The sequence below is a fragment of the Papio anubis genome, chromosome 6 (genome assembly GCF_008728515.1).
Source record: "Papio anubis isolate 15944 chromosome 6, Panubis1.0, whole genome shotgun sequence".
NCBI classification, from domain to species: Eukaryota; Metazoa; Chordata; class Mammalia; order Primates; family Cercopithecidae; genus Papio; species Papio anubis.
The window spans coordinates 166547144-166691322 of NC_044981.1; the positions used below are offsets into that span (position 1 = coordinate 166547144).

The window sequence follows — 144179 nt, forward strand, 5'->3', positions numbered from 1 at the left end:
GGGAAGGCGTCTCCGCGCATCAGGGGCTGGCTCACTGGTTTGTGGATTTTCCAGGCTCTTAATAATTTCTTTTTCTAACCATCTTTCAGCCAGGTGATCACGTGTGAGTGTTCCAAAAAAAAAGGAGGGGATAGACAAACGGCGCTAAACAGCTTACTGAGAAGGAAGGCAGAAAACAGCAATGGGATTAAAGGGTCAGATTGTGAATGCACCGACCCTCCTTTTTTTTTTTTTTTTTTTTTTTTGAGACGAAGTCTGGCTCTGTTGCCCAGGCTGGAGTGCAGTGGCCCGATCTCGGCTCACTGCAAGCTCTGCCTCCCGGGTTCATGCCATTCTCCTGCCTCAGCCTCCTCCTGCGCGCCCTCCTGCGTGGGTTTATCTCTGCCTTCCGCACACTGGACTCAGGTCCTCAAGGGCAGGTGCCCTCCTGTGTGGGTTCATCTGCCGCGCACTGGACACAGGTCCTCAAGGGCAGGTGTCCACAGAACAGCTTCCCAGCATCCAGACTCAGCGCCTGGCACATCATAAGCCCTGGTGCAAGTTCTGTAATGAGTGAGAGAACCAGTGTGGCGCACTGACTTCCTGGCTTCCTCCCTTGCAGCTTGGTTCCTTCCGTCTGCTTCGTGTGGCCAGAGTGATCTTTCTAAAACCATCTCTCATAGAAAGTCCCTGAAAAATGCATAAACAAGTCCAGATCCTCCCAGGCATCCAGGGTCTTCACAGTCTAACCCAAGACTCTGTTCTCATGTCTCTCCTGCTTTTGCTCTTCCAAGACCTTCCACCCAGCACACGCTGCTCACCAGCCTGGTCAACACGCACGCGCGGGTCCTGCCCACCCGGCTCACGGCGCGTGCCACCCTCTTCTTTGTTCCAGTTACCTGAGTCCGTGCTGTCATCTCACCCACATGGGTCGCCCCGTCTTCCTGTCTGCCCCGCTCAAGAATGAGCTTCTGGTGGGCAGGCCCAGGTGGACTCATCTTTGGGCCCTGGCATCCAGCACGGACAGCACGCTTGTGGACACAACCAGTCTGCAATGTACGAGGCCCTGTAGGCTGCACACGTGATTTTGGAAATACTGTCTACTGAACTGTGTCCGCATTTGGAAGATTTCCATAACTCACTGAACCAGTATCTTCCACATGACCCAAGCATGATGTTCACAGGAAAAAGATTCATTCAAAGTGCAGGACAGACCAATGGATTGTGATACAGCAGCACGCGCGCGGTCACCAACCGGCTTCAGATTCTACACTGTGGTCTTTAGAGGATGACCACTTGTGGAGTTTTGATGTGGTATCAGGGAAGAGTCCACAGTTCCCCAAAAAGGCCACTAACAAGCACCTCCCTGACTTTTCTTTTTGACTTCAACAGCAAAACAACACATTGCTGTGGGCTGACTGCAGGAGTGTGCATGTGGCCCGGTTTTCATGGGATTCAGATATTATGCAGATTTGCAAAAGTGTAAAAAAAATGCTGCTCTTCTAATTTTTTTTTTTTTGAAAATACAGAGGCTTTTTGCAAAAACAACATTAACATGTAGGTGGTGTACTGTTATTTTGAAATGAATTAATAAACACATATTTTAAAATTTATCTGGTAAACCTGCAATCCGCAGTAACTTTTAAGTGTAGAGGGGTCTGGGACCATGGAGAATGAGACCTGCTGCTGGAGGGTAACTGGGTTGGACAGAATCTGTGTTGTCTGTGACCGTCTGATTTCTGTCTTTGGACACCTACCCACAGCACCCTGGCAAACCTCATGGCCCAATGAGTGCCTGCTGCTTTTTCATAAAAGAAAAAAGTCTTCCAGTATCCAAACATAACAGGAAAGCAATTTTGTTATATAAATGCAGAAATACTTAGTTTGGGAGTCAACTGATTCTGTACTGGGAGAACTTTTATGAAAAGCTGATGGCTCGGTCTTACTTCATGCCAAGAACCCTCCTTTAAACCAGCTTTGAGACTGAAGGGTCAAATTGTTGCCAGGAAATGTACAAAACCCAAGAATATTGTAAAGGAGCAAAGGGAGAGGAGGATTTCTGAGGAAAAAAAGAGCGTCTGACTCTCTGTTAAAACCCTTCAGATAGAAATAAAATTCTAGAACTATAAACTGGCGCTGCCACCTTAGAACCCAGAAAGCCTCCTGAGGGGTGGCACCTCTAGCACCAACACCACCGTCTCAGAACCAGCTTCCCACAGCCAACTCCAACCCAACACCGACACCACCATCTCAGAACCAGCTTCCCACAGCCTACTCCAACCCAACACCGACACCACCATCTCAGAACCAGCTTCCCGACGGCCAACTCCAACCCCAAGTTAGAAAACATTCTCCCTTTCACGTGAAATTCACATTTCTCCTTCACAAACACACCCTGCTTCCTGCCCATCTCTCATCCCCAGAGGAGCTTTTGGAAGAGACATGTTCAGTCGCCTCCTCACACTCCACAGATTTTTTTTGTCTTGATTTGAATAGTAAGGGCTGTGGCTGGAAGCAATTGATTTAATAGACAAATTGGTATCTTAATTTAACAGAATTATCTGCATTGTCCATACTTTTATAGCTACAGGGACTGGGTCAAGGGAGAACCTGTCTCAAACCATTTCATAAAAACGTACAAACCCGATGCTCACAAAGCGGCAGAGGACTGAGTGGACACCTAGAAACACCCCCAGGGCCCCTTTCACTCTTGGTATTAAACTGTCTCATATAAGATGGGATCAGAAGACAGTGAAATTGTAGAGAGAGCCAGTGGGGAAACGTATGACCTGCATGACCTTCCTGGACTACTGTATCTGGTTTTATTGAAAACGTGATTAAAGTTCAGTGGCCCCCGTGGGGAAACGCAAAGCTGTAATCAGTGAAGAGCTGGTGGTTTCCTGACGTCCACGTGTGACCTGGACTGCCCTGGGTTCTCAGGTTGTCTCCTGGTCAGGATGAGGCCTGCAGGACCCCGGCCCAGGGTGTGGGTGCTGCCAACAGAAATCACCTCAGTCTCTCACAATGTGTCTTATGGGGTTTATTCTTACTCCAGCTTCCACAGATAAAAGAGACTTTTTAGGAAGTCATAAAGAAATAAAGATAAACCTCTTTTTGAAGGGCTGCTGCTTTTTTCTTTTTAGTTCAGATAACATGCCAGGTAGAAAAGGTTGAAGTTGACTGTTTTTTATCTAACATCTAATAAAGTTGGCAATAATGAGATAAATCAGATTCTTAGACTGATTTCACCCTTCAATTTCCTCCTTCAGAAAAACAAACAGCTTGCAAGCCAAGGGCTGTTTCTACAGGCCTGAGGGGCTTACCCACTGGGCTTCCATGCTGTGACATTGCCCACAGCACCTGCAGCAATGGCAGGAACAAAATCAGCCATGCAGGCAGCAAGGGCCACCGGGGAAATGGGGGCTGGAGGAGGAGCACAGGCCACAGGGCCCAAGGATGGCACAGGGGACTGCAGACGCACATGGCCAGCAGCCTTCCAGGCACCCAGGACCAGCTCGCACACTTGGCTCAACGTGAGGGAAAAGGAAGAAATCAGGGCATTTCCAATGACTGACTGGTTTCATCACTGTTTGACTAAATTTCATCACCGTTTGACTAAATCTCATCACTGTTTGACTAAATCTCATCACCATTTGACTAAATTTTATCACCGTTTGATTAAATCTCATCACTGTTTGACTAAATCTCATCACCATTTGACTAAATTTCATCACCGTTTGACTAAATCCCATCACTGTTTGACTAAATCTCATCACCATTTGACTAAATTTCATCACTGCGGGGGGTTGTGGCAACAACAATGTGTGTTTATAATTTGTTTTCATTTCACTTCTGTGATGCCTTAGATTGAAAGTTGTATTAAGAAAGAACCTTAAGCATAAGGAATCTAAGTTATGTTTGCACATATTTAAATAACATTGGGTGAGCAATCACAAATCACAGGACTCCACACTTTTTCTTCTTTCCAAGGGAATGTACACATGACTTGAATTGGAGAAATCCTGAACTGCACCAAACCCATCTCCTTGAGGACAATGACACTGGTTTAGGCAGTCAAAAACCAAGGGTGGCCAAGTGCAGAGCAGGGCCAGGTGATGATGCTGTCACAATACCCCATGCAAACCACATGGACTCCGCTTGTCACCTGGGAGGGCTGTCTTAGATGCCCTACAGCCTTACCAGCTCTCGAACTTTAGTAACAGGTCTTGATGAAAAACAAAAGCAAACAGTTATGTTTTCTTGCAAGTAATAGCAGACCATTTGTATTTGGCAAGAAGTCACAAGACTGCATTATGGAACACTGTCACCACATGCAGGAGAGCCGCCAAGCCCTCAGTCTGTGAGGTCATGGTGCTTCCTCTGCATGGTGGCTTCGTCCAAGGCACTGGCAGATGAAATGCTGGAATGGAGGAGGGGCCTCGGGCATACTCCTGCCCACCCCTGTGTGTGCCACCAGGTCATCTTCTATGAGCCCTGAGTCAGGCCAGTCACTTCCTCTCTCCAATGGAGAGCTCGTGAGCTAATGATAAGGCCATTTTTGACAAGACAAACTTAAACAAGTCGTCACAGCATACACACTGATGTGCACATCTCTATGGAGTTTATGAACTTGTACCAGACACATGTGTCAAAAAAGCCAGTGTGAAAGTGACTTGCATGAAATCGCATCCTAAACCAAGGGTGACAGGTTTGAGGGCAGCTGTCAGAGGACACTGCATGCCAAGCTGGTGCTGCAGATGTGGCCAGGGCACGTGTGGGATGGAGGAGAGGTGTTCCTGCTGTTTTCCACCTTTCCAAAGGAAAGAGCTCACAGAGGCTGCTCTCAGCTACTTAGCAGAGCACAAGCCTCTGCTGACCACAGGAAGATGGTTCTTCCTTTCTTCTTTTCTGAAAACACATTCACCATGTATATGTAAACATTTACTAATATTTAAGTTAAACATGATCGTTGTATTTAAGGGTGAAGATCAGTGAGACTTTTATGTGGCCGGCAGGTTGTTTTGATGACGTGTCTGCCAGAAGGTTCTCTGAAGCCCCCTGAGCTGTGTCTCCACTCTGCTTCAACTCCTTGTTGCTCTAAGAGTCGGCCCCACTCTAACTGCTGCACGTAGGATGCACAGCACAGCAGGGCGGCCTAAGCCACGTCCACGTGATGCCATGCAACACATCTGTACTGGGCATCTGTGTAAAATGCACGGTGAATTTCATCATATGCCTTGATTGCAGAATAAGCAAGATACACTGACTTTATGCTCAATGTCCAAGTTTTTAAACAATGCTATCTTCAACCCTGAAAGGGTTCTGTCCTATTCCGGCAAGTAGGTATCAGCTGGGCCACCTAAAACACCAGCAATCATGTGATATTCCAAGCCGACTCCTGGGACAGGTGACAGAATCAATGTCTCCCTCATCCAGTAGAAAGTGAGCTGCAGCCGGAGGAACTGGGGTGTGGGACGCAGCCCCAGGAAATGTGAGTGGCTGAGGCTGAGGAGCATCTGTTGACTGTGGACTTGTGGATCTGTCACTTGTAGTTCCCTTTGTGAGTGCAGTGGCTGAATTCCAGGTGTGTGCGAATGTGGCAAAGTGACCGATCTGTGGATTTGTAAGATATGTCAAGATTGATTGGGAAAACTTTGTTCTATTTTTTACATACCTATCTGACCTAATTCTAGACTGCCCTTCAGACCTGCTCCCTCCCTTCCTGAACGGAAGATCAAAGTCATCACTATGGATCTCCTAAATGCTGAAACCAAAGATCACATTTTCAGCCATTTTAACCTATGACTAATTATGAGCCCCTGGCATCTCAGGTACACCGCATGTGTTTCCTCGGGACGTGCCCTTTCTAACGGCCTGTGGTGCTGTGTGATCAGTTTTCTCCCCGCCCCTCTCTGTAGACTCACCTTTTCCAATAGACCCACGAGTGCTGGTGTTCCCAGGTTCTATTCTTGGGTCTCTACAAGATTCCTGAGTGGTGCTGGTCCCTGCCATGCCTGTGTCCAGCCTGACGGGCCTGCATGCCTCTAGTGTTGGAAGGAAGCTGTGCCACTGCGAATACAGTGGTGTGTGCTCACTGTGCTGCGTATGGCTAGATGCTTTATGGATACACATTCTCTCATTTAATCCTGGGGGAGGTAATGTTATCCTTTCAGACATACGTGCAGATTCAAGGTGGCTGTCATGCCCATGCCCTGTGCTAACAGGCAGTAGACACTGAGTCAAGACCTCTTGCCCTACGCCAGTTGCCCAGCCACAGCGGTCCTCAAAGCTGTGTCTTTCTCCTCTGCTTGTGTCCTCCCCTGCATTTCCTAAGGTCATGGTGGTAAAATCTGAACCCAACTCAAGTCAGAAGCCTAGAAGTTGTCCCAAGGCCCTCCTCTGTCACCTCCTACCCTCCCCCAGTTTCAAAGGCTCAGAGCTTCTCTAGAATTTCTAAACTGTATTACTCTTCTTGTGTCTCCAAGAAGAGACCGGAGGACTCTTATCTAAGGAAACTGAAAAAGCTAAGGATTCTAAGATCAGGACTTCCCCAAGGACCCCATGACTGACAAGACAGCTGAAGACCCAATCAGGCAGGCAGGCTTTTGGCCACTTTTTTAAAGCCCAGCTCCTACACGAGACCAGGCATTCAAGAATCACCAGGCATTGCAGAAGAAAAACTGAAAATGAAAACAGACCAAAACAACCAAATAAACAGAAAAAGAAACTTGGAAAAAATAGTGTCTACAAAGGACACTATGAAATAACAAAATAAAACTACTGACACAATTTCCTCAGAGACAGAAGACAAAGTGTTGCAGCCATGAAACAAAGACTTTCCAACAAAAAAGGAACAGTCTGGGCTTTCAGAATTTAAAAACAGCAAAATTAAAGAATTAACAGAAGGGATGAAAGATAAAGTTGAGAAACCTTCCCAGAAAGTAGGGCAAAATGACAGATATTAGGAGAGAAAATATAAGATCATTACAGGACTATGATATAGTGTATGACCTCTGAGACACGGAACAGAACAGATAAAATGGAGGGCAGAAAATCATCAAAGAAATCATTCAAGAAAACTTTTCCAGATCAGAAAGAAATGAATTAGCTTTATGGCACTGCTACCTTTGCAGACAGGAGCACTGACAATCGGAGGTGAGGCTTGAGGGCTCTGGGGGCTGGGCCTCCCCCATGGGATCCTCTACTGGAAGCACCAAAAGGCTAGACAGGCAGGTGCCCCAGGACCACAAGGCAGCCATGCCTGGGTCCTTTCGAGAGGAAGCTCACCCATCCCGACCTCTTTAAGAGTGGGGGGAACATGTTCCTTGCCACAGGTCAGAGTCACAAACTCAAGTCTGTAGATGGGAAATGACAGAGATGAGCTGGCAAATAAAATACGTGGAAAGTTGAAGTAAATGCAGTGAAATCTCAGTAATGCAAAATCTTGAACATTGGTTCTGAAGTTGAAGCTTCTAATATTGGGAAAAGATGGAAAGAGCTGCGTCTTTTAAGTGGAGAATTGGATGAGGGGGGTAGGAAGCTCACTGACAGAGGCAGCACACCAAAAGCAGCTTCTACTGTGGAGGGAGGCTCAGCAGAAAGAGGCAAGACAGACGGATTCTGGAAGAAGATTCCAGAAAATTATAAAAAGGCCACCTGGGAAGAAGTCAGACGCCCTTCCACCCATTTTCCTCCTCCCATTGATGCTAAGGATGGGACAGAAACTGTGGCAAAGACACCACTTGCACTTTTTGCTCAGGCAGGACAGTTTGATTGGACATTCTCTACAATAATGAAGCTAACAGTCAAAGATGAACTGAGGCAATCACACTGATATCTGGTCAGGCCAATTTAAGTTGCTAGGACATGTGTTCTGTGATGAAGGACTGAGGGGCTACACTGAAAATTCTACAGAGTGCCCAGCATGGTAGGTAAAAACAAACCCACACCAAGGTCTCTCATCACAAAATTTCACAAATAGGGACAAAGAGAGGCCCTTATAAACATCCAGGGAGAAAATATGGGCACAGACAAGCATCGACAACCAGAAAAGCATCAGATGCCTGCCTGAAACACTGGAAGCGGGACAATGAGGCAATGTCTTCAAAATTCTAAGAAATTATTTCCAACCTAGAATTCTACAACCAGGTAAACTTTTAATTAAATATGAAGGTATAATAAAGACATTTTCAGACCTGCAAGGCCTCAAAAAACATATTCCCTATTCTCCTCTTCTCTCAGGATAAGGAAATAAATCAAGAAAGAGGATTGTATGGGACTCAGTGCCCCAATCCCAGAGAGAGGGATGACAGCCACAGCTCACAAGGCAGGGCTGGGCCAGTGAGCAGAAGATATGTCGAGAAGATGAAATTGACAGGATGCCTAATATATAGGTGTACTGTGTACTGAAATGAGATTTCTGTAACTGAGAACTGAAATTATGATAAATGTATAGAAAACTAAATAAACTCACAGAAAAAAACAAGAATCTAGGGAAAACAAGTGATAAGTGAAAAAGTAAAAGTAACTAATTATTTGGTTTAGCTGTGAACAGTGATTTCATGGAAATAGTAATATAAACTAACTAAAATTAAAAACATTCGAGAGAACTGGGAAACGCAGTGAGATGAGAGGCAAGAGAGGAAATCCTTTGATGTCCATACTGAGTGCTAGATAGGTAATCCCTACAACAGAAAATAAAGAAATAGCAATAGGAATATTATTTAGAAGTACACAGATTATTAGGAAACAATCATCTGAAAAGCTGAAAGTATAAGTAGGTGTTTCTGGGAAACACAGAATAATTTCTAAATTATTCTGCTTTTAAAAACAGCCTATAGAACTATTTGACTCTCTAAACTATGTGAATGTTTTACATAAATTAAACCTCAAATTAAAAAAGAGTAAGTAGGCTGGGAAATTAAGCTAATGAATTATTGTAGGAGACAATGTTGAAACAAATGATATCTTTATACACTGTGAACTCAATAATGTAGATTAGTCAGTTGTTTCTTATGCATTTGTCTTTCAAATCATATAGAAAATAAAAAATGCAGTTCTAAACCAAAATTATAATAATGCTAGCTTTTAAAATTCCCCATATATTTATCTCTACTGGAGATTTTTTACTGTTTCATGTGGCACTTGGGAACCAGGCATCAAGTTACTGTCTAGGGCCCTTTAATTTTAACCTGAGGGATTTCCCTTTGGCATTTCTTGCGCAGCAAGTCTAGTGGTAATGAACTCCCTCAGCTTATGTTTATTTGGGAGTGGTTCCTTCATTTTTGAAGGATAGTTTTGCCAGACAGACAATTCTCAGTTGACAGTGTTTTTTCTTTCGGCATTTTAAATGTATCTACCTATTGTGCTCTGGCCTCCAAAGTTTCTGATAAAATGGCAATAATTCTATTGAAGGTCCCTTGTAATCTATCTGATTGGTAACTTCTCACTCTCAGGATTGTCTTTGGCCCTCAATGGTTTGGCTATAATGTGTCTCGGTATGAGTCTCTTTCCAAGTTTATCCTAGCTGGAGTTTGTTGAGTTTCTTGGATTTGCAGATTTATGTCTTTTATCAAATAGGAGAAGTTTTCAGAATTATTTATTCTATTTCTCTCTCTCTTCCCCTTCTGAGACTCCTGAAATGTGTGTGTTGGTCCACTTGCTGTTTCCCAGGTTCCTTAAGCTCTGTTCACGTTTCTTCATTCTTCATTCCATTTCTCAGGCTCAATAATTTTCCTGTTTTCAAGTTTGCTGATTCTTTATTGTCTGCTCAAATCTGCTTCTGAACTCCTCTGGTGAATTTTCATTTCAGTTACTGTTCTTTTCAGATCTAGAATTTCTTTTTGGATCCTATTTGTAATTTATCCTTATTGAGTCCATTTTCAATGGACTTTGTCCATGTTTTCTTTAAGCATCTTTAAGATAGCTGTTTCAAAGTCTTGTCCACTAAGTCTGACATCTAGGCTTCTTCACAAATATTTACTGCCATTTATTTTTTGTTTTGTTCGAATGGGCTATACTTTCCTGTTTCTTGTATGCCATGTAATTTTCTTTATCGCTGAAAAACAGACATTTGAATCTTATAATGTTGCACCTCTGGAAATCAGATAATCCTCCTCCCCTTGGGTTTGCTTTTTGTTAAAGAGTGCCTCTGTGGTGAAGACCAGCCTGAGGGAAAAACGTCTCAGTTCTTCTTAGTTTTTTTCTGAACCTGCCACTCCCCTGGCCATGTGCTGGAGCTTTCTAAATTTTTTCTTATATATGGTTGCTCTTGAATGTCCTAATCCTTAAATGCCTGACTCCCCCAAAAAGCAAAAACAAATCAATAGAAACTCACCAGTGTCCCTCCATTAGATCCCATGAAGATGCTTTAGCCAGGGTCCTTATTGCTCATCCTGGCTCCAGCGAACTGCACCAGGAATGTGTGCATGACTGTCTACCATGCACTTGGGAACCAGGCATCCAAAACTGATGGAAACTAACCACAACTTACCAGGCAAGCTTCCCATTAGAGGCTGCAAGTTGTCAAGTAGACTCCCGAGTTCCAAAATACTTACTTCGGTTAGTTTCTGCCAGTGCCATTTTTGTCTAGGTGGGGATACAGATCCCTGGTGCTTCCAGGTCTGCCATCTTCTCTGACATCATTCCCCTCCCAAGAATTTCTTAAGGTAACACTTCTATTTGTAAAAGTAATTTTGGTTTTGATTTCCTCAATACATATTTTTAAATGATGAGTTAATTTCTAAGTGGAAAAATTTTTGCTTTTTATCCTTTTGTTGTTGCTTTCTCATTCTATTTTTCTTTTCTTCTTCTTGTTTTTTTTTTAAAGAGTCTTGCTCTGTCACCCAGGCTGCAGTGCAGTGGCGCAATCTTGGCTGACTACAACCTCCACCTCCCAGGTTCAAGCGATTCTCCTGCCTCAGCCTTCTGAATAGCTGGGACAACAGGCGCCCACCACCACGTCCAGCTAATTTTTGTATTTTTAGTAGAGACAGGGTTTCTCCATGTTGGCCAGGCTGGTCTCGAACCCCTGACCTCAGGTGATCCACCCACCTCAGCCTCCCAAAGTGCTGGGATTACAAGTGTGAGCCACCGCTCCCGGTCTCTATTTTCTTAAGGGCAGAAAATAGGCTTGTGTTATTTCAGTAAATTGGCTTTTCAGTATTTTGACTGCGGTTTACTTTGGGGTCTACTACATGGTTAAATTTTGTGAACTGTCCATCTGTGTTTGAGAATATTAATAAAAAGGTATCTATTTGTTCTGTATATTTCTATTAGAATAAGCTTGTTTACTTACTCAAATGTATGTCATTTCTTTTGGTTTATGAAATCTTGATTTCTGAGAGTGAAATGCATGTTAAGTGTCCTACTACTGAGTCTATTTCTCCTTGTATTTTGCTTGTAATTTTCATTTATTATGCCAGATGCATGAGGATGATAGCTTTAAGACTTTCCTTTTATTATTTACTTTTCTTCTTTTAATGTGCACACTTAACATTTCAGCATACATAAACTTACATTTTTCCAAAAACATCCAGATTTAATAAAAATTTGTGTCCTTTCTAAGCAAGGTAAGAAATTTAGTATGCTTTTTTCTTTTTATCTCATTGCCCTCATTCATCTCTTTCCTTGAAATAATATGGAAATTTAGTCTCCAATTGTTCGGCTTCTTTGCTTTAATAGTTGCTTAGCAATGACTGAAATTTTACTAATTTCTGTACTCAACATTGTTTCTCATTGCCCATGTATTCCTGTTAGATGTGCTCATTTTGCTATCCAGTTTCTCTTGGAAAGGATCTATGGGTCAAAGAATTTCTGATTCCTGAAAATGTGTTAATTTTTCCTCTTAGTGTAGAATGCTAATTTGGCTGACCTTAGGATTCTGGGCTCAACATTATTTTTCTATAAAGGTAAAGAAACATGATGTGGCCGCTGGAGTGAGAAGCAGGTTGCAGAGGTTTTCTGTAAGATGGGACGGACAGCATGGAGGGGACACCGCTGATGACTCAGGGACAAGGGGCTGTCTGAGCAGCTGAGGGACCCTGGGTTCACAGCTGGAGAGATGGCCTTAAGTAGGAGCAGAGTGAGCTCATCCATGTGGGTAGGTTAAAAAGTGGATACTTCCTTCCTCTGTTGTGGATTTGTCTATTTCTACTGGTATTCTGTTTATGAATTCTGACTTGATGATGCGGATGCTTGAAGGGTAGCAAACATGGGTGTGAGAACTTACAGAAAGCAAAGTTGTCACCTGTGACTGAGGACAGGAGAAGTGCTGGAGGGTTGAGCAGAGGACACGAACCAACCATCTGAAGAGTGGGGGGAAGTGGGGAATGGCCACCGGGCAGCACCCAGGGCTCACTGGATTTAAGGTGGGACCAGTAATGATGACTGTGGGATTTTCTCTAGCCACATTCTAAAAGCAGAGTTGGATTTAACAGAGGTGTGTGGTTTTACCACATAGACACAATAAAATAAGAGAGGCAAAGTAGTGTATACAAGAAAGTCACTTCCATTACTGGCCACGGAAGTCAGCAGATAGGGGAGGACAGGTGAAGAAGGGACCAGCGCCGATGACGGGCACTCGGCTGCAGTGTGCTGGGTCAATGGACCCAGCTCCTGTCTGACTGAGGAATCACCGTGTGCCAGAGGTAACGAGCTGTGTGGCTGGAGAGTGCTGGGGACTGAGACTGTGAAGGAGTTGAGTTACTGGTAATGACAAGGCCAAAGGTGGGGAACAAGATCACTGGGAGGAGACATCAAGAAACTGAGATCAGGGCACCGGAAGGATCAGCTACAGGATACTAAGGCTGCCAGAAACTATTACAAGAGTCATACTGGGAAGAGTGACAGCCCGGAACCCGAAGGCCAACAAGGAGGACTGGTGGGTGGCAGGGTTGGATGATGAGATTCCAAGTTTGTTGCTTTAACGGAGAAGGGGAAATGGTCTGTGCAGAAGACTATTTTCCAAAAACGGCCATAGTAATACTTCTGGTCTCACATGATTTCCTGGGACTCTGTCCTGCTCAGTCAAGAGGAAGCAGCTACTTCATCTCCATCTGAATTTGGACCTTTTTTTTTTTTTTTGGGTCTGCCTTGATGAACAAGATATGGCAGAAGAGATGTTGAATGCTGTGACTTCGGAGGCTGGGTTATGAAGAGTAACATGGTTTCCACCTGGCTCTTTAGCCTTTGGGATGCTTGTGTTCAGAATCCAGTTACCATCCAGTTATCAGTTAACCAGTCTTCAGGACCAATGAGAGGCTCACATGGAGAGACAAAAGCCTCATCTAAGAGCCAGCATTAGCCAGATACAGGCAAGAACGAATATGTGTCCGACTCCAGGTCTTCCAGCCAAGCCCAGACATGGGAGCCAGGACAGGTGATGCCTGCCATGCCTTGCCTGGACTCAACGCCCAGAATCCATAAGCACAGTGAATGGGTGTTCTGCACCACTACATGCTGAAGCGACTACAACAGCCTGGAAACAGGCCAAGAATGTGAGGGGCATCGGCTCTATGCACCAAGGTATGGGGGAAACGCCAGCTTTCTGTGAGCAGGAAGGTGAAGGGAACGGTCAAAGACAGGGTGGGTGACGGTAGATTTACGTGGAGTTTCAGGAGTCAGTGAAAGACCACAGAACCGTGGCCATGGTGGCAGCAGGGAGATGTTTCTGGGGCAGGCTCACCATTCCCCACATCCACATGCTGAAATGTCTTACAAAGAATCAAAGAAATGTGAAAGTATATTAATTATGAGTAATAAACATATTTTGCTTTACTTTCAATTTGATACATGGAAATTTCATCATAAGACTTGACTGCAGTGTTAACTTACATATTGGAATGACAAAAAATTCAGTTCTCTGGTTTTTCAAGTGTAATGAAGATTATATTAACTTAATGGCTTAAATGAGGCTTGTTAACCAAACACAAATATTTCATTGACAAACTAGAATTTAGGTATTATGAAGGAGAAAACAATTTTCAGAGATGCCCACTCTCTTAGTCTAAGGGATGAGAAATTTATTTCAAAGTTATACAAATGCAAAGAAATAGATCTAGAAGCAGCAGGGTTTCAAATGAGCAAAGATGGAAGAAATAGAAAGTTAATGTTTACTGACATGGGGAAATCCTCACAAGAGCAATGAAAAAAAAATCTATTTCCAAAGCTAGCAAAAATGTGGGTCCTACAAGACTTGCATGGAAAATAATAATTAGATGTAAATGTCCTTAAGAAGAAACTGAAGGGAGTGGTTAGGGTATTTAAAATGTAAGAAATACAAATGTCATAAAATACCCAGAGGCCGTGTCCCTTTTTAGTAAACGCTCAGGATTTTAAGGAAAGATGACGCTTTGGAGCTCTGTGCCTTTGGCCTGTTGGTCAAGGTAATTCGTCAAGTGCAGGCACACGAACGGGCCTGCAAGCACGTTCAGGGGCTTATTTTGTTTTTAAAGAGCAACAACCAGAAGGAAGTGTCTTCAGGTGACAGAAGTGAGCACTCCTAAGGACCCTGGGCACCTTCAGAGCCACAGCGTGGCCCAGCGGGACCGGGGGTCACACCAGCTTTTCCTCTCCTTTCTCAGGTGGAGAGAGACATGAGTTCGAGGTTTCTGGAAGACGGTCTCCCACAGAGGGCTGGCTTTCTAACTCCTCATCTGAATCTTTTCTATCATCAACACCCTGGCCATTCCTTTCGCCACAGGTACAGCTCCGTACAATCTGGGGCTTAAAATTTCAATTCTTGGATGACCTGAAGATTCTTCCATGAAAAGGATTACTCTGAACTTAATTTTTTTCAAAAAACAAAAGCCTCCAATGCTCAGAGATAAAGAGGAACAAACGTGCCATTCACTTGCGGCATCATAAACCAGGCCTGCTGGCAGCACAGCCGCCGGCTGCTCTCAGCATGTTCTCTGTGGATTTCCTGTGTGACTGCATGGAGGGCCAGGCCTGTCCTCACAGGCACTGCCACTGAAAATCCTGAGCCAGGCCCTGGCAAAATGAAATGAAAGGGATGACTCCACAGAAACAGACACAGGAGTCACACACATGCTGTCATGCCTCCCAGGCAGAACCCTCCAGGCAGAATTAACTCTTCCACCAGAAAGGTGGGAAGTTAGTTGTTACTTTTCTGTTCAAACACTTCTCAGGACCAAGAGCACACATAGTTGGAAACTTATGTTTGATTAGAATTTCTGATTAGAAAAGAATTTCTGAAATATGCCCAGCTTCACTTTCTGGGGTTTTGGTTCCTCATGGTCCACTCATGTCTGAAAACATTAAATGGGAAATCCATTTTAACTTGCTCGCCATTGTGAGTAGTGTGATGAAACTTCGTACCTCCTGCTCTGTCATGCCTGGGCCATGAATCAGCCCCGCATACAGCTTCTCCGACCATGAGTCACTTAGTGGTGGTCTTGGTTTTCAGATAGCAAGAAGGGTGATTACAGTATGATATTTTGAGAGAGATCACATTCACGTAACTTTTATTAGTTATTGACTGCTGTTAATCTCTTACTGTTCCTTGTTAAGCTTTGCCACAGTATGTACGTAGAGGAAAAAGCCACGTGTATACATATATGTAGGGTTCCACACATACTATCCACAGTCTCAGGCATCCACTGAGGGTCTTGGGATGTCTCTCCCACAGATAAGGGAGGACTACTGTATAGTGTTTTCTGACTTTCTAATAACAGGAGACAATCCCTCATAATCTAGTGTTGTTAATAAAAAATCAGAATACAACAGATCCCCATTTATTTTAAAATGAAATTAGCTAGGCATCATATATATGAATGAAAGATCAGAATGAAATACACGAAGATATTAACAATGATTGTTTTGGGCCACAGAATCAGGCACAAGCTCGGGAGAGAAGCCAACAAAAGCTCTTCTGCATGATGGGCGGAGGCACCACTGAAAAGGCATCTTTCCTTCTTCATGCAAGCGAGGCCCGGCTCCCACAGGCATGGTCTCCTTGCAGCTGCGACAGCAGAGGAGGGCGCTGGCAGGGCTCTGCATCCAGGTGTGCCTCTTTTTCTCTCCACGCTCTTTCTGGAGGAAGCAAGCGTGTCTTGAAACCAAGTTAACTCAGCACCAGGTCAGCAGGATTCAATATCTGAGTCCTGTTTACTTTGGTACGTGATACAGAAGATTTATGTTAGAAAGGCAGACGTGACTGATTTCTTCTGGAGATGCGGGTGGTGAACTTACCTGGAGGACGGCTAGTACCTTCTCCACTGGTCATGCTCATACTGTCTGCTTCCTGCAGTAAACAGACATGAAAACCAAAGTAAGAATACATCTCTCTCAATACACAAACAAGAACGCTGCACATTTCTAAGTATGAACAAAGATGCTGAGCTGTATTTGGAGGATAGAGCTTCATCCTCTTTACAGTTGTGGCCACATGCCATTAAAACTGTGTTCCATAATTATTCCATTAAAGTGGAAGCAATTAATTAAGAGGTTCGTGGAAGGAAACAATGTCGAAGTTGTTCCTCTTCACACCAGCTCCATCCATCTGCGGGATTTCTAGGCATTTATTATTGCTGACGACGTTTGGAAATGGAAATTCACATGCAGATGGCTCACCGTGGATGTTCTGCCAACACAGAAAAGCCCACGTGCAGCTCTTTCTGTGGCTGGCCCAGACTTCCCTTCTCCAGTCCCAGCGTGGGTGGCCACTGTCTGCCTTTCTGACAGACAGGGAACGTTGGGAAGAGACTCGGGGCGGAAACTCCCTCCTTGTAGTAGAAACAGTGACAGTTTTTCACATTTTAAAAATAACACTTTTCTTCCAGAGTTCCCTGCTCTATCTTCTGGTGTATGACAGCGTGAGCCTTCACTTGCAGTGACTGGGGACGGTCTCCACGACTCTCCTCCGACCCACTCCTGCCGTGGGCAGTCTGGGTCTCTCACACTCCCCCCAAAACTGTGGGCTCCGGCAGAAGGTGTGAAAGGAGAGGGTTACAGCCACAGTGAGGTTTCCAGACCCTTGTTACCTCTGCCCCCACCCTTGTTATCACAGATGATCACAGGCAGTTTTACAGCAGGCCTCCTACAGAATCACCACAGAGAAGTGACAATCTGGAAAGTCACAGGCAAATTGTAGCTATGGACTGTGGAATTTAACACATCATCTCTTGCCAGCTGGGCTGAGCAACAGCAAGGAAGAGGTTAAAGCCTTCTCACTTGAGCAGCCTTTGTTCTCGGGGCAGCTGCCTGCACTGAGCTCTGAGGCCTTTGAAGTGGACCAGAGAGTTCAGGCTCCCCAGGACCCCACTACCTGTCCACACACTCAGGCCCTGGAAACTTGACAACCTTTTGGCAGTGACTGAATACTTTCATGATGAGGCATTTTTAGTGTTTTTACTAACACAAGGAATTTTACCTATCAATTGCCCTGGAAACAGTGACAACTTTCTACTTGAACTACTTTAATGTCTCCAAGAAATACCAAAAGAGGAGTTCAAGGTAGGCAAAACCCAGGAAGAAATGTGTTGCCCCAAAGTCACTCACAGTAATTACAAGTGAAAAAGTGGATTACTTGGTCTGAAAAGCACATTCCAGTATGCGTATAACATACCCTTTACACTGGAATCTCTGAAATGAGAATACACACAGGCACCCCGATGTCATTTCTGTAACTACGTCCACGTGGAAGGCAGAAGGCAAATGAAACGTAGCACCCTCGCTTCTGTTTTCCAAGAACCGCTTAATTTCTCCTGCTCTTGTTCCTGAACTCTTAAATCTGGCATTCGGCATTTAACATCTCAATTCTGCCTTTAAGCTGAGAGTCTCCTAGGGCTACTTTCTGGCCCCAAACCACATGCATCACCACTCTTTGATTTCTGTGTTACTGTTACGATCTACTCCAATAAAGCAGAGATCTTTGTCAAAGACCTATTTATGAAACTAGGGCACGGCCTTGAAGTGGTGTTAGGCTCCAGCTGCTGAGGTCATTACAGTTTTATTGTTTCTAAGTGACCAGAACAGAAGTGGTAAAACGTGCTTCCCTAGGCCTTGCACCCAGACTGACAAACATTCCTTCAGGTGCCCAATAGTTCCTGAAATTCTAAGTGGTCCTGTGGGCGGTGAGAAGGGACCCTACACTTGGAGTTCACGCCACGTAGCCCGACCGTCTCCTCCTTTCTGGAGGGCTGCGGGCTCTGCAGAGCCCGGGAGAGCCCACTGAACAGTGACGTAGGAACGAGGCGGCAGAGACAGGTGTGGAGCTGCTCTCCTGGTCTCACGTCCTTCACTCAGCAGGGCCAGCGGTGCCTGCACTTATCCTGGGCCCACTGCTCACATCTCCTCTGTGCTCCTTTCTGGGTCAGGAAGAGCTACAAATTCACTTTGGTTACTTGACTTTTTATTTGTCTTTGTCAATGACATCCTAAATAAATGGGTATCAGAAATGAAACTTGTGCTAAAGTGGTACTTACAGATGTGCGTACTGGATTTAAAAGCAAATTACTGGGCATGCTGCGGAAAGCCTGGCAAAATGCAGAACCTAGGGAGAACCTCTGCCACCCCACAGCCTTGTGGACCAGCTCAGGGATTCAGGAATCTACAGGAAGCAAGTATTAAAGCAAGACAAGAGGGCACACACACCAGGGGCCTTCATCTGCTGAGTCTGCCTCCTTAGGTCCATCCTGGGACGTGCACAGCACCCTCAGCAGTGGGAACACAGCAAAGATGAAAATGAGGGACTGAGTGTGGGACACGCAGGGTGCAGGGGGCCACAGAGCCCAGGGCGCAGGGAGTCCCAAGGGAGGATGGCATGTTCTGGGTAGAGAAAGGAGTGCCTCCTGGGGAGGCCTGTGGCCACTCATACATCCAAACCCACAGAGACACAGGCTGCGGAGGCAGCCCTGGGTTGTTTACTAGAGGCTGAGTAACCCTTTTCTGAAATGCTTGGAACCAGAAGTGGTTCAGGTTTCAGATTTTTTTCAGATTTTGGAATATCTGCATTATACTTACCGGGGTTCAGCAACCCTAATCTGAATGTCCGAAATTCCAAAATGCTTCAAGGAGCATTTCCTTTGAGTGTCCTGTTGGTGGGTAAAAATTCTGGACTGTGGAGCATTCTGGATTTCAGACTTGGGATACTCAGTCTGTACATATTTTCTGCTTCCTATCAGTAGCTTATACTATTACAGGCAGAAAGGATTAAGAAACAAGTGCTCCCAGAGATACCGGCGGTGCCTGTCTTGGCTCCTGTCGGGGACAGTCTGCCTTTGCTCCCTTCCTCCCTGCTCCCTGGCCCTTTCTGTCAGCTGTCCTCAGAGCCTCTCTTCTCTGCCAGCTTCTGAACGGCCTCCCTCTCCAGCTCAGTCCTGATGGGACGCTGCCTCTGTCTGTCTCCCGCCAGCCCCCCACGTCCTGTCACCTCCAAACCTGTGTCCATCTGAGGGCTGTCTCCTCACCCACACAACCAGCTGCTGCATGCCACTTAGAGATCCCTCAGACTTAGCTCAGCCTGCCCCAAGGAGCTGCCACCAGGCAGGACGAGGAAGCCATGGTGGCTTCCGGACTTCTGGCAAGACCAGGGGTGACTGGGGGGTGCCTGTTACTGGCTGGCCAAGGGATCTGCTGCAGAGGCACACAGGGTTCCAAGAGTGAGACTTTCCCCTGGCAGGGACCCAGGGCTGACAATGACTAGCTACGGTTCTGCCTATGGAAAGTCATTCTGCTGTTTTAATTTGCACGAGGAGGAGAAATTTCTGGACGCTGTTCTCTGCTAACAGAATCAGAAAAAAACCTGTTTCCTGTCAATCCAAGGAAGGGGGTTCTTCTGGTCTACTTCAAAGATGCTCCTGTCGTCTCTGTCATCACACTAAAGAAAGAAAGAAGCCAATGTGCATGGCATGCTTCCTGGCACCTGACCCAGGGCTATGCTCTGGGGGAGCCCCGGGAGAAGCAGATGGCTCTGCTCCCTCCAGGCCACACCTACAGGCTTTGGTGCTGTTCCTGCTTCACTTCATTCTGCAAGAACAGCGATACTGAGGTAGGACTGACATTGCTTTATGTTTAACAAAACAGTTTGATATAAATATTAAGAGAAATGTTAGCATTAATGCCAGGAAAGGAAAAACTTGGTTTTGGAAGAAGCGGCCACGATCACCTCCGCCTGGGTGCTGGTGCTGTGGAGGCGCCGTCCCTGCAGCTGGTCAGGCCACACTGATCAAAAGACAGGGAGCAGCCCAGGGGTCCAGGGATCCCCTAAGGGCAGGCCACTGGGAAGGGACAGAACCAGGGCTTGAGACAAAGTCAGCCTGTCTGAAGCTACCACAGCGGGCCGCCTCTGGAAGAAAGGGAAAAAAGAAGAGCCTGTGACTCTTACCATTCCCAGAGGAGTCAGTACCAAACAGGTCCCACTCTACCTACCTTCTAAGATCAGGGCAGGCCGGGGCATGTTCTTGATGGTACATCTGTCTGTAAATGACACAGCTCTACCTTTCTCACTCACTCCTAGGAGTTATGACATGGTTCCACCTTCCTTACTGGCTCCTGAGAGTTATATTTTACTAATGTCTCACCCACCATTCAATATATAGAATCCAAAGGCACAGAATTCCAGAGCTAGAAAGGATACTCAAGGTTATCCAGGGCACGTGCCCGATGGAAAGGGTTCAGGGCGTTGCCTGCAGCGACGCGTCCCGTCAGTGGCAGGCCTGACGGCACACTCTCGTTTCCTCCGTGACGTGACGGGCGGGCACACCTGTCTGCAGAACCCGCAGCCTTTGCCCATCCTCCCATCTGGACTGTGGACTCTCTTGACCATCCCCTCCCCACCTTCCTGAGGCCCAGGGGGAAGAAGGGGACAACTCCAAGCCAAAGAGGGTAAGAGAAGGTCCCCTTTCTTACCACGAGGCTAGGAGTAGGGGACACTACAGCATGCCCTGCCCAGTCAGGCTGCCCGAAAGAGAGGCTGCGGCTCTTCCCTCTCCCCCAGCCTGCCTTACTGGGTCAGGTAGGTTCTGCTGAATCCTCACCTGGAGGGGCCGATGCCTTTCATGTCATCAAGGTTGGCCTGGCATTTACGGCCAGGCTGGTCATGGATCTCCAGGGCGGGAAGGTGTGGATGGATGAGGCTGGGATGCCCGTTACACCCACAGTGGCTTTACTCCACATCAGTCAACCCAGTATTTCCAACATTACTAGACCCTAGATCTAGACCAAGCTGTGTGCCATCATCAGCTGGATGTGGACGGTCTGCAGGCCTTGAGCATTGCCACGGGATGTGGTCACTGAGGTCTCACCACCTGCTGCAATCACCTGGGTCCAGCTTCTTGGTTGGGGTGGACTCCAGATTCGCACAGAGCTGCAGGGCCCTCCAGGTCTAGCCCACCTGACCTCGTGACAGCTCTGACTGCCTCCTCTGTCTCCACATCTGGCACAGAGGTGTCTGGCATCAGCTCCCACCCTCTCATCAGGCCTTTGCTTAAATATCACCTTGTCAAGGAGATCTCAGATCCGCTATTTAAAGCAGCAGAGAGAGCGAGGGAGGGATGGAGGGGGAGCGTAAGCTCTACCCACCCATTTGGACCTAAGTGCCCTGCACACGCTCACCTTCCTCTGGGAGCAGCCTCACCATGGCTCATGTGAGGAAGGCCTCTCACCCCAAAGACTCAGAAGCCCAGATCCCGCACTCTTCCCAAAGCAGCCCTAATGTGCACTGCCAGCTGCAGACAGATCCGCCAGGATCTGCCAGGTCAGGGCTGTAGGCCCCCAGCCCACGGGGAGCCCCCAGGACAGGCGCTGAGCAATCTACACACACACCACCTCAGGGCTGCAGTTTCTGACCCGAAAGCAGACTCTTAACCAGAGTGGAGAAGCGAACTGGAAAGCCACAGCACACGCATCGCACAGGACTGCACCCCTAGGCCAGAGTCACCGAGGGCAGCGGCAACGGCCCCCAGCACCAGGCTTCAGTCTGAGGCTAGGTAAGTTTACAAAACCGCTCCTGTTGTTTTCAGCTTCCTTGTTCGTGGTTTGCTCCAATCAACTGCAGTACCTTCTAAGTTAAAAGCAATCTCAAATATCCTTGCACAAACGGAAGGTCTTCTGCCCAGATCTCAGCTGCACTGCACTGGTATAAATACTCGGATTTAGTCAGTGACGAAGTGGAAGTGACCCTTATGTTAAACTGCAGTAGAGACCACAAGAGGATGGACTGCACATGCTCAGTGGGGGCCATCTAGAAGCTCCAGATGACAGTGAGCACACGACTTGGTGGGGCAGAGTTTCTGCAGGTTAGGCTCATTCAAGGAAACATCTCAAGCACATGTAAACCTAAATTCATGGAGCCCTCTCTCAAGGACGGGCATTTCAAACACAGTCACCACGAATTCTGATCTACCCTGAACAATCATACAGTGGACTCGCAATGTTTGCTGACTGCACAGACCCAAGAGGAAAGGACACGGTACTCAACAGACATGCGGCCCTGCAGCCTCCAGGCAGACTCCACCCCAGACAGACCCCAAAGGTCAACTGGATTCACACCGAAGACTTGCTGTGTTTTAGAGAATAATTTGAGCAGCTTGCGAGTCTACACATTTGAGACATTGTGAAAGTCACAAATACCATAAATTAAAGGTAGATTTGGCTTTTAAGGCATTAAATGATAACTATTAGGTAATTTCAAAGTTTATGAAGTTTGGCTCTCAAAACTATAAGGAATTTGAGCTCAAATCCTGATGTGAAGCTCTCGATGTATTTAAATTCAGCATAATACATGCATTAAAACGGTATCTGTACGATAGATGTAAAAAACACAGGGTTGGGGCTATTTTCTACCTCACACTGTAATCCAAGTCACGGAAAATATCGGAATGCTAGCACCTGAACATGGCTATGGTGAAACACTACAACCTGCCCTTTTTTCATGAGAACAATGGATCTTCCACATGTAAACTTTACAAGTGCCTTCTAGCGAGCAAATTACAAAAACTGGATCTTGAGCAGAATGAACTGATAGAAAATGAATAAAGGGGCCAGAAGCAGACAGGGCTAGCATCAAGCATGGAAATTATTTGTTTTTATTTCACTAAATGATAAAAATTAGATGCATCGGTATACTTATCTGTTTATTTACTGGAACTATATAACCTCTTTCTGAAAGAAAGGAAGGCAGTTATCAGCAAAAGCACAAGGTGAGAGGCAGTGCCATGCAGGTGGCCCAGCAGTGACCACTGGCCTTCTTACCTGGTCCCTGGTCTCTCCACGGCTGCCCCTGACTGGAACGGCTATACCCAGAGCCCGTCCTGTGGTAGCCGGAGCCCTGTCTTCCCCACCTCCCTGTGGGAACACATGGTCAGAGGATTAGCAAGTTGTCAAATGTCTTAACCCAAATGACACATCATGTAAAGGTGGCAAGGCGGCACCAGGTTGGCAGTTTGCCTGTACTTAAATCAGAGGGAGGGTCATGAAAAAACGCAAATTTAAGGGTTGCATCCCCAGAGAACCCGGCTCAGGAGTGGAGTCACCGATCTGCCTGTTAAACCCTACCCCAGGGGAATCTGGTATTGGTGGTGAGAGGTCAGACTCTGCAAACAAAGACTCGAGCAGCCCAACCACTCCTCTTCCCTGGGGCCCCCTGGACCCACACAGGCCACGGCACCCATGACCAAGCCCATCCCTCTGGGGCCCTGGGTGAGGCATGGAGCAGCACTTCTGGGACTTGTGAGCTTCTCCCCATTCTCTATAATAAACTTCATTCACACACACTTTTCACACTTTAAAATGTCCGTAACTTCCCAGTCCATGACACCTTGTCCTGTTCGTCTCTACCAGAAGGCCTGATTCAATACAAACTCATGTGATTTTTTAAAGGAATCATGATAGTCCATGGCGCTCCACAAAGGCGGCCCAGGCCACTCAGCCCTGCCATGGGTACCGTCCCTGCTCCACAGGTGCACTGGAAGCATCTGCGAGGCGGGCCACACTGTCACCAGGACTCCCAGTGCGTGACCACACATGCAGCGTGCAGGCCACAGGCCGCCTGGGGCTTTAACTATGAGTGAAGGATGGCCTTGCAGGATGTGCCTCCGCCAGGCTGGTCCTCCCTGGACATGCTGCGGTGTCCATGGGGGCATGGCTTTGTGCTGGCACATGCTGCCGGGCTGCCCTCAGGACACACATGTCTGTTAACAGACACACAAATCTGTTAGTTCAGGACGTGTATCCTGAACTAACAGATTTCTGATCACATCACCTCAAAAAACTTCAAAAGCTCCCCAGTGTGAGGTGGGTAGAAAAGCCATGACTCGCCTGGCATTCAACAGCCTCTGTGGTCTCTGAGGCCAACTTAACTTCCCCAGTGTCCTCCCACTGTGGTACCTTACCCCAGTCTAGCTAATGAAAGTCCCCCAAGTCCACCTTCCTGCCGGGATGTCATCCCTTTGTGACTGCTGCCCTTGTCTCTGAGCTACTCGTCTGCAGGACTGGTGACATGCCCCTCACATCTGGCCAGGGTCAGCCCGTGTGTGCTCATCTTACACACGTGGTCTCCAGCTCACCTCCAGCATGGGCACTCGTGACCACACACGGAGAATAACAGGTGACTCCAAGCTCGGAGCAGTTGTGAGCTCACGGCTGTCGGCGTGGGTCCAGAGGCCAACACACCAGGAGTAGGTTGGCGTTGCAGTGGCCTGGCTGTGCGGCCCGCGTAAGCAGACAATGGCAGTCAGGACTGCAGAGCCCCACCACGTCCCTACAGCCCCTCCCCAACAGAGGAGGGGTAAGCTCGGCATTACCCGAGAACACAGGGCTGGGGCCAAGCGGTGGAGGCTCCAGCCTAACGTCTGCAACTAAGAACCAACCTTGGTTTTGGGTGAGCCACGTGGGGAATAAGGTTCTTCAGCAAAATGAGGCACTGAACCATATAACCTTAAGTTGGATTTGTGAAGAAAATTACTTTGAGAACAAAAAAGGGAACAGTTTCCAAATCACGAAATGATCTTACTAATCTATCACAGCTCTTAAAATGTAGTTCGCCGCATTAATGGAATAATACAACAGGAAAATGCAGTCTGCCTCATTAACTTGGAATAATATGACAGGACACTGATTTCTGCCCATTTGTAGGCAAACTTCATTAGAAAGGAGTCAAAATTTAGTTTCTATACAAATTACAAGTAACTGTACCACTGCATTAAACTAACAGGTTATCTTTAGTGCTCAAAATAAACTTGTCATGCAGGACCTCCTGGCCTCTGAAATGAAAGAGGAGTTTGGCCTGACAGCCGCCATGCCTGCGGCCACCTAGGCAGCCTGTGTCTCTGAAATGAAAGAGGAGTTTGGCCTGACAGTCGCCATGCCTACTGCCACCTAAGCGGCAGCGTCCAGCACCTGCAGGTCTCTCAGCCACTTGCCATGGTTTCGCTGACAACCTCAGTTTGGAGAGGGGAGGGAACCCTGCAGGACTGCATGTGCAGTGCAGACTTCTTTTTTTTTTGTAAAGACAGGGTCTCGCCATGTTTCTCAGGTCCGTGTCAAACTCCTGGCCTTAAATGATTCTCCCACCTCGGCCTCCCAAAGTGCTCAGATTACAGGTATGTGCCCAGCCACGGCGCAGACTTCTGAGGACCTGCCAGCCAGGTAAGGAAACAGGCAATGTGAGAGAATATCACATATTTATTTTGCAATAAATCAACTTTGTTTTAGGGTCCCAATCTCTGTCTATCTATAGTTGGTGGCTGAAAGTCAAAGACAGAGAAAAGGATTGGGAACAGTAGAAAAAGCAGCCTTCCCTCTCGTGGTTGGACATGGCTCCACACACCCTGGCTGCTCTCCCTTCGTGCGGTGCTACACACGACACCTGGTGGGATCTGGGCGCACCTGAGGTAGCTCACAAAACCTCTGAGAATGGTATTTGCAAGGCTGACACCAAGTAGTTCTCCTAGAGATACTCTGGGTGGATAAGAATCTGGGCTGAGTTCTCTTATTCCATCGAGAAAAATAATGGGACTGCAGTAGTTACAGGTGTAAACATGAACTGAAGGAGGGCATGAAAGAATAATTAAAAAGTCTTATTAACAAAATAAGCTAATAAGATGTCTAACTTCACTGACAGACAAAGCAGCATTCAATCAATGAGATACATTTTTCATCTACCAAATTGTTTTTTACAAACCATCAGAACACGAGGTCAAGAGATCGAGACCATCCTGGCCAACATGGTGAAACTCCGTCTCTACTAAAAATACAAAAATTAGCCAGGTGTGGTGGCAGGCGCCTATAGTCCCAGCTACTCAGGAGGCTGAGGCAAGAGAATCGCTTGAACCCGGGAGGTGGAGGTTGCAGTGAGCCAGGATCGAGCCACTGCACTCCAGCCTGGGCAACAAGAGCGAAACTCCATCTCAAAAAAACAAAACAAAAAAAAACCCCAGACTTTTAGAAGTGTCAAGGGTGCCCTGAAATGGAAACTCTTGCTCACTGCTGGAGAAGGTATTCAGTGATCATTTTACCTAAAATTGATTAAATTTCAATCTACGATCCCACAGATGATGACACTCTGTTTTAAGAAAATAATAATAATACACATAAAAGCATTAGGAGTAATGAGAAAAAAATGGAAAGATCCTCAGAGCTCCAAACAGGGAACAAACTATCTAGTAGTGGAAGATTCTGGGACCGTTGCTTAAGAAGAATGGTGTTAACGCCCGAAATTAGGTGTAAGTGGGAAAGCAGGATGCACACTGCGTGGAGTGTGCTCACCACGAGATCCAAACACGGAAAGCCCACGCTTGTTATCTTTATGTGACAGAATTAAAGGCCATGATACTTCCTTTTTAATTACTTTCTTTATACTCATTTTTTTTTTTTTTTTTTTTTTGAGACAGAGTCTCGCTCTGTCGCCCAGGCTGGAGTGCTGTGGCCGGATCTCAGCTCACTGCAAGCTCCGCCTCCCGGGTTCCCGCCATTCTCCTGCCTCAGCCTTCCGAGTAGCTGGGACTACAGGCGCCCGCCACCTCGCCCGGCTAGTTTTTTTTTTATTTTTTAGTAGAGACGGGGTTTCACCGTGTTAGCCAGGATGGTCTCGATCTCCTGACCTCGTGATCCACCCATCTCGGCCTCCCAAAGTGCTGGGATTACAGGCTTGAGCCACCGCGCCCGGCCTTATACTCATTTTTTATAATATACTTTTATTGTAAGAAAAAATAAACCTGAACTCTTGTCAAATAAACAAACATTCCCTAAGCAGCCCTTCTACTTTGGGGAACCCCAGAAAGGAGGTTACACACGCAGAGAAAGAGTTCTTAATTATTTAATTAGTGAGTGAATCCTTCCTGAGAAATTTTCCAAATGGGACCAGAATTCAAACCACTGGGTAGAGATCTATCATTTTAATTCTTCTTTTTTTTTTTTTTTTTTTTTTTGAGATGGAGTCTCGCTCTGTCACCCAGGCTGGAGTGCAGTGGCGCGATCTCAGCTCACTGCAACCTCCGCCTCCCAGGTTCAAGTGATCCTCCTGCCTCAGCCTCCCAAGTAGCTGGGACTACAGGCGCCCACCAACACGCCTGGGTAATTTTTGTATTTTTAGTAGAGATGGGGTTTCACCGTGTTGGCCAGGCTGGTCTGGAACTCCTGACCTCAGGAGATCCGCCTGCCTCGGCCTCCCAAACTGCTGGGATTACAGGCATGAGCCACCACACCCGGCCCCATCATTTAAATTCTATTCTGTTCATCCAATTGTATCAGCCTCTTCTTAGAATTCATTTATCAACAAAACTCAGGAAGCAGTTAGGGTCTACGTCTGTGGGGCTTCTTGAGGCACCTGGCCCTTTCCCACCTGCATGGTGTGAGCCCCAGTGGGCTCGGCCGGTGATGCGTCTGTTCTCCTTCATGCAGGCCTTGCAGACCACTGCCTTCAGGTTGTGGAATTTGGTGAGCCGAGATCTCTGCAAACAGACCAGATGCAAATGAGATGTGAGGGGCCAGATGTGGCTGGAAGGAAGCTTATGGGACCCCCTCCCACGCCGCTCCCAAGGCTAGGCAGCAATGGTGGCTGCACCCTCCTCCCAGGCACAGATCGCAGCAGTTTTCCTTCAGCATGGCCACATCCCAAGGGCTTCTTCGAGAACATATTCTCCTAAATCCCCCAGAAAAATAACACCAAGAAGCTTGTGTAGGTTAAACAATCATTTCTAAAAAAGAATCTTCCAGTCCTATTACGACCATTTAGGTGATTACCACACAATCTTACCTTAAAAATGTTTGGATTTAATATATCTTAATGTTTCAATTCTTAATTATAAGAACATTCAGCAGAAATGCCAAGGCCAGAAAACAAAAACAAAAACAAAACATCAGCAGATCAAGAAACGGAACACGGGACATTCACCCTTTCCTTCTAGCTTCCTGTTTTATTACTATTATTCTATCCTGTACTTTTTTTCCAAACTAGAACCTATAATCACTTGGAACTCGGTCAAGAGATCGGATAAAGAAAGGAAAAAATCCTTGATGGATGATTTACAGGCTGTGGTCCAACAAGGCTACTTCAGCTTTCATTTCTATAGCCTACTTTCCAATACTTACTGGCTTATTAGAAGCATATTTCTCCTCTTATTCTGCTTTTGCTCTCTACAAAATTCAGGCTGCTTCTAAGTTCTAAATACTTGCAGTCCTATGCCACTCTGGAATCGTGTGTGTGTGTATGTGAGGAACAGTGATGGCAACACATTACCAAATGTGTTCTCTCTGCTATGAAAGCTTGGAGTGCTTTATCGTGACAGACCGGTACGCTCTCTCACGGATCACACCGCTTTCTGCACCCCTGCGGGTACTGAAACACATTCCAAATGAGCTTGGCTTGAGGCCTTATTTGGAAATCTTCCAGGAGTCATGTAGCGATTGTATTTATAAAGCTGGACAGCAGCCAGCGTCCCCAACTAAACTGGCAGTCTCTGGGGAGTATTTTCAAGTAATAAACCATAACTATACCTATCGGATTGGTCTGATATCTGTGGGGACACTTTCGCAGGGAGTACTTGTTCCTCATTAAAAAACGGGGAGAGGGGCTGGTCACGGTGGCTCATGCCTGTAATCCCAGCACTTTGGGAGGCTGAGGCAGGTGGATCACTTTGAGCCCACGAGTTCAAGATCAGCCTGGGCAACATGGAAAAACCTCATCTCTACAGAAAATACAAAAATTAGCCGGGCATGGTGACGCACACCTGTGGTCCCGGCTACTCAGACGGCTGAGGAGGGAGGATCACTCGAGCCCAGGAGGTGGAAGTTTGCAGTCAGTGAAGATTGCACCACTGCACTCCAGGCTGGGCAACAGAGCAAGACCCTGTCTCAAAAAAAAAAGTATGTGTATTACACATATGTGTACACATATGTGTGTGTGTGAGAAATAGGGAGAGGAGTAAAAAGCACTTCAAAAATTAAAAATGTGTCAGACTGGTGTGATGCTGCTTGCCCTACCTAAGCATAAGTTTCGGAGTCCTGAACCCTATTTAAAAATGCTGGAAGAAGCTACAGGTTGAGCACTCCTAATCTGAAAATCCAAAATCTAAAACTGCTACAAGTGGAAAATTCCACACCTGATCTCATGTGATGGATGCAGTGAAAACACTGTTTCATGCATGTCATTAACAATATTGTATAAAATTACCTTCGGGCTATTGTATAAGGTGTATATGAGACATACGTGAATTCTGCGTTTAAACCTGGGTCTCAGACCCAAGATATCTCATTATGTAGGTACAGCTGACCCTTGAACAACGTGGGTGTGAACTGCACAGATCACTTACACTCCCATTTTCTTCTGCCTCTGCCACGCCTGAGGCAGCAAGACCCACCCCCTTCCTCCTTCTCCTCAGCCCACTCAACGTGACGATGATCACCTCCATTCAATGGACAGTAAATACAGTTTTCTCTTATGATTTTCTTAGTCACATTTTCTTTTCTCTAGCTCACTTACTTTATTGTAAGAATACAGTATATAATATATATATCATACAAATGGCGTGTTAATTGACTGCTTATGTTATTGGCTAAGGCTTCTGGTCAACAGTAGGCTCTTTGTAGTAACATTTTGGGGGAGTCAAAAATTATCTGCAGGTTTTCCACTGCAGAACGATTTGGAGCCCTTAACCCTTGCACTGTTCAAGGATCAACTGTATATGCAAACATTCCAAAATTCCAAAAACATTCAAAATCCACAACACTCTGGTCCTAAGTATTTCAGATAAGGGCTATTCAACCTGTATGAGTTATGTTGACGCTGAAGCCAAATGCTTCAAATCATGTGTTCCTGGTTTAATGGAATAATGGAATCCTTTATTTGGAAAGCATTAATTTGAAAAATGCAACAGCCAACTTCATGTTTTTTGTGTAGCCTGGAACTACAGGGATGTTTCTGGTGAAAGGTAGGTGTCTGTGAACTCACATTTTGTTCTAAAAGCACCTCCACAGCATAACCCTTTTCAGACTGCAAGTACTTCTGATGAAAAAGCTTCCCATCAAATATATTCCAGGGCATGAAATCACTCATCTTCCAGGGGAAGCCACACGCGCTGTTGACTAAAACCAGAGTGGTGAGGCCGCGGACGAGAAGGGAGCCCAGCTGCACGGCTCTGGGGTTGATGTAATCAGGCTGTGGAGACCAGAACACACACCAAAAATGTAAGGCAGGAGTCACACACGCAGGAAACAGATCTCAGCACTGCACAGTTACTCTGCTCCAAACGGACGCTCGCTCAGAATGGATGGCATCACCATGGCTGCGTCCTCAAAGCTGAACTTCACCAGCTGTACTGATTACAGAAGCTCGCTCAGAATGGACGGCATCACCATGGCTGCGTCCTCAAAGCTGAGCTTCACCAGCTCTACTGATGACAGAGGCCTTGGAAGCAAGCTCGGCAGACAGAAACTAGGGCGCCTCTTCATTAAGAGTGTCCCCATCCATCCGCCCATCTGTTTGAACCTCAGCCGCTGACTCAGGCCTGCTCCACACACACAGGCGTGAGCACAGTCTCCTGCCTCCCAGGAACCTCTGGGCTGACAACAGACATGGTGAAAACTGTGGTCCACTAGGAGAAAGCTCACATGATCATTCACTTCTGGGTGCATTCTTTCCTGAACAACTTTCTTCGAAGGCAAAGGGACAGACAGGGAAGCCAAGAGAGTATCATTTTAGACACTATTAAATTTATTGTATTTAAAAATCATAATTGTTGTAATGATGAGTATTTGTTACGAAAGATCTAACTTTAAATGAATACTTACAATTTAAGAATAAAACGGCTTACATATCTCACCAGGTTGGTAGGCTGATAATCTTTGCAAATTAAGATCATACCCGTATGAAATATTTCTTTTCACTGTCAAATTTACCTTGATGTCCAACATTCTGACTGTTCTCAAACAGGGAAGTCATCCTAAGATGCCGCAGAGGGCTCCTGCATTTAGCAAGAACGCTGCATGAGACACTCTCTGCCTCCTGGCTGACACTGGCCCCAGGGGAAGTGACACTGATATCTAGCGAGTGTCCACATGAATCCATAAATGAGGTAAGTGTAACTGAATCCGTCATCGTCCGGCTTATCTATGCAGCGCAAATTAACCAAGAGGTATTTTAAATAAAACTGAAACAAGTTAGGAGAAAAGTAACAGACATTTTAGCCCCTTTAGAAGTTAAGGTTTCACTTACTAAAATAGAAGCTTGCTAACCATTGTAAGAAATTTATCATGAACTGAGATTATCCGAGAGTTAATCTAAGGTTTAATCACAATGATTTTGGTTGCACAGTACTACTTTATCCTCAAATAGTGCTGTACGACACTTTGTGTTGTACAAAATTATCCAAAACAACACTTGTTTTTAAAAACAGCAATCATCATACAAGTACACAGGGCTCAGCAGATGCTGACTAACAGGACGTGTTAGTGAGAAGTGCATTTCCTACAGAAGCCTGAGTGACTGCCAGTATTGTTTTAGCATCCATTCTATGCTTTTTCTTATTCATTGTTATTTACAATGGTTTTCAAATGTTAAATCAACCTTGCATTCTAAAAATAAACCCAACTTGGTCATCATGTATTACTGGTTTTATATATTGCTGGATTTGATTTGTTAATATTTTGTTTGGAAGTTTTGAATTTATTTTCATGAAACAGAACGGCCTAAATTTTTATTTCTTGTGACGTCTTTGTTAGATTTTTGCATCAGGATTTTGCTGGACTTACAGGAACAGTTGGAAAGCCTTCCCTCTTCTGCTCTCTGGAAGAACGGGCACAGCACAGCTGCTGGTTCCTCCTTTGGGGTCTGGAAAAACTCACAGGGAAGCCCTCTGATCCTGAGGTTTCCTTGTGGGCACAGTTTTCATCTCAGATTCAATGTTTTCAGCAGACATGGAACCATTCAAGTTTTCTATTTCTTCATACCTCAGTCTTATTAGGTTGTATTTTTCAAGGAATGTGTTCATTTTACCTGAAATTTTTTCACACGTTTACTCTTCGTGGCACACATTTTACCTGAAGTTTCCAATGCATTGGTATAAATGTTCCCTCATCTCTTTAGTCTGCATTATCTATGTATACAGATGTCCCTTTTTCACGCTGTATACTGGCAATTTGTGCTTTCTCCTTTTTTGATCAATTTCATAACAGGTTTATCAGTTTTATTCATCTTTTCAAATTAACTTAGAAAAAAAGACTTTATGTTTTTAGAGCAGTTTTAGGTTCACAGCAAAACTGAGAGGAAGGTGCAGAGATTTCCCACATACCCTCTGCTTCTCTACAGATCAGTGCCTCCACCTGCCAGTCCCTGGAGGACACATTTGCTACAATCGATGAACCCACACTGACACGTCCCTCAAGTCCACAGCTGACACGAGGGTTCACTCTTGGCGGTGCACATTCTGCGAGTTTGGACAAACACATAATGACCTGGACCCACCATGAGACTCATCCAGAGCAGGTGCACTGCCCTAAAGTCCTCCTGCTGCCTGCTCACCCTCCCTCCCCCGAGCCCTCAGCAAGCGCTCATCTTTCTACTGTTTCCATTGTTCTCCCTCTTCCGACTTCCTATAGCTGGAATCAGACAGTAGCAGCTTCTTCAGGTTGGCTTCTGTCCCTCAGCAATACGCATTTAAGTTTCCTCCATGTCTTTTCATAGCTTGATAGACTTGTTTTTAGTAATGAATGACATTCCACTGTCTGGATGGACTACAGTTCGTTCATCTCATCACCCACCGAAGGACACCTGGCTGCTTCCAAGTTTTGGGAGTTACGAATAGGGCCGCTGAAACGTCTGTGTACAGGTTGTGGTGTGGCCGCAGCAAGGAGCACAGCTACTGGACTGCGTGCTAAGACCCGTTTAACTTTGTAAGAAACTGCTTCACAGCCATCCAGAGTGGCTGCGCCACTTTGAATCCCTACCAGCAAGGAGGGAGAACTCCTGCAAATGACCTAAAAAGAAACCTTTCTCTATTCTCCATTCGTTTCCTATTTCACTAGTTCCTGCTTTTACTATTTCCTTCCTACCTACCACACACCCCGCGTTTGATTTTTTATTTGTAATTTATAGAGATGTATACTTAGATCATTGATTTTCAGCCTTTTTTTTTTTTTCAAGTACATTCATTTAATTCTACAAATTTCCTTCTCAGAATAGCTTTCAGCTGCATCCCACACATTTTTATGGACAATATTTTCACTGTCATTCAAAATATTTTATAATGCCCACTGTGGTTTCTCCTTTTTCCCTGTGAATTATTTAGAAGTGTACTGTTTCAATTTCAAATAATGGAGAATTTTTACTTATTGTTATTACTGATTTCTAGCTTACTGTGGACAGAAAAAAGATGGATGATTTCAATTGTCTGAAATTCGCAGAAGCTTGCTTTATGAACTGTCATCTAGTCAATTCTGGTAGATTTTCCATATGCACTGGAAAAGTGTTTACTCCATAGTTTTTGGGTGCAGAATTCTATAGGCCCGTTAGGATGAGTGTGTGCACTGTGTTCAAAAATGTGTTCAGAAATTCGAATCCATAGCAACCTTCTGTCTGTTTGTCCCGTCAGCTCTTGAGAGAGGCTTTGTTAAAGCTCCACAGACTTCCTCTGCAGGGGCCAGACAGTGAAGAGTTTAGGCCCCCTATAGTTTCTGTTAGATATTCTTTTTTAAACTAACCCTTTAAAAATCCCAAAAAGCATTCTTAGCTCATAGACCCACACAAAAGCAGGCCAAAGGCCACACTTGGCCATACTGGCTGCAGTTTGTGGACCCCTGTGCTCACAGGTCCCACCGTGATTACAGATGTGTCTGCTTCGTTTTTCAGTTGTGTCCGTTTTCATCTGATGTACCTGGAAGCTGTGCATACTAACTTACAGATCTAGAGAATCCGGAAATAATCCTGGGGAGCTGACCTTTCTTCTCGGGTGTCCCTTCTTTCTTTCATGGCCGTTTCTTTTTTTTTTTTTTTTTTTTTTTTGAGACGGAGTCTCGCTCTGTCGCCCAGGCTGGAGTGCAGTGGCCGGATCTCAGCTCACTGCAAGCTCCGTCTCCCGGGTTTACGCCATTCTCCTGCCTCAGCCTCCCGATTAGCTGGGACTACAGGCGCCCGCCAGGTCGCCCGGCTAGTTTTTTGTATTTTTTTTTAGTAGAGATGGGGTTTCACCGTGTTAGCCAGGATGGTCTCGATCTCCTGACCTCGTGATCCGCCCGTCTCGGCCTCCCAAAGTGCTGGGATTACAGGCTTGAGCCACCGCGCCCGGCCTCATGGCCGTTTCTAACTGAAGTCTACTTCTGATGCAGGCACACTGGTTTCTTTGGGTTAGCAGTGGCATGGAACAGCTTTTTCTGTCCTAAAACTTTTAATTTTCCAGTGTCCTGAGACCTTAGGTATCTGTTTGGTTGGTGATTATTTTAATTTTTATTTTGAAATGACTACAGATTCACAGGAATTGACAAAGATAGGATAGAGGGCTGTACCCTTCACCAATGGTGAACATCTGACATACTATAGGACAATATCCAAACCAGGAAGCTGACATCAATGCCATCCACAAACCTTATTCAGGTTCTAGGCAATTTCAAAACCTGGTGGGTTTGTGCAGCCCCTGCCACCATCATCAAGACACAAAACTGTCTCTTCACATAAGACCTCCCTCATGCTGTCCCAAGTCTCTAGCAACTGGTAATCTGTTATCCATCTCTTTATCCTGTCATTTTCAGAATGTAACATAAATAGAATCATGTAATATGTGACCTTTTGGGATTGGCTTTTTTACTCAGTATAATTTCCTTGAGATCCATTCAGGCAGTTCCAAGCGCCAGCCACTCACCAAGCGCCAGCCACTCATTCCTCTTTATTGCTGAGTTGTGTTCCACGGCATGGATGCACCCGCCTGTTAAACATTCATCCATTTAAAGACATCTGGGTTGTTTCCAACCTATGCTACTACAAATACAGCTGCTCTGAATATTCATGCACAAGTTTTTGAATGAACCTAAGTTTTCACTTCTCTGGGATAAATGGCCAGGCGTGTGATTGCTAGTTCAGATGGCAAATGCATTATTAGTTTTTAAGAAACTGCCAAACTGTTTTCCAGAGTGACCGACACCAGCCATGTAAGAGGCTAGTGTATGAGGATCGCATCCTTGCCAAAATTTGGTGGTGTCACTATTTTATTTTTAATTTTAGCTGCTCTAATCCGTGTGCAGTGATATCTCACTGTGGTTTTAATTTGCATTTCCCTAATGGTTAATTATGTTGAACAACTTTTCATGTACTTATTTACCATCTGAATGTCTTGGGTAAAATGTCTGTCTTTTGCCTACTTTCTAATTGGATTGTTTTTAATGCTGAGTTCTGAGAATCTTCATATTTTCTAGATATAAGATCTCTGTCAGACAAGTGGTTTGCAAATATTGTCTCCCAGGCAGTGGCTTGTCTTTTCCTTATCCTAATAGAGCAACATTTTTAATTTTGAATTTAAAATGTTGAATTAAATATGTTTGAATTAAAAATGTTTCCAATTTATCAATTTTTCCTTTTATAGACTATGCTTTTGGTATGAAGTCTAAGAACTCTTTGCCTGACCCTAGATACCAAAGATCTTCTCTTTTTTCCCCAAAAGCGTAATAGTTTTATGTTTTACATTTAATTTCATATTCCATTTGAGTTAATTTTTGTAAAACGTGTGAGGCCAAAGACAAGGTTCTTCTGTTTTTTTTTCTTTTTCTTTTTTTTGGCTTATGGGTATCCAATGCTCCAGCCACATTTGCTAAAGAGGCTGCCTTCCTCCAATGAGTTGCTTCTGCACCTTGTCCAGATCTGCTGGTGGGACTCGCGTGGGTCTACGTCTGGGTTCTCTATTCTGTTTCGTTGACCTTGTGTCTGTCCCTTCACCAACACTACACTGTCTTGATTACGGCAGTCATATAGCGAGGTATGTTACCAAGTGCAGTGATTCTGCCCATTTTATTATTCTTTTTCAAGATGATTTTTGTGATTTTTAGTTCCACTGCCCTTCCAGATAAATTTTAGAATAATCTTGCCATATCTGCAAAAAAATACCTTGCTGGGATTTTTGCTAGCAAGTACATCAAACCCGTACATCAGTTTGGAGGGAACCAACCTCTCTATTATGCTAAGCCTTTCAGTACATGAACATGGTATGTGCCTCCATTTATTTGGGTTTGCTCTGATTTATCAGTATTTTGCAGTTTTTAGCATATAGATCCTGTATATGTTTATTTGATTTATGCCTAGGTAATTCATTTTTGTGAAACAATTGTTAAGTGGTACTATCTTTTACATTTAGGTTTCCATATGTTCATTAATAGTATATAGAAATGCAGGTGATGCTTGGTATGTATGTCTTGTAGCTTGAGGCCTTGCTGAACTCTCACTAGCTCTGGTTTTGTTTTTCTTTTTTTTTTTTTTTTGAAAGACAGGGTCTCACTCTGTTGCCCAGGCAGGAGTGCAGTGGCGCAGTCTTGGCTCACTGCAAGCTCCACCTCCCAGGTTCACGCCATTCTCCTGACTCAGCCTCCCGAGTAGCTGGGACCACAGGCACCTGCCACCACGCCCGGCTAATTTTTTGTATTTTTTAGTAGAGACGGGGTCTCACTCTGTTGCCCAGGCTGGAGTATGGTGGTGTGATCATGAATCACTAGAGCCTTGGCCTCTCCGGCTCAAACAATCCCTCCCACCTCAGCTCCCTAAGTAGCGAACACATCCAGCTACTTTTTCAATTTTTTGTAGAGATGGGGGTCTCACTACGTTGCCCAGGCTGGTCTTGAACCTCTTTGTTTAGGTAATCCTCTTACCTCAGCCTCCCAAAGTGCTGGGATTACAGGCTTGAGCCACCACACCTGACCTAGCTCTAGTTTTTTTGTAGATTCCTTGGAATTTTTTATTTGGAGAATCATGTCATTTGCAAATAGAGACAGTTTTGTTTCCTTCTTTTTGTCTGCATGCTTTTTATTTCCTTTTCTGTCCTCACTGCGCTAGCCAGAACTTCCAGCACTATATTGAATAAGAGTGGTGAGGGCAGACATCCCTGTCCCTAATATCCCTGATATTGGGGAAAAGCAATTAGTCTTTTACTGTTATATGTTACATTGGCTGTAGGGACTTTTGTAGATGTTCTTTATCAAGTTGAGAGAGACCTCCTCCATTATCATTTTTCTGAAAGTTTTTTTTACCATGAATGGGCAGTGAATTTTGTCGAATCCTTTTTCTGAATGATCTATATAACCATGTGACTTTTCTTCCTTAACCTATTAATATGGAGGTTTCACTGACTGAGTTTTAAGTACTAAACCAGCCACATAGTCCTGGAATAAAGAATCTACTTGGTCATAGTGTATAATTAATTGCTGGATTTGATCCACTCATATTTTGTTAAAGATTTTTGTATCTATGTTCATAAGGGATAATGGCCTGTAGTTTTCCGTTTTGCACTATTTTTTTTTTCTGTCTGGTTTGGGTGTCAGGGTAATACTGGCCTCACTGGGGAGTAGTCTATCTTCTTGTATTTTCTGGAAGACTGTAGAACTGCCATTAATTCTTCTTTAAACATGTGGTAAATTACCGAGTGACACTTCTGGGCTAGAGACATCTTTTGGGGGGAGTTTGCAAACTGTGGATTCAATTTCTTTAACAGTTATGGAGTTCTTTAAAGAACCTGTTTGGTATTGGGGGTTGTGGCCACCTGTGCTTTTCAGAGATTTGCCCCTATATCTAAGTTGTTGAAGGCATGTGTGTAGAGTTGTTTGCAGTGCTTCCCTTTCTTCTCAGAAGGGTCTATAGTAATACCCCCTGCCTTATCCCTAATAGTACTAATTCGTGTTTTCTTACTTCTCGACAGGCAAACACATCAGAGCGTAAGTGGCTTCTAACGACAAGCTGACCCCCCTTGATCTCTGTCTTCTACAGGATCTTGACATGGCACTTTTTTATAACCTTTTCGGTTCACTGACACCTTCAAATAGCTTTATTAAAAAATGTTGTGCTAGCTTTTCTATTTGTCTTCAGCCAGAAAGTGAGTCCAAAAAAATTGTTTCTCTCTATAGCTCATTTTTGGAGTATGACACCCCAAGGCTCAGGCAAGAAAAGCAAAAATAAACAAGTGGGACTACCTCACATAGCAAAGCTTCTGAACAGCAAAGGGACCAATGAAGTAAATGAAAAGGCAGTCTATGGACTTGGAGAAAATATTTGCAAACCATGTATCTATGAAGGGGTTAACATCCAAAATATGTAAGGAACTCATACAACTCGACAGCAAAAAACAACCCAATTAAAACACGGGCAAAGAACATGAACAGACATTTCTCTAAAGGCAATACACAAATGGTCAGCAGGCATATGCAAAGGTGTCCAACACTAATCACCACGGAGATGCAAATCAAACCCACAGTGTGAAATCACCTCACCACGTGTTCGGAGGGCTATCGTCAAAAAAGACAAGAAATAAGTGCTGGTGAGGATGTGGAGAAAGGAGAACCCTTCTACACTGTTGGTGGGCATGTAAATTGGCACAGTCATTATAGAAAACAGTATGGAGGTTCCTCCAAAGCCTAAAATTAGAACTACTATACAACCCAGCAATCTCACTTCTACGTATAGATCCAAAGCAACTGAAATCAGTATGTTGATGAGATAGCTGCACCCCATGTTTCCTGCAGCACTCTATACAACAGCCAAAGCTCATAACCAACCTAAGCATCTATCAACCGATGAATGGATAAAGAAAACAGTACATATACAGAATGGAATACTGTTCAGCTATTAAAAAAAGAAAAGAAAAGAAATCCTGTCACGTGACGACATGGATGGAAGTGCAGAACTTTATGTGAAGTGAAGTCAGGCAAAGTCAGACAAATACTGCACAATCTCACCTGCATGTGGAATCTAAAAAACGCCAAATACAAACAAACCGAGCAGAACGGGAGTTCCTGGGTGAGGGAGGAAATGGGAAGAGGTGAGTCCAAGGACACAGAGCTGCGGTTACACAGGATGAATGGGTCTGGAGAGATCTAATGCACAGCATGAGGACTAGAGGTCATGACACTCTACTGTACACCGGAAATCTGCCTAGAGAGTAGATTTTAGGTGCTTTTACCACACACACATACACAAAAGGTAATTATGGAAGATGACGCACAGGTTAATTTGGGAAAAAACAAACAAACAAAATCTCTTTTGTATTGTGAATCTTTCTGGTAGTCTCATGAAGCCTATGAACACTTTCTTAGATCAGCAGTTAATGTGTATAATAAAATACAAAGATTTATAAATTAATTATGAGACAGTTTTCAAAATAATATAAAAATCAAATGTAAGATACAGTAATTTAGCCCCCTTTTTATATAGGTTGAGCATCTCTATTCTGAAAATACAGAATCTAAAATACTGCCAAATCCAAAGCTTTTTGAGCACCGACATGACGCTGAAAGAAAATACTCATGGGAGCATTTTGGATTTCAGGTCTTTGGATTATAAATGCTCAAGTGGTAAGTATAATGAAATATTCAGAAATCTGAAACACTTCTGGTCCCAAGCACTTTGGCTGAGAAGTACTCAACCTGTAAAAACTGTACATAAGACCCAGCAGTGGGCCTAATAACCATAGTTTTGAGAAAATGATGACAGTAAACAATATATGAGGACTTCTCCAACTGTAATGAAAATATCTGATTTCTATTGGTAACAAAACCACAGGTGCTGTTGACTATATCATAAAGGACATGATAAATTTCAGTTAGAAGTTAGTGAAAACACAGGTATATTTTTTCCTGTTTCAGACCACAGATCCCCACTGAAGGACCCCTGCACTACAGCCTAGTTTTAACAGAGCCAGCAGGCTGATTCAAAAAGTGAGTTGGGTCATGTCATTCCTTCGTTCCAAGTCTTGAGCAAGGAGAAACCCCTCACCAGGCTGCCTGGGCCCACGGCTCTGGCCCTGTCCCTTGTTCCTCCTGATTTGCCCAACACAGGCACACCCCCACCCCGGCACTGGCCATCTACTTAGTACGCTCTTCTCCCAGAAAGCTGAATAGTTAATTCTCTTTATTTTTTCAAGTCTTAGCTCAAATAGCCCCTTTTTAAAGTGATCAAATAAAGGTGCAGCCCACCCTGCCCATACCCGGAAGCTCAGGGCTCAGCTCTGCCACTCTACATTCCAGGGTGCTGGCTGGCCCTTTGCAGGCCCGTCCACGCCAATGCTTCCTGGTTCTGCTTCCTGCTTCCGGTCCATTTCCCCCAGTAGGATGTGGTTCTGCTTCCTGCTTCCTGTCTCTTTCCCCCGCTAGGCTACAGATCCGAAAAGGGCAGGCGTCGCTCACTGATATCCCATTCTCTTCACAGAGCATGGCATAGAATAGGCGCTCAACGTCCTTTTTTTATTGTTTTAAACAAACAGAATAAACCGACAAGAAACTTTACTGTGGGACATGAACGGGAACAAGTCCTCAGGGAGGGGTGATGAAGAAGAGGACTCTGAGTTACACATTCTCCTAGTGGGTGGCAGGGTGTGTGTCAGGCGTCCACAGGTCAAGTCCAAACCAAAGGGCCGGGCTCTCAAGTCTCATGCTCCTCTTAGAAACTGCTGGGGGTTAAAGAATCCCTATAGAAAGAAAACTTAGGTAAGACGTGCCACAGCTACTCTGGATATGGTAAAGATTAATAGATAAATAAATGGCAGGAGCGTTCTTTCAACACCTGGGCTGTGATCTCTGATGGAAGTCTGTAGAGTGTATGAATCAAGGAAAACTCCACAGACAGAAATGGGCATTTTATGGCAACTCTATCAGGTATTAAATATAAACTGTAAACCAAGAAAAAAACATTAAGCTGGTAAAAAGGTCACAGCCTGAAAGGGCTGACTGTGTTGATAAACTCATCTCTCAAAACATAAACATTTCCCTTTTGTTTTCAACTTCTTCAGTTAACTGCTCTATTCTAAGGGTTTCTCTGCCATCCAGAATGAATGGTGCTCTCCCAGGCATCTGGGACTAGGGACGCGCACACAGCACAGGGCAGCGTGAGCCAGTGCTCTCCCAGGCATCTGGGTTTAGGGACGCCCACAGCACAGGACAGCGTGAGCCGGTGCTGTCCCAGGCATCTGGGATTAGGGAGGCACGCACAGCACAGGGCAGTGTGAGCCGGTGCTCTCCCAGGCATCTGGGATTAGGGAGGCGCACAGCACAGGGCAGCGTGAGCCGGTGCTCTCCCAGGCATCTGGGACTAGGGACGCGCACAGCACAGGGCAGCGTGAGCCAGGGCTCTCCCAGGCATCTGGGTTTAGGGACGCCCACAGCACAGGGCAGCGTGAGCCAGGGCTCTCCCAGGCATCTGGGTTTAGGGACATGTGCACAGCACAAAGTGGCATTCTGCACTTGCTCTACGCAGAAACAGGCACTTCCTCCTCTTCTCTAGGGGGTTACCCAAACCCCTGTGCCAAGCACTCAGATTTCTATTTCTTACCAAGTGGCTGCTTCTCCATCCTCTCCATGTTCACATCTGGCTAGAGTCCAGATTTTCAGTTCACATTCAAACGCCTCAAAAGATGATCTCACTGTCTCTCCTGCCTCAGCACTCATCCCTGTACCAAACCACTCCAACCAGCCTCCACTCCTCCAGTCTCCTGGAATTGTTCTCAACAAGGTGAGCAGTGACCAAGGCTCAGGCCCAATGCGTACTGACCAGTCTTTTCTGGCGTACTGCCCTGCTGCACGTGGTCGCCCCCACATGCCAGCACTCTCTGCTCTACCATTCCTCTGACACCCCCCCGCCCACCCCTGTCTTCCTCCTCCACACTCTGATCTCTGCGTTCGCTGTCTTTCTGCTGGTCCTTAAACAAGGGTGTTATTCCCCTTGGCTTACTGTCCTTATCACACTACACGTACATCTCTCAACTGAACCTCATTCTCATCTATTTACAAAGACATGTCTTATGCTTCCCAAATCTTCAATGCCAAACTCTCTTCCAAGCTTCACGCTTGCACATCCAGCTGTCTGGAAACAGATCCCATACACAGTCCTCACAAAGCTGACTTCATCACCTCCTCCCCTTGTCTGTTAACCTACCCCAGAGACCCAAACTAGAGAAACAGTAACCACACTAGGGCCGCCTCCTCATCTCATGCTGTAATCACGATGAGGGCCTAGCAATTTCACTTCCTGAACCTGACCTGCCATCTCTCTCTTCACCTCCACCTCCAGTTCCGCCGTCCCAGTTAATTCGTTACAGCTCCCCGTGTACCTGGGCAAGGCTCCTCACTGGCCTTTTTAGGGCCACCCGTCTGCGGCTCCCAAACACCCCAGGGAACTTCTTTGCTCTCTCTTCAGAAACAGTCCCCACTCTTTCCCTTGTTCTTACCTCTGACTCATTAAATCCTGCCCACCTTTACAGATCTAGTCCAGGAGTCATTTCCTCCTTGGAGTCTCTGAGACACCTTCCAGGCCCAGTCAGGGGCATCCCTCATCCCTACATCCACTGTGCCCTGTGCCCTGTGTGTCTCCTGTGCAGTTCTTGCCGCTGCACTTACTTTCTCAGGACTCTGAGCTCTTTGAAGGCCTCCTTGCCGTACCTTCTCTGTACCCCTCCTCACAAATCTGGCACATCACAGGAATTCAAATTTCTACTGACTAAATGAGTTTGCTGATTAAGTATCTGAACATGATTCTCTACCAACTGAGGCTGCTCAATGAATGCACAAGCGGAAGTGTCTGTATAAGGAAATATGCTGATTCCATTCGAGAACACAATGCTTATTTGCAAGGACACAATTATTGACTTACTGTGTAACAGGCCAAGATTCTTACTCAACATACGTCCTTTGTAGGCAAAAGCAAACCACAATAAGCCTACCCTGACCTGAGAGTTTGCTGTTAGGAACAGATAACCTGAGAACTGTTTTGCCAACAATCCGTTTCCACCCTGAAGGAATGGAGTTCACAAGGCCTTTGCTTTGTGAGCCCTGCTGCCTATGTGCTGTGTGATTACAAACATTCCACAGTGGGTTATTTAGAAAGATACTGAAATTGCGGAACTCTGTGCTGACACACTGATTACAGCAACAACCACAGATTGGACCTACTTCGTATGAACACTTTAACCACCAGCTTAGGGACCATCCCTGAGTTACAGCAGAGGGAGCCCTGAACTGGAAGCCTCAGCTCTCTCACCACCTGGCCAAGGGGCTGAAAGCAGGTGATGCCACTTGGGTGGGCTGTGGCGATCTCATCTGTGCAATGAAGAACTGGATTTGGTTCGGTTCAGTCACCAACAGCTAACAACTACTGAACCAGGTGCAAATGTGGAAGTCCTATCCTCAGGAAATTAAAGTATAATGGAAATAAAGACAGATGACATCAAACTATCATCTACTGATGTGCTCTGAAGGCCCTTCACAGGTAAAGCTGCTATGACACGCCGCAGCAAGGACAGGTGAATATTCCTTAGGAATGTAAAGTGACATCACCAGTTCATCTAACAGATGCCATCCTGGGTCAGACACTCAACCAACAATGCTCCATTCATTGCACTAACACTGAGTGAAGGGAAGAAGACAGGTGATTATTTCCCAAACTGAAAACTGAAAAGTTTGCTCTTGAAAATAACCAGGCCTAAATGACAGACGTGTTCATTCTTAGCAGTTAGGATGTGCTCTGAACAGGTGTTACGTGTGGGTCATTTTTTCAGTGAAAAAAAGCCTCAACAAGTCAACAATAAACATTAAACAATTCTGTTCCAAGCAAGAACTCGCCAATTCCTGGTGCAAGAGCATCAAGAAGAAATGAGATCTCATCTCGGGGAGAGTAAACAGCTGAAAGGGAAGCTGCTGGGGCCACGCCAGTTCACCCTGTTCTTCCTAAATACACCTACTTCTGTCAGGCCCATTCAAGCTAAAAGTCAACCAAACGTGCCATGTTCCCATTTCACAATTTACATATAATTTACCTGCTTTATTTCTCTGCCTCAAAGAATTACACATATGATCAAATCCAAAATGGGCAAAACCACCAGTGGAGGGTCTGAAGGGGGAGGAGCCAGGATGACACAACCTGAGATGCGCTCTTGCCGAGTCAGAGCACCTACTGTGCGGAGCGGTGTCAGCACCAGAGTGAAAGTTTAACCCAAGATGCTTTTTATAGACATTGCTTCCTCAGCGAGGCTTTCTTTTGCCCGCTACTCTAAGAAGTGAGGGTAACAAATCCAGGTAGAACTGAGGAATGATCTGGCATGGTAGCAGCACTGTGTTGGTGCAGGGGACTCTGGGATGCTGGGTTTGCATATTCCGTTGATTTGGTACCTGGGCATTTACATCCAGCATCAACAAACACACCTATGATCTTTCCCGGACCAACAAAGCCTATGATCTTTCCCGGACCAACAAGCGAGCCTATGATCTTTCCCGGACCAACAAGCGCGCCTATGATCTTTCCCGGACCAACAAGCGCGCCTATGATCTTTTCCGGACCAACAAGCGCGCCTATGATCTTTCCTGGTGTTTCTGGAGGTCGGGGAGAGAGAAGACACTACTTTAAAAGTGTGTTCATTGCAACATTCTCATTTCCCAGAATATACTTTAAAAGTGTTTCTCAGGCCTGTTTGCCTTGTACTTTACTTTTCTAATTGTAACGTAAGTTTTGTAAAGTAAATTACACCTCTTCTCAGCACATTTCCGTGAAGAGGTCCATAAAAACACTGTGCTGTAGCCTTGGGACTTGTGAAAAGCCTGGAAACAAAGACCGACTTCCAAATTACTAATCACACAGAAAAAACGGCTAATTTAAGCTAACTGCGGTTACATGGGGAGACAGAACATTTTCACAGGCTGCAGGAGTAAAATCTGAAGATCTGAGGTTATCTTTTCAGCAACAGAGAAAGTCACCTGGCGACTCTCCTTCCCTAAGGAACTCTGGAATTTAGGGAACATCCTGGGAGCCCACGTCAGCGTGACAGAGGGTGGCCGCAGGTCTAAGGCCCACATCACCACTTCAATATGACTGAAAGGTATGGCCTTTGGCTTGTCCAACCCAACGAATAAAATTCGTAAATAAAAGCAGCCTATATTTTGGAAATAGGCTTTAAGGTGCTCTGGAATAAAAGACAAAGAAAGCTGAGCTCTTCCGGCTAAGGCCATGGAGTCCAGGGTCCCAGGGCATCCGATGGGAACCAGGAAACTGGAAAAACCAGTTCTTAAAGTTCCTAAAGCCTGACAGTAAATATTTAACAGTAAACAGCTCACCGTTTTTGTGTTTATATGCTAAGGAAGGTTCATTTACTAGGGTTTATGGGCAGTTATGTAAAATGATACTTGTATGAACAAAACTGCTATTTTAAGTTTCAGACACTGCTTCATCAGGGCCCTTGTCCTACAAGCTGGTGGAAATCTAAACAGAGGGAAAACATTATGAACACATTGTTATTTATTAGTAAAGAAAACAGTAAAAATAAACTGGTTTTCTTTGGTCTAAAAGGCCTAGTTTGATTTTATAACTAAGATTCTTTCTCTTCGCTGGAAGCCTTCCGATTGTAGTGGGCAGTCTTACAGAATAACTCATAACGATGTCTTTTCCCGAAACCTCGACGGTCCGGCATTCTGGTGGCACAACGCACAGCGAGAGCCCGTCCAGCTTCTACTCATGTCCGGCTACTCCTCAGCCTCCCTGAGCAGGGGCCGGAGGAGCCCAAACCTCCCATGTTGTTAGAGATGCTCAATGAGGGCAGAACCCACCAACCCAGCAGCACCGCAGTTCACAACTGCATTCATCTGAGATTCCCGTGTTGTATCCGACAGCTGCCTAAAGCCCACACAGTATTCACCTAAGGAAACAGCACGGCTCTGAGTTACAACTGTCAGTTCATAAAATTAGACTATCTTCTCTTCTAAGAACGCGCTCACATTCAAAGAATCACAGAGGGGAAGAGACCAGAAGCACAGCCAGGCAAGGCTGAACTGAAATCCCACCGTCCCGCCCCTGTAGATACTACCATCATCTTGGAGTATTTTACATTCGTCAAACCACTTTCACTAGATGTCTCTGAAATACTAATCTCAGTGACTCCTAATAAAGATTTAATCACTCTTTTAACATTAATATAATTAAAATAACGTATATAAGCAGTACCTGAATTGAGGCTTTCTTAGCTTTTAAGACTAAATCGAGTATAAAAAATCATTCTTTAAAAAAGTTTAATTAAACTGAGAGTAAACAAATTACTCAGACCGCATGAACCACGCTCTTATCAAATGGCTGAAACAAGACACTGTATGTCTCGATAGAAAATAAGCTCTCATAATTCCTAATAAAAAATTTATTTTACTCATATTAGTAGGATAAACTCCTTAAAAATAACTGAATAAATCTGAGAGTCAACTACCTACCTTCACGCTTATTTTTTCTATTTTTCAATTTCCTGACTCACTTAACACAAGGAAAACATTAAGAAAAGATGAATTTCTTGAAAAATGTGCGTGAAGGTCCTGACCCGCCTCAGTTATTTGGTTTCCATCTCTTCTCTGCTCCAAGTCTGAGGGTGGCAGCTGGCGCCAGGCGCTGCTCTCGCGAGCTGCAGCTGCAGCCTCCTGGCCAATCATCTCTCCCTTCCTGTCCCGGAACGAATGGCGGACACCCTTCAAGGCCTGACTCCTGAAGACTCACGAGCTAGGCACACAGAGGGGGGTCTGACCACCAGGCCTCATTTGACAAGTGCTGATTGTGAGGTGCTTTTTGCTTTCTTCTTTTTCAATTAATCTTTCCGGAGAATTTCCTTTTTTCCCTTTTGCATCTTAAGGTGGAGGTTTTTATTCCAAATGTTTTTTACACACAATTCTTGAAACTCTTGAATTCAATGATAGCTTCTTATCATGGCAAAAGGTACATATCAAAAAAACAGAAAAGTTTTAGTTACTAACATCTGAGGGGATGTCATTCCACATATTTAAGGAAATTGCTAAGCAGGTCCACACAAACACTTGTAAAGAAATGTTCATAGCAGTGTTATTCACGGGGCCAAAAAGTGAAACTACCAACTGTTTCTCAGTTGATGATGGACAAACAAAACATCGTCCATCCACACAACCCTCAGCCATTGAGAACCTGGGAAACACAGTGCTCAGTGAATGACGCCAGACACGAAAGGCCACAAACTGTGCGATGCCATGTTTATGAAATGTCCGGGACAAAGAAATATACAGAGGCGGAAAATGGATGCGTGGTAAACAGGGGCTGAGGAGTGTGGGGCTGGGGCTGGGGGGAGGGAGACTGCATAAGAGGTAGAGGTTTCTTTCTGAGGTGACAAAAAAGTTCTAAAATTGATTGTGGCTGAACAACAACTCTGTGAATGCACTAAAAGCCATTAAATTGTACACCTTAAATGGGTGAATTGTATAGTTTGTGTGACTTTGTCTAAATAACGTCTGTCTATCCATCCACCCGTACTGAGATACATATACACTATTTCTTGCTTGACGTGGTGGCTCAGTGTTCACTCCCACCTGCACACAGGGCTAAGTGCTACAAACTCTACTGCAGCATCTCCATCTGTGAGAGATGCACAACCATCCTGAGACCTCAGCATGATGATGAATATGAATAGCTGTATTTATAAATGTAAAGCTGCAGGAAGAAACCAAGTTTAACAGAATGTTAACGAAAACAAGTCCTTAAAGGTGTCAGAAGGCGAATCTTCCTGAGAAATGCAGTGAGGTACTATCTGAACTACTGACTGCAGTTCCTCTGTTCTTCTCCTTTACTGCCTTGCCCCACCCTCTTTAGTCATTTAGGACATCCCACAATGACGGGTACAGGATCTGACAGCTAACTGGAGAGGGTAATATTACCGAGTTCTGGCTTCTGAGTTTAGGTTTAACCCCCAGAAGAACTTCAAAGAACTCAGATCTGCCAGAGCAGGACTGGACAGCGCTCCTGGAACCAGGGAAGAAGGAGAGGAAGCCAGGGGCACAGAGAAACTGGGAGCCCTACAGAAACGGGGTCCTCTGCCTTGCCCCCCCAGAGGGAGGGTGATGGACCCTCAGGTGGCTGGTGCATCTTAGAGCAGAGACCATCACTTTCCCTGCCCTCCACATAGAGCTCGGGGAAGTAGCTGCATCTCAGAAAAGAAAGGTCTGCATGGAGTGTCTGGGCAGCAAAGGCTCCCTAAGGTGCCTGGCCTAGTGCATGTGGCAGCAGGAGGACACAGGGCCTGAGGCGCATGTTCTGAAGTCTCTTGTGAGGTCTGAAAGGGAGCAGGGTGGGGAGGACACGGGCCCTGAGGCACATCCCAGCTAGGGAAGTCTGTGAGGTGCAGAGAGCAGATCAGGAGGGACAGCACAGGGCCGGGGAGCCCTTCAGCTGGAAGTCTCATGGGGTGCAGAGGAAGAGCTTAGGGTCAGGAGGGACACAGGGCCTAGGAGGCCACTACGCTGGGGGAGGTCTGTGGGGTGAGAGCAGGTCAAGGAGGACACAGGGCCCCTAGGGGCAGCCCGCTGGGGGGTCCTGTGAGGGTTAGAGCGAGGTTCAGGAGGACACAGGGCCGCGAGGAGCCGCCCGCTGGGAAGTCTGAGGTGCAGAAGAGCAGGAGTCAGGAGGAACTTACAGAGGAGCCTGAGAACCCACTCGCTGGGGAAGTCTGTGAGGTGCAGAGAGCAGGGTCAGGACAGCTCAAGGGCAGCTGAGAGTCTCCCGGTCTCACCTCTGCCATGGCCTTCCTGGCAGGAGTAAATCTGTAGCTCTACAGAACAGGTTTAAAAGAGAAATTACATTACTATGTTAAAAATTTTGCAGTAGAAATTAGAGCCCATCCTGGAATTTTGTTTCCGCTGTAGAAAAATAAGTTACATGTGAAAGATTCTTATTCATGCAGACAAAACACATCTACCAGCATTAAAGCATAAACTCTAAGTGTAAGATTTACAGATACATTCAGCAAACTGACCATTACTGAGCACCTACGAGGTGCAAAGGTTCCATGGAAATTAGAAAAGACTCAGTTTCCACCCCCAAGTAACCAAGCTCTCCTGATTCCAAGAACACAGACATACTTCTCTTAAGATTCTCCAGGACAAGAGAATCTCCTATCTAGGAATCAGGTAGGGGAGCAGGAAAAAAAAAAAACTACCCTAAGTTTGCTGAGGCAAAGGTCACCCAAGGAGTGCCACAGGCTACATCCAGTGGTGGGTTCAGCCCCAGGGCCCGCTCCAGCACTGCTGGCAGTAACGCCTGGATCCTTTATCACGAGAGACCCTGCCAGCTGACCTCTTCACTCTCTCCAAACTGGACTCGGAATTCCTCACAGAGATCACATTTTCTCAGACACGGACCAGGCTCTGCAGCAGGAGACACCTACTACAATTATGAGGATGATGGGCAAAGCCAGTGAAAGTGAGGCCCTGCTGCCAAGTCCAGGAGGCAGACACGCTGCACAGCTGGTTCCAGGCATCTGAGTTCTCAAAGTCAATTCCTAGGTTCAAATGCAGCCACAAACCTCTCTTCTTTCTTGCCTGTGAAAATTCTGGATAAATATTGGAAAGTCCATGTGAACAAGAGAGAATAAAAGTGAGAAAAAAATATGAATACTAATTTATTTTGCTTTGTTCACTTCCATCTTATCTCATTTAAGCTGTTGCAGGACTCTATCAGTCATCTTCTGTGTTTACATTTCACTTTGAAAAGTCCAGTAAAACTTTCAAGATTCCTATTTCTACTGCTATGGGCAAATATGTCCTTTCAAAATTTCTTTTTTTTCTTTTTTTTATGTTAAACAATTCTTTTTTTATTTTTAATACTTTAAGTTCTAGGGTACATGTGCACAACTTGCAGGTTTGTTACATATGTATACATGTGCCATGTTGGTATGCTGCACCCATCAACTCGTCATTTACATCAGGTATAACTCCCAATGCCATCCCTCCCCCTCCCCCCTCCCCACAATAGGCCCCGGTGTGTGATGTTCCCCTTCCTGAGTCCAAGTGATCTCACTGTTATGCTGAAGGCCAAATCCCCAATGGGAAGGTATCTGGAGGTGGGGCCTATGAGAGCTGACTGGGTCATGGCAGGGGAGGGGGTCCTATGGAAGAGGGTGAGTGCCCTCAGGAGACTACTGTCTGCTCTCCGCCCTGTGAGGACACAGTGAGAAACCGGCTGTTGGAAAGCCAGGAGGGAGCACCCCAGACAGCAGAGCTGCTGGCACGTCGATCTGGGACATCAAGTTTCCAAAACAGTGAGATGAGAAGGGAATGTTTGTGATTTTAGGCCACCCAGTCTGTGGTGTTTTGTTATGGCAGCCCAAACTGACTAGCACATCTACTGTTCATTCATTCACCAAATTTTTATTGAATGCCTAATAGTAAAGCAATTTTCCTTCTTTAAAAATTGTATTTCTTCTGTGGACTTGTGTAGGGAAGTAAAAGCAGTTTAATAAATATCTCCTTGAAAACATATTACACAGTCCTGTATTTTCATGGTTGTCTTAGGGATTTAATCAGTAAAGCGCCATTTTAGCAGCTTGATCTCATTATGTCTCCAAAGCATTTTGATTCTGCCTACAGGAAAACATTTGATTCGTAAAGTGAGAATTCACCAAGAGCAGCACTGAGTAAAGATCTTTTATGAGAAGGTTTCTCAATCTGCTTTTGACACAAGGCATACCTGCTTATCACTTTAGAGATATCTCACTGTCTAGTGAGAAGACAGGAAGTAAAGGCAGTGCCTGGTAGAACTCGGAACCCTGGCCTTTTGATCAGCTCGGACATGCGCTAGTACCTTGACCTGGAGCAAACCGTTCCCCTAATCTGAGCCTAAAATCCTGGTCTGTAAGGCAAAAGTGCTTGACTAGATTGTCTCTAAGGTACCACTGTGCTCTGAACCAACAGGCAACATGACACTTCACAATTAAATCACACAACATATACGCATATTGAAACACTGCACTGTACCCCATAAATATGCACAATTATTATGTGCCAACTGAAAGCATTACTTAATCTTAAAAAAGCACTTGATGCTTGTAAGGCATCCTAACAGGTGTGAGGAGATCCATGTGAGTCAGCCACCCCCTGACCCCTAAGACTTCCAAATCCAGGTTTTATCACGGCGAGGGTCTTTGTGTAGGCAAATGAGGTGGAGGTGGAACCAAGAGTCAGTGAATTTACATCCTCACTTCAGCTCCTTTATAAGGACCAAGGCCAAGACACAAAATTCTTTGTATCTTAATTTTTCTAAGAATAAGATAGGACTTAATTACCTCAAAGGAATGACATGAAAACTAACTACCGAAGCCCTCTAATGTCTTTAAAACCTGCCACATTCATGCATGGGGTTATTACTGTCACTGTGTGTGCGTGCAGACCTGGCTGCAGGAGGGGCACAGAGACAAAAGCATGGGGCTCCCCATCCCACCTCTCCTCCCAGACTGACCTGCTGGCTCCAGCCAAGGGTCAGCACGCTCTTCTGGAAAAAGCCAGATGGAAACACTTTTGGCTTTGGGGGCCATATGATGTCCCTCGCAGCCGTTCAACTCTGCTGTTGCAGGGCAAAGGTAGCTGTAAATGACTGAGCATGGCTATGTGCCAAGACAACCATTTTGGACACGGAAATGTACGTTTCATGTAATTTTCACATCATGGAATAAGATTCTTTTGATTTTTTCCTAACCATTTAGAAACAAACACCATTCTTAGCTCACAGGACTCACTACATGCTGGTGGCGGAATTGGCCTATGGATGATAGTCTGGTAATCCCTGGTTGAAGCTTTTGATAAAGCAAGAGTATCATTATCATTTAAAGTTTCATTAATTTGTAGCAAAATAAAAATATCATTTGGAGATTCAATGGCATTGAATTATTTTATTTTCAACTTCTACTGGTGAGTTTTATAGCTTCTCTATAACCTAAAAATAAAAATTTGTTTAAATCAGAATTGTCACAATTTAAAACAAGCTTAAAAGTGACTTATTCTAGGTTAATGAACTGTTTCTGGTGAGAAGAAAAGGATCAAAGCAGTGTGGGCTCAGCTGCAATGAGCATGTTCTGCCTCATTCTTCTCTCATCAAAGTCCTGAATATGAATATGGCAACAAGAAGGAGAAAAAAAAATCTAAAAAATAACGTGAGCTTATCTGAGGCTGGGCAGGGTGGTGAGTATGTGTGTCCTGACCTGAGGCCATAATCAACAGGACTAAGGGAAGATCAAGGCCCACAACACTGCTCATTTTGTGTACTCATGCCGACAAAGTACTCATTTGTTGGAAACTGTCACGTGTTCTTCTCAACAGCTGCATTCACCTAGTCTTTCACCCTCTAAGCCTTGTGGCTGGCTCTGCTCAACTCCCACTCACCCCACACCAGAGACCATGCGGGCCCTGAGCTCTCTCAACTCCACCCCCCACCTCCCAAGTGACGCTTCCCCTCCTGTGGGTGACACTGGCCCCTGACAGGTGTGGGCCACCAGGGGCACCCCATTCAGTGCGTCCACACGCCACTCTCCCTCATGCCCCTGGCACCTGCCCCTCAGAGCACAGGTCCAGCCAAGTAGACTCAGCTGCCTGCCCCTCCCCACTTGCCATTCCCCTTCCCGGCCATCCCCCGTTCCCCGATGCAATGGAGAGATTCCTACTCTTTCCGAGGAGCCAGCGAGGCTCTGCCAAGGCAATTGGCCAGAACCTAACAGCTTTCACCACCCATGATTCCCAGCTCTCAGCTCCCCACACACCAAGCTCTCGTCTCACAAGGATAACTGTGGAGGTCTCTGCTCCCCTTTCATCTTTCAGGCAGCAGAATCTAACTCCCAAGAACAGCGAGTTAGTGCCACCTCCCACCAGCCGCAGAGTCTGGATGTGCAACATGCCACTAAATGATAGAATGCCACTGAGTCTACACTTTGCTTATTTATCTATTTTTCCATACAAGACTTAGGCTCCAAGCATTCTCCCACTGAGAACAAGAAGCAGCTCACTGCTGTCATAATCGTGAGGAGCTCCTGCTCTGTCCCCTTTGTGTTTCTGGTCAAGGGTCCTTTTACCAACACCTGCTGAGTCTGTTACAGACCACCCCACCCGATGGTGATGGCAGGCGGATAAACACTTGCACCAACTGGCCAGGCTTTGCAATTCTGATAGGCTCAAAAAGGGTGTGTGTTCCTTCCATGATTCCAACAGAGCCCTGCTCCAGGCAGCCTTGCGGGGGGCGGTGTCAGAGGCCCTGTGCTCAAGCCACTCTGCCACTGCCACCACCCAGTTTTGCCAACTCTTTGATTTGAATTCCCTCAGAAGGACATATCCAGTTCATGAACAGAAAACATCTGGACCTTTTTCCTTGGTAATTCTCTCCTCCATGGTTTCATGGTTCAGTATCTGCTATCATCAAAAGCACTGCCTACAACCTCTTTCTTCAGGTGGACATTATTTGAGAATAAGGGCCAAAACCAAAGGGTGAAGTCCAAGACACAACTTTGTTTCAAACAGCCAAGAATGCATGACATAGACCACAGATGTCATCCCTAGTAAGGCAAGAAGGAACCCTGCAGACCAAGCAGCAGATGAACCCAGACTCTTTTCTGCCCACCATCTTGAGAAATTCCCACAGCCAGCATGAATCCTCGTCCTCCAGGTTCAGACATAAACCTCGCATTCGCCTTGGTTTATGACATTCTGGTCTCAGAAAATCCAAGTGGGCTCAAAGTCTGACCAGCTTCACACACACACAAATACGTATTCAATTCCACAAGGGTAAAGTGCCAGGAGGGGGCTGCAGGGGAGAGGAGATGGCCTAGGGCTCAGCCTGACTGGGGGTTTCAGGAGTACGTGCCCAGGCACACCACACCCTCTCCTCCCTCCTTTTCCGCACTCTGCCCCATCCTCTCCTCCCCTCGTTCTGATGTTGTAAACTCCAGAGCCCTAGCTTTGCTTTTCAACCCAGGAGCCAATCCAGCGCATCAGAAAATCATTCCATGGTCATCTACATGCATACGTACGAAAGGGCTTTTAGCTTCACCAGCTGTAGGTCTCACCATTGTAATCTACAAGCTCATAACATTTCCAGGTAACAGAGGTGAGAAATGAAAACGCCACCAGTTATCTGAAGAGGATGATTGTGGGGAGGAAGGACAGGCATGCCAGTATCTGTGTTTCAGCAGCACCAGCCTCAGAAGGGCCCCCGGGCACCCATGTCCCAAATGCCCCCATGAGCTCTTGAGACTAGAATTGTAGGAACCCCAGAGAGGTGCCAGAGGGGGTTCTGCAAAGATGGGGCTTTGTCTGGACACCTGCTTTGTATTGCACAGTCACTTTGCTGAACCAGAGAGACTCTGCCTGTCTCAGCAAATGCTCATGCATACTTTTAAATTGCAGGTATTAATTTAATCAAGTTAATCAATGTTGGCAGGATGCTGGGTACTGGAAAATAAAGAGGAGCAAGAACACTGCCCCTTTTCTCAAAGGGTGTTAGTCTAGGAGAGGAGGGAAACTGAAAACTCTAAGTGGGATACTCTGGCTTCTCGCCCACGAGTCCCTCTCAGAACACACTCCAGACCAACCTGGCCAGGACTCTCTGGGACAGTGACTTGGCATGTGGATTCAGAACAAGACCCACGGTGTGAAAGGCGCTGCTGAACAAAGATAAATGAAAGGGACATCACAGGCTCAAAGGAGGAGAGGTCGGAGAAGGTGGAGGAGACTCAGGGCCCCTGGATATGGAAGTGGGCATTTTTCAGCCTTTGCTTCATTGACTTCATGCAATGGAAGGGGCAGGCATCTCTCTCAGTGACTGAACAAGAGAAAATGCAGCACAAATCACCAGCACGCAGCCACGTCCCAGAGCCTGCCAGAGAAGGGAAACAGAGGGAATAGAAACCTTGCTGTAGGAGAATTTTTTTCCCCCAAATGAGAGACACCTGAGTTTTTCAGCAAGCGACCATAGCCAGTGAAAACAATGAAGTTAGAGAGAGGAGGTAGAGAAGACAGAGAGCTGGAGGGACGGTTCATGCAACAAACTCCCCAGGCAGGTGTGGAGGCGGGGTCCCAGGGTTAAGAGGGCGCTGCAAATCTGTAGGAAATGGTCAAGTTGACTCATTTTAAGTGATCTTCCAAATTGTTCCTGGGATTTTTACAACTTAAATTATTAAAGTTCAAAAGTTTAAAACGCACACGCAGCACATGGAGTTGATGAAGATTTACAGACTATTAAACCCACGAAGTTAAAAGACGGATGCTTTAACTCACATAATAGAGATCCCAGCAAAATACATTTTTTAGTCAGGAGTTCCAGACCAGCCTGGCCAACAGGGTGAAACCCCATCTCTACTAAAAATACAAAAATTAGCTGGGTGTGGTGGCGGGTGCCTGTAATCTCAGCTACTTGGGAGGCTGACGCAGGAGAATTGCTTGAACCCAGGAGGCAGAGGTTGCAGTGAGCCAAGACTGCACCACTGCACTCCAGCCTGGGCAACAGAGCAAGACTCCATCTCAAAAACAACAACCACCACCACAAACCCCAAAAAATCACATTTTAAAAAAAGTATGTTTTGGCTGGGCACAGTAGCTCACAATTTTAATCCCAGCACTGTGGGAGGCTGATGCAGGTGCATCACTGAAGGTCAGGAGTTCTAGACCAGTCTGGCCAACATGGTGAAACCCCGTTTCTACTGAAAATACAAAAACAAAAATTAGCCGGGTGTGGTGGTGCCTGCCTGTAATCCCAGCTACTCAGGAGGCTGGGGTCACATGAGCTGAGTTCACGCCACTGCACTCTAGCCTGGGAGACAGGGGAGACTCCGTCTCGAAAAACCAAACCAAACACTATGTTTAATAAGTGCTTTCTTCAATCATGAGACTATCAAGGCAGTACTGAGCACAAGTTTCACAAAACTGGAATTGAGGCAGCGCCTGTTAGTACCTCATCTGGCTGCTCATCCCAGAGCCCTTAAAGAGACAAACTACTGCATCACGAAAAGATCCTAAAATGCCTTCCTGATCTTTTCCATGAAACTTCAACTATAACAGGGAAGAGAAGGCTGGACTGCACAGCTGTCTTCCGGGCAGTGACAACTAATCGGTCATGTCTGTACCTGTAGATTTACAAGCTGCGAGGTGGATTTTCCTTGGAGGCACAAGGCCTGCGCAATAAACGCATGCAAATCCTCCAGGCAAAGAGTGTCCACCTGAAAAGGACAGAGAAAGGCCAGTGTTAGGCTACAGGAAAAATTAAACATTTCTTACAAATTGATCTCAGTTACTAACTATGAGTGTGTGTATAGGTGCAAACACGCACACACATGCACGTACAGGCACACGCACAGGCACATACATGTGCACACAAGCACACAGAGGTGCACAGGCATGCACACACACACGGGCACGCATGTGCACGCACAGGTGCACAAACAGGCGCATGCGCAGGCACGCACATGGTGCATCAGACCTCAGGCAGCGGACAGTGTGTAGTGGAAAGAGCACAGCCTCTTCACACCATCCTTGGCTCCTGGCTGTGAAGCTCTCTCTATGGTGTCCCCAGTTGTGCCCACAACTCACAGCCCAGCTGGAAGGGGAGCCGGAATTTCTAGTCCGGTTAGACTCTAATGAGGTAGAACTCTCCAGAACATCTGGGAATAATCATGAGGTGCCAACCAAGACCAGGTCTCAGGGCCAGACAGGTGATCATGTTCGGCACAAACTGCACAGAGCAAACAGGGGTTTTCAGGGCGCGAGTACCCACAGCTGGGCTGAGCTGGGGTCATCACACACTTTCAGCAACCCACAGAAAACCTGTGTCCTCGAATCCTAGTTGAGAGTAAATCAGAACCCACAATATGAGACCCTACTAATACTCTGTGGAATCAAAAGACACAACAAAAGTGAGAAGAGGAAAGAGGGACAGAGTAACAAGAGACAGCAAAGGGCAGGCTGAGCATCCCGGGTGTGGAGTAGATGCCGGAGATGAGGAGAGGGCGTGAAGAGCGAGGAAGATCTGAACGGTCCAGGCTCCAACAACAGCAGACAGTGCTTTTGCCACATCCCATCCCCTGCCCCACTCAGCGAGGGGGTCGAGACAGTCCCCTCCCAGCCACCAAGTTCTGCCACCCAGAAAAAGGCAGAACATGCCCGCTGACTGAACGACTCCACACCGTCCTAAGACCACAAGAGCTACTTCTCACAGAAGAGCACCTCCTGTGGCAAGTAAAGGCTTACGGAAAAAGAAACAGGAAAGCCAACAGCAAACCCATCAATAACAACTTCACTGACTCTTCTTGGATATTAAAAACGGCTAACATGCCTATTTGCAATAAGAACGACCCCACCATAAATCAGAAAGACTCCTGTGCTCCCCGGGAGGATGGTGGCATTTGCTTCCCCCGGGGTGGGGGTGCTGACTGCCGCGTGGACCTGCTGATGCTTTTACTCACCGTGTCACTATCCTAGTCCACTTTTATTCCAAGTAGCTCTTACCTTGGAATAAAAGGAATAGAAAATATGTGCATTTCTATGATGTAAACTTACCTTTCCAGAGGATATTCTCAGATTAGTCTTTAATAAAATCATTTGTGGCTGTTGTTAACTGGGAGGTCAGACCAAATGAGAGTACAGCTGACGCCTGACAATACAGGTTTGAATTGTATGGGTTCACTTATATGTGGATTTTTTTCCAACCAAATGCAGATGGAAAAATACAGTGTTCACGGGATGTAAAACCCGAATATAAAGGGCCAACTTTTCAAATATGTGGGCTCCGCAGGCTGACTGCAGGACTTGAGCATGCATGGATTTTGGCATCCTTGGGGGTCTTGGGACCAATCCCCCACATATACCAAGACACAACTGTATTTAGTTTCTCTGTCATTTTCAGGCACTGAACAGTATGCGATTTTATCCCATATTACACATCAAAACATCGAATTTAGGCTTAATATATAAAACTGTAATATTTTTATAAATGTATCTTTTTAGCCTTATTCATTTTGAGTTATTATCCCTGTGAATAATACAGCACCTTCTTCATCTAGTGAATGCCAAATTGATTTGTCAATCTGTTGTTTTCCAGTTTTAGAAAGTTCTGATTTAAACATCTCCTTTAAAGACAAGTTACCAAGTCTGCTCATGCCAACTTGCACTAAAGATTTTATTTAAGAGGTCTTTGTTAGTAGAAAAAAGGTAAAGTGGAAATTTTCCTCCCGATGCTTGTCTTGCTTCAGGTTTATACAAATAGGGATGTGATGTTCCTGTTCTGGGGTCCTGGGCTTTTTCTGCTTGAAGTGAATTTAAAGAACTGACAGCCACCTGCGCAGTAATGAGAAGGCAGAACTGCGCTGCATGGCCACACACAGGATCAGCATTGTCAATACGGAACAGCAGGCAGCATGTCCCTCCTGGAGTGCCCACCATGGCCTCCCCATTGTTGTGTACACACATGGTTATCAACAACAAAACACATGTATTTTTACGGGTGAGAAAAGTCAGCTTACTGGCTACCACCACTTCTCAAGTCCCACTGCGATGCAATGTTAACCACAGACACCTGCAGATTATCAGACAACAGGAATACTAACCAACAGTGCATGCATGTTATATATAGTATCAAAAGAAGTATCTTTTTACTTTTTTTTCCTCCAATGTTTAAGTTTGGGGGTACATGTGCAGGATGTGTAGGCTTGTTACACAGGTAAACATGTGCCATGAGGGGTGGCTGCACAGATCATCTCATCACCTAGGTATTAAGCCCGGCATCCATTAGCGATTCTTCCTGATGCTCTCCTTCCCCCTCCCCCACCCCCCACAGTCCCCAGTGTGTGTCCTTCCCTGCCATGTGACCCTGTGTTCTCATCATTCAGCTCTGCCTTATAAGTGAGAACATGCAGTATTTGGTTTTCTGTTCCCGTGTTCGTTTGCTGAGGATAATGGCCTCCAACTCCATCCATGTCCCTGCAAAGGACATGATCCAGTTCCTTTTTATGGCTGCATAGTATTCCATGATGTATATATACCACATTTTCTTTACTCAGTCTATCACTGATAAGCATTTAGGTTGATTCCATGTCTTTGCTATTGTGAATAGTGCTGCAGTGAACATATGCATGTAGGTATCTTTATAATAGAATGATTTCTATTCCTTTGGGTAGATTCAATGATGGGATTGCTGGGTCAAATAGTATTTCTGCCTCTAGGTCTTTGAGGAATCACCACACTGTCTTTCACAATTGTTGAACTAATTTACACTCCCGCCAACAGTGTAAAAGTGTTCTTGTTTCTCTGCAACCTCGCCAGCATTTGTTTTTGACTTTTTAATAACAGCTATTCTGATTGGCATGACAGTATCTCATTGTGGTTTTGATTTGCATTTCTCTAATGATCAATGATGTTGAACTTTTCTTCATATGTTTGTTGGCTGCATATATATCCCCCCCCCCTTTTTTTTTTTTTTTTGAGATAGAGTCTCGCTCTATTGCCCAGGCTGGAGTGCAGTGTCATGATCTCCACTCACTGCAAGCTCTGCCTCCCAGGTTCCTGCCACTGCTTCTGCCTCAGCCTCCGGAGTAGTTGGGATTACAGGCGCCTGCCACCACGCCCAGCTAATTTTTTTTTTCCTTTTTTTGAGATGGGGTTTCACTGTGTTAGCCAGGATGGTCTCAATCTCCTGACCTCGTGATCTGCCTGCCTCAGCCTCCCAAAGTGCTGGGATTACAGGTGTGAGCCACTGTGCCCAGCCACATGTCCTCTTTTGAGAAGTGTCTGTTCATGTCTTTTGCCTACTTTTTAATGGGACTGTTTGTTTTTTCCTGTAAATTTGTTTAAGTTCCTTGTAGACTGGATATTAGATCTCTGTCAGATGAATAGATAGTAAAAATTTTCTCCTATTCTGTAGGTTGTTTACTCTGATGATAGTTTATTTTGCTGTGCAGAGGCTCTTTAATTAGATCTCATTTGTCAGTTTTTGCTTTTGCTGCATTGCTTTTGGTGTTTTCATCATGAAGTTTTTACCCATGCCTGTGTTCTGAATGGCATTGCCTAGATTTTATTCTAGGGTTTTTATACTTTTGGGTTTACATTTAAGTCTTTAATCCATCTTGAGTTAATTTTTGTAGATAGTGTAATGAAGGGATCCAGTTTCAATTTTCTGTATGTGGCTCAGTCAGTTATCCCAGCACTGTTAATTAAACAGTGAGTCCTTTCCCTATAGATTTTTTTTGTCAAGTTGGTAAAAGATCAGATGGTTGTAGATGTGTCATCTTATTTCTGAGTTCTCTATTCTGTTCCATTGGTCTATGTTTCTGTTCTTGTATGAGTACCATGCTGTTTTGGTTATGGCAGTCTTGTGGTATAGTTTGAAGTCGGGTAGCGTGATGCCTCCAGCTTTGCCCTTTTTGGTTAGGATTGTCTTGGCTATTCAGGCTCTTTTGGGTTCTGTATGCATTTTAAAATAGTTTTTTTCTAATTCTGTGAGGAATGTCAATGGTAGTTTAATGGGAACAGCATTGAATCTATAAATTACTTTGGGTCATATGGCCATTTTCACAATATTGATTCTTCCTATCCATGAGCATGGAATGGTTCTCCATTTGTTTGTGTCCTCTCTGATTTCTTTGAGCAGTAGTTTTTAGTTCTCCTTGAAGAGGTCCTTCACTTCCCTTGTTAGCTGTATTACCAGGTATTTTATTCTTTTTGTAGCAATTGTGAATGGGAGTTTATTTGTGATTCTCTCTCCTGTTGTTGGTGTATAGGAATACTAGCAATTTTATATCCTGAGACTTTGCTGAAGTTGGTTCCCAGGGATAAAGTCAACTACATCATGGTGGATAAGCTTTTTGATCTGCTGCTGGATTTGGTTTGCCAGTATTTTAGTGAGGATTTTTGCATCAATGTTCATCAAGGATATCGGCCTGAAGTTTTCTCTTTTTGTTCTGTCTATCAGGTTTTGGTATCAAGATGACGCTGGCCTCATAGAACAAGTTAGAAAGGTGTCCTTCCTTTTCAATATTTTGGAATAGTTTCAGCAGAAACAGTGCCAGCTCTTCTTTGTACCTCTGGTAGAATTCAGTTGTGAATCCGTCTGGTTCTGGATTTTGTTTGTTTGATCGGTAAACTATTTATTATAGCCTTAATTTCAGAACTCATTATTGGTCTATTCAGGGATTCAATTTCTTCCTGGTTCAGTCCTGGGAAGGTATATGTGTATAAGAATTTATCAATTTCATCTAGATTTTCTAGTTTATGTGCATAGAGGTGCTCATCGTATTCTCTGATGGTTACTTATATTTCTGTGAGGTGAGTGGTGATAACCCGCTTATCATTTCTGATTGTTTTTATTTGATTCTTCTCTCTTCTTTACTAGGGTAGCTAGTGGTCTATTAATTTTTTTCAAAAAAACAGCTCCTGGATTTGATGATTTTTTTTTAAAGGGTTTTTTGTGTCTCTATCTCCTTCAGTTCAGCTCTGATCTTGGTTATTTCTTGTGTTCTGCTAGCTTTGGGGTTTTCTTTTGCTCTTGGTTCTCTAGTTCTTTTACCAGAGATGTCAGGTGGTTAACCTGAGATCTTTCTAGCATTTAGTGCTATAAATTTCCCTCTTAACATTGCTTTAGCTGCATCCCAGAGATTCCGGTACGTTGTCTCTTTGTTCTCATTAATTTCGTTATTTAACCAAGAGTCACTCAGGAGCAGGTTGTTCAATTTCCATGCAGCTGTGTGGTTTTGAGTGAATTTCTTAATCTTCAGATCGAATTTGACTGCTCTGTGGTCTAAGAGACTGTTATGATTTCAACTCTTCTGCATTTGCTGAGAAGTGTTTTACTTCCTATTATGTGATCCATTTTACAGTAAGTGCCGAGCAGCAATGAGAAGAACGTATATTATGCTGAATTTGGGTGGAGAGTTCTGTAGATATCTATCAGGCCCAAGTGATCCAGAGCTGAGTTCAGGTCCCGAATGTCTTCATTAATTTTCTGTCTTGATGATCTGTCTAATATTTGTCAGTGGGGTATTAAAGTCTCCCACTATTATTGTGTGGGAGTCTCTGTGGGTCTCTAAGAACTTGCTTTGTGAATCTGGGTGCTCCTGTACTGGGTGCATATATACATATGATAGTTAGCTCTTCTTGTTAAATTGAAACCTCTAGCATTATGTAATACTCTTGTCTTTTTTTATCTTTGTTGGTTTAAAGTCTGTTTTGTCAGAAACTAGGATTGCAGTCTCTACTTTTTTTCTGTTTTCCATTTGCTTGGTAAATTTTCTTCCAACCCTTTATTTTGAGCCCATGTGTGTCTTTGTACATGAGATGGGTTTCCTGAAGACAGCATATGGATGAGTCTTGGCTTTTTATCCAGCTTGCCATTCTGTGCCTTTTAACTGGGGCATTTAGCCCATTTACGTTTAGGGTTAGTATTGTTATGTGTGAATTTGATCCTGTTATCATGATGCTAGTTGGTTATTTTGCAGACTTGTTTATGTGGTTGCTTCACAGTATCACTGGTCCGCATACTTCAGTGTGTTTTTGTAGTGGCTGGTAATGGTTTTGCCTTTCCATATTTAATGCTTCCTTCAAGAGTTCTTTTTTGAGATCTGAGTCTCACTCTGTCGCCCAGGCTGGGCGCAGTGGCCGGATCTCAGCTCACTGCAAGCTCCGGCCCCGGTTCACGCTTATTCTTTCTGCCTCAGCCTCCCCGAGTAGCTGACTACAGGCGTCCGGGCCATCACCGCTAGTTTTGTATTTTTAGTAGAGACGGGTTTCACCATGTTAATGCAGGATGGTCTCGGGTCTCTGACTGCGGATCCACCCGTCTCGGCCTCCCAAAGTGCTGGGATTACAGGCTTGAGCCACCGCGCCCGGCCAAGAGTTCTTGCAAGGCAAGCCTGTTGGTGACAAATTCCCTAAGCATTTGCTTGTCTGAAAAGGATCTTATTTCTCCTTCACTTATAAAGTTAGTTTGGTTGAATATAAAATTCCGGGTTTGAAATTCTTAATAATGTTGAGTATTGGCCCTCAATCTCTTTTGGCTTGTAGAGTTTCTGCTGAGAGGTCCGCTGTTAGTCAGATGGGTTTCCCTTTGTAGGTGACCTGGCCTTTCTCTCTGGCTGCCCTTAACATTTTTTCTTTCATTTCAACCTGGAGAAACTGATGATTATGTGTCTTGTGGTTGATCTTCTCATACAGTATCTTACTGGGGTTCTTTGTATTTTCTGAATTTTAAAGTTGGCCTATCTCGCTAGGTTGAGGAAGTTCTCCTGAATGATATCCTAACGTATGTTTTCCAACTTGGTTCCATTCTCCCATCTTTTTCAGGTACCCAGTCAGTTGTAAGTTTGGTCTCTTCATAATCTCATATTTTTTAGAGGTTTTGTTTATTCCTTTTCATTCTTTTGTCTCTATTCTTGTCTGCCTATCTTAATTCAGGAAGACAGTCTTCAAGCTCTGAGATTCTTTCCTCCACTTGGTCTATTCTGCTACTGATACTTGTGGCTGCACTGTGAAGTTCTTGTGTTGTGTTTTTCAGCTCCATCAAGTTGGTTATGTTCCTCTCTAAACCGGCTATTATGGCTATCAGCTCCTGTAGTTTTATCACATTTCTTAGCTTCTTTGCATTGGATTACAACATGCTCCTTTAGCTTGGCGAAGTTCATTATTAGCCACCTTCTGAAGCCTACTTCTGTCAATTCAGGCATTTTAGCCTCAGCACAGTTCTGTGTCCTTGCTGGAGAGGTGTTTGCAGTCACGTGGAGGAGAAAAGGCACGTTGGCTTTTTCAGTTTTCAGGATCTTTGCATTGATTCTTTCTCATCTTTATAGGCTTATCTACCTTTGTCTTTGAGGTCTCTAACCCTATCCCTAACCTTTGAATGAGGTTTTTGTGGGGTCTTTTTTGTTGATGTTGTTGTTTTCTGTTTTTCTTTTAACAGGCCATTCTACCGTAGGGCTGTTGCGGTTTGCTGGAGGTCCACTCCAGATGCCAGTTGCCTCATTTCTCCCATACCTGGAGGTATAGCCAGTGAACACTGTGAAACAGCAAAGATGGCAGCCAGCTCCTTCCTCTGGAAGTGCCGTCCTAGCGGTTACTGACCTGTTGCTGGCCCGCACCCACCTGTAGGAGGTGGCTGGAGACCCCTATTGGGAGGACTCACCCAGTCAGAAGAACAGGATCAGGGATCTGGCTGCTTTTTGGTAGAGCTGATGTGCTGCACTAGAGGTGAGGGTCCCTTCCTCATCTGGACTGCCTGTATTCTCCAAAGCTGGCAGGCTGGAGCAGGTGAGTTGACTGAACTGAGGCCTCCCCTCTTCCTGGGAACCTGGACCCATCTAAGGCAGACTCCAATTCACTGCCATTGGCTGGCTAGGATTCCAAGCCAGTGGGTCTTAAATTGTGAGGTGACATGGAAGCAGAGCCTGCAGAATGATGCCGTTCGGCTCCCTGGATTCAGCCCCTTTCCTAGGGATATGTACGGACAGATTTCTTGTCTTGCCAGGGATCCCAGAGCCGGAGTATGTAAAACTCTTGGGTCTCTGTGTATGCCTGAGCGGCTGCTCTGCTGAGACTCCAAACAGCTCTGTGTATTGGACCCTAGGCCCTGGTGGCATGGGCTCATGAAGGGATCTGATACACGGGTTGCAAAGATCCATGGGAGAAGCATGGTTTCCCAGGCAGGGTCGCACAATCATTCATGGCTTCCCCTGGCTGGGGGTGGGGGTTCCTTTGGCTCCATACTGTTCCCAGGTGGGGCCCTGCTCTCCACCCCTGGTTTACTTTGTTCTCTGTGGGTTGTGTTGTTTGCCTAGTCAGTCCCAATGTGAAAATCTGAGCATTTCAGTTGAAAGTGTTGAATTCACTTGCCCGTTTTTGTTCCTCTCTGTGACAGCTATGGACCGTGGCTTTTCTAATCGGCCATCTTGGATTCATCTCCTCTCTTTTTACATTTACATTTTAAATAGTCCTGCCATCCTATATTAATTTATAATCTTCTATGTCTTGAGCAAATAAAGAAGTAATCTGCTCAAAATGATAATGCAAAAACTAAGGTTTACATGGCATGTGCATGTGAAACCAATAATGCAGCAATAAAACCTCTAAGCACTACTCAGCCATATTATGTCTTACAAAATGCAAAATGTAGAGCAAGCTATAGAATGGGCAGAGCCAAGAGGACATTTAGAAAGAAAAAATCAGTCCAAGATTCCCTTGAGACGTAATTCCACAATAAGAGTACATTTCTTAAAGACAATCAATAATTTGTAAAGTAAATTCAGGTTTGAAAAAAGAATTATATAATTTTCTAATCCGGGAACACCGAATGGCTATGCCAATGGAGACCCACCATATAGGGAGGTCAGAGAAGCCGGGACGATGGCTTGAAGGAGTGAAGAAAGCTTATGAGATGTCTCGACAGCCTGAAGAAGTAGATACTTTGTCCACAGTGGGACAAAAATCATCTTAAATCACAGAGCTAGGGAGGGAGGTGGGGGGGAGCGATGCAGAGAAAGAGGGGCTGGGAGATGGGAGCGTTCTCAGCCTTTCTCTTACTAAAGGTGTCCAAGCAATATTGTGCATGTAGAAAACTATTAAAAAGGTGAATCTTTTAACTGACCTTTATGATTTTCACATATAAACTAGGTATAAAGCTAATGCAAAAGAAACAGTCCACCTTGTTGAGTGAGCCTAAAACGAAGGTTCTAGCACTACAATGCCTAGCGCAGCTGGATGGGAGGACATAAATGATGAAGGTCATGACACCACCAGCTGATATCGTCCCAACAGCCCTAGGAAGCAGCTACTATGATTATGTCCTTTTCAGATTAGAAAATGAAGGCACATAATCAGTAAACATTTGCTGGATGATGGAATGAAACTGACAGAGGAAAAAGCTGAAGTAATCTGCCCAGAGGCAAAGAGCTACGAGAAGCTAGGTCTCTAGCTGGTCCCTTCTCACCTTTACACTAAAACCCAGAAACAAGAACCACCACCCAAACAATGCCACGAGGACAGAGGAGGTACACTATGGTCCACAAAGTTGGAGAAAGTTTAGTCAAGGCCAAAGCAGCTTCCATCACCTGCAAGATTTCCTAAGTCTCTAATACAATCTCTAAGTCTCCATTGTATTAGTGACAAGAGTTTCTCGTACGTATTTTGCCATACAATCTTCTTTTTAGTTTTAGAGCACCTCAGAGGACTAATAATGTTCCATGGAACAGACACTGGAAAAAGACGATCCGGGACACCACCCATGGCGATATTCCACACACTCCCCATCATAAAGTAAGCGCAGGCTACAGCGACTAGAACGGGCAGCTGGACATTACCTGCACAAAGAGGTAGATCAAGAGGCAGCACAAAGCTTGAAACGGGCTTTCAACAGCCTGCAGTTCTTCTCTTGAGGAGGAAAGGTTGAAACAGGCGAGGAGTGTGTCCAAGCGCCGAACCTGCATTTCTGGCTCTTGATTCAGCCATAATATTTTCAAACTAGGCGTTCCCCCTAGTTAGGAAAAAAAGTCCATTAACTATTGTTCTTTGCAGCACAGAGTTATAATATGCTCCTTGTAGAAATACAGTGAAAGGAAACAAATCTCGTCCCTTCCTGATGTAAAACGAACTAGGAAGTAAACATGATCAGATTCCTGTTTTTTTAAACGCCCAAACCTAAAGGACTGGCATACGTACGTTTCAACGAAAACATTCCTTCTTTTTTTAATCACTAAATTGTGAGGGATACTGCACTTCCAACCGTTAAGAATGCTTTCAGAGCATCTTTCAAATGCACTGTCTCAAGGATACAACAAGGCACGGCCGCCCTGCAGTATCACAGCTCTGATGGGGCACTTGGATGAAACGCCATCCATCTACCCCTTTAGTTTGCTCTCTTACTCTCCTAAATTAATGGTTTTCAATCCTTCATGTGGAAAAGAATCAACTGTAGAGATTATTTTAAAAAATGCATTTTCCTGGGATCTATATGCAGAAACTCTGATTTGATTTGACAGGTATGGGTGCCTGGAAGTCTGCATTTTCACAACCCAGAAGACTTGCAAGCAATCTGTGAACCCCAGGCTTTGGAAAGCACTTTCCTAAAACTATTAAACAAACAGAAATTCCTAAAATGTAATTTTTAGTGTTTCACTTCTATATTTTATATATACGTTTAAATTATTAAAATCAAAAGAAAAAAGCCCTTACTCATTTACTTAAGCCATGACAAATGATGACGACTTACGCAGAGTTGCAGATGCAGGTGCAGCTCTGCTTCCACACTGACAAACAGAAAGGTGCCGTTCATAAGGTCAGACTTGTTCATCTGTGACTGGCGAGATGGCCTCCCTTGCTATCCACAGCTGTGATTTTCTGTGAGGGCCACTTGACAATAAAATATATGCCAAAAGCTCAACGCTGGCTGGGATCTAAATGTCCCTTTTGTTTACTAAGGAAACAGAACCTACTAACCAAATGGCTTCAGAGTCAAATGACCTAAAAAAGGAAATTCTTCTCTTTCTTTTCTTACGTTTCCCACGATGGCAGTGATTACCCTCAGGGGTATATTTCCCGCCATCAGAAGTGAAACAACTCAACAAAACTCACTTGAATTCCAAAATGGCTGAAGTATTCCCTCCACCTGATAAGCTTTTTTTCTCTAAAGAGAAAGAAAACACTAAAGATAATTAGCCAACACAAAACAACCCTATGGCAGTAGTACTTGAGAGATGAGTCCGAGACAATCACAAGTGTCAGTAATTGCTTCTTAGAAACATACTTTCAGGAGAATAATCAACTCAGGCAACGTGTGCAGCCTCGGGACTGTGGAATACAGTGCAGCAATTCCTCAAGAGTCTAGACACAGAAATACCATTTGACCCAGCAATCCCATTACTAGGTATATACCCAAAGGTATAAATCTTTCTACCATAAAGACACATGCACATATATGTTTACTGCGGCACTATTCACAATAACAAAGACTTGGAACCAAAACAAATGCCCATCAATGATAGACTGGATAAACAAAATGTGGCACATATACACCACAGAATACTATGCAGCCATAAAAAAGAATGAGTTCATGTCCTTTGCAGGGACATGGATGAAGCTGGAAACCCTAATTCTCAGCTAACTCACACAAGAACAGAAAACCAAACACCGCATGTTCTCACTCGTAAGTGGAAGTTGAACAATGAGAGCACATGGACACAGGGAGGGGAATAACACACACCGGGTCCTGTTGGGGGGTCGGGGGCAAGGGGAGGGAGAGCATTAGGACAAATACCTAATGCATATGGGGCTTAAAACCTAGATGATGGGCTGATAGTTGCAGCAAGCCACTATGGCACATGTATACCTCTGTAACAATCCTACAAGTTCTGCACATGTATCCCAGAACTCAAATTTTAAAAAAAAACAAAAATACTCAAAAAACCCTGACTACGCATATGCAAAGTGAATCTTTAGATGAGCAACTTCCAAAGCCTATTTATAATAAGCAAAAAAATTCATTCATATATAAACAGAATACATTTACATCCCAATCCATCAAACTCTATACTTACACGGATAAGTATTCTAATTTCACGCTTGCAAAAATGACATCATTACACCAATCCCATCTGATGCATTCAACAGTGAAAGTGGCTATAAAAAGTAGTAAATGCAAAATTTAACCCTTGTGACTCTAATGTGAATTTGTTAACACATTTGACAAAGCTTCACACTATTTTTTACAAGTTGGTGAAAAACCACTTTTGAGATTTTAACCGATTTATGTTGATCTGCGATGGTCGGGGTGGTTTCAGACACTGGCAGCCACATAAGCAGAGCCCCCACCAAGGCCAGGCACAGGTACACCCACACACCAGCTTCCTTAAGTGCATGTGCACACACACACACACACACACCCCAGCTTTCTTAAGTGCATGTGCGCGCACATACACACACCCCAGCTTCCTTAAGTGCATGTGCACACACACACACCCCCCAGCTTCCTTTTACCACTCACAGAAGCCTCCAAGACTTGTTGAGACTTTCTTGACTGACCTGTATGCAACAAGGGTCAGACGAAAACCTTCAACAATGTATGTAAGAGGAGGTGAACAAGAAAGCCACTGCAACTGTTTGATAGCAAATGACAGACTGAATCAAATACGTGGTCTTTTTTTCATGAAATGCATGACTTACCCTCATTTCATTTTGTAAAATAGTCTTCTAAGATATTCTGCAATTCTGGTAAATCAAATGTGTATAACCAAGAAATACTAAGCTTTCTGATTGTTGAACACCACTTTAAAAAGGTCCTTCAAGATAGACAAATTACCAATTAGATGTGTGCATTAGTTTTCCTAGGTTTCTAAAATAAGGATATGCTTAAAGTAACTTAAACAATGACACTTACAAGAGAAAAAAAGCTACCAGCACTTTGAAAATGAAGAATTGACAAATCTACAATTCTGGAGACTGAAAAGGCAATTTCAAATGCTTGCCTTTGGTATGGGCCAAGACTCCCACCCAAAGAATGGAGAATGTCAGGAAAGTGAGTAAGAGGAGTGAGAGCAGTGTGCTGGGAAAGGGTAGACACACATGCACAGATCAAGGACCTTCACGAGCTGGGTTTGGGAAATGGAAGCTAAACTGCGTTATCAGAAACATCATCTTCCATGATATATTGTAAAGGAAATGAAATGTAGTATCCTGTAGACATGCTCCCACACGCACACATGGAAAGGAAGTGTAGTATATACGTCCTGTAGACATGCTCCCACACGCACACATATAAAGGAAGTGTAGTATATATATGTCCTGTAGACATGCTCCCACACACATACATATAAAGATGGGGCTCATACGCTGGGCAGTGGCTCACACCTGTAACCCCAACATTTTGGGAGGCAGAAGCGGATGGATCACTTGAGGCCAGGAATTTGACACCAGCCTGGCCAACAAAGCAAAACCCAGTTTCTACTAAAAATACAAAAATTAGGGTGTGGTGGCATGTGCCTGTAGTCCCAGCTACTCAGGACGCAGAGGCTGCAGTGAGCTGAGATTGTGCCACTGCACTCCAGTCTGGGCAACAGAGCGAGACTCTGTTTCAAAAAAAAAAAAAAAAAAAAAAAAAAAAAAAAATGGTGAGGCCCACAGAAATACACACATGTATATAAGCTCCCCGAATAAAACAAACCAGTGTCTTGGTCCATCTGAGATGCTACGGCAAAACACCATAAATGAGGTAGCTTATAACAGTAGAAAATTTCTGGAGGCTGGAAGTCCAAGATCAAGGTGCCAGCATGGTTAATTTCTGGTGAGGCCCTGCTTCCTGGTTCACAGACAGCACACGGCACCTTCACACCAAACAAGGGGCCTCTTTTATAAGGGCAGGAATCGCATCTAATCACCTCTTTCCCTCCCAAAGGCCCACCTCCAAATACCATCACATTAGTGATTAAGTTTTCAACACAGGAATTTGGCAGGGGGCGGGGGGGCGGTTACAAACATTCAAACCATAGCACCCAGGAATGAGATTTCTTTTTCTGCTCCCTGGCTGGTTAATTTTGATTATTTCCCCTTCCTAATTTTTCACTAATTTTTATCGTTTTTTCCTGCACTTCCACTTTGTTGAAAAATACTTGTGATTTCCTTTTATTTCTACAATTCAGGAAAGCAAACATTAAATCACACGTGCTGTCAGAGGAAAAAGCCTTTAAAAAAGAAAAAGAACATGGGCCACTATATTGAAAAACTCACTGAAAATGTAGCACTCATGAGATTACCCTAATTAAAACTGTCTTAGAAGAACAACGAAAATCAGGTATGGGTGTCATTCGGGAAAAACCGGCTCTAATGGTGCGACAAGAACCTTTTGCAGGTTTTCCTGACAGGTGGAAGGGGAGGGCCCATCGGCAGGATCTCACTTTTTTTTTTGAGACGGAGTCTTGCTGTTGTCGCCTGGGCCGGAGTGCAATGGCGTGACCTCAGCTCACTGCAACCTCCGCCTCCAGGGTTCCAGCAATTCTCCTACCTCAGCCTCCTGAGTAGTTGAGATTACAGGCGCCTGCCACCACACCCGGCTAATTTTTGTATTTTTAGTAGAGACGGGGTTTCACCATATTGGCCAGGCTGGTCTCAAACTCCTGACCTCAGGTGACCCACCTGCCATGGCCTCCCAAAGGGCTGGGATTACAGGCGTGACCCCCACCCCGCCCGGCTGATCTCACTGTTTTTAATCGTATGCTGTATTCTGTGAATATACTTGTGACAGGAAATTGGATGCTCTGGTTTCCATTTTCGTTTAAAATCATTTGGCAATATTCCTCATAGATACTGAAAAGCATTTTAAATTTAAAATATTCTCTTTTTAATTATCGCTAATGCAAGTGTAAATAAAGAGTCATCCATTGAAATAACCTGGAATAAAAATTCAGTAACAGCTGTGGAAGCCAGTGTGTCTGAGACGTGGCCCTCCGTGTAAAAGTTCAAATCCTATGTCCACAGTAACAGCTGTGGAAATGAGTGTGTCTGAGACGTGGCCCTCCGTGTAAAAGTTCAAATCCAATTTCTAGAGTAACAGCTGTGAAAAAGAGTGTGTTTGAAACGTGGCCCTCCGTGTAAAAGTTCAAATCTTATGTCCACAGTAACAGCTGTGGAAATGAGTGTGTCTGAGACGTGGCCCTCCGTGTAAAAGTTCAAATCCTATGTCCACAGTAACAGCTGTGGAAATGAGTGTGTCTGAGACGTGGCCCTCCGTGTAAAAGTTCAAATCCTATGTCCACAGTAACAGCTGTGGAAATGAGTGTGTCTGAGACGTGGCCCTGTGTGTAAAAGTTCAAATCCAATTTCTAGAGTAACAGCTGTGAAAAAGAGTGTGTTTGAAACGTGGCCCTCCATGTAAAAGTTCAAATCTTATGTCTAGAGTAACAGCTGTGGAAATGAGTGTGTCTGAGACGTGGCCCTCCGTATGAAAATTCAAATCCAATTTCTAGAGCAACAGCTGTGGAAATGAGTGTGTCTGAGATGTGGCCCTCCGTGTAAAAGTTCAAATCCAATTTCTAGAGTAATAGCTGTGGAAAAGAGTGTGTTTGAGACGTGGCCCTTCGTGTAGGGCACAGGCTTCTGGAGTTCCTTCCAGAAGAGAACCCAACGTGTGGTCCACGGTGCTACACACACGCTTTCCCACTCCTGGAGTGCAACAGAGGATGTTTTCACAAGCTCTGAAGTAGTCTCTCTAATATACAATTTCTGGAATTTATTAAAACATTACATAGAGTGGCCTTTAAAATTAACTCTTGACACAAGGACGAATCGTCAAATGTTCTCTTTAATTCAAACAATGAAGAGAGATGTAATAGTCATTTTCCATATTATATTTGGAAAGATACTATAAGATGAAAATTACATATATAATAAAACATTTTTGGAAAATTATTTTGGCTATCCTTTAAAAAATGCTGCTTAACGTAAAAACAAATGTCAATGCATTTTAATTACGTTTCTGTGATAAGTACTTTTAAGGTTTTAGTCTAAAATTGATTGATTAACAGAATAAGGAACACTCCCTACAACAGCTTTTCTCAACTTCTCTCTCAATACAATTCCATTTATTTAAAAACCATTTATAGTGCTCAGATCCATACTTGGTAAATTACAGGTTCATGTGATGGAGAATAATAGCAACACCAGAGAATTCAATGTATATGAAAATGGAATAGCAAAACTGTAGGAAAATATTTGTTCCGTGAAACAATGATGTGAGCCACTAAAAATAAACTCTGAAGCTTAGCCTCCTCTTCCTTAACTGTTTGTATGTAGAACCCTACCCCGACACTTGTACATTCCTGACCTGTTTCAGATACTACAAACTCACAGAAAGAAAGGCTGTTCTTTGGATATACTTCAGCTAATCTGTAGGTGAACTTTGTTTTTCCTTACCTCTCATTAAGTTTTAAGATACTACTCATGAAAATATAACCTTTTTTCCAGTTAAAATAACCCTCCTTTATCTTCTCTTTCTGGTTCCAGAACTCATCAAAATATACTTTCAGTGGTGGGGAAAAGATAAGATTGTTGATTCCAGCAGAATATCAAGAATCTATCCTGCTAAACTCCATGGACGTCTACCAAGCAATAACTAGATGTCAGGCACTGGGGCTGTGGCAGCAACATGCCCTGACCACGGCCATCCTTCTGTCTCTTTTCTCTCCCCACTGCTGTGGACCTGGACCAGGGTGGTGGAGAAAGAGGCAGAGCACCGCCGCAGATGGTCCAGGGTAAACCTGCCACAGCATCTTCCTTCATTTTAGGGCTTTATTAGATGAATACATTAATCATGAGCCAAGAGTTTAAATAAAAACTAGTATTTGTGCAGTTCTGGTAAAAGATGCTTTCCATAACTGATCCATTCTTAGACTTTTATCATAGAATGGAAAGATCTGTGGTTCATTTAAAGAAAGGCTGTCTGTACCTGGAACAGTCATCTGCAGTGGCCTGACGAGGTCCGGGTGCCTCAGTGGGTTCCCAGGATATACAAACCACTCCTTGACAGCCGGGCAGGTGCTGGCAACATCTGAAGAAAAAGAGTTGGGTCAGTAGATGTGTAAGAGCACGCGTCGCCAAGCTCACAGTGTCACAGACCCAGCTCTGCCCAGGTGGCCAATTCAAAGTCCATAAATAGGTGAGCTCTCAAATCCAAGGTGACTAAGTAACCTTAGTTATCCAACAATTAATTTCTTATCCTCCAATCTGAAGGTAATCTGTTCATTCCATCAAGAACCATACTCTGTGGAACCGACAAAATCCTCAAGATAATCTGGGTAAGTAAACAATAATATGGGAGAGAGAGTTTACCATGTTAATGACTCCTACGATGTCCTTCCTCCCTACCCCCCTCACACTGTTCCAGAAAACACTTAAAGAAAACTACTGGAATTTGACAGTCAACACGGATACAGTTCTTTAAAGCAAGACCAGGTAAAGAAGACAGTGGGTGTAGCTGAGGAACTCTAAAGGGAGGAGGTCAGCAGAGAGCAGGTGCTTACAGGGGAAGGGAAGAAGAGGTGGTGTCCCCAGATGCCAGACATTCCAGCACAAATGTGATCATCAGTCAGACAGCTGGTCAAGTTGGGCAGAGGGCTTCGATGTGGGGCAGAGAGAGGCGGTGGGCTGGATCCAGGGCTGGGGGAAGCAGGCCTTGATGAAGAGAAGAAGAGGGGGCACTTTTCTATAAAAGAGCTGAGAAATGAAGTGGAGAGATGTTCCCTTAAAGTAGAAGAAAAAGACAAAAACAGGAATCAAAGATGAAGAAAGAGAGTATCAATCCAGGGAGCCCCACCTGCATTTCACAGCAGTTCTAGGAGAGAACTGAGACAACAGAGATTTGCTAAACACAGGATAAAGAGAACATCTCAAAACCTTCTAAGAAAAAAAGAGTCAGCAAAAAAGGAACATGAATCACTCCAGCACTGGACTTTGCACTCGGCATTATCAGCACCTGTGATGCCACAGGACCATGGCGGTGGCTGTGATGAAGGAGAGTTGCTGAGCAGGGGACCGTGGCGGTGGCTGTGATGGAGCCACTGAGCAGGGGACCGTGGCGATGGCTGTGATGGAGAGTTACTGAGCAGGGGACCGTGGTGTTGGGCGCTTGCGAATGGGCAGAGCCACCAACCTGCCTTCCTGCCGTCAACACCAGAACTGAAGAAAGGGTTCTAGTGACTGCATTCATGTGATGGACGATGGGTGGGGCCAGATTGTTATCCCAGGCAGAAGGGAAACAACCCTCTATCACGCCAATTTTCTGCCCACAGGCACTGTCCAGATTGTATCCTAGTGAGGGAGGTAGTCCTCACATGAGGACACAGAGACTGGAGATCAAGACTGCTGAGGCCACGATCTGCAGGACAGAGCACCAGAGAGCAGGGCAGCGTGCAGACCCAAGTGCTCTTTAGCCTCCGGCTGAAGAGAGAGCTGTCAGGTTTAGGGTAAGACTCAGAGAAGCCAGGCAAGGTCCTGGGGCTGACCAACCAATGGAGCTTGCACGGGGCTTGAAGACAGCGGAGTGTCCACCACCAGCAAACATGAAGAGGCCTCGTCCTACACCTCGGGCACTCTGGTGACAGCCCGGGAGGCCCTGTCTTAGGAGTAGGCCTGTGCTAGCGGTAAAGTGAAAGCCACAACGGACACAGCCTAATAAAGTTTAAAGGTAAGTCTCGGAAGGAGCAGGCAGAGCAACTGCCTGACAGAACAAAACTCAACACTCTTCTTAGTATCCAAAATGTTCTAGCATCCAATCAAAAAACGCTAGACGTGAAAGTAAGCAAAACTATGTGGACCCTGTGGGAGGAAGTCAATAAATGGCCCAGAGGAAGAGGCAAGAGACTGAGAAAGACAAAATCTTATTTTAAAAATGCTCATCTCTTCCAAATTTGATAGGAAATATCAACCCATAGATTTAGGAAGCTCAAGAATCCCATGAAGGGAGCAGAGTGAACCTTACTTAAAATCCAGCAAACAGGAGAGGAATTGTAAAGACAGCCAGAGGAAAAAAAGCCATGATACACATGGGGAACAATGATAAAGATGAGCCTTGTTGTCTCATAAGAAAGTACACAAGCCAGGAGAAAATATAGAACTACCTAAAATTCTATATGCAGCAAAACTGTACCCCCCCAAACAAAGATGAAATACAGCCCCGCAGGGCATAACAATAATCCGGTTAGTGACGGACTGTATACACATTCCTGGTGACGCCTTGATGATCTTGACCCCGTGGAGTCCTAGACTAAATTTGTGTGCTTGTGTCTGAGTTTTTAACAAAGAAGTTTAAAAAAATTAAAAATTTCTAAAGTATGAATTCAGGAGGTAGAGTTAAAAAATTTTCCAATAGAAAAAGGCTTATACAATGACGTAAAGAATTTTTTGTCCAGTTGTATAATGTATTTGTATTTTAAGTTAGGTGTTAATTACAAAAGAGTCAAAAAGTTAAATAAATTTAAGTTTATAAAGTAAAAAAGTTAGAGTAAGGTTAATTTATTGTTGAGGAAAGAAGTATTTTTTATGAATGTATGATAGCCCTAAGTGTGCAGTATGTATAAAGCCTACAGCAGTGTACGGTTGTGTCCTGGCTTCCCATTCACTCTCCACTCACTCACTGGAGTCACTGGAGCAGCCGCGTGTGCAGTGTGTATAAAGCCTACAGCAGTGTACGATCATGTCCTGGCCTTCCCATTCACTCTCCATTCGCTCACCCAGCGGACTCATCAGAGCAGCCCCTGTGTGCAGTGTGTATAAAGCCTACAGCAGTGTACGATCATGTCCTCGCTTCCCATTCACTCCCCACTCGCTCACCAGCCTCACCAAAGCAGCCTGCGTGTGCAGTGTGTATAAAGCCTACAGCCGTATATGGTCATGTCCTGGCTTCCCATTCACTCCCCACTCACTCATGGACTCACGAGAGCAGCCTGTGTGTGCAGTGTGTATAAAGCCTATAATTTAAAGTGGGTATTGGCAAACTACCAGCTAATGGGTCAAATCTGCCTGCTTTTATACAGTCTGAAAACTAATAATGTTTTTCATATTTTTTTAATGGTTGGAAAAAAATGTTTTTAAGAATATTTTGTGACTCCTGAGAATTATACTCTCTAAAATTCAAGTTTTGGCCTGGAGCAGTAACTTGCATCTGTAATCCCAACACTTTGGGATGTTGAGGTGGGAGGAGCGCTTGAGGTCAGGAGTTTGAGACCAGCCTAGGTAACACAGCGAGATCCTATCTCTTCAAAAAAAAATTTTTTTTAATTAGCTGGGTGTGGTGGCGCATGACTGTCATCTCAGTTACTCAAGAGGCTGAGGCAAGAGGACCCCTTCAGCCTTGGAGCTGAAGGCTGAAGTGAACTGTGATGGTGCCACTGCACTCCAGCCTGGGCAACAGAGTGAGACGCTGTCTCTAAAAAATAAATCAATCAATAAAATAAAATTCAAGTTCTGTCACATGGGAACATTGAATAAAGGCTTCCTGGCACACAGCCACACTCATTCCTGCACATGTTGTCTCTGGTTGTTCTTGCACTACAATAGCAGGATTGGGTAGTTGTGACAGGGACTGTGGAGGGAACCCTCAAAACCTACAATATTTATTATTATCTGACCCTTCACAGAAAAAGTGTGCCAACCCCAATTTAAAAAGTGTTAAAATCATGTATTATAGGGTTTAAAACATACGCATAATCTCCAAACGTTACATATTGGTTACATACTGTATGCTGCTATTTATGTAACATTCTCAAATGAACAAGAACATAAAGATGAAAAACAGACTAACAGTTGCCAGAGGACAGGAATGGGGGGAAGAAAGATTGCCAGGACATAGGGGCACATGGAGGGAGTGCTAACAAACCAGTTCCGTATCTTGGCTGTGGTGGTGGTTGCAGGATCTTTGCACGGACCTACACACCCACACACATAACTGCATGCATGTAAAAAACGGCACAAGTGAATAAGGTCTGCAGTTTGGTTAGCACTGTACCTGATGTTAAATTTCTGGCTTTGATATTACACCACAGTTATAGAAGATGTCATCTTTGGAGGAATCTGAGTGAAGGGTACATGGGAATCTATGTACTATTCTTGCAACTTCCTGTGAATCTGTAATTATTTCAAATTTAAAATATATATATGTATAAGACATAAAACAACAATAGCAAAAATGTTGGGGAAAATGAAAATACACAGTTATAAGGTTTTTATATTGCAAGTAACATGGTATATTATTCGATAGTAAACGGTGATGTTAAAGATATTAAAAGTAATTGCAAAACCTGCAATTACTTTTGTACCAATCTAACAGACCCCCAGATCAACCACTTTTTTTTTTTCTTTTGAGACTAAGTCTCGCTCTTGTCCCCAGGCTGGAGTGCAATGGCATGACCTTGGCTCACTGCAACCTCTGCCTCCTGGGCTCAAGCAATTCTCCTACCTTAGCCTCCCGAGTAGCTGGGATTACAGGCGCCTGCCAACACGCCCAGCTAATTTTTATGTTTTTAGTAGAGACGGGGTTTCACCATGTTGGCCAGGCTGGTCTCAAACTCCTGACCTCAGGTGATCTGCCCACCTCAGCCTCCCAAAGTGCTGAGATTACAGGCATGAGCTACCATGTTCAGCTAACCACTTTTTTTTTTTTTTAATGGTAAATCTAGTAATCCAAATGAGTGCACAAAACACAATACTAAAAATTATTAAACTAATCCAAAAGAAGTAAGAAAATGAGAAAATAAGGTGGGGGGAAAAAGAACAAAGAGTAAAATGGAAGAGTGAGCCCTAATTACGCCAGAAGTTACAGTGTGAACATTCCAATTAAAAGAAAGAGACTGTGACACTGGACGTGCCGTCTTTAAAACAGATGCACTTTAAATGTTAAGAAATAGTTTAAAAGTAAAAGGATAGAAAAAAACACCACATCATGCAAACATTAACAGTAAGAATACTGGAGTGACTATATTACAATAAAACAAAGACAACTTTAGGACAAGGAGTATTATGTTTTTAAAAGTGAACTCTCCTATTAAAAGGGTTGATTCATTAAGAAACATAATAGTCCTCAATATATATGCACCTAACAACAGTTTCAAAATACCTACAGCAAAAACTGACAGAACAGAAGGAATAAATAGACAAATCCACAGTAAGAGCTGGAGTTTTTAACTGTTTTCTCTCAGGAACTAAGAACAAGTAGACAGAAACTCAGTAAAAGACCTGAATAACCTTATTAGCACTACTGACTTCTACAGAACACTCTACTCCACAACTGTAAAATACACATTTTCAAATACAAATGGGATCATAAACTAAGTCAAACACATAACATAGAATACAGTTCATTATCATCATATATAAAACAGCAAAAACAGCATTTTATTTTCACATATTAATAATGTAATCTTCATGTAGAAAGCCAAAAAGTTGAGGGAGAAAGAACTAAATATCAACCATGAAGACAAGTTCAATGTGAATGTTTTTTCCTGTTTATGTGGTTATCTAATAAAGTTATCCACTTGGTCGTAAATACATTACATTAACAAAGTATGAAATTTAGGTTAGTGAAGTTTACATAGTTTAATTTAATGAAAGAGTCTGAAAATAACTCCAATATTATGATTTAATGTAAAAACGTTTTCATGAGGAAGATCTCTTTTTTCCATCATTAGAGTCAATGTGCAAATATCCATGTTAAGAAAGAATGTGGGTGGAGAGCACCTAAGAAAAAGAAATTTTAAAAAATGATTTAAACATGTGCAAAAATCACAAGCATTCTTATACACCAGTAACAGACAAACAGAGAGCCAAATCATGAATGAACTCCCATTCACAATAGCTTCAAAGAGAATAAAATACCTAGGAATCCAACTTACAAGGGATGTAAAGGACCTCTTCAAGGAGAACTACAAACCACTGCTCAGTGAAATAAAAGAGGACACAAACAAATGGAAGAACATTCCATGCTCATGGATAGGAAGAATCAATATTGTGAAAATGGCCATACTGCCCAAAGTAATTTATAGATTCAATGCCATCCCCATCAAGCTACCAATGACTTTCTTCACAGAATTGGAAAAACTGCTTTAAAGTTCATATGGAACCAAAAAAGATCCCGCATTGCCAAGACAATCCTAAGTCAAAAGAACAAAGCTGGAGGCATCATGCTACCTGACTTCAAACTATACTACAAGGCTACAGTAACCAAAACAGCATGGTACTGGTACCAAAACAGAGATATAGACCAATGGAACAGAACAGAGTCCTCAGAAATAATACCACACATCTACAGCCATCTGATCTTTGACAAACCTGAGAGAAACAAGAAATGGGGAAAGGATTCCCTATTTAATAAATGGTGCTGGGAAAATTGGCTAGCCATAAGCAGAAAGCTGAAACTGGATCCTTTCGTTACTCCTTATATGAAAATTAATTCAAGATGGATTAGAGACTTAAATGTTAGACCTAATAACATAAAAACCCTAGAAGAAAACCTAGGTAATACCATTCAGGACATAGGCATGGGCAAGGACTTCATGTCTAAAACACCAAAAGCAACGGCAGCAAAAGCCAAAATTGACAAATGGGATCTAATTAAACTAAAGAGCTTCTGCACAGCAAAAGAAACTACCATCAGAGTGAACAGGCAACCTACAGAATGGGAGAAAATTTTTGCAATCTACTCATCTTACAAAGGGCTAATATCCAGAACCTACAAAGAACTCAAACAAATTTACAAGAAAAAAACAAACAACCCCATCAAAAAGTGGGCGAAGGATATGAACAGACATTTCTCAAAAGAAGACATTCATACAGCCAACAGACACATGAAAAAATGCTCATTATCACTGGCCATCAGAGAAATGCAAATCAAAACCACAATGAGATACCATCTCACACCAGTTAGAATGGCAATCATTAAAAAGTCAGGAAACAACAGGTGCTGGAGAGGATGTGGAGAAATAGGAACACTTTTACACTGTTGGTGGGATTGTAAACTAGTTCAACCATTATGGAAAACAGTATGGCGATTCCTCAAGGATCTAGAACTAGAAGTACCATATGACCCAGCCATCCCATTACTGGGTATATACCCAAAGGATTATAAATCATGCTGCTATAAAGACACATGCACACGTATGTTTATTGCGGCACTATTCACAATAGCAAAGACTTGGAATCAACCCAAATGTCCATCAGTGACAGACTGGATTAAGAAAATGTGGCACATATACACCATGGAATACTATGCAGCCATAAAAAAGGATGAGTTCATGTCCTTTGTAGGGACATGGATGCAGCTGGAAACCATCATTCTCAGCAAACTATCACAAGAACAGAAAACCAAACACCGCATGTTCTCACTCATAGGTGGGAATTGAACATTGAGATCACTTGGACATGGGAAGGGGAACATCACATACCGGGGCCTATTGTGGGGAGAGGGGAGGAGGGGGGGATGGCACTGGGAGTTATACCTGATGTAAATGACGAGTTGAAGGGTGCTGACGAGTTGATGGGTGCAGCACACCAACATGGCACATGTATACATATGTAACAAACCTTCACGTTGTGCACATGTACCCTAGAACTTAAAGTATAATAATAAAAAAAAAATGATTTAAGTAACATTTGGCTCCAGAGTTTATTACACAGTTTCTTTATTTTCGTTTTTAAATCAGCTTAAACATCTTTCTTCTGTCTGCTTCCTTAGGCCACAGGGGTAAACTCTCGCAGTATGTATGGGAGAAAGCAGTGCACGCTGGGTGGTGCTACAGGAATCTAACGAAAGCTGGATTAAATAACCCCACTACCCTTGAGCCCCATCATCCAAAAATAATAATGATGACTTTTCCATCTGATGATTCTATCAGCACTTTTAGATCATGTAAATGTTCACTTTCTGGAACAACAGAGTAAGGTTAATATTGACACGTTTGGAAATAAAGACGTTTAGGCAAATGGACCACTTTCACCGGTATTCTACTCCTTCTCTCTCTCATCCTGGTAATAGTGTGTAGACCATGTTTCTTATCAACACACTCTCAAATCAGACTGTAAAATACCTGTCAAAGGTCTCTGTTTAAAAAAACAAGGCCTTACTGAAATAGGAGGTCACTAAATGCATTCAGCATCTCTGGTTTCTAATATGAAGTGTTCTTCCACACTCCTGATTCTCCCCAAAACTATTCCAAACGGTGAGTTATGGGACCTTCACTAACTTTCTCCTTGGGGTTAAATTCCTCATTTTCACTGTTTGGGTGATTGATGGTCCACTCTCTACTCTTGTTGCTAAGCACATAATGGAAATATAGATGAGAAAAACACAAATTTAATTACAAAAACACCAAAGGAAAATTGTTTGTATTTAAAAACATGACATACGAGATTCTGTAAAATTATTTTATAAAAATCACATTTTGAGGGAAGACTAAGTAGACACTGTTTTCTTCTAATAATAAGTATATCCTACTCTCCCCTACAGCAGGAAAGAGTTTTCACATTTTTAAAAATGCATAAATCCTTTTAAGGCATAAAAATATGACATTTTATAGAAATCATACATTCTCTTAACACATACTGATCAACTGCCTGCTAATTAGATATAGATGTCAAATGGCACTTATACTTAGTTTTTTATAGATGTCAGTGGTATTCTCAATTACAGATTTGACAGGGAAATAAAACCTATTTAATTGTCTCCATGTCCTGAAAGAATGCACTCTATTTCACGTGGCCAGTTTCTCAGAATTCAACTCCAAACAGAACCTTTCCTAAGAGGGGCCAACCAATTCTCACCTTGACAGTCCTCCAGTAAGAGTGAGTAGACCCGCTGTCGGATGGGACGGTAAATGAAGGCCTGGCTGGGCAAGGCCTGGTCAAGCTCATCTTCCAGGGTGTTGCTGCATTCAATCTCTCCACTGCTCATGATGTTGTACACCAGGTAGCTTTCTGCTTGGACGTGATGTGTTCTAGCAATCTGTTTGAAATTTAAATACAACTGGATTTCTCCTTAAAAACAAGACAGTAACCTTCAAATCAAATAGAAAAAGTCAATGCCTTTCATCATACGGCAGTTTTTTAAGGCCCTCAGAAATGTAATTGACACTGAAATTCATGACATCAAGTTGCCATGTTCTCTTTCCTTCGGACTACCAATTTCAAACTTTCTATTCCCCCTCCTCCGCCTCTCTCCAAACGTCTACGTCTTCTGCAGTATTTCACTGTTCTGTCTCCTGGATACCCTCCCAGTAACCGGGTGTTCACTACTTCTCACCAGTATTGCTATGAAAGGGTCTTAATCCCCTAGCCCAGTTTCTCTCCTTTCCAACCCATCCTTCACACCATTGCCACACTGTCTTTGAAAACTTTGCTACCCTACTCAAAACATTTGAAAGGCTACCACAAATCCTTCGCATAACATTCGAGGTCCCACTATGAAGCCTCAATCTCCTTTTCCTAGCCTTGTACACCATTTCACCCTCATAGAAATGGCCATAATCCAGTCTCAACAGAGCATCTTCATTGTTCCTCAAGAGTACTCAATCTTCTTCTACCTTCACTTGTGCCCCATAAGAACGTACCCTACCCAGAATCTCTCTTCCACTCTTTCCCAGCCTCCCACTTTACAATCCTCTTTCCCTTTAAGGTTCGCCGATGTCACCCTCTCCTCCTCCCTTAGACAGGACCAACCTCCAGCTTGCCTTATGGAGCTCGTATCCTATTTTCCCTGTAACACAGCTGTGTGGTCTGCCTCCCTTATTAAGCTGTAAGCTGCTTAGCATTAGAAGCCGTACTGTATTCATTCACTCATTTGTTCAGAAATTGCTTCATGAGTGAAAACCACATGCCAGACACAGGTGCTTCTCCTCTGTAATGTCAAGACAGTGCTGGCTCATGGTAGGTGATGAGATACAAGATTTAAATTAATTCCACTTTCTCATTAAATAAGTAGTTAAAATCAGAAGGTCTATCATAGCCTAAATATATAGGTTTTACCTTCCAGTGAAGAACATTATTACTGTGAGAATAAGTTCATCTAGATTACTATTCAAAATTTAAATCCAGTCTACTACTAAAGGCATTAAAATGTGATACTAGGATAACCTGGACACCAGAAACTCTGAATCCTAAGTGTCTCATTTACATGTACTTAAACAGTCCTAGTTATGTTGATTCATTATTCCTAGGCTTCAGTCTTAATCTCTGTTCCTTACCTTCCTCCTAAAGAAAATGGGTTTAATAAAAAAGTGCCCGGCTCCCAGGACTATTGTGAAGATTAAATGAGTCAATATTAAGAAACACACTTGTCCTGAGGTGTGGCTTGCAGCTCACTGCCAATGCATGTTCTATAGGATTATAAGACTAGCCGGCCAGGCGTGGTGGCTCATGCCTATAATCCCAGCACTTTGGGAGGTCGAGGCAGGTAGATCACTTGAGGTCAGGAGTTCAAGGCCAGCCTGGGCAACATGGCGAAACCCATCTCTACTAAAAAATACAAAAATTAGCTGGTCGCGGTGGAGCGTGCCTATAGTCCCAGCTACTCAGGAGGCTGAGGTGGGAGAACTGCTTGAACCTGGGAGACAGAGGATATCTTGCCACTGCACTGCAACCTGGGTGACAGTGAGACCCTGTCTCAAAGAAACAAACACTCAACTGATCTTCCAAAATGCTGACATAGAGAAGACACAGATATATGGCTGTGGTTATGTGGGTACCCAATGTAACTGCTGTGCCCACAGCCTTTCTACCTGAGCATTTTTCCAGGGTGACTATGTATAGTTGATATAGTTGAAATACATGTTGGAATTTTAGTTGCCTATTAGGGTTGGAAGATGACACTGCAAAAAATTTTTTATAGAGAAAGTGTAAGGGCAATGTAAGAAACTTCAAAACTGTTTTCAAAGATACAATTAAGTTAAATCCATGTGAACAACTCGACCCACCACTTTGCCCAGGCACTCCCTTCCTGTGAGGACTCTCCTTGACCCCGCCTTCCCCAACAAAGGCTCTTCCACTGCCAAACTCCCGCTGGCTTTGCCTCCACTCCCAACCCCGTGCTGCAGTAACTCTCTGAGGCCACCAGGACCTCCTCATGACTGACCCAAGTGCCTATGTCTAGTCCTATTCCACTTCTTTACCTCTGTAGCATGTGATACTCCTGTTTCTTTTCTCATTCGCGAAACCTGCCCCCTTGGACTTTTGTGGGGATTATCCCCTCCTTATTCTTCCTCCTCTGCTCACTCCAGATCTCTCAGTGGAGTGTCCCTTAGTCTCCATCCCACATCATCTTTTACTTTACACATAAAATAGGATAACTCCCAGATGCCTGTCTCTTGCCAGTAATAGAACTTTAGGCCCGTATTTCACTATGAGAACATGTGTTAGAGGTGCCATCTACTCAACTAAAATATAACGCACTTAACCTTCTTCTCCCTGTCAAACCTTTCCTCCTCCTTCCTTAGATTAACAGCATCTATCATCCCTGGTGCTCCAGGAGGAACTTCACCTCCACAGCAAGGCTTATTTATTAGTTTCACTTCTGAAACATTTCTTGAATTTGTTTCTTCCTATTTCCACTGACATTTTCCTAATTCTAGCTCTTTTGTATTTTACCTGAGTTTCTGCAATGGCCACTTTAACTCCACTCACTGCACTGTAATGTTTCTAAAACCAAAAATCTGATCACATCAATATACCTGCTTACAAAAATCGAATGCTGGTTGGTTGGCAGGTTCACATCACTGCCCTCCAGGTCTCATCACACAGCTGCTCAGCTGCTGTCCAGGCCTGAGTTCTGCATCAGACTTGGGGCAGGAGCTTCCTTACAGATCTATGTAGTTGTAACTAGATGAAAGATGGTGGCGTTCACAGCACCGGGAACAAGGAAAGGTGTGTGGTTAAGATAGTTAAGTTTGGTTTAGAACTTGCTGAGGTACCTTTGAGACATTCATGTGGACACAGACCTCTTCTGTAAAACAAGGATAAGTCTATCTCACAGGGCTGTTGAGAAGATCTAATGAGAAAAGTTACCTAATGCACCTACCACAGAACCTCATACGTAGTGGCCCCCTTCAAAAATCTTCAAAGGTGCTATTAAGACTTTCAGAATTAAGTCCAAATTCCTCATGAGGCATTTAATAACCTTCCCAATTTGGCTTTGTCTACCTTTTCTCATTTTTTTCCTCCAAACCCCACGCTCCAGCCTGGCCTTTCTCCCTGTGCCCCCGAGTGATGCAGATTCGAAACCTACACCTTTAGTACTTTCACAACTCCCAAGTATTTGCTTATTCAATGCATACTTTGCCTGCCTCATTAAGGTCTGGCTCCAGTTCTACCTCTTTGGGGAATTTTTCCCTGTACTTTATTTATTTTTGTGACAGAGTTTTGCTCTCATTGTCCAGGCTGGAATGCAAATGGCATGATCTCAGCACACTGCAACCTCCGCCTCCTGAGTAGCTGGGATCACATGTGTGTGCCACCATGCCCAGCTGATTTTTGTATTTGTAGTAAAGATGGGGTTTCACCATATGGGTCAGGCTGGTCTTGAACTCCTGACCTCAGGTGATCCACCTGCTTTGGCCTCCCAAAGTGCTGGGATTACAGGTGTGAGCCACTGCACCCAGCCTTCTCCCTGTACTTTAACCCACAAAGTTCTCTTTCTCTCTTGTATTCTGACAGCACTTTTCTGTAATATTCATGTGATAGTATCCAACACTGGTTATGAGTTTTCACACGTATAATGTCACACTTCCTAACAAGCCTTACAGACTCCTGTTGTGCATCCTCTCACAGTGGCCAAACACCAAGGCAGTAATAGATCTTCACCAACAAATCAGTCAGTGGGTATATTTTCAATCATGGCATACTGGCTGGGCAGATCCACATACCTTTAAGATTTCTGTGTCTGAAACCATGGTTACTTGTTGCTTTATTTCAGGCCCCACATTCGTGGGGTCTTCTTGTTTAATTTCAGGGTTTGTACACATGAGAGCTTCTAGCTTAAATTCAAAATCTGTAGCTACAGGTAATTTTTGATTGATTTCAGGGTGTGTACACATGGAGTCTTCTTGCTTGGATATGGGATCTGTACATATGGGAACTTCCTGTTTGGATTCATGGCCTGTACACAAAATTTCTTGCCTAGATTCAGGGTCTGTCCATATTAAAACTTCTTGCCCGGACTGAGGGCCTGTACACATGGGAACTTCTTGCCTGGGAACTTCTTGCCTGGGTTCAGAGTCTGTACACATGGGAACTTCTTGCCTGGGAACTTCTTGCCTGGATTCAGGGCCTGTACACGTGGGAACTTCTTGCCTGGGTTCAGGGCCTGTACACGTGGGAACTTCTTGCCTGGATTCGGGGCCTGTACACATGGGAACTTCTTGCCTGGGTTCAGGGTCTGAACACATGGGAACTTCTTGCCTGGATTCAGGGTCTGTACACATGGGAACTTCTTGCCTGGGTTCAGGGTCTGATTACACCTATGGGAACTTCTTGGAAAAACCATGGAGATTTCTGTCCTGGTAAAAGATACGATGCCATTCCTTTATAAAAAAGAGCTTTGTTTGGTCCCAGAGGTAATAACTCTTCTAATTTTCTCTCACCTTGATACAAGTGAAGAACTTTTGATATATGGTCTGACACAGCTAATATGATGTTGCCTTTTTTGTCAAAGTTCTCTTTTACAGAGGTGTAGGATGATAAGCATTTGTACCTGAAGCTTTCAAACATGCCCTCTGGGATGATGTCGTTGCCAAGGAGGCAGGCCAGAAGAGGAAGGTCAGCTACACGGAGGCCCAGACTCTCACAGAGCTTCTCTCTGCAGAGCATGACAGTGTCCAGGCTCTCGAGGCAGAGCTCGCTAATTGAAAAGTAGGGACAAGTGTCATAGATTAGGTAATCAGTGTCTTCCCCTAGAATCCCAAGGCAGTTATGCTGGAGGCCATAGGAAGCTACCTCATAATCTGCTTCCTGTAAGGAACACAAAGTTTCCTGGCCCAGTGTCTTTAGAGCAAATCGTGTAAACACAGCTAGCCCTGAGGGGATGAAAAACATATTTCTGCCTGGCTGCTCCTTGTGTGACTTGATGTAATGAAAAATCCTGGATATCTCCCTATTGTTCTTGAGCCTTCGTTTCACCCATTCATCTCTCTTATCCTGCTCCACCATGCCATCAAAGAAGAATATCAACTTGATCCCAACCGCCGTAAAAGTTTTAACAAAATCTCGCAAAGCAGAAAAGTATTCTCGCCACTGGCCACCGCAGATCCAAGACTCTGGAGTATACCAGTATCTGAGACAACACATGGCATCAACCACAATGGTGGGGGTACATCCAGGATACTTGCTTCGGTGGTGCTCTGCCAGTTCTTTGAAATTTACTACTGTACATATATGTGGACAGGTACTTCCCACAAATCCTTGCAAACCTCTCACACCCATAACTGAACTCCGGGAAAGGACCTGGAAAAAAAAATAAATTAATCAGTAATTATGGCATTATCATTAGACGTATGGCACCTTTCAAAGCAAACACAGTAGTTAATATTTACACTCTGTTTCCAAAAACATTCTTGTCTCTGAGGTAACATGATACGCTGGTTAGGAGCCTGAAGAGTTCTCAATTCAAACATATGAGGAACTTTACCGAAGCATAAGTTAATTACTTGAGCTGGGCTTTCACAAGGACAAGAGAGTGTAGCAGTCTTTTAATGTTTTCACTAAGATTATTTTTCAAGGTATTTCTTGATAAAATTCAGAAAGAGGTTAAGTTTTCAAAGTAGTAGTATTTCTCACCTAGGGACTCAGAAGTTACTGTCAAAAATCTAAAACATAAATTGAAATACCACAAGGATGATTCTCAAGATAATTTTTCTGAGTAAAAGAAGTCAGACAAAAAGAGTACACACTATGACTCGACTTACATAAAATTCTAGTTCATGAAGAGTTAGGCTAACCCCTAGGGACAGAAAGCAGGTCAGCAGTTGCCTGGGATGGGGACAGACGGTGGAGGGAAGGATTACCAAGGGTACACTTTTGGGGGTGACAGATACATTCACACCTTAGTGGTCATGGTTTTACAAGTATATGTGTATGTTAAAACTTACCAAACTGTATACTGCAAACATGTGTCACATACACCTGAATAAAGGTGTTAAGAAAGTCACATAAAATTCACTATGCCTAATGTTGTAGTATCTGAGATAGTGACTGACTGACTTTGCAGAGAAACTGCCCATTTGGAAATTTAAAAACAGATACAAAGTAGTTTACAGTTATAATTTGGAATCTGGAAAAGGTATGAGCACAATATTGTATATGACGTTATAAAAGGCGTTCTTCAAGTAGGCAATGATGGGCGTCAATGGTCAGAAAAACTCCATGCTGACATTCTTTATGATCTATGCTTTTTCCACTACAGTTTTCTTTAAGATTAATGCAGGCTTTATGTCCTTTGATAAAACACAACAAAAAATTCTTAATATGCAAACAGCAACACAAAACCAACGACGCCCCTCCTGGACAGGCTGAAGGCAGCAGGCACCAGGTGACTAAGCAGGTATCTCTCATGTTCAGGGTATTTCCCAGCTGCCAGGCAGAGGTGAGCACTTTACACAGACATTCTAATCTTTAGGGTGACCCTGACATGTAAGTATTATCCGCTTTATTCTACAAATGAAGAAACTGTAAATTGTCAGGTTGAGAAAAGGCATCCTCATAAGACTATCTTTTAAGAATTTACTGATTTTTTTTTTTTAGACCAGGTCTCACTCTGTTGCCTCATCTGGAGTGCAGTGGTGCGACCACAGTTCACTGCAGCCTCAACCTACCAGTTCAAGCCATCCTCTTGTCTCAGCTGCCACCACACCTGGATGATTTTTTTTTTTTAATTTTAGCAGAGACAAGCTCTCACTATGTTGTGTTGTCCAGGCTGGTCTCAAACTCTCGAACTCAAGTGATCCTCCTACCTCAGCCTCCCAAAGTGCTGAGATTACAGACATGAGCCACTGTGCCCAACCAGAATTTACTGATTTTTAATGGGCTCTAGCCCCTAACGGCAGAATTTGAAGGTATCCGTTTAATAGCCACATTAATGGGATTTTCATTAATTGCATAATGAAAATATGCAAAAATTGGGTGAACATAAATAACACACATTTTATGTTGACATTTAGAAAAGTCTTGCTCATAAAGTTATTAAATATAATGGGATACATTCATACATCTACACCAAAATCACTACAGTGTTGTGATTTGTAAAGAGTTTATCTTGGAAACACAGCCAAGGTATTTGAGTTTTTGAAGTGGAAAGTGGGCTTCATATGTGATTATGTCAACTGTAAGGAGGTTCTACAGGATGGACCCTATGTATAGGAAGGTTACACTCTTATTTCTGAAAAAGGGTATTCTTTTTCATTTGTTATTCCAACAGAGTAACAGGGGACAGGCGTTGGAAAGGAAATACAAGAATACAAAGAAGATTGGTCAAAATCGATTTTAAAAGAAGGCTTAGATTTCATCAGCTCTAGACGACTGCTGTATGCCTGGCTTTAATTTAAACAGGGCTTGCATGGTTTGCAGCTGATGAGCTGGCTACAGATAAGCCTCACAAATCTCGAGTGTGACTTGATTTCTATGCTGTGAGGGAAGGCCCCACTTCTCTCACCAAGCTCTGTGCTGGCTGCTGCGGGCCCAGGAGAGGCCCTGGACAGCAAAAAGGAAAAAAAAGGAACAGCATTTGAATACAGTCAAAGCAGAGGACTGAATCTGACTGCGAGCCAGGTCCTAGGGTTCACTGCACGCCCACTGTGGTCAGAAGCCAGCAGCCAGTGGGGCTCTTGGGCCAGGCAGTTCCCAGAGTTGCGGGTTGGACTGCTCAAGACACACAGGACCAATTTCTCACAGTTTAAATCATGAGTTCGAGTGTGACACTACAATATGCTCTTCTACAGTATTCACCAAGAAAAAGTGGGATAGTAAAGGTTTTGGGAACTTGTGATATTAGAGGATGCCTTCCAGTATTTCAGTATCTTCAAAGTGCTATAATACTCACAACATCCATTAATCAATGCAATTAGTGACGTAGGGAATAAAATGTATAAAAAGGTATGGAAAATTCCATGGATATGTCTCTAAATTTTTTCTTTTTTAAGCCTTTCATTGCTAAGACTATATATGGAGGCTTTTCATTCTCTAAAGGTGTTTATTATAGGATGACTGGGGAAAATAATATGTGTATATAAAAGTCATTCTATCTACAAATTATATAAGAAATTTTCATTATCTAGGTAATCATCGTTTAGAAAGAAAACAGAAGTTATTTCTCATTAGGGAGGAGTCTAATTGCCCTAAATACGGCCTGGGACCCTTTGAGGATCGCTCCCTTTAAGGTGGGCCTCACCATCCTGTCTTATCCCAGCACCTGGCACAGCATCTGCATGGGACAGGCCCAGTATTTGAATGAATAAATGAATTAATCCAAGGACAGTATATAAAGATAAATCAGGAATCAGTAAGTTACAGACTTCAATTATCACCAAAGAAGCAGTGCAAAGTAGAATCACTGCCCTCAAGCAGTTTACAAAAGGTTTGGGAAACAAAGCATCAACAAATCCTAGTAAGGAGCTGCAGCAGGCGTAAGGTACAGCTGGAGGCTGCCTCCTTCCTGGGGCTGGCTCATTCTCCTGACAGCCAGACCAGTTCCAGGGTATTGGGTTACCAGTAAACGGGGAAGTGGAAAGTGGAAAGAGAAGTCCAGAAGCTCCTTTACTATAATCTTTCAACTTACAGACACTTGAGGTTAAGAGCAATGTGCTCGGCAAAAACGAAACTGCCTGACATTGATGGACACACACACAGTGAGGACGACTCGTCTGGCGTCACTCTGGACACAGGGATGAGGGACTTATGGACAGCCCAAGGGCAACTCCCCATCTAGACAGCAGCCTCTGCAGGACAACCAATACCCGGCTGCTATAACCACCTTAACACACTCCCAGCATCTAAGCCATGTCAAAGCATGACTGTCGAAAGCTAGAAGTGTAACTCAGGCAAGTAGTAATGAGCAAGGGCACTTAAGAGACAGGGAAGCTGGATCAGAGCACTAGAGGAGCTCAGGCTCACACAGTCCATCACCAAAGGCACACTGGAATAAGCAAGGTAAGCTGGAGACAATAAAACCGTAATCTTTGCACAGAAATAATTTACATCTCTAATCTACAAACTAGCACATAACCCCACAATGTCTGTACTCTAATGGAAAGTAAGCAGCAAAGCCAAACAGAGGTAAATCTGTTAGAAAATTAAATAATCTTGGGTGAGTCTGAAACAACAGCCCAATATGACAATACAAAACACGAAGTCTTCTTTTTTCTTGTTTTGTTTCCAAGTACAAAGTAATTTTTCTTTCAATGGTAACTTCTGGCTAAGCCTGGGTCCAGGCTCTCCCAGTGATGTCCCCCCATGGCTTGTTGTGGAACATCTGAGGTCTGTTGTTTCTTCTCTCCTCTCCTCTCCTCCCCCGCCTAAAAAGTGAAACTCATAGGGACGTCTCGAACACCAGTTGGGTGAGAACAGGCACCAAAAACCCCAGGAGATTAATAGTTATCCCTCGCCAGCACAAAGGACAGCATCTGCTGAAGGTTTATAATTTATGAATGCACAAACAACCAGGTGAATAAATAAGGGTGGGTGCCAGTTAAGTTGGTCTTGATGCTTCAGAGGATCTCCATACAAGGGTCATTAAACTGCTGAGCTTTGTAAGAATTTCCAACCACCGATAAAGACTCTCACCTTGACTCTCACCTTCACCACACTTTTGCTAGGGCCTTGAGCCCTCTTCTCTACCAGGCCTCAATCTGGGGCTTTTAGCAAGAATCCTGCTCAGTTTAGAGAGAACCCACCTTTGATATCTGGCCACCCTGGCCTGCCTTCAGCAAGAATTTCCCTGTCCCTGATGTCTTCCCTCAGAAATGCCCACCCCTCACCCTCACTCTGTTCGTTGGTTGTAAATCCCCAGCTGTCCTCACCGTGTTCAGAGTGGAGTCAGATCTCTCTCCTTCACTGCAACAGTCTTGAGTAAAATCTTCCTACTGTTTGAACAAAGGCCAGAATTTCAACATCGGCACCTCAAAGAAAGCCTATAGCTATTATGTACTTTAAAATTTCTAGGAATAGATGTGTAGACTCAGGGTGCCCTGGAGGATACCTCAGAACAGTCAGGCCATGACCACTGGCGCCAGCTGATGTCACAGGGGAAGTGGGAGAATGATGGGCAGAGTTTTGTTGATAAAAGGAAAAGTTCCAGAATAAAATGCAACAGTCCAGATTCTAACTGCCACTTAGCAACAGTGAAATTGTGGTACAATTTTATTTATAATTATAAATTTGTTCATCAAACATGTTTATCAATTGCCTAAAGTTTAGTAAAATCTGTCCAACATGTCAAAATTCTTAAATTATCACAAATTTTAAAACAAAGACATAAATTTTAGTAAGGTTTTATTGTATTTATAATTTTTATAAGCTAGATTACTTTTTAATATTGGGAAATATATTAGTTTGTAAAAAAAATGATCAAAAAATGAACCATTTGCAGAAAATTCAGAGAAAACACAAGAAAACATTTTTAAATATTTTACATATTTCAGCCTTTTTCTGCTATTCACTGCTTCTCAAAATTGAGATTATACTTTCATAATCTGTTTTTGTGTCCAATTTATTATATATTCCCAACTCATAATGTTACTATTCTCCCACAGTGTCATGTATAACAGATGTACAACATGGACGTAAGTTCTCTAACTCCACTGGAGAACACCTGGATTATTTCCAACTTTGCACGCTGTAACTAAGAATGTGAAACGCATCCTTGCATATAAATCTTAGAGGTCTCTCATCATTTCCTTAGTCTCTCAGACAGGAAGCTGCTGACTCACGGCACAGGCACACATTGGCAGTTTTTCTCTAGAAGCATTGTATCAAGAATAGACCCACTTGTAACATGAATATTCAGCTCTCTTCAACAATATCAGGTAATTTTATTTGAAAATAAATTTGGTTTACTCATTTAGCAAGCACCTTTATGTCAGACATTGGAGTAGTCACTGAGCTATGAACAAGACAGATGAGGTCCCTGCCCTCCAGCAGTCAACAGTCTCTTGGACACAAGTGTAGGACTGAGAAGGTAAGAGTGTTGGGGAATTTTCAGCAGGGAAAGCCAACCTCGTTTAGGGCTCTAAGACAATCCCCTGAGGAGAGGGTAAAGGGAAGGCCTGAAGACAGGCAGGTGTGGCCAGAGGAAGGCATGAGCAACATGGAGGAAATATTTTAAAGGTCTATAAGGTATCTTTTTTCAAATTATTAGGTGCTTAAAACATCTGCTCTATTAAGTAGTTTAATGTAACTTGCAACTGTATTTATAAATTTGTTCATCACGTATAGAAATGGAAAAAAAAAAAAAAAAAAACAATGCCACCTTCAGTATGTCTAGAACCTATTTTAGGGGAAGATGAAGAGATGAGATACTGCTGGAAGAGTTGGGGCCAGGTGAGTGAAAGGCCTAGCAAACCATGCTAAAATGTCTACGCTTCATCCGAAGGGAAATGATATGTCACTAAGGACTCAAGCAAGTGCGTTTCAGAAACACTGCTCTGCCTATGTTCCGGGGATGGGTGGAGGCAGGCAAGACTGGAGGCAGATGGTCCATCGTGAACCAGGTGCTATGGCTGTTCAGCATCCACTCTCCCTCCCTATTCTGGGAGAATCCCAAGGCTAGTGGGATGCAGGGCCACTTCCTATCACAGAAGAAAAAGAAGGGCAGAGAGACCCTCTTCTATCCCCCCACAGACACACTAAGAACATGAGATCTAAACTCAACCACATTCCCACATTCACTCATAAATACTCATTCAGGATTTACTGTGCTCCAAGGCCTGTGTTAGGAGCCGTGGATACAGCAATGAATAAGACAAGATTCCCAGCTAAGACCATGAACCCTGAGGAAGGAGGCAAGCAAAGACTCGGAGTCCTCTAAGAAGCAGAGAGTTTTGGGTGGGGGCTGTAACACACATATCAAAATATACCTAACTGTTAACTGTGTGCAGTCTACTCCAAAAGTCCCATGGCAGCCCCTCTAGTCCCACTGGCCCAGATTAGAGCACATTATCAGTTTTGTGCAGCCTCTTAAGTCAAAGACACATTCTAGCAGCAAAGAAGGCAGGAGTCACTTTGGGGAGGCAGCAAACTTTGTGTCAGGTGAAATCACCTGCCTGAGGCCACAAGCAGTAATTAACAAGGAGGCCAGGACTTGAATCCACCTGACTCCACAGCCCAGCTGCCTTTCACTAGGCCACAACCCTCACTCAGCACTGCTGTAGGTTAGTGATCTGGTCATTGCTGTGTGCTGCCAGTGGGGCAAAGGCCTCACCACAGAGCCACCCTGTGGGATGTGTCCTTACCCGAGATCTCTCCTTCCCACGTTATTCCCAGTCACTAGCCTATCGGTGGGTCCTAAGAGGAGGATGGGGAATTAAGGAGACTCTCTGGCTTCTCCCAGCAACCCAGAACTCTGGTGCCCTTGGCCTTTCCTACCCACACTGCGCTCTACAAAACCCCTTGGAGGCTCTTGCAGCATAAACAACTTATTCAGAAGACACTTATTTAGGCTCTTATTATCATCTACGGACGACTTTTCGAGTCAGTTCTAACAATTAGCTCCTAAACCCACAATAGAGAAGAATACAGAAACTTTGGGCAGGAAAACTGACAGCAGTTAGAAGTGCTAACAGCTGACTCAATGAAATTGGACAGAAAACTTTAAAAACTGGAAAGATGCAAAAACCCCCACAGGAAATAGCTGTATATGCCTCAATAAACCTAACAACATTACTGTTCACATCACAACATAACAAATTATATTTTAAATGGTCACTTGAGATCATTGAGGAAAGTTTACATCACATTCAGCACATTCCATTTAAGAACACAGGAAATAATACACTTTAGGAAGATTCCCAACCTAAACGGGATATTTTGGTGCTTAATGGGCAAAAACCTAATCTAGCCAGAAAACTCCTCTGCTATTCAGAAAGTTAATATCCTTTGGTCATAATTAGCCATGGTTTTATTGTAAATGACTTTATAATAATTTGCACAAATCCAAATTAAATTAATTCTTTGGACTAAAGTCCTAATAGGAACACTATCAACACTGCCCACTTTTAAAGAACCTAGTGTGTAGATACATATGGATGTGCACAGATAGGTATTAAAATATGGAAACACCGAAGGATATAATTTACTCCATCTTACATTAAATGTTCTATAATAAGAGCTGACTAAAATAGATTCCTCTTTATCATTTGTTTGTAAGGAAAACAGTACTCAGAAGCTGGCTTTTTTGGTTAAGGGAGGCCCTGATTTACTGTACAGCTGAAGACAAATCATTTAACCTCTTTGTACATCACTGATTTCCTCATTTGTAAAAATAAGATAATTATTTATTTCTCAGGGAGATTTAAAACTACTACTAAAAAGTTCCTTAGAAATACCTTATCTTTGCATAAATAATTTAAACTTTAAACATGTTTTAAATCTGAAGATTTTCCAACAGAACACAAATTAAAATTATTTATACTCACTATAAAGCTCTATAAAACTGGTGGCATTTTCAAAGTAATAAATCAAAAGTCGCAATAAATTCCTGTGTGAATTCACATAGTGTATAACTGTAGTTTCCATGGAGTTAAGAGTTGCTTTTATGATTTCCATTAAGCAGACTCTCCTTCTTAGCATCAACCTTTTCTTAAAGGGGGTGGCAACTCTGCAGTGAAATAAATCTAACAATACAGGCATTTAAGCTTGCAACAATGAAGTTACAAAGATCCTGTCCAACATGCTGAGTTACTAAGCTCTGACATCTCCCTCCGGACATTACAGCTAAATAAAGTCAGGTTATGGCAGGAACTTGATCAGTTCCATTCATTCACATTTTTTCCTCCATGCCTAAATAAAAAGCACACACCAGAAGAGGAAGAAGTAGGAGGTAGGGAAAGGAAGGGGTCTGAAGGACAAAAATGCAAATCTCAAGGAAGGATATGACAAATAGCCAGTTTTGCAGGGATCTAAGTTGTAAAAGACTTGAAACATACCATTTGGGAACCCTCTTTTCAAAAAAGCATACAAATTATAAACAGAAGATCTCTGAGGTCCCAGTGCCTAGGTAAGGGCCCATGCAAGTGACAGACCCAGAAACCTGAACTTCATTAGCTTTACAGTAAATCTGCCCCATAGATGGTATCCAGATTCAGGATCATGGATGGGGGAGAATCTCAGAATGCTAAAAACTATGTTACCCCAGATGTCACCTACTGTAGTTTTCTCAGTGGGCCACAGGTGGTCAGGGATTTCAGTATGTCTGGAAGATTAGGTGGTTAGAAACTAAGTAAAAAAACTGGAGGGTCAAGGTAGTCACAAAATGGGGTGTGTGTGGGTGTGTGCGTGCGTGTGAAGATGAGCGGTGAGGACCCTGACCCAGCAATGGTGTTGGTGCTTTTCAAGAATACAACTGGTAAGAAGGCTCAATTAGAGTTCCAAAACAAAAGGAATGGCAAAGTCAGGGGGAAAATCCACTAATGACGGAGCTGGGAGATGGCAGAAATGGGATGAAGAAGGTATCAGAACACAGACTGTGAAGGCTGTAGTGGTGACAGAGGGTGGCTCCTAACAGTAAAGTCCAAAGATGGGCAGGTCAAAGAGCCTATGTGAAGGGGAGGTCAGAGAAAGGTCAAAAACAAAAGCATGACACTAGACATGGGGGAACTTGGGAGTACAGCTGTGGATAAGATGCTCTCACATATTCAGGAGATGGAGGTTAGGACCCTGCTGCTCCAGATATGGTCCCCATTCTGGGCTTTTCCCTCTCCATACTTCTCCACTCAAGGACCCAGGCCATGAGAAAGTCCACCCTCTCACTTCTTTACCTCCAGGTTCTCTCCACTACCACTTCGGGGTTTCCAGTCCCTGAACGACGACAAAAGCCTTTTGTCTGTCCACAGTCACCCTCATCCCCACCCCTGTATCTGCCAGACTGAATCCCTTTAACGCTAAGATCTGATCACATCACTTCCTTGCCCCACATGCTCTTCCTGCCATTCCCCATCCCTAACCAACATTTCTTGTCTCACAAATGCTCAACTCCTAGTTCCCAGAATATGTCAGACTGTCTGAAACCAACATGTCTTAAACATTTATGTTCTTACTGCCAGGAATAGGCTCTCAACTCTCGTTCACCTCCCAACTCCTGCTTACTCAAAACTCTGCTCAAATCCCACCTTTATGGAAATTTCCTGGACCCTCTGGGCAAATCACCCTCTAAGGTACCCTTTTCTTTCTGCATCGTAGGATCTGCTTGACGCTCAGTGTTGTCCCACGGGTCTGTAAACTCCTTGCTGGCAGAGAACTCTGTCTTTCAGTCGTTCCCCAAGGAGCTGGGCCCTGACTCAGGGATATGCGAGAAAAGTGAAAAGATCAGAGGATGCCTCTCTCTTCTAAGGACGACCATAAAAGTCGTGCAGCTATGAAGGATAACACATCTACCCAGAAATGACACACAGGAGCCAAACGCACATCTTAAGGGAGGGAGTGGAGGTCACAGGTGACCTCAAGATGGGGCAGGCAAGGCGAGCAGCTGCGGGTCGCGAGGTCGGGGAGCACGGGACGACGCGGACCAGGGCCCGGCAGGAGGGTCCTGCGCAGGGGCAGGGATGACGACAGGCCCGGCAGCGGGGAAGCGAGGATCCCATGATGTCGCAGCCGCGGTGACTAGGGCAGAAGCACGGCCAGGACGGCATTCGGGACCGGGCAGAGGCCGAGAGGCTGACGCGCACAAGGGTCGGACGCGGGTAAAGGACGGTCACGCAGGCCGGAAGCGGCCCGGACGGCGCGCGGGTGCCCTCGGGCCCGGCCCTACCTAGAGATGCGCCAACACCAGCCGCAACGCGCCCGCTGCGCCCTAGGCCCAGCCGCCTCAGCCACCGCAACCGCCACAGCCGCCTCGTTCACTTCCGCTTCCGCTCAAGGCGCTTCCGCTCGGGACTTGGCCAGGTTCGCAGGGGCGGGGTCTGTGTGGCCGTTGCGAGAGTTAGGCGCGCAGGCGTCGTGGGTGGGGCGGGGGAGAGAGACGCGCAGGCGCAGGGAGCAGGGGCACAGTGCGCAGGCGCTGGCGGAGTGGGACGCCACGGCCTGTTGCCACAGCAACTGCGCAGGTCCTCGCCGACCTCGGGTCCCGCAGTCAGGTAGCTGCCCGCTGGCGTCGGGCGGGTGCCGCCCTTGAACGTCTTTGTTCATACACTGTCCTGCGGCCGGGATTGTGTCTTGATGCTGCATGCCGGTCTTTGACCTGCCACAGGCACGGAGGACCGGCGGCTCCCGGGGCCTCAGGCCGCAGTTGTGCTATCGCGGCCGGGAGACTCTTCTGGGGCGGAAACGGGGACGGCGCGGGGGCTCCTGCCCTGGGGACCCGCCGCGCGCCTCCCCGCCCCGCTTGGAAAGGGAGCGGGGACGTCCCGGCGTGCGACCCTCGTCTCCCTATCGGGACGGCCCGGCCCCAGTCAGCGCTGAGCACTTCTTGGCCGGGTGGTCTGACCGCCACCGTTGTCGCTCTCAACTACTCTTCAGCTGAAAGTCGTTTCGGGCAGGTTTGCTAGTCTGGAATTGGGTGGGAGAGAATTCCAGGGAGAGGAAAGGCTGAGGCAATAGCAATGAGGGAGCAGGATGCTTCAGAGGAATTCCAGTGGCTGCTGTGGATACATGGTGGCGGGGACAAGTGCCACCTGTTCGTGCAGGTCCCTGTCGTCACGTTCAGGAGATTGGACTCTGCAGTCCACACTCACAGCCTTATTTCTGCAGCTGCTCTAAGATAGAGAAACTCACCTTCAGGACATGCTCCCTTGGGCTAGGAGATCAGGTGAACTCCGGGTGATGCGCAAGTCCACCCCTCTGGCTGCAGTTCCACCTTTTTCTCTACAACCAAGCAAACATTTTGGCAGCCAGGTGTGAGTGATGACCTTGAAACCAGTCTGATTTATTTTTCTGAAAAGTAAGTTATTGACAAATGTTAATTTTTAATAATATCACCTTATTTAGGATGTATCTCCAAACCTATCCTTACACACAGTATGTCTCGGCAAGGCAGCTATAAGCCCTGGTGAGCTAATGGGTCTTCCATCAGGGAAGTGAAATGGTCAAATACTGTTCTAGGAAAAATGTTCTGTTGATTTTCTTCAGAATCTCTGGCAAAGCACTTGATCAAGTACTCAGAAAACATTACCAAATGGAAGTGGCACCAGGTCTGCATTAAAGTATTTGGGAAGGAATCTCCATTCAGCATACAAGGCTTACTTTCCTGATGAGCCTTTCTTTAAGTAAAATCAACAGATGGTGATCAGCACCTACTGCTGATTAGTGCTGTGGGGTGACACCAAGAAGTATGTGAAATGACCTGTAGTCTTAAGGAGTACCCATCGGGGTTGGGGACATAAACTAACATACTTTAAATACCAGGCAACAAGTGAAACATATTGTAAGGAGTAAGGGTTGTAATGTTTCTGTCCCCCCCCAACATTCATAGGTTGAAATTAATCCGAGCATGATGATCTTTGGAGGTGGGGCCTTTGGGAGGTGAATAAATCATGAGGATGGAGCCTCATGAATGGGAATAGTGCCATAATGAGGCCACAGAGCTCTCTTGCCCACTTTCCACCATGTGAGGATACAATGAGAAAATGGCCTGCAACCCAGAAGAGAGGCCTCACCAGAACCTAACTATGGTGGTGTCTGATCTGAGACCTCAGCACCTCCAGAGCTATGAGAAATGAATTTGCAATGAATTTGTACCACCCAGTCTAAGGTACTTTGCTGTAGCAGTCTGCACAGTCTAAGACAGGGATGAAAAAGCTTCAAGGAGCAAATGTGGGAACTGAGCCTGGAAGAAGGAGTAGGATCTGACAAAGGGTTAGAAGAGGAAGGACTCCGAGCAGAAGGAGCAAACCTAGGAAAGAGACTGAGGGAAAAATTCAGGAGACTAAACTCTCATGTGCAGGAGGTTCATGCTGAGGGGAGCAGGAAGCGGAGCTGGACTGGGGAGGCCTTGAAAGGCAGGCAGAGCAGGGAGCCCCAGCAGGTGACAGTGCTCATTGGCCTTCCAGACGGATTTGATGGTATCACTCATGATGGAACAAAAACAAAAAAGACACAAATGTGACATCTGAAAAACAGGAAAGAGAAAGATAATAGAGAAAATGAAGAGAAGAAAATCTTCCCAGGTCTAGAAGATATATTCTCATATGGAAAGGGCCCAGCAGGTGCCCAGCACAACAAACCTAGAAAGACCAACACCAAGGCACATTGCCACAGCATTCAGAACGCCAGGGATAAAGAAGAGATCTTCCGAGTTTCCTGAAGGAAAAGTGAAGAGGTCACATTTAGAGGACTGGAAATCAGAATGGCATAGAAATACTCCACAGAATCCCAGGAAGCTGAAATACAATGGGGCATTAACTTCAAAATTCTGAAGAAAATAATTCTAACATAGAATTCAACTCTCATTATATTAGCTGTTTGTGGGTAGGATATAGATATTTTCAGATATCTTTTTCTCAGAAAGCTACTGGAGGATATTCTTCTCCAAAATTAAGAAATAAGTCAGGAAAGAGGATAATATTTGGGACCTAGAAAACAGGAAGTCCCAGCTTAGGAGAGAGGAGGTGGGAAGTACTAGGACAGAAGCTAGGACTTATACAATAGGGGATAGAGGCCTCTAGGAGAGATGTCTCCAGAAGGAAGTGAATCACATGGAATGCCTGATATGGATGAATATCTTAAAAGGGGATCTTCAGAATTTGATGATAAGTAATAGCTAGATAGGAAAGTGAATAAGGAAATAAATGAGGCCATTATTGAGTCTAGTAAGAACAATAACCAAAAAAGGATATGGCATATGTCTTGGCTGTGAATAAATATGTAATTATAACAAGATAATTACTGAATGGGAGTTTAACCCAAAGGGGTGTTATAATTATTTTTGAAAAAAGGGAGGAGACCTTACATGTGTTTATATAAATGTGCGCGTGTCTAGGAAGTGAGGGTGGGAGAGTTAAATCCTTGTCTTCTAGAGTTAGGAAGTCCATAGACTATACACACAACTGAAAAGTAAGGACAGAACATTAAATACACATTCTTAGAAAATATGAGCATAAGGCCAGGCACAGTGGCTCATGCCCATAATCCCAGCTCTTTGGGAGGCCAAAGTGAGAGGACTATGTGAGCACAGGAGTTGGAGACCAACCTGGGAAACATAGTGAGACCTTGTCTCTACAGAACATTTTTAAAAATTGGCCAGGTGTGGCATGCACCTGTAGTCCCAGCTACTTGGGAGGCCGAGGTGGGAGGATCATATGAGCCCCAGAATTTGAGGCTGCAGTGAGCTGGGATTGTGCCACTGCACTCCAGCCTGGGCGACAGAGTAAGACCCCGTCTCACAAAAAAAAAAAAAAAGAAGAAGGAGGAATTGGGAGTGGGAATGTGTGGTGTGGGCAACCACTATTTTTGTTACAAATCTAGAAATACCATTTGAATTTTAAAATTATTAATATTTGATATAAGGAAAAAGTTTTAAGTTTAAAAAAGTTATTCACTAGTACAAGTGGTACTAAGGGGCATGACTGTCACTCAAATTCTAATCTGTCTAAATTCTCAAGCTTTAAAAAATTGTTATGACTACAGTACACTACAATGAAGGGAAGGAAAAGTCGAGGATTACTTCAAGGTCTCTTTCCTGGGAGACTAGAAGAAAAGTTGCATGCAGAAATCAGTGTAACAGGAGCAAGAAGAATTACATAGGATTATCCACATCCTGCTTCACCTCCTGCTTCATAGCTCAGTAAAGCACTTCCCTGTGCTCTGCTGTGCACAGCCAGTTTATCAGTGTGGGAAAAAATCTAAAAATGAGATGGAGGTTTACATAAAAGAGAAACATAGGAAAAGAAAGGGGAATAAAAAAGAAACTAGAGCGAATTTGGGGGTTAATGCAGAGGAAAAAGCTAAAGTGAGAGACATCACATCAGCTGTGAGAGAGAAACCCAGAAAATGAATGGCAGGGGCATCTGGGACAGGTTTCTCTTGGTAACAAGTGGACCCTTTAAATAGACTGCAAGATGTATTTGCAGTTTTAATTTTATTTGGATGCTGAACTAAATTTCTTTGAGTATAACAACCACATGAGCTCAAGATTTTATTTGGGTAATGATATGGTTTCACTGTGTCCCCACCCAAATCTCATCTTGAACTGTAGTTCCTATAATCTCCACATGTCATGGGAGGGACCTGGTGGGAGGTAATTGAATCATGGGGGTGGTTACCTCCATGCTGTTCTCTTCATAGTGGTTGAGTTCTCATGAGACCTGATGGTTTTATAAGGGACTTTTCCCCTGCGTCACTCCGCATTTCTCCTTGCTGCTGCCAAGTGAAGGACATGCTTGCTTCCCCTTCCGACATGATTGTAAGTTTCCTGAGGCCTCCCTAACCATGCTGAACTGTGAGTCAATTAAACCTCTTTCCTTTATAAATCACTCAGTCTCAGGTTTGTCTTTATTAGCAGTGTGAGAATGGACTAATATGCAAATTGGTACCACATAGTGAGGTGCTGCTGTAAAGATACCCAAAAATGTGGAAGTGACTTTAGAATGGGGTAACAGGCAGAGGTTGGAACAGTTGGAAGGACTCAGAAGAAGATAGGAAAATGTGGGAAAGTTTGGAACTTTCTAGAGACTTGGAGGGCTCAGAAGATAGGAAGATGTGGGAAAGTTCGGAACCTCTTAGAGACTTGTTGAATTGCTTTGACCAAAATGCTGTTAGTGATATAGACAATGAAGTCCAGGCTGAGATGGTCTTAGATGGAGATGAGGAACTTGTTGGGAACTGAAGTAAAGGTCACTCTTGTGCTTTAGCAAAGAGAATGGCAGCATTTTGCCCTTGCCTTAGAGATCTGTGGAACTTTGCATTTAAGAGTGATGATTTAGGGTATCTGGTGAAAGAAATTTCTAGGCAGCAAAACATTCAAGAGGAAGCAGAGCATAAAAGTTTGAAAAATTTGCAGGCTGGCAATGCAATAGAAAAGAAAAACCCATTTTCTGGGGAGAAATTCCAGTTGGCAACAGAAATTTGCATAAGCAACGAGGAGAAGAATGTTAATCACTAAAACAGTGGGGAAAATGTCTCCAGGGTATGTCAGAGACCTTCATGGCAGCCCCTCCCATCACAGGGCTAGAGGCCTAGCAGGGAAAAATGGTTTCCTGGGCAAGGCCCAAGGCCCCCCTTTCTGTGTGCAGCCTAGGGACTTGGTGCTCTGCATCCCTGCTGCTCTAGCCATGGCTACAGTGAGCCAATGTACAGATCATGCTGTGACTTTAGAGGGTGCAAGTGCCAAGCCTTGGCAGATTCCATGTGGTATTGATCCTGCCAATACGCAGAAGACAAGAACCTCCCCCTAGGTTTCAGAGGATGTATGGAAACGCCTGGATGTCCAGGCAGAGGTCTGCTGCAGGGGCGGAGCCCTCATGGAGAATCTTTGCTAGGGCAGTGCAGAAAGGAAATGTGGCATCATATCCCCCACACAGAGTCCCCACTGGCACACCACCTAATGGAGCTGTGAGAAAAGGGCCGCCATCTTCCAGACCCTGGAATGGTAGATCCACTAACAGCTTGCAAAGTGCATCTGGAAAAGCCACAGACACACTATGCCAGCCCATGAAAGTGGCCAGGAGTGGGGGTTTTACTCCATAAACCCACAGAGGTGGAGCTGCCCAAGGCGTGGGAGTCCACCTCTCGCATCAGTGTGATGTGGATATGAAACATGGAGTTAAAGGAGATCATTTTAGAACTTTAAGGTTTAATGACTGCCCTATTGGATTTTGGACTCGTATGGGGCCTATGGTCCCTTTGTTTTGGCCAATGTCTCCTATTTGGAATGGGAGTATTTACCCAATGCCTGTGTCCCCATTGTATCTAGGAAGTAACTAACTTGCTAGTGATTTTGTAGGCTTATAGGTGGAAGAGACTTGTTTCAGATGACACTTTGAACTTGGACTTTTGAGCTAATGCTGGAACGAGTTAAGACTTTGGGGGACCGTTGGGCAGGCATGATTGTGTTTTGAAATGTGAGGACATGAGATTTGGGAGGGACCAGGAGTGGAATTATATGGTTTGACTGTTTTCCCATCCAAATCTCATCTTGAACTGTAGTTTCCATAATCCCCACATGTTGTGGGAGGAAATTTCTGGGAGGTAATTGAATCATGGGGGCAGATACCCTCATGCTGTTTTTGTGGTAGTGAGTTCTCATGAGACCTGATGGTTTTATAAGGGGATTTTCCCCGCCTTCACTCTGCACTTCTCCTTGCTGCTGCTAGGATGTGTTTGCTTCCCCTTCTGCCATGATCGTAAGGTTTCCTGAGGCCTCCCCAGCCATGCTGACCTGTGAGTAAATTAAACCTCTTTCCTTTATAATTACCCAGTCTCAAGTATGTCTTTATTAGCAGCATGAGGACAGACTAATCCAATTAACAATTGACCATCCAAAAATTAGGAAAGACAAAAAGCCAAAACCATGAAAACATACTGATTTCTACATGAGCAATGCACATTAAATGCTGCTGAAGTGTTTTATTGCTGATAAAAGGTATCATATAGAAAGACAATGTTCCTCTTCTTCTAATGATCATTGTAATGGTGAAGATGTCTGGTACTGCTGCAGACATGCAGTCGGGAAATGGAGTGACCGACAGGCATGGATGGCAGAGCAGAAAGACAAGAGCACTTGGGCCTTGACATGGCAGAGCCACTACATCAACCGGCACTCAAACCACCTTCTTTCCTGATTATAAGAGAGAGTATCTTCTTTATACATAGTCAGATAGTCAATCAGGGTGTTCTGTTACAACCAAAAGTGTCCTGTTCTAGCTTCCATCTGATAAGGAATAATTCCTACAGAACTGCTCCTCCCACTTTAAACAACTAGAAAACTGGACAAAAATACAAAATTACTATTTTCAGACAACAGATAACAGGAAGGAAAGGATGGAGAATCTTGAAAGGAGGAAAACAAATGAAGTGAGCCCAGTGGTTGCCCCATCTCTACCTAGAGCCCAGAAAAATCAATGAAACAGAAGACTGGTTCTTTGATAAGATCGATACAACTGATAAGCCTATAATACTCTGATCATAGTCTCTCAAGAAGAGAGAAGACACAGATTGTGCATCCCAGCAATGGAAGACAGTATCACTACAGAAACCACCTGCAGTTAAGGAATAAAAGAACATTTGAACAACTTTAGATAAGAAATTCCTTGAACCATGCAAATCACCAAACCTGACCAAAGAAGTAGAAATGATGAGTAAGCCTATATTAAAGAAGTTGAATTAAGTAAACAAAACAACAACAATAAAAAAAATCCTTCCCACAGAGAAAAGACCAGGTGCTGACAGCCTCACTGGTGACTTCTATCAAACTTTTAAGGAAGAAATAGCAATCCTACACAAACTTTCAGAAAATGGAAAAGCAAGAAAGTCTTCCCCAACTCATTCTATAATTCACCTGGTGGCAGAGACAGGTCCAGTTCCACTTTGGGTCCTCAGCCCCTGTGATGAGTCAGGAGTGAACAAGCCAGTGAGGAAATGAAGTGGTCTTCTACTTCCTGCATGTCTTGCCCTAGCCCATGAGCTCTAAGTCAGTGTGGGTTCCCCTCTGCCTGCAGAGTGGTTGGCTCCTTAGTGCCCAGATGCCTGAGCTCTAGCCACTGAGAAATGAGTGACAGCTGGCAGGTGGTGTTACTTTCTAACACAATCAGTGCCTGGGAGCTTCACAACCTGCAAGCAGCTTCACATCTTGCCTCAATCAGTTTATTAACAGGAATAGGAACAGTCTCAACTAGCAGAAAAGCAAATCATAGTTCGTGATCTTTCCTAAAAAAAATTCAGACTCACCAACTAGGCTCCTACTGATCCCCCAACGAATAGATTTTGAAGGCATTGTATGATCATGAGTTATTAGTGATGATGACTGACAAATATGCCACCCCAGTTCCCCATTTTCCTAAAAGGAACAAAAAAAAAAAAGAAAGAAAAGAAAATATTGTGACAAACCTTGATGGTGATCCAGGACTATCCCTGTTCTGTTTCCTCATTGGAAGTGGTGGAGTGAGGGAATAGGAATTACAATAAGAATGAAGGAAACTGTTGAAAGCAAGGAATGCAACGATGGAAACTAACATTCTGAGATTAGGAAATATGTTGATTTAAAAGTGAAAAAATACTTGCCTAAATTTTGTTCCTTCTTTTTTTTTTTACCCTCTGATACTTGGATACTTGGGCTGTTTATTGGGGTCCCTTTCTCTCCAGCCCATTTATTGGAGCAGGGCTTTGCAAAGCCGGTCTCCTAGCAGCCGAATGCAGAAGGCCCATTCATATTACAATGGAAGGAAAGGAAAGAAAGAGCTTGGTTTGTTTAAACTGCCTCTGTCTTCATTCACAGCCTGATGTCCGTGTGCATTGTGAGTCCACAATGGCACTAAAGGACTCATTGTGGCCGAAAACAAATCAAAATAAAATAAGGGATGCTAAGATAAAAGAGTCATGCAACAAAATTGCTTAAAAAATCTAAGTCTTGCATCTGAGATTTACGTTACCTTTTGGCTGTGTGGCCTGTTGACCGGTATTTATAACAACCGCTAGAGTTTAATCAACAAAAAGATAAATGGGAACTTCATGTACATTTTTAAAGGCCTTACACAGAAGGGGTGGGTGTGCTGGGTTGCTTTGGAAGCTGTTTAATAATTATTGTTCTTTGTTTGCACAACATTTGGGGAGCCACACTCCGCACTTTGTGTTTATTTTCTGTCTGATAAACATGCCCTCCCTATGCCCATGTGGGCCAACAGCTCCCCAGCACGGTCCCCAACCTCCACCCTGCCTGAACCAACATTAGAGGTTGCAATAACCCACGCCCAGTGCAGCAGGCAACAGGTGGAAAGTTGAATAACTTCACACGTTTTTCGGGGAGGAGGGGGCGGGGTGGGCGGGAGGGAAGGCTTTGGGAGCCGATTTAAGGATTAGATCAGATGTTATTGCTAGTGAAAAATTAAACAGCCCGGTGCTCTGGGGAGTACAGATTAATATATTTAGTGACTCTGTGCACACAAAGGCCGCTCATTGTGGCGACGTCTGAATGCCTGTGAATGGGATGGAACGCACGCAGCCGGTCACCGCAGGTGCCCACATCTGTTCTCCCCGGCAGATGCTCACAGAAAGGGAGGCGGGGGGCGGCGGGGAAGGACGTCGCGTTCGAAAGCTTCCACGGCCGCGCTCCCCGGGGCTCCTCCGGAGCAGCCTGGGGGAACGCGGGGTTCCGCGGGGACATGCGTGAAAGGGCGTGGAGGAAACCCTGAGCCACACGCGCCCAAGGCCAACCAACCCTGCACCCGGACCGGCCCAGGGGCCACCCCAGAGGCTGTGTCAGGCCCTGCGGGTGCGCGCCACATTTCTGAGGTTATTGTTTGCGAGCCTCTGAGCGCTGGGCCTTGAAGCCCCCGCGTTACCCCGCTCCCAGCGAGCGGAGCCCAGCGTGGGTGATTGACAGGCCGCCCTGGGAACCAGGAGCGACAGGTGCCGCGACCTCCCTGGGGTGGGCACGGCCCTTCCGCCCATCGCCCCTCTCAGCGCCTTTTCTTCCCCATTCACTGTTTTACAAAGTCACAGGCTGCGATTTCCAGGTGCGACGCCTCGACCTCCTGGAAGGAGCCGGAAAGGATCCGCAGCGCGGAGGCGGTGGGTGGCGGCCGCAGGGGGCCCGCCCGGAGGGGCCTGGGCCGGAGACGCCCACCCCGCGCGGGCTCCTGCAGCACCTCCTGGCGTCGGGATCCGGGGTCTCGGCGGGCCGCGCTCCTCCGGGACCGCGCGGTTTCCGCCAAGAGCGCACAAAGGGCGCGCCCCGGCCCCGCCCGCCGACCCCGGGCCCGCAGGGCTCGGCTGTGTGCGCCGTCGCCTCGCACGGCCCGGGGCCGGGCCGGCTGCACCCGGTGAGGTGGGAATGCGGGCACGAGTCCCGCACGAGGCGGCGGCCAGGCGCGAGGCTGCGCGGGGCAGTCACGACGGCGACTGGGGGCCACCAGGAGGGCCCTGGCTCCGCCCTCCGCCCTCGCAGTGACCCGGGGATGACCCGCCGCACGTCCTGGCCGCCTGTGCCCTTGCGCTTCGGGCCCGCACTGGTGCCCCTCCTAATGCTGCCCGGCGCCGCCACCACCTCCAGGAAGCCCTCCGGTGGGCCCACTCCCCGTCGCGGGTCTCAGCGTCCGGCAGTCATCGCACTGAAAACAGCCCTTCCCTGGGCCACGCGGCCTCCACCTAACCCCCCCACCCCCGGCCCCCCAGCCCCGGGTCCCGGCGCGTTCAGTCGGCACAAAGTTCGGAGGGGCAGCTCCGGCGTTCGCACGGGGCGGGCCCAGAGCAGCTGCCGCGGTAATCTGATCCCGGGACAAAGGCGTGCCCGCCGGTGCTCCGGCCACAGGTAAACACGCGCTTTGTCATGGAGATGGAGCGCGGGACAGCCCCGGCAGATGATCCGCGGGTTCCAGGGGAAGGAACCGCGGCGCAGAGGCGGGGGGCGGGGGCCGGCGGCCGAGCCGTCATCTGCGCTGGGGCCGCCAGCTGAGCCACGCGACCCGCCTGTTCTCATGCAAATCAGCACATGCCTCCGCTGCTCGCCGCGGGCCTGGCCTCGGCCCCGGGCTCCACGCACGCGAGAGGTGGGCGTCTCGCAGGCCCGTGGCGCGGTTCGGACTCCCCCCACAGCAAAACGACCGCCCGACACGAAGCAGGTGGGGTCAGAGCCCGCCTTCCTGTTCTCTGCACGGCCGCGGATCCTGAGAAAGGAAAAGGGTGTGTGGCTCCGGGACCCCGCTGCACAGGGGAAGTCACTCGCCGGGTCTCCAGCGGCGCAGCCTGCGGCCAGCGGGGAGGCTTAGGAGCCTCTGCGGGGCTGATTCCTTCGCCCCCGGCTGCTGTTCTCGTGCCCCCACCGTCGCCCACCCCCGCGCAGAGCTGCCCGCGCCGGGGGTCGCGCTCCTGCCCGCTTTGGAAGCGCCGCCGCCTGGGGGCCGCTCGCCTGGTGTGCACTTGGGCGGCGCTCACCTCCTTCCTGCCCGCGCCAGCGCTGGGGTAGCCTCGAAGTCCAAACATAAACCAGATCGACGCCCCCTCCCTTTTCCAGGCTGTGACGAACGATGGCTTCGTGGGCTTGTAAGTCCACGCACGCGGCAACCGAGTGTCCACACATCTGTGCACCCACTTGGGTGGGCGTGGCTGGGCAGGGGACATGGCCCAGTGAGTGTGTGTGTGGGAGGGTAAGGTTCTATGTTCACGTGTCCAAAGACAGCCTTAAGAAGTAAGCAGCAAGGACGTATCCACGATAGCTCCACTACGCAGAGGCTTCGCCTACGGACGCTTCTGAGAGCTTCTCTTGTGGCAGCAAGCGGGTCCGTTCCTCCGCTACGTTAACTGCTTTCAGATTCCAAAACTGACTGATGGAGAATCGGCAGAGGGTGGTTGGTGCAGATGTGATACCAATACTAATTAATAAGCATGGTCTACGTCCCCTTCTTCTTCTTTATTTCAAGTAAGCTGGCATGTTTGATCAACACCAGATTTGCTGCCTGGAAGTTTTTTATCTTGTTGTTCTGAACAAGGACCCTAATTCTTCTTAGGAATAAGAGAACCTCTCTGTTGGGTATACAGTATTCAGTTGGTCTGAGAAAACACAAACCCCACTCAAGTCTCCAGACTTGTTTACACAGAAAACTGAACCTGTGGCTGGCCTAGAGTCTGAGCCTATTCTGGGCATTGTTTATTGCAATCTGCCCAGGCCCTCCTGCCCCCACCACAGTCACCACCACACACAAACCTGGAGAATGGAACCTTTCTTTGGAAAGGGGGGTTGGAATAGGATTGGGTGACCATGGTATTAGGTCATGCACACACTGCTGAGGATGGCCACATTGGAATTTGATAAGATGATGGCCATAAGCTTTTATTCCCAGGTGGCCTAATAAAATGGTGGGGAGATAATCAGTGTCTCCAGCAAACAGAGAACTCCACATGTGGTTGCTGTGGCTGCAGCTCTGATCATTATACAGCCTAAGCTTACCCTGGACACTGGAGTTACTCAGCCTGTGGGTTATGCTGCCCAGAAAACAAAACGAAACAAAAAACACCACCACCAGGCAGCAAATTCCTCCTTGCATTTCTGTGTCTGATGTATTGGGTGCCTTCTAAGCCCTAATGAGCCTCACTTTGTACAGTAAATTTGCTGAGACATAAAAAAGTATTTAAAAGAAAGTTTCCTGTTTTTTTTTCCTAATGAGCAAGGTGAGGATTTATAGTGTGGGGAGGAGGGACTCTAGCAGCCAGGGCCAACACTGAGGCAAGCCTATTTAACATACCCTGGCTTAAGCGCCCTCATGCATTTGTGGGGTTCAGAGTCCTTAGTTGTGGGAGTATAGAGACATGCAGTTAGGGAGTGAAAAAACGCCATTTGGTTCGGAGCAGATGGCTGGCTAGGGGGCTGATGGCGTCTAAAGGCGTGTCGTCCCCTCCAGCTCGAATCCCTAAGGGCTCCCCTTGTCTTCCCAATCAATGAAAATTAAAGTGCAAAGAAAGGATGAATAGTTGGACCTCGAGTCTCTCCTTTGTTCATCCCAGCTACTGGTGCGCAGGAGTTAAACTACAACAGGCTCCTATAGAAACGCTGAAGTTAAACAGTCTCCCCGTTAGCACAGCTTTTGAGAGAGGGAGAGAGGAACAAACTTGGGGGTGGGAAGAGAGAAATGGAGGAGAGGAAGAAGGAGAAGAAGGAGGAGAAGGAAGAAGAGGAAGGAGGTGGAGAAGGAGAAAGAGGAGGAGGAGGAGGAGGAGGAGGAAAAAGAGAAAGGAGAAGAACAGGAGGAGGAGGAAGGAGAGGGAGAAGAAGAAAAGAGCTTTCTGCTTGATTTCCCCAATACAGAATCGCGTGGCATAAATTAAGTTGGAAAAGAATGAACGCTTTGGGCAGGATTCTGATGGATTTTACGATGCCTTTCAGTTCCGCTTTGCCGCCGTAATCGAGAAATCTGTGCCATGTCAATTTAACAAATACTTGATACTGAGGGGGGTTTGTTAAAGATTTGGGGCAAGTCTTTTTTCCCCCAAGGTTTAAGCCCTTGCGCGTGGAACTTTTTATTTCCAGTTTTCTAAACAGGCATTCAAATGAGCCTGTTTTCCACTTCCATTTTCTAATTAAAAGGTTCCTGATATTTCATTTCTTACTGAAATCTATGCTCAGTCTTACAGGCAGAGGATTCTGGATTCTGACCTCGAATTCTTTTCTTTTACATTTCTTCTGCTCCCGAAACGCTCTCACCTACCCCCACCCCCACCTCCACCCCCCAGCACAGGGAACAGCTCCTGTGCCTTAGGGAAGCAGAATGCTCAGAAGTCAGCTTTTGGAGGAAACATCAACCTAGAGAAAAAAGGATCCTGACACTAGGTGGCAAGATTAAATTAGGATTTGAGCTGGCCCCTCCCTGTGGTGACAGCAAGTCCCTCTAGAGCCCAAAAAGGACACCATCATGGAGGTGGCAGCATCTTCTGAAGACTCCATTTGCTCTGAACCAAACAGTAGGGGGTTCACGGTGAGGTCCCAGCCTGGCTTTCTCACCTGGCACTAACCATCATATGCTTGTTTCTGCTGGTTAACTCTTCGCTATTCCAGGAGGCAACAGTGGAAAACCTAAAGTGGACATCTCTGTTGATCCTAAAACCTTACAGGTATTTGGGAAACAAGGTAGCAGGAGACAGGCTGGGTCACCTGAAGAGGAGTAGCAGTTCCAGCCGCGCCACAGCCAGAGGCCCTGCCCTGGACGACTTTACCACGTGACCTTCAGATGTCTGGCTGCAGTGGTTGTCCTTGGTGTTCCAAGACTCCCTCTGCTTAGACACTTTGTGATCAAGACATCTGCCGGGATGAAAGTCACATTCTGCCTCGACAGTGCCCTGTTCTCACCAATAAGGCAGTTGTAACACACCTACAGAGGACACTGTGGCCAGTCTGCTTCCTTGGGGCTGAGCTACAATCAAAGGGGGCACTCCAACAGTCACCTGGAACCCTACGGTTTGAAGCTACGGAGGTGTTGGGGGTGGTCAGGGAGCCGCTGGCGGGGATGGTAAAGAGAGGAAGTGCAAAGCTAGGTGCCACAGTCGGAGTCTCTGCCCCAACTTCTCCATCGTGCCTAGGAGGGCAATTTAGATAATTCATTGTGTGATACGTGTGTTCTCGACCCTCCCAATAAACTCATTTCCCTTTAAAAAATGAAAACAAAAGTTCTAGTGTCTGATGGACGTGTAAAAACCTAATAAGGTGACGGTTGTGTAAAGGTTGTGGGTTGGGGGCCGGGGCTGGATGGGGCTTTAGAACATGTGCCGGACATTGTTGCAGAGGCCGCGGCGCGCGCGGAGGGGAGCTCTTTCTCTCCGCATTGTGCGGGGAGCAGGTGCTGTCTGCATTACCATACAGCTGAGCGCACAAAGAGCCACTGATTCAGCCTCGCACAATAACAGGCTGCCTTAATGACAGCCACGCGAACGACACACACCAAACTCACTTCTTACCAGGCGGAGGGAGGCCGAGGGGGATACCCGGGAGAGAAGGGCCGAGACCCGGGGAAGGTGGCGGCGGCCGAGGATCCTGTGGGGGAGGGCGCGTGTCTATGGGGGTAGTTGAAGGCCAGGTTCTCCTGGCTCCGGGGATGTGTTGCCCGGCCCCCGGGCCCCCACTCCCAGTGGCCGCGGACCACGAGAGGGCACCGAAGGCGCGGGGATGCCGGTGTCCCGGGGGCGTCCTGGCCCCGCCCGCGCGTCAGTTCTGCACTCCCCCAGGCTCAGTCGCCATCCTGGGCCAGGAGGTGTCCCCGCGTCTGACCTCCCCAAACTTCCCGAAACTGCCGCTTCGCTCTAGAAGCCCTCGGTCCACCGCTCCGCCCGCCCCTTTCCTACGATGCTCCCCGAGTCGCCACCCCCGCCTCCGCCCCCGAGAGACTCCTCCTTAGGAAGCGCCTGCCCCGAAGAAGGGGCGGCCCCCCCGAGAGCTCGGGCCTGGAACTTCATCCTCCTGCTCGCAGCCGCCCTCCCCAGGCCCCCGGGACGCTGTCGGCGCGAGGAGACCCCTCGGCGGGCGCCGCGGCCCGGAGTTTCGGAGGCCGCGTCCCGCTGCTCAAGTGGGGCCCGCAGCGCCGCCCCCCGCGTGTGGCCGAGGGTCTCTGGGCGTCTGCGGCCCGGGAGGGCGTGCGGAGGGGACGGGGCGGCGGCACCAGCTCCAGAAGCAGGGGGATTCTTGCGGTGAACATTTTGCAGGAATGTAAATGAGTGCGTTTTGTGTGGTGAGGGAGGAAGGGGGAGCTGGGGGCGGGGGCAGGGGAGGACTGGGGGGGCGGGGAAGGGTGGGGGCGGGGAGGAGGGTTGCACATTTTACAGCTCACTGACCATTTGGCGATCCATTGAGAGGAGGGTTTGGAAAAGTGGCTCCTTTGTGACAGCTCTCGCCAGATTGGGGGGCTGCTGATTTGCATCTCATTAGCCATGCGGGCGGCCGGCGTAATATAAGTGCGGCAGGCGCCGGCGAGGGCCAGATTCTCTGCGCGCACCCGCGGAGACCCGACCGGGCCGAGGGCAGAGCGCCGGGGAACCCGGGCAGCCGCGACGCAGATCCTCCTCCCACTGCCCGGCCCCTCCGGTCCTGCGCGTGTGTACTGGATGGCATTGGCTGGATTCATCGGAAAGACGCGGATCTTTGCTGTGACACCGGAGATCAGAGCCCGAAGTGCTCCCGGAACGACCGCCGCCGCCGCCGAGTGACACCGGGCCGCGATCCGCAGGGGCCGCCGCGCACACCCGCCGCGGCCGACCGTCCCCTCCGCGCTCGCCGCTGGCCCCGGATTATCGCCTCGCCCGTGGGATTTCCAGACCGCGGCTTTCTAATCGGCTCGGGAGGAAGCTCTGCAGCTCTCTTGGGAATTAAGCTCAATATCTGGACTCTCTCTCTTTCTCTCTCTCCCCCTCCCTCTCCTGCGAAGAAGCTTAAGACAAAACCAGGAAGCCAGCGACCCTCACCTCCTTGGGGACTGGGAGGAAGGAGGAAAACGAAAGTCGCCGCCGCCGCGCTGTCCCCCGAGAGCCGCCTTTCCTCGGGCATCCCTGGGGCTGCGGCGGGACCTCGCAGGGCGGATATAAAGAACCGCGGCCTCGGGAAGAGGCGGAGACCGGCTTTTAAAGAAAGAAGTCCTGGGTCCTCCGGTCTGCGGCGAGGCGAGGGAGCTTTTCTGCCCACGCTCCCCGGGGCCCATCGATCCCCCGCGCGTCCGCCGCTGTTCTAAGGAGAGAAGAGGCGGCCCCGCAGGCTCGCGCGTGGGGCGAAGCAGCATGGGCGGTCGGTGCGCGCTGGCCCTGGCGGTGCTCTCGGCCTTGCTGTGTCAGGTAAGCGGGCAGGTGGGGGCGCCGCAGCCCTGCGGGGTCGCACCGGGGGCCGGGGCGCGGGGCAGGAGCGCGCGGGGAGGGGCGGACAGCGACACGGGCCGCGCCAGTCACGGCCCGAAAGGTGAATCCCGGGGACGAGGACCCCAGCGCCGGCCGTGCCGCGACCGCGCTCGGCCCCTGAGCCCCCCCAGGCTCCCCGCGCACCCCTCACGCAGGGCCCACGCCCCCTCGCCCGGGCGGGTCCCGCGCCCTCACGCCCCCGCCCTCCCCCGCGCAGGTCTGGAGCTCAGGGGTGTTTGAGCTGAAGCTGCAGGAGTTCGTCAACAAGAAGGGGCTGCTGGGGAACCGCAACTGCTGCCGCGGGGGCGCGGGGCCCCCGCCGTGCGCCTGCCGGACCTTCTTCCGCGTGTGCCTCAAGCACTACCAGGCCAGCGTGTCCCCCGAGCCGCCCTGCACCTACGGCAGCACCGTCACCCCAGTGCTGGGCGTCGACTCCTTCAGCCTGCCCGACGGCGCGGGCGCCGACCCCGCGTTCAGCAACCCCATCCGCTTCCCCTTCGGCTTCACCTGGCCGGTGAGTGCCGCACCTGCGGGCGCCGGGCCGGGCCTGAAGCGGGGCGGGCGGAAGGACGCGCTGAGATTCCGCTTCTGGCGCTCGGTGGCGGGACCTCGGGGACCCCGCGAGGCGCAAGTGGGCGCTGCGATCTGCCTGGCGGCGGCCTCAGGGCTCTGGCCCAGCAGCACGGAGACCTCGCCCCGGGGCCCCGCGGGCTGCAGGAGGGGACCACGCTGGGGCGAAGAGGAGAGGCCGAGTGCGCCCGGGAGGTTTCCGTATCCGGCCTCTGTGCCAGGTCCCCAGTCAGAGGCGCCCCTTCACGTGGGAAGGTTCTGGTTTCCCGACTCCTAGACGCGTTGGTGGCGCAATTACCCGCGGAGCGAGACCGCTCCCACCCGGAACGTGCCCATCCCCGGAGAAAAATGACAACGGCCCTCGGGCCTCTTCCACCCTATCCTGCCTGCATTCTCTCTCTCTCTAATTAAAAAAAACAACGTAGTATCCTGTAGTATAGTCTGAAAACACAGGTCAGGAAACCACTCTTTAAAAAGTTCTTCCATTTCCTTAGGGAAGGTGAGAGCAGGCAGGAGATGCGTGGAGACCCTCTCCAGACACGCTGCCCCAGACCTGCAGCCTTCAGGCCTCTGTTGCTGACCTGGTTGTTATGAATGACTTTGCTTTTTCCCTGTTTCTTTTCGTTACATTTCTGGGTTGTCTTACGTCCTCTACCCTCTCTCCCAGGGCACCTTCTCTCTGATTATTGAAGCTCTCCACACAGATTCTCCTGATGACCTCGCAACAGGTAAAAACAAAACCCAAACCCCAAAACTGCTTCCCCCAGTTAATAGCATTGGACTTTGCCCACCCATCCCGCAACCAAACCCAGACAGCTTTCATTCTGCACGAGCCCCAGAAAGTTCAGGGTGGCGCGACTTGGGCCTCCTTCCTGTAATGAATGTCTCAGTCCACCCCCCCGCTCTGTCCCCAGTCTCAAGGTTCTCGGTCAGAACCAACCAGGAACATCTTCTCCCCACAGAAAACCCAGAAAGACTCATCAGCCGCCTGGCCACCCAGAGGCACCTGACCGTGGGCGAGGAGTGGTCCCAGGACCTGCACAGCAGCGGCCGCACGGATCTCAAGTACTCCTACCGCTTCGTGTGTGACGAACACTACTATGGAGAGGGTTGCTCTGTTTTCTGCCGCCCCCGGGACGATGCCTTCGGCCACTTCACCTGTGGGGAGCGTGGGGAGAAAGTGTGCAACCCTGGCTGGAAAGGGCCCTACTGCACAGAGCGTGAGTCTCTGGGAAGGCACCGCCGGCTCACTCGTCCACCAACACGGACCGCGGGCAGGGATGAGGCTTCCTGGGCCTGGGGGAGCTTGGGACTGTAGAGATGTTCTGGTGGGGAAACTGAGGCCCAGAGGACAGAAGTGGATGGCTATAAGTCACAGCTCGCGAGTCTGGGAGTTGGGGTCAATGCAGACATTTTAACATCCAAGACTGTGTTTATCCACTATCGGAACTGCCTTTCTTAATCAGGGAGGCTTTTAGAGACAGGGCCAGGGGTCAGGAAGTAAAGCCAGTGCTACCCTCAGGGTGTGTGTATTAGAGAGGGAGAGGAGGAAGGAAGGGAGGAACACAGAGAGAGCTTGTGTGTCAGGGGCACGCTTTCAACCAGAGTTCCCTGTGCTGTGACAGCATCACACTGGGAAACGTTCCATTTTCTCTCTGGAGCTGGTGTGCTTGACCTCTCTGGAGCAAACGCCTTTCCGGATACTCCCTGTGATGCGCACTGTCTATGCTGGCCAGAGGGCAGGCTTTCGCCCCTGTGGGCTGCTGAGGCTGGGTCTCCAAGGCCTGTGTGGGCGAGGGGTGCACAGCCCCATCTGGCTTGAATGCTCAGGCAGCGCCTTGTCTGGAAAAGCAATGTCTTCCCAATAGTGACGGCGGTTCTGCCTGCCTGATTATTAGGTATTGATATGCCAATTTAATGGCAGGTAGGTGACTAGGGCAGGGTGGGGGCCATGCTGGCTCCTGGTTCTGGTTCATGGGGACCTCAAGAGCCCTCTCTCCAGCTTCCTGAGGCCTCATCTGCACGCCTGGCCGTCCCAGCCCATTGATACGGGATTTCCCTACAGCTGGGGATCGGGTCGGACCTGGAGCTGCCCAGAAACTCCAGGGAACTGTCATTCTCCTTGCTTGGAACTGGACAACCTTGGAGAGGCACTCTGTGAGGCCCAGAACCTCTGGCAGGAGCTGGGTAGTGCCTGGGGTTGAGGGTGGGTCTTCCCATTCACTGAGTGCCTTAATGTCCTCGTTACTTAGCTTCCCAAATGCCCTCTAGAACTCACTGAGTTCCTTCTAAGCTCTGCCTTGGCCTGAACTGGTTCTGTTTTTTTTTTTTTTTTTTTTTTTTTTTAACAAAACAAAATAAAACTTGTGGAGCTGCTTGTTAATGAGTTTCATAACCAGGCAGCAGGAGCCAGCTCCAAGCCTCAAGCCCACTGTCCACCCCGTGCCCTGTGGGAGCCTCTGGCCAGTCTGCTGCCTCCCACCCTGCCTCCCTGCCTCTTCTTCACCACAGGGTAGCCAGAAACTTAGACTTTTTTCTTCAAACACTGAAGTCTCTCCCCGCCCCCAGCTCGCGCGTGCCGTAGATTAGATCTCTCCGGGGATAGGCGCAGGGACACCCGCCGGCTCCCATTGGCAGAAGGGGTGTGTGTGTGTGTGTGTGTGTGTGTGTGTGTGTGTGTGTGTGTACACGCGAGGGGTGTGTGTGAGGAGGTGGGGCCGGGGGCGCGGGGGAGGCCGGCATTGTTGCGCTGGGGCAGCTGCCGTAGAGGACAGACAATGGAGCAGCTGTCCTGCCCTGGCACCCTGCATACCAGCTGTCCACTCTTATCTGCACACACACTTTCTGGGATATTAAGAGGTGGAGCTTTGTGCATAGAATTGGGAAGTGGGGGAGGAGGAGGGGGAAGACTTCTGACCCTCTCTTAGAAGAAAAGGGGATAGGGTGGGGGTGGGGGCTTCCGAGAGCCCTTTTGTCCTTGAGCCACTGTGTTAAGAAGAATGCTCATCCCCAGGGCTGAGTCAAGTCCCAGGCTACTAGGCAGGGGGGGTCAGTCCTCCACAACCTGGGGAGATTAACTCAGCTGGGATTTGCTGACTGAAGCCGGCAACTTGTGTCCCGGCCCCAAGGGCAGCAGCCCTGTTGGGAGGTACTTGGCGTGGGGCTTGACCCTGTTTTTCCTTTGCTTATAGCGATCTGCCTGCCGGGATGTGATGAGCAGCATGGATTTTGTGACAAGCCAGGGGAATGCAAGTAAGTCTGCACAAGGTGGTGTTTTGTCGTGTTGCCTTTTCTTGTTATCCTTTCACACCTGGTATATTTGTAAAAACAGCCCTATAGGTGATCATTCGAAAAACTCCGGTAAGATTGATTGAGCAGGGGGCTGTTTTCTCGTGTTTCTACTTAATAAATGTTTGGCAGCATGTGAGGTCATGGAGTTGTCATTCATTTACGCCCCTTCATGGCTATGAGAATTTACAGAGAGTAGTTTAAAAAGAGTTGGCCCAGGAAACGACAGTATCGTTCAATGGTTCTCAAATGTTGCCTCATCCCAGAATCACTCAGGGAGTGATTTTTGAGATGCTGACACTGGGGCTGCCCTAATACCCACGAAGCCAGAACCTCTGGTGGGGCCCAGGCCAGGCCACAGTTCCCAAGGTGACCCAGTGTTCTGCTGACCTGGAGAACCAGAGGCTCACTGGTGCTGCGGGAGGATGGTTTCTAGGGTGAGGATGTCCACTGCAAAGCCAGCAACAGTCAGCCTCCATCTGAGTCTTCTGCTTTTCTCCAAGGTGCAGAGTGGGCTGGCAGGGCCGGTACTGTGACGAGTGCATCCGCTATCCAGGCTGTCTCCATGGCACCTGCCAGCAGCCCTGGCAGTGCAACTGCCAGGAAGGCTGGGGGGGCCTTTTCTGCAACCAGGGTAAGCCTTCTCTCCCTGAGGCGGCCTGCTCCCTCCAGAGCAGCCCTGGACTTCCCTGGCTGTTTGGTCACTGGAAAAATAAAGTCTTCCTGCATTTGACGTCGAGCTTCCTATCTCCTACTTTTCCTGTCCCCACCCCTCACAGACCTGAACTACTGCACACACCATAAGCCCTGCAAGAATGGGGCCACCTGCACCAACACGGGTCAGGGGAGCTACACTTGCTCCTGCCGGCCTGGGTACACAGGTGCCACCTGCGAGCTGGGGATCGACGAGTGTGACCCCAGCCCTTGCAAGAATGGAGGGAGCTGCACGGTGAGTTGGAGGCTCCGTGGCATCTTACCCCGAAGTTGGGGTGCCCTGGTGTTGAATGGAGTGTGTGGGCTCCTTGGAGCAACTTTGGAAAGCCTTTTCTGACCTCTCCATCATGTAGGATCTTGAGAACAGCTATTCCTGTACCTGCCCACCTGGCTTCTATGGCAAAATCTGTGAATTGAGTGCTATGACCTGTGCGGACGGCCCTTGCTTTAATGGGGGCCGGTGCTCAGACAGCCCCGATGGAGGGTACAGCTGCCGCTGCCCTGTGGGCTACTCTGGCTTCAACTGTGAGAAGAAAATTGACTACTGCAGTTCTTCACCCTGTTCTAATGGTAAGGGGGCAACTGGCGATTGCTCAGAGACTTGGGCGAGTGGTCAATACTGAGACGGCATTAAAACGAGCATTTGTGAGTGACATCCAGTTTAGGAAGCACTTTTATCCAGACCGCCAGGAATTCTCGATGGAAACTCTGAGTCTGGAAAGACCTGGGGAGTGAGAGAGGCTGAGGCATTTATTACGAAGTTCTCTGCGAAAACCTAGACCAAGCAGTGTATGACTTGCTCAGGGCACCTGCGGCCGCCTGGGGTTCAGTAAGTGATGCCCACAGGCCCCGGCCACTCCAACTTTGGAGAGTGGCCCAGCTGTGTGGCCATCCAGCACAATAGTCAGGGGTGTCCCTGAGTGAGGACAGAGAGCCTCCTGCTAGCAGTGAGGGGCTGGCTGCCCAAAGCAGACACACAGTAAGGAGAGCTGGGCCCCAGATCTGCCAGAGCATTCTGGAATGGTCATCCTTTGCCTCCCTCCCTCTCTCCCTCCCTCCCTCCCCTGTTGTCAGTGCCTGCTCCTCTCACTCACTGTGTAACTGTGAGCAAGGACACCCTCGTTAAGCCTCAGTTTCCCCATCTGAAACCTGGGTCGAGTGGCACATGCTCTTGTCGGGCTGTTGTGGCGACTAATGCAGTCACCGGGCGGAGGGTTCTGCACAGCGCCTGTCCAGATGCTAGCCCACGTGGTTTCTAACTTGTAGAGCTAGACCTGGACACCTCTCGTATTTGAGGTCCTAGACCACGTCACCTTGCACTGTTGACTCATTCAGGCCACAGGCTGTCTTTGGTTTGTCTGGTTTCCACAGTGACAGACAGATAGATGCTTCAGAATGACTTTTTGGTGAACAAACCTACGAGGAGACACGTGACGCTCATGTCCCTGTGTTCCAGGCGCCAAGTGTGTGGACCTCGGCGATGCCTACTTGTGCCGCTGCCAGGCCGGCTTCTCTGGGAGGCACTGTGACAACAACGTGGACGACTGCGCCTCCGCCCCATGTGCCAACGGGGGCACCTGCCGGGATGGCGTGAATGACTTCTTCTGCACCTGCCCGCCCGGCTACACGGGCAGGAACTGCAGTGCCCCTGTCAGCAGGTGCGAGCACGCACCCTGCCACAATGGGGCCACCTGCCATGAGAGGGGCCACCGCTACGTGTGCGAGTGCGCCCGGGGCTACGGGGGTCCCAACTGCCAGTTCCTGCTCCCCGAGCTGCCCCCAGGCCCGGCGGTGGTGGACCTCACTGAGAAGCTAGAGGGCCAGGGCGGGCCATTCCCCTGGGTGGCCGTGTGCGCCGGGGTCGTCCTTGTCCTCATGCTGCTGCTGGGCTGTGCTGCCGTGGTGGTCTGCGTCCGGCTGAGGCTGCAGAAGCGCCGGCCCCCAGCCGACCCTTGCCGGGGGGAGACGGAGACCATGAACAACCTGGCCAACTGCCAGCGTGAGAAGGACATCTCAGTCAGCGTCATCGGGGCCACGCAGATCAAGAACACCAACAAGAAGGCGGACTTCCACGGGGACCACAGTGCAGACAAGAATGGCTTCAAGGCGCGCTACCCCGCGGTGGACTATAACCTCGTGCAGGACCTCAAGGGTGACGACGCCACCGTCAGGGACACGCACAGCAAGCGTGACACCAAGTGCCAGCCCCAGGGCTCCTCAGGAGAGGAGAAGGGGACCCCGACCACACTCAGGGGGTGCGTGCTGTGGGTGGGGCATCAGGAGGGGGTACGTGGGGGTGTCTTCCTGGAAGCACTGGTCCATTTCTCTTCCCAAATGTTCTCATGCATTCATTGTGGATTTTCTCTATTTTCCTTTTAGTGGAGAAGCATCGGAAAGAAAAAGGCCAGACTCGGGCTGTTCAACTTCAAAAGACACCAAGTACCAGTCGGTGTACGTCATATCCGAGGAGAAGGATGAGTGCGTCATAGCAACTGAGGTCAGTGCAGGCAGTGGCCGCTCGCTCCTCCTCAGCATGGGAGCACCTGAAGCCGGAGCATGGGAATCCGTCTCAGGCTAACTTCCCATTTGTCTTGTGGCCCTTCCAGGTGTAAAATGGAAGTGAGATGGCAAGATTCCTGTTTCTCTTAAAATAAGTAAAATTCCAAGGATATATGCCCCAACGAATGCTGCTGAAGAGGAGGGAGGCCTCGTGGACTGCTGCTGAGAAACTGAGTTCAGACCGAGCAGGTTCTCCTCCTGAGGTCCTCGACGCCTGCCGACAGCCTGCCACGGCCCGGCCGCCTGCGGCTCTGCCTTCCGTGACGTCGCCGTTGCACTATGGACAGTTGCTCTTAAAAGAATATATATTTAAATGGGTGAACTGAATTACGCATAAGAAGCATGCACTGCCTGAAGTGTATATTTTGGATTCTTATGAGCCAGTCTTTTCTTGAATTAGAAACACAAACACTGCCTTTATTGTCCTTTTTGATACGAAAATGTGGTTTTTCTAGATGGAAAAGATGTGTGTTATTTTTTGGATTTGTAAAAATATTTTTCATGATATCTGTAAAGCTTGAGTATTTTGTGATGTTCATTTTTTATAATTTAAATTTTGGTAAATATGTACAAAGGCACTTCGGGTCTATGTGACTATATTTTTTGTATATAAATGTATTTATGGAATATTGTGCAAATGTTATTTGAGTTTTTTACTGTTTTGTTAATGAAGAAATTCCTTTTTAAAATATTTTTCCAAAATAAATTTTATGAATGACAACCAGAAGGTGTAGTTACTTGGCTTTGCCTTAGGGTGGACCTGCGCTCGCCTGCAGCCTGAGAGGCTGAGGGCAGAGGTGGCCTTGGTGTTTCTCTTTTCAAGGCTTTGGTTTCCCTGGATCCATGAGAAGCGACCCATTCCTCTGCTCCATCAGGAAGCTGCCTGCTGGCCATCATGAGGTGGTGATGGTAAGAGCAGGCACGCTCATGAAGCAGCCGCGATTTTCTAATTCCATCTCCCCGATGCATTTATTAGTTCTTTCCACAGAAAGAATAAGCATTCCTAATTCATTCCTTCATTCCTTCGTTCATTCACGTCAGTGTAGACTCATGAGTTATTTTGTACCCAGTGGGTGACAGTTGTCATGATTTTGTCACCGTTTGGTGCTAACATGGCCTCGGACTGGGTGTGGGAGTCATGGAAGCGGCTCCTCTGCTTCCTGTTGGTGGGCAGCCCTGTCTCTGAGCATGTCCCGCCTTCCGGCTCAGCAGGACCCCGCGGGCTCCTTGTGGACTGACCCCACTCCGGCCCTGGAATTGGCTGCTTTTCCCCCACTAAGCCCTGGTTCCTTCTAGTGGAAATGGTAGCGATTGCATTTTTAACCTGTGCATACCTCAAAGCATTGAGCGGTTCCCAGGATGGACAGAGGGCGACCTACGTAGCAGGAGCTCCATGGAGGGACTGGTGTTCACTCTCCCTCAGACGGGACTCTGCTGTGCCTTTCCTCCTCGCATTAAGGGCACATTAAATACAGAGGCCAGCAACACCAGCGAAGAGAAGAAGTGTTTTGCTACCAACATTGAATCTTGAATCTGATGACAGCTCTCAGTCTAGTTACCAGTTACAGAAACACAGGCGACTGAAAACTCCTTCCTGGATGCCCCACGGATCTGCGCAGCCAAATCCCGGGAACTCTGTAGCCAAATAAATTGCAAGGAAAAAACAAGAAAGTGGAAAAGGGTAACCTATAGATTCAAAGAGACACATGTCAATCCATCGCAGCGTCTGGATCTGGTTCCTGTTTCAAACAGTTTAAAAAATTTATGAACCAGCTGGAGAAATGTAAGCACTGACTGGGATGTCCGAATGATTTTAAAGTATACTTGCTAAACATTTCAGATGTGATGTGTTATTACTGTTCATTTTTAAAAGAGACCTTCTCTTTTAGAGAAACATTCTGAAATATTTATGGATGAAACAATATAAGGTCTGGGATTGATCCAGAGTCCCACCGCCCACCGTGGGCACAGTGGCAGGGGGAGTCCCACGGGCACTGCTGGGGGTCGCTGCAGCTGGGAGTGGCCCACGGGGGCGCTCATTTTACTGTTCTTTCCTCTTTCGTATACGTTTGAAACGTCCCATAAGCGAAAGCATTAAGCTGGATTATACAGCGAATACACGCACACACAAACACAGTCTCCTGGTGTGTACGGACCGCCGTGTCTATGACGTGACCTACAGCAGAATGCATCTTAGGGAGGCTTGCTGCGGTTGCAGAGGTACGTTGCAGACGAGAAATCTTCTAAGACCAAAACTAAGCCAATCAAACTGGCTGGAGAGTGGGAGTCTGGTCAGGGACGTCGGTACCAGCGTCTCGGGGGTTCTGACGCAGAGTGGGTGATCACCCTGGAAGGAAACAGCAGTGTCCGCAGCGGTGCCGGGAGCACCTCCTCCGGGTCTGCAGGGGAGCGCGCTTTTCAGGGCGCAGTTCTGCGCATGTGCTCCGCTGGCGCCAGCCGACGCTTCCGGCTGCTTGCAGCGTGGAGTTCCAAATCCTTGGCTTGGCTTCTCCGGTCATGCACCATGCGGCCCCTGCCTGTCCTGGAGCCTCATTTGGTTATTCTCCCACGGGTCCGTTGCCGCTGGGCTCCAGCCAGCGCCCTGGCAGCCTGATCCTCCACCCGCCCCCACTCTGCGACCTGGAGCGTGACCCTCCCTCTGTCTGGTGACTTCCAGTGTGACCTTCCTCCGCCACGACAAGGACCCGCCTGGGTTACCTGCCGCACGTGACGGTGCCCTTGCCGCTCGCCCTGTGGCATGATTAATTTGTGGAGCTGTTTGTTTAGTGGGCGTGTGTCCCAGGAGACTGCAGCCTCAAAGAGGGCGGGCCGTGTTGGCCTTTGTTCACCGCTGCAACCCAATCCCCGCTTGGTGCTGGAGCGAGAAAACGTTCTCTGTCCACGTGAGCTATAATTTGAGAACACACAGACACACGCTCAGGACATTTCATCACGAAATAAGTTCCATGTCGTGTTCACTTTTCACAATGTCACTAGGAGTTTGGAACCATACCATGAAGCCAAACGCAGGGATTATCTGAGCGGGTGAAGGTAGTATTTTGTTTTTATTCTAATAACTGGACGCCTAGATACAGCCCTGTATATGGTAAGAGTGCGTTTACTTGGTATTCAGCAAACAAAGCGCTATGCAGTTAGTAATTCCTCAGTCCATGCATTTTATAGAAAAGGCGGAGGGAAGGTAAATGGTTTCCTGAGGAACGGCTGAATGTCTAGAAACATCAAGATGAAGAGTGGTATTTTGCATGCAAGGGCAGGCGCCCTGAGCACCAGGCCTCACAGGCAGGAGGCACACAGTAGGTCTGTGTTGAAAGTAGTGTCTTCCACTACAAGGATAAGACAACAGAGAGTACTTTGAAACTTTACACATGTCATTGGAAACAATTCAGAATTAAGTTTTTAAGATGATATGTATTAGTGCAGAGTACTAGCATTTTTCCAGAACAATTTTAATTACATTTATTTGCTCAAACAAGTGACTATTTCCATTTTGGAGAAGCCCATCTGAGCTAAATCACTTTGCTGCTGGGAAGGGCTGGGGAGGTGGTGGAGGTGTCATCAGGGTGTCGTCTGGCTAACACACATTCTTTCTATTATTCTTGTTTCTTATGAAAACATTCATGGCTCCATGCCTGGCATTTGCTGAATCCATCTTCTAGAGATTACGATTTTAATAGAATCCGGAGTGAGGTACCCAAGGAAGCCAGAATGAAACAGCGTTTTAAGATATATTGCAACGTGAGCATCAGAACCTCTTGGTTTTTTTAAAGCACAGAAAAGAAAAATGACAAGACTCATATCATTAATTACATTCTCAAAGAAAATAAGGTCAGTGTAAGAGGAAATAATCTAAAATTGCAGGACGGGGGATTCTCGTTGGATCAAGGCATGAAGGAAACTTCAAGGATGTCAGTGGTTTATCAAGGAAGTGCTAGAATTTTCCTCGGATACGACTGTTCGAAACCAAGCCAACCTTCCATGGTAAGAGGTGCAGACATGTGCCCTGGAAGACCTAAGGGTCTTCCAGGCTGTTTCCTGCGCACCAACTTCCTCTGCTTCCTTGGTGTCTAAACCCATGGTCAAAGCACTATTCATGAAAAGTGTGTTAATGTTTTAAGTTAATTTGAACTTTAAAAATTATTGATCCATAAGGAAAAATATGTCTGCTTTGTGGTCCTGAATATTTTACAAGAACCTTGATTGCTTTAGTGACTCTTAATTCACAACAGTGCTGGGATATTCAACAAATGAAATCACTTTTCAGAAACAGGATCAGAATCTGCTACTTCCTGCCCCTCAGCCTGCCTTTCCAAACCCTCAAGTGGCACCTGGTGTAGACACCATGGATCTCAACAGCAGTACTTTAGCCTGATGCCTAGAACCTCTTACACTTTTATGGAAGTGGCCTGAGCAGTGTTTGTGACAGGATTGGTGGTGTCTCCATGTTTCTCTCTTGCACTGTCCCACCCTGACCTGTGGGGGGAGGGAGGAAGGAAGGAAGAAGCGGGGAAGGGTGTCTGGTGTCAGATGCTTACAACAGGAATTGCTTACCTGCAGAAAGGCAAGTATTGTTTCTTCAAGAATTTGTATGAATTTGATTTTGTGAATTTCAGCTCTTTCTTAGAAGCTTAGCAAAAAATGTGGTATAAACATTTGAAATAAAAAAATGCAATAAGCAACAGAGTGAGATCTTGTCTCTACAAAAAAATTTTAAAAGAATTAGCTGAGTGTGGTGGTGGCGCGTGCGGTCCCAACTACTCACGAGGCTGAGGCAGGAGGACGGCTTGAGCCCAGGAGGTCAAGGCTTCAGTGAGCTGTGATTGAGTCACTGCACTCCAGCCTGGGGGACAGAGCAAGACTTCATCTTAAAAAAAAAAAAAAATCAGTATTAAAAAGGCATATTGAAAAGGGAAAAACACTCTAAATTTGAGAGTTTTAGTTAAAATGCAAAAGCCTCAGTTAGGACCCTTTCTGATCCTCAAAGTCAATACTTTTGACACAGAAGAGGGAAGGGAGGTGGGGGATTCCTGGAGCTGCTGCCAAGGACAGGGGCAGGGGCCTCAGACGCAGGCTCCAGTGCCCAGGACGGACCTGGCGGAGGACGGTTCAGTGTCTCTGTAGTCAAACAGGTGTCAGAAATGTCATGAAACCCCCAGTTTATTTGTCATGATTACACTCTAGCCCTGACCTAGCAAGGTCACTGGGCAGTGACTGGTGGCAGGAAGGTGAGGAAGAGAAAGAAATACAAATATTTAAGATGAGGCCCGATCAGAGAAACGAAATGGAAAATGAAATTAATCATCCCGTTGCTCTAAATGCTCTAAGTGCTCTAAAAGCACTTCTCATCTTTTTTTCTTTTTTGAGACAGAGTCTCGCTCTGTCACCCAGGCTGGAGGGCAGTGGTGTGATCTCCGCTCACTGCAAGCTCCGCCTCCCAGATTCACACCATTCTCCTGCCTCAGCCTCCCGAGTAACTGGGACCACAGGCACCTATCACCATGCCCGGCAATTTTTTTTTTTTTTTTTGTATTTTTAGTAGAGACAGGTTTTCACCGTGTTAGCCAGGATGGTCTCGATCTCCCGACCTCGTGAGCCACCCGTCTCGGCCTCCCAAAGTGCTGGGATTACAGGCATGAGCCACCGTGCCCCACCAAGCGCTTCTCATCCTCACATCCTCTTTCAGCAGAAGGAACTCATCCTGGTCCGAACTGTTCAGGTCACTGTTGACTCTGCCCCCGGCTCCAACGGCACAAAGTCACCTCCTATTTAAAGATGCTACAGAGGACCCTGTCCGCACATGAGCTCCCAGGAGTGATGGAGGGGGAGGGCTGCCTTCCCACTGCCGTGCGTGGAGAGCAGCAGAGACTGTGTTTGGACCCCTGCCACAGAAAAGGCTGCGTTGGCCGTGTCTCCAGGGAGGACAAACTAATTTTAACAAACTGACCCAAACAGAACTCGGAAGGTCAGTATGTTGCAATCTCCGGTCCTCCCGGCTGCTTCATGGTTCATTCCAAAAGCTAAGTATGCTGTTTCAGTTTGATCTGCTATTTCGGGTGATCTAGTCTCTGTTAGTTCTTGACAGTCCAGGAGGCGCCTGGTGGGTGGAGAATCTTCCCCTTTCTCCTCCACAAACTTGACCCTTGTGGAGAAGGCAACCTGGAATCTGCTGGGTTCTGAATGTCTCCGCCTTTTCACCAGCGCGAGTGTTGGGCCTGAGCACGATCTCTGCACAGAGGCCTGGGATGTCACCGGGGTGGTGAGGCCAGAGTGGAGCTGGGACTGGCTCTTCCCTGAGGCTGAAATCTGGCTTTTCGGCATTGGGCTTCTGCCTCTTACTGCCTTTGGCCACAGCTCTCTCCTCCACCCTGAAAGGCCCTTGGAGTAGAATTATGAATACAGTGGTGACAGCCTGGGCTCCAGGGAAAACGCGCTGGTGATGAGATGCCCAAGAGCTTGTTTTCCAGACTTGGCTCTGCTGAGCAGCCCTGGAAGTTGAATCTTCACTTTGTCAAATGAGACATAAAGACTGTAAATTGTCTTTCCAGCTCTGACATACCAAGCACCGAGCTTACTTCTTTTTTTTGAGACAGGGTCTTACTCCTTTTGCTCAGGCTTGGGTGCAGTGGCTCAATCTCAGCTCACTGCGGCCTTGAAGTCCTAGACTCAAGGGATCCTCCCACCTCAGCCTCCTGAGTAGCTGAAACCATGGCCATATGCCACCACTGCGCCCAGCTAACTTTCGTATTTTTTGGAGAGACGGGGTTTTGCCATGCCTCAGACTCCTGGGCTCAAGTAAGCCTCCCACCTTGACCACCCAAAGTGCTGAGATTATAGGCGTGATCCACTGTGCTGGCCCAAGCTTCCCTCGTTTATAAGGTGGAGTCAGATGTCTCATGGCAGACTGGATAAATACCTGATGTCATTTACTCTGTGTGTGTGTGTGCGCGCGCGTGTGTGTGTGCGCGTGTGTGTGTGCGCATGTGTGTGTGCGTGTGTGCACGCATGTGTGTGTGCGTGTGTGCACGCATGTGTGCATGCACGTGCGTGTGCGTCTGTGTGTGTGTATGCGTGCGTGTGTGTGTGTGGGGGGGTGGGGGTGGTAAGTTTGAAGGTAAGGTCTGTACTGTTTCTCCCTTTTCATATTTTTTTTCCTTTCTACTCCCTCTTGAAGAGCATGATAATTTGGGTAACAAAATGCCTCTTCATTACAGGGATAATTTGATGTTAAAACCCTAAGGTGAAATGAAATGGACTTAACAAATGCCTGCCTGCCTATCTTTTCTGTGGGGTCTAACTTCTACCCGCTTATTCTCTGGAAAACTTCTACTTCTTTTAGGTGCGTCCCACAGATTCATTTAAATGTTCACTGAGTGCCTCGTCTGTGCTGCACGTTGCTTGCGTGGTGGAAATAAATGAGCAGTAGAAGCTGCGCCTGGCCTGAAGGCGCCCTGGGAACGAGGAGCAGAGGCTGCGCCTGGCCTGAAGGCGCCCTGGGTCACTCTTGGGGAAACACAGTGCCCACTGTTGATGCTCACCAAGGTTCCGAGCCTGTGGGTAAGCCCCTGCCATGCAGATGGCCGTGGATCTGCCCTCTGTGACCAGCCTAGAAGGTCACATGAATGGATTCTTCCTCAGCGTGCTTCTGGATGGCATCCGTGCTTTCCTGGCATGTTGCTTAGGGTTTCTGTGAGAATTTCTCCAAGGGAGCCCTGGGCTGGGGAGGCTGCAGGGACCCAGCTTTCAAGCGGCAAAGGCCAGCGGCTTCTCCACACAGCCCGTCCCTGCATCATCAGGCTGACGCAGGTTCTGCAAAGGGTCACCCTGACGGATGCTAACAGCTTTTTATTGGCTTCCTCTCCTCCCTGCCTCCCCTTCCTGTGCCCACATCTGTCTCTGGGGCTGGCAGGACATCAGGCTGCTCCTCCATCTGGTTAAAGCTGGGTCCAGTTGCTGGAGGTGGGGCTCTGCTGGGAAGCTTGGAGACAGGGTGGAGACTGCGGGGAGGTGGCTCCCTTCTGGTTTGCCAGAGGGACCAGTAATCAGCACCACAACCCCTACCTACCCCATGGCTTATTTATCTGATTAACTCATCATCATCTGCGGACACCTAGAACGGGGTCTTAGGGTGACTGATTGCTTGGGAACAGGCAGGGGAGGGACTCAGGGCACCAAGGGGTCGCAGGACTTGAGTCGCGGTCAGGGTGTGGGATGGGTAGAATAAACAGAATTGTACAATCCTGGACCACTGGTAATACGGAGGACCTGTGTGTACCTGCTCCCCACCCCACACACCTTCCTTGGTGTTGTCGTAGAAATAGAAGCAGAAATACAAAGTTTTTCTTCAATGCAAGCCACAGCAGTTCTGTATACAATTTCCAACACGCCCCTCCTTGCACCTCACTGCCTTTTCTTCCTGCCCGATCCCTGGGCCCAAAACCCCCATGACTTTTTTAAGCCATAAATACACTGGTTCAGAAAGACATCTGGCTGAAAGAAGAGAGTTATGCCCTGATTCATCTTCACCTTAATTCAATTTAAACCGAAGCAATCGTGAGTCACCGTTCTCCATGGTGATGGCTCATCACAGCTGTGGAGCTCCACGCACCTCACCTGGGGCAGCTGTGTTCAGAAGGCAGATGGGAGGTCAGGTGCTCCTTGCAGGCCACAGCTGACCACCCCTCGGAATGCTTGCTCCTAATTCTGCATCCTCGGCTTATTCAAGGGAACAATGTTACAAACCCGTGCTGACACCCCCTTTCCCCACCGTGGATCTTAGGGAGTGGGGCCACTCTGGGGCTTGCTGCTGTGGTGTCAAACCCTGGAAGACAGTGGGATCTCACTGAGACAGACCCTCGTGTGACAGACCCTACCACCTTGGCTCCGGAAGATACCTTTGTACCTCTGCTTGCCTCCCACTTGCACGACGTTCTGAGTCCTTTCCATCAGACCGAAGTTGTAGCATGCAGCTGGGGTGTTGCCTGCAGTGCTCAGTGATGGGAGAGCTTAGGGAACATTCGCTGAAAGAGAGAGATGAATGAAGATTCTTGAATGTGGGAGGCTGTGATTTTGTCAGACAAGAACACCATGTGGGAAATTAGGGCCCAGAAGACTTGTTCCCAGTTGGACTGGGCTTATTCGACAGTCACCAGGACCTGGTCACCTCTTCTTGTGGGTTGAGAAGTTCTTGCCTCTCAAAGGGAGTTAAAACTGCAGGGCTCTCCTCGCTGGAATGCCAGGTGAGAAAGGCCAGTGAGACAGATGCCAGGGCCCTGGCAAAGTGGGCGCAAGGCCCCCCAGTTCAGGAGGGGCCAAAGGAAGCACGTTGGGCTGGGGCCTGGCGTCCACGGCCCATCGCCGGCTTGCACAGCGCTGAGGTTCGGCAACAGGAACCTCGCTGCTCTTCATTCCTTGGGGAGGGGATGGAGCCCTTATTGCACAGGCCCTCAGCCTTCCCCACTGGGGCACTCAAGCTGAGCCAGGGGGGCAGAGGGGGCAGCAGCCCCTCCGTGGAAGCTCAGCATCCACAGGGACACCCGCAGCAAGGGAGGCAGAGCTGGGCAATATCCACGCAGTGTGAAGATATTTAGCAATCCGTTGGAAACTGAACTCAATGCAATGGCTCAGAAGACTGGCGATTCGCCCTGATTAGATCGACCGGTCCTTACAAATTGCCTTTTCATGTTACGCTGTCAATAACTGGCGTGTGTCATAACATTATTATACCCCAGATAGAAGATTCCAGAGGGAGAGACTCAAAGCTGCAGTTGCCCAGAGCCTGAGGGGAGGCAACCAGTTTCGCTCCCAGCTGTCACTCAGCTGGTCCTTCCCTGCACACGGAAGATGAGAGGAGGCGAAGCTGCGCGAGCCCCTCCTGAGACGGTGCCCCACGGCTCCCGTGCCTTCTCCTGCCCCAGCTCACCTCTAAACCAACGCTCTGCGGCCAGGGCAGGGGCGTCCTCTCCCCACACAGCTCCGAGGGTCCCTGCCACTGGCTGGGCACCAGAGAGGCTTTGTGATTGTCCCCAGCCAGCGTTCCCTCCCTGGGCCATGAGCTTTCTGAAGAGAAGGGTGGTCTGCTTCCCTCCGTCCCTCTGAGGCGTGTCCTGCAGTAGGTCCCAGTGATCATGGAAGGTGGAAGGAGAAGCGTGGGAAATGAGGATGTGGGGTTGGCAGGAAGTGACGGTGCCCGCGCCGCTGCCCGAGGGCCTCGCAGCTGCTCGTGAGGGGCACCGCTGGTACTGTGTCCACCAGCAGCGAGGGTGTGCTGAGCCCAAGGTCACCGGCTCCAAACAGCTGCAGGTGCATCTCAGCCAGATTCTTCCCTACAGCATCAAAGCACCTTGGGTCCTGGCTCCTAGGTCTTGTGGAATTTGCCTACAGCATGAACAGCCTTCTGGAGAGCTCCACACAAAGAACCCAACAGCCCCCCTCGCCTCCAGCTGGCTACGTTCTACGCATCGGGAAACCAAGGCACACAGGCATCACCTTGGGCCACACAGCTGGTGCAGGGGGAGGTGGCCATGTGACCACACTCTTCAGGTTCCACAGAGGCACCGCGGCCGATGCAGCCTCCCCACGGTGACCCCCAGGCCCTACTTCCCTGGGGGCTGGAGCCCACACAGCCGTCTCCTCTCTATGCCGCGTGGGCAAACCTGTCTTCTCCACAGGAAACCCAGCTGCCTCTAGAAATTAACCACATTCTAGAAAGCGGGTTTGACTCCTGCGTACACTTTTACTTTCTCATTTTGGTCTCCAGAGGAAATGAAAATCCACAATTAGCACAGGACATGCGTGTGACCTGCGTGGCTTGCACCATTTGTCATTTTCCCACACATCAGTGGTAACTGGGCATGCGTGGTCCTCACCCACGGGGACTTCCTCGCCCCGGGTTACTTCTGGACAAAGAAGTCTCTGCAGCCACCCTTTCCGTGTCTGCCTTATCCTCCCTCCTCCCCGTCCCAAGCCAGGGCCCAGGGCCTTATCCTCCCTCCTCCCTGACCCGAAGCCAGGGCCCAGGGCCTGCAGCCGCCTCGTGCCCCCAAGCTGTGTCTCACAGGGGCGCCCACCCTACCGTGCCAAGCAACCTGCTGATGGGCAGATGGAAGGAGCCCTTTCTTGGCCTCCAGAGGCCAGTAAGAACCAGCTCCTGGTAACAGTGGGGTGAAGCCAGTGACATGGGCTGATAGGCAGTCATTCCATTTAGGAAATCATTTGAAAATAATTGGATCAATGGTGTGAAAGACAGAAGAAAGGCCCCTGGGCATGGCTTCCCCTGGCCTTGCAACTCCAGAGCTAACAGCACTTTGTGGATTAAGCCTCAGGCCCTGAGATGTGGATTAGCCTGGATTTCCCCAGGGAGCCCAGTGGAAGAACAGGGTCTGTACAGGGGACAGAGCGAGTTTGGCAGCGGCATGGGTGGGGGTCAGCAAGGCTAGAGATGCAGTGTGGCTCAGAGACAGGGAAGGGGCCAGGAGCCCAGGGATGCGGCGGCATCTAGAAATGGGAAGAGGCATGAAGAGGTTCTCTCGGAGTCTCTGGAAGAAGCCAGCCTGCCGATGCCTTGGTTTTTACCCCAGTGGGACCAATGTCAGGCTCCTGACCTGCGGAACCATGATGGGATGAATGTGTGTCTTGTAAGCCACTTGGCTTGTGATGGCAGCGAGAGCTCTGCAGGAGGGGCTGTGAGCCGATGAAGAGGGAGGGTGTATGGTGGCCTCCGCCTGCCCCCCTGGCCATCTGCAGCGGTGGCCCCGTGTGCTCATTAGAGCTTGATGCCCTTGTGCCTTGAAGACTTAGTCCAGACATTCTACCAAAGTGAAGATGGCGGCCGAGCGTGGTGGCTCACGCCTGTAATCCCCCCAGCACTTTGGGAGGCCGAGGTGGGTAGATCACTTAGAGGTCAGGTGTTTGAGACCAGTCTGGTCAACATGGTGAAACCCCGTTTCTACTGAAAATACAAAAATTAACCAGCTGTCGTGGCATGCGCCTGTAGTCCCAGCTACTTGGGAGGCTGAGGCAGGAGAATTGCTTGAACCCGGGAGGCAGAGGTTGCAGTGAACCGAGATCATGCCCTCCAGCCTGGGTGACAGAGTGAGACTCCATTTCAAATAAATAAATAAATAAAATTAAATTAAAATAAAATAGCCAGGAATGGTAGTGTGCACCTGTAATCCCAGCTACTCAGGAGGCTGAGGCAGGAGAATTGCTTGAACTTGGGAGGCAGAGGTTGAAGTGAGCTGAGATTGTGCCACTGCACTCCAGCCTGAGTGATAGAGCGAGACTGTCTCAGAAAAACAAAAAACAAAACAAACAAAAAACCAAAGTGAAAATGGCAGATGATGCCACGTGTCCCCTGACCCCACACAGCCATCCGTGCAGAGAAGTGAGCAGGACGCTTCAGTGGGCGCTGGGAGGGAGGCGGCACGTCACTGTGGTCCATGCCCTGAGTGGTTTCGGGTTGTGGAGCTCTGCGCACGGATGCACCTCTCAGGCCCCTTTGTCTCAGCCAACAGTTGAGTGCAGTCAACTGTGTAATCCAGAACCCAGAGTACTTCTCTAGGAAAACTGCTCAGTTCTTTCCAAAATGCCACGAGAACTTCAATGATGGGAACAGGGAACAGGTGCTGGGAGCAGCTGCTGCCGATTCACGGCTCTTCTTCTTTTAAATACATTTTCTGTGGGGAAACCAAGGGCTTTCACAAGCATTTTGCTCTGAAATATTCAAGGAATGTTTCTTGTTTTTTCTTATTACAGCAACAGTTTTAGTATTTATAAGCTGAATCAAGAGGCCTGCCGCAGAACTAGGGAAGTAGCAAGATAGAGGGATAAAAAAAAAATCTCAATTACTAACCCCTGCAGTTGCTTTGAAATAGCATTTGGTTCTCTACTGGCAGCTTTCAGAGATGAATTCTTGACTCCTTTACAAACCTAGGCTAAAACAGGCGCTCAGAGACTGTGTGTAAACTGTCAAATGTCACCCTCAGGCGTTGGGGGTGGGCGAGCACCCGCCCTGGTGATCTGACTCAGAGGGTTTCATGGGCTTCTGCCCCCATTTCCTGATCCGCTGTCACCAGCATTCCTGGCATGGCTGGGGAGGGCCCTGTCTTCTGAGGAGCCCCGGAGTCCCTGGGCTGGGGCTGGCCGCCCTCCCTCCACAGGTGTTTATGGTGTGTCTTTGTGCTGGGCCTGGGCTCGGTGAGCAGAGTCAACATGATTCTCAGGAGAGCGTTTATGGTCGGTAAGACAGATGTGAGGTGTGTGCATTCACCACACAAGAGATAAAGTGAGGCCTCGGTGTTTGCCAGACTGGGATCTCTATTACCAGCAGGCTCTGTGGGCGCCCACTGCTGCGCTTCGACTTTGAGCGACCGGAACACTAAGGGTTTCCATACTTGATTCTCATTCATGTTTTGAACCTCCTGAAAAGCTGGATCCAGGTCAAGTCAGCTAGTTCTTGAGGTGGAGGATTACAAACTTCCCTGCTCTCTCCACACACATGCTCCTGTGGGGAAGGCTCCAGGCTCTTCTCCCTCACAGGCCTTTGCGGTAACAGGCGCTATTTGCTCACAACGTGTTGAACCTGCGGGAATGAGAAAGCTGCTTAGGGCCACACAGTTAAATGGTAGCAACAGATATTTTTAAGATTAAAAAAGAATGTCACCTAAGAAACAAGAGCACACTTACTTCTGATGTCCCCAACGCATTAGGTAGAATCCCGTTGTCCACCCTGACTGGGTTTTAGGGAGGGATGTCATGGCCTGTCTTTTTGTCAGCAAGTAGCCCCAGCCAGTGTGACCTGGTCTCTGAGCCTTGTCTTCATAACCACCTGCCGAGTTCCCAGGCTTCCTGGTGGGCACCTTTCCTGCCATTTATCAGCTCAAAGTGAAGTGGGAATTGTCCAGTGACCGCCAGCAGCCAGCTCTCAGGCTGCTAGTAAAGACTCCCGCTTTGGGGGCCTACTTCTCTGGACAGCTGCTCTCGTTTCCTGCCTCAGTCAGCCCGCTCCACCCAGCATTTGCCCCACAGGCCAAGGGTCTTGGCACCCTAGATGTCACCCTTCCTTCTGGGAGGGCTGCAGGCCGAGGGTGGAGTGTGGGTTCACACCTAGGTGACAGCAACTCGTCCGGCCACGGGGCTTCCTTAGCTGGTGGTGAGGTTGCCGAGTTCTGAACCCATTCAGTGACAAGGACTGATGGTCACCGTGGGGCAGCGGGGGCTGTTCTGGGTACGGAGCTGCCCCTTTACCTCGGGTGTGGCTGTTCTGTATTAGGACTAGCGGGCACTTTCCTCCTGCCTGTACACCAAGTGAGTCCCCCAGGGCTGCCATGGCAAATTACCTCTTCTACGCAACCAAAATTTATTTTCTCACAGTCCTAGAGACCAGAATTCCGGGATGCAGGTGTGGTGGGGCTGGCTTCTCTGCGGCTGTCAGGGAGACTCTGCTCCGGGCCTCTCCCAACTTCGGGTGCCGTGAGATCCTAGTGCCCTTGGCTTGTGGCTGCATCACCTTGATCTCTGCCTCCCTCTTCCACAGCCTTCTTCCCTTGCCTCTGTGTCTCGTGTTCTTATAAGAACATCAGTCACTGGATTCCAGGCTGACCCTCATCCAGCGCAATCTCATCTCCACTCTCAACTATCTGCAGAGACCCATTTCCACACAAGCTCACATCACGAGGCTCCGGGTGTACATGGATTTTGGAGGAACACCTCTCAGCCCACTACAGAGCCTTTTATTACCGTCCATCAGATGAATTTTTCAAAGGCGCATCTGTTATACATTTTTTTCAGTGAGTATTTTCCGAGAACCCTTTGGGTTCAAAGCACCCAGATGGTACAAATGATGTGGAAAATGGCCCTCCCAAAAAAGACTACATGAGGGAACTTGCACGTGGGGCTAGGGGGAGTTAGAGACAGCACATGTGAGCGGATGTGTGGCCAGCGCCCAGACCAGACGCCACGTGATGACAGACCCTGCAGGGAATTACAGGAGGTGACTCAACGTAGGGGATTGGTGTCATACTAACAGAAAGCCAAGACTGAAGAGACAGGAACGACTGTCCAGGTTTCCCAGACAGGTGGCCACACTGGGTCTGCTAAAAACCGGCCCTTGGGTGTGCTGGATGTGGGGGACAGTCCCAGAAAGCAGACAACACAGGCCTGTGTGTAGCCCTGGCCATGAGTGTGCTGGACGTGGACGACCGTCCCAGGAAGCAGACAACACAGGCCTGTATGCAGCCCTGGCCATGAGTGTGCTGGACTCGGGGGACCATCCCAGGAGGCAGACAACATGGGCCTGTGTGCGGCCCTAGCCGTGAGTGTGCTGGACATGGGGGACTGTCCCAGGAAGCAGACAACACAGGCCTGTGTGCGGCCCTGACCATGAGTGTGCTGGACGTGGGGGACCTTCCCAGGAAGCAGACAACACAGGCCTGTGTGGTTCAGAAAAATCCATTCCACAGTTTCCACCTTCCCTCGCTGACAAACGGGATTTTAAATCCCTTTATCTGGAGACAAACAGAAAGTGTGTGCTTGTGGCGAATAATTTGAGCTGATATTCTTACCAGCTGTTAAGAAACACATGCAAAAAAAGAAAAAAAAAGGCTGGTGACATCTGGCTGGCATTGATATTTTGTGACAGAAGTATCTTTTTCCTGGGGGTGTTTTCCAAGAAACCAGTCTCAGGGTCCCCAGTCCCCTCACTGCCCGACTGCTTCAGCCTCCAGCCCCCAACCTTTGACCTCTTGGAAAAACAAAAAAGAGATCATATTGACCAAAGCGACTGTAACCCACATTGCGGCCACATAATTGGGCGTGGTGACATTGCGTTAGCTCAGATTAAACAATGGCCGAGCAGCTGCTTCCACTCGCCAGGCTTTCGACTTCAGCTTCCCCTGAGCCACACAATGGGGCATTTTGCTGCAATGGGAAAGATCACGAGAGGAGGCCCTGTTCCCCACCACGGCCGGCTGACCTCCTCCTCCTTGTCCAACCGCTTGTCATTGGAGGGATTGTAAATCATGTCAGATAAACGTCCTAACTCACACTGAATGTTTTCTCTGAAATTTCTAGGTTCATTTTGCCTCATTTTCCCAAGAACGCTGACGAAATGGGCCAGTTTCAGAAGGAAGTGTAGGCAGTTGCGTTTCCAGACTGGTTAGACCCCTTGTGGATGAGCCGAGGTGCTCAGATACAGCCCAGCACCAAACAGGGACTTTGCGGTCAACGGCAGACCCCACAGGTGGCCATGGCACCATAAGACTGTCACGGAGCTGAAAGCATGTGGTCCTTTGGCTGTCATCTGGCTGTCATGTCGCTGCACAACGCACGGTCCTGCGCCTGTGGTGACGCCGGCGTGAACAAGCCCATGGTGTTGCCAGTCGGGTAAAAGTCGTGCACATGCCATCGTGCACAGCACATACAGCCAGATAATGATCATAAACATTGTTCCTGGGTGCATATTTACGATACCAAACTTTTAGTCATTATTTTAGAGTATATTCCTTCTACTTATTACAAAAAAGTTAAGGCCGGGCATAGTGGCTCACGCCTGCAATCCCAGCACTTTGGGAGGCTGAGGCAGGTGGATCACGAGGTCAGGAGATCGAGACTATCCTGGCTAACACGGTGAAACCCCATCTCTACTAAAAATTAGCCGGGCGTGGTGGCGGGCACCTGTAGTCCCAGCTTCTTGGGAGGCTGAGGCAGGAGAATGGCGTGAACTCGGGAGGTGGAGCTTGCAGTGAGCCAAGATCGCACCACTGCCCTCCAGCCTAGGGGACAGAGCAAGACACTGTCTCAAAAAAAAAAAAAAGTTAACTGTAAAGCAGCCTCAAGCAGGTCCTATGGGAGGCGTCCAGGAGAAGCCATGTCATCCCAGGAGATGATGGCTCCGTGTGTCACTGCCCCCAGAGACCTTCCAGTGAGACCAGATGTGGAGGGGAAGATGGTGATATTGATGATCTTGGCCCTGTGCAGGCCTAGGATAATGTGTGTGTCTTAGTTTTTAACAAAATGTTTACAAAGTTAAAATTTTTTTAAACAGAAAAAAGCTAATAGAATAAGGATACAAAGAAAGAAACTATTTTTGTGCAGCTGTACATGTTTGTATTTTAAGCTACATGTTATCATGAGAGTTAAAGAGTTAAAAAATTAAAAAGTTTATAAAGCAAAAAGGTTACAGTAAGCTACGGTTGATTTATGATTGGAGAAGGAAATTTTTAACAATGGATTTATTGCAGCCTAAGTGTGCAGTGTGTATAAAGCCTATAGTAGCACGGTCATGTCCTGGCCTTCCCATTCACTCTCCACTCGCTCACCGGCCTCACCGGAGCAGCCTGCGTGTGCAGTGTATATAAAGCCTACAGCAGTGTATGGTCATGTCCTGGCTTCCCACTCACTCCCCACTCACTCACAGACTCACCAGAGCAGCCTATGTGTGCAGTGTGTATAAAGCCTACAGCAACACAGGCAGGTCCCGACTTCCCACTTACTCCCCACCCACTCGCTGACTCACTAGAGCAGCTTCCAGCCCAAGCTTCGTTCACGGCAAGTGCCTTACACGGCCGTACCATTTTTCATCTTTTATATTTTGTTTTTACTGTGCCTCTTTTCTATTTTTAGATATGTTTAGGTGTACAAATATTTACCATTATGTGACAATTGGCTGCAGTATTTAGCACTGTGCAGGTCTGTAGCCTGGGAGTGATGGCCTGCAGCACACGGCCTGGGTGTGCAGTGGGCTACACCTTCTAGGTGTGTGTCCTCGTTGATATTAACACAGTGACAAAATCACCTCGCATGCATCTCTCAGAACACACAGCTGTATTCCTCCTCCTCCTGCCTCACATGTGGAAGCTTTTCCCGAAGGCGTCGGCTGCCCATGGCTCCCACCCAGACCCCTCAGCACTCATGCAGAAGTGCCGTGTTCTGTGTGGCAGGGACCGGCGAGTGCATGTTCAATCTGCCATTAGAAGGGCCCCTGGGTGTTCCAACAATGACCCCAGTGCACCAGGACTGGAGGCCCCCTGGGTGGGGAAAACACCTCTCCCAGCCTTTCAGTTCACAGATGGGGAAACTGAGTCTCAATCCATTTCATCAGGTCCCCTAATCACAGTCGGCGCCCTTGCCATCTGATGTGAATAGCTATGCACTCCCTGCACCTCCCAACTGCAGGGACTGTGTGGGGGACGTGGGAGCCTCGTGCTCTCTGTGCCTTGCGACTGCAGGGGCCCATCGTGTTTGCAGAAGGGAACCCTCTGCCTCCTCTGCTTTGGGTCTTTCCAAGGAAGTGCAGGCAGTGGATTCAGGAGATCATAGAAATCCCAGAATGGAAACGTGAAGAAAAGCACTCCCTGGGGTCAGCAAAGGACGGCAAAAGAACTGGTAATTACCTCAGTAGAGTGCAGGGAAACACAATCTCTGCAAAACTAAGTTTCAAAGTCCTGATTTCAAGGGAAGTGGATATTGGAAAAAACAAACAGCCAACACCCAACCTGAGTCTTTCTGCCTGTGTAGCCTGGGACCGCCTGGCCACTGCGTATCTGCTGAGGCGACGTTGCTCAGAACACAAGCACATGGGCTCATGCTGTCCCGCTGTGGGGTCCTGACCGGAAGGGAGGTGATGAGCAAAGCCCAGGTCACCTCCCACCATGAGTGTTTCCTGCAGGGCCTGTGGATGAAGGACCCTTCCCTTTCCCTCCAATTGTCACCCTGCCCCAAATCCCTTGTCTCCTGTCTTTGCCAGTGGATGTGAGTACCTTGTCCACTCCTTTAAAACTACATAGAACGCCTTAGAATGTCCCGATTATGCTCTGAAAGGTAAAAGTTGTTTCACAGGGCATGTGTGTAGACCAGTGTTGTACAATTTGGTGTAGATCCCTGAAAAAAATCTCAATTCTTTCTCATAATTTAGTGCAGAGAATAGAATAGAAGACAGAGTGTCAGGGTGGCAAGGAAACTTCAAAACATGTGAGTAGGCTCGTGCCGTGGCTCATGCCTGTAATCCCAACACTTTGGGATGAGACAGGAGAATTGCTTGAGCCCAGGAGTTCAAGCCCAGCCTGGGCAATGTGGCAAGACCCCATCTCTTAAAAAAAAAAAAGTTACACAAATTAGCCAGGTGTGGTGGCACACGCCTGTAGTCCTAGCTACTTGGGAAGCTGAGGTGGCAGGATGGCTTGAGACCGGGAGTTCAAGGCTGAAGTGAGCTATGATTGTGCCACTACACTCCAGCCTAGGCAACAAGCAAGACCCTGTCCCTAAAGAAAAAAAAAAAAAAAAAAAAAAAAAGCTTGAATTGCTGAGGCCCAGAGAGTCCAAAGGGCTGGCCTGAGATCACACAGCAGGGGCACGCCATGTGGGGCGAAGCTCAGGCTTCCCCCATCCATCTGTGTGTGCTTTCCTTGTTATTAATTCACATGAGTGAATCGTTGCAAATGATGCATCTGGATAAACACTGGACTTCTGTTTCCCCACAGCTGCAGAAGAATCACAGTCTCAGCGGCTGCTGCTCCTGAGGGGCGCGCGTGCTGCCCGGTCTGGAGGGTTCGCTGCAATCGGTGCTACAGCTTTAGGAACTGTGATTTACTGCGGATTTAAAACTCTTTAAACAGCCGACTTCCTGCTGATGGGTCTGAGGGAAGAGCGGCAGCGACTCGGGCAGGGCCTCGGTGCGGAGGCTGGGAGGAGCGCCTGCTTTTTAGGAAAGGATGCTTCAGACTCAGCCTCCCGTCCATGCTCCTCTCCGGTGTGAGTGCAGAGAAGGTCCTGGGTTCTGTCTGCGGCTTCACTCTGGGGGTGAGTGTGCCTCTGGAGTCTCTGAGGGGACGCGGGAAGGACGTTCAGTTCAGAGCCTTTAGCCAAAACTTTTACAGCAGCCGGTGGGGCAAGGGCTCCCATACACCCTGAGTTTGAGAGACAGCACCTCAAATTTTCAAACCCTGGCCCACGTGGAGTCAAGCAAGGCTGCTCCGAGGAGGGAAATGGCAGCCCTGGTGCTCTGGGCAGGCCTGGAGGGCTGAGCCTCGGGCAGTCAGCACCACCCTTCCCTCTCCCTGGTTCCCAAGAATCTGAGAGCGATTGAGGAATTGAGGCTGTGAAGTTTTAGGCACCCCCAGGATGAGTACAACGTGGGTTTCACACAAGCGAGGCTGCTGCACCATTCCGCCTGGTCACATTAACTATCCACATTTTCCCAAGGAGTGAGGATGCGCCCGTTTCCTCAGGGTTCTTTGGTGGTGGTTTCAGTTCCTTGCTTCGGTCTCTGGCTGACAGAATTGACTCTACAGGCTTAGCCCTCATTCGTCCAAGACCCAAAGCTCCCAGGATGCAGCTGGGAGCTGCAGTGAGCACCTGTGCACCTGCTGATTCTCCAGGTCTTGCATGGCCATGGTGGGCTCCCTCTACAGAGGCTCAGGACTTGACTCATATTAGGATGGGGTGTCATAGTTTTGTCTTGCTTTACCTTTTGAAAAAATAGACACAGGGTTTTGCTCCATTGCCCAGGTGGGAGTGCAGTGGTGCAATCACAGCTCATTGCAGCCTCAACTTCCTGGGCTCAAGCAATCCTCCCACCTCCACCTCTCAAGGAGCTAGGACCACAGGCACCACCATGCCCAGCTCATTAAAACATTTTTTTTTCCTTTGGTAGAGATGGGGTCTCACTATGTTGCCAAGACTGGTTTCAAACTCCTGCCCTCAAGTGATCCTCCTGCCTTGGCCTCCCAGTGTTGGAATTACAGGCATGAGCCACCAGGCCCGGCCTTGTTTTACTCTTTATAAATCATGTATATAAACATATTTTATTAATCCCAGTAAAACCAAGGCCTTCAAGTCCAAAAGAGCTGCAGCAGAGGAGGTGGAGAAGAGAGATATATAAGCATGGAAAACATATTCTTAAGGTCTGTTTTCAAGATTTAGTGAAATTTTGGGAAAAGGTACAGAAAATATTTTCATATTTTGTACTTATAATTGTTACTGTGAAAAGAGTTGCTTTTTATGGAGTGACATAAATTTGAGAAAAAACAGGTTGTGTTTAAGAAATTCGATACAGCTCTGAATTATACATGGAATGTTATTCAACTCAGTAGAATGTGGTGTGTGGGCAATTATCCAGCATGGTAATTCCACATTACAAACCTTTACATTTAAAACAGATCAAAATGAATCAATTTTGTAAGTGGCTTTACCTAGGTGCAGTGTTTGCATTATGTGACATTTACTTTATATTGTCACGCTGTCCTTGAAGAGTCCATTTGTTCATATTTTGGTCCTCAACCAGGAGCAGTGTCTGGTATCTGCACAGCTGCGTCTGGGGCAGCTCCCAGAACAGTGGCTGCAGAGGCACAGGTGGCAGCTCCACCTGGGCACGGTGTGGGCTGCAGTGGCCTCCGAACACCTCCGGGAGTGAAAACCCAAACTCTTGTTCTTTGCTG

At 46.8% G+C, this 144179-nt stretch overlaps 2 protein-coding genes across 2 annotated transcripts; one reads left to right on the plus strand and one right to left on the minus strand.

The window, feature by feature from the left end:
- Nucleotides 1-15718: 15718 nt before the first annotated feature.
- On the minus strand, nt 15719-99018 carry FAM120B (family with sequence similarity 120B). Its single transcript, XM_021938100.2, is given in 12 exon segments — nt 15719-16032; nt 16192-16243; nt 23194-23286; nt 27782-27890; nt 30389-30595; nt 56529-56621; nt 66735-66907; nt 73865-73966; nt 82726-82906; nt 86817-87405; nt 87407-88392; nt 98900-99018. Coding segments are annotated over 10 exon segments (2553 nt in total). The 5' UTR covers nt 88372-88392; nt 98900-99018; the 3' UTR covers nt 15719-16032; nt 16192-16202.
- A 15503-nt stretch (nt 99019-114521) lies between these two features.
- Nucleotides 114522-123457, plus strand: DLL1 (delta like canonical Notch ligand 1). Its single transcript, XM_003898418.5, has 11 exons — nt 114522-115539; nt 115817-116113; nt 116837-116897; nt 117132-117389; nt 119361-119421; nt 119961-120091; nt 120237-120406; nt 120525-120741; nt 121628-122426; nt 122551-122668; nt 122778-123457. Exons 1-11 carry the CDS (start codon nt 115486-115488, stop codon nt 122781-122783), a joined length of 2172 nt encoding a protein of 723 aa, XP_003898467.1. The 5' UTR covers nt 114522-115485; the 3' UTR covers nt 122784-123457.
- The last annotated feature ends 20722 nt before the right edge of the window (nt 123458-144179 follow it).

What these genes read in the sequence shown, in the direction of transcription:
- DLL1 (XM_003898418.5), top strand. Translation starts at nt 115,486, where the DNA reads ATGGGCGGTCGGTGCGCGCTGGCCCTGGCGGTGCTCTCGGCCTTGCTG. An exon ending in GGGCCTTTTCTGCAACCAGG is followed by an intron (nt 120,092 to 120,236) that starts GTAAGCCTTCTC and finishes CACCCCTCACAG; the next exon opens with ACCTGAACTACTGCACACAC. An exon ending in AGAATGGAGGGAGCTGCACG is followed by an intron (nt 120,407 to 120,524) that starts GTGAGTTGGAGG and finishes TCCATCATGTAG; the next exon opens with GATCTTGAGAACAGCTATTC.